We start from the raw sequence: 144,179 nt of genomic DNA, 5'->3' as shown, positions 1-144,179 counted from the left end.
CTAGTAGCACTTTACCTGGTAGAAGCAAGCAGAGAGAGAGAATGGCCAGGAGTGATAAACTGCTGTGTCAGAGTCAGTAAACCTTAGCCACAGAGTCCTTCTTCTTGTCATAAGCAAGTGATTTAAAACTTTCAGGCTTTAGCTTCTGCCAGCACATTTTTGCACAGATCGTCTTTCTTCATCCCACCTTGCAGCTGTCACCTCCAATGGAGAGCTTTGAAGTGATACAAAAATCGCCTCTACAAACAGGACTAAGAAACCACAAAGAAAACTCATTTACTCATTACTTGTGGTAATCAGAAGTTACTGATTTGTAGCTTCTCTTCATCAAGAGCTGCAAATCAGTGCTTTCCCCATGGCATCTCTTACCAAAAGCTTTCCTTTAAAGGAAATCTAAGACAGGAAAATGAGGGTAAAATGCTTGATGGTCTCTAAGGTTTTGGAGCATTCAGTTCCTTCTACAATTAATGGAATTTGGGCCTGTACATGCCTTATGTGGTTTTGAACATCATGCTTGACTAATATTGAAACTGGCAGAGCTCATTGCCAGCTCCCGGGGGTGAGCACAGGCAGGGCCTCCTGGGAGCTGAGAACTCCAGCAGCCGGCAAGAAGAGAAGGAGGATGTGCTCCTTCATGAAGATATGAAATGCTTTGCTTTCATAGCTGCAAAGCCACAGCAGTTACAGATCTTCAATGGCACCTTCAAGTCTTCAATTTCATGTCTTCATATGTTAGAGAAGTCTTCAATTAATTAATTAGGCAATTATCTTTTAATAGCTCTTTTCTGCTGCTCTGTCCCTTTGGTTGGCTGCTACGTGACTTTATCCAAGGACTAAACATTCTATTTTTTATCTTTAGCAGTGCTTGGAGACCTCCTTCAGCACAAGACCACCTCGTCTGCACTGCTGGCAGTGTCTACACAGAGCAAAAAGTGGTGTTTGTGGTAATAACTGTGATCTGCAAGGTCTGGCTCCAGCTGGGGGAAGCAGTGGGCACCACTGCCATAACAAGCAGGGGGGCCATTATTAGGGTCACATTTCATGTAAGCTGTGCAATGAGAACTCGGATTGGGGGTATTTAGGTACCAATTGGTAACTCTCTTGTAGCTTTTGTCAAATCTACTTAAATGCCCACAGTAATGGTTAATGTAAGTGCTCCAGCTTGTTCCATGTGAAGTGGGAATTTTGCGTGTTTGTTGTGACTCCTGCTTTGAAGATGTGACTGAACAGATTGTGTCTGGTCTGATTCCCACCGCTGGAGGCTGCTGCAATGAGAAATGTGATGCTCAGAGTCACTCATTGTTGCACAATGCAAACTGCAGAATAAATCCTGGGAAAACTTGGCAAAAATCATGGACTTTCATCTCGGAGCTGAAATGTGTTTGTTTTAATAGCTGTTCTGGGAGGCACACTTTGAACTCCTTCTTAAAAAAGGCTTGTTTTAAAATTGTGAAAGATTGTACTTCTGCAGATTTCATATTGATCTTCTGTCATTTGAGGATTTACAAATAGAATTGTTTCTTTTTTGCTAGTTTTAAAAAGTAAAGGTTTTCTACTTCCAGAAAATCCAGGAGCAGAAAAATTCAACAGCCCTAGGATGGATCACACCACCAATGGCAGACTCAAAATAGGACATTTAAAAAAGTGAGTTGTTTGGATGCATGAAATTTGTATGCTCATACCTGAGAGGATTCTCTTTGGTGCAGCTCTCTTTTAGGAAATCTTACAGTATTAATCCCACAGTGATAGACATGAATTTCCTCTATCCAAACACTGATGAACAATTTGAAAAAAGCAAACAGACTGTGATGAACTGTACAAAACCAACCTTGTAGGTGACAACTTTGTGTTCTGCAGAAGAATCAGACTATTAGAACTGAATATTAATGTTTTCCCTTTCATTTGTATATTTCATGTTAGGTTTGAAAAATGTTCTATGGGATTGTCATGTCGTTGCACAGTGCTGCTAAATATCTTTTTCCCATGTGATGGGAAGTAAATGTGAATGACAAATGGTACCCCTGTGAATGGTAAATGAAGTCAGTGAATTCAGAGATGTGAGAGAGGCCTGAGGATGCCTGAAGAGTCAGAGGCAAAGAATGAAATCCAGCTTCTAACCCCTGGCTCACACAGGTCTGCCAGCTCTCAGGAAATCTTTGTAATTCTTAAAGGTTTTGGCTAAAAACCCTGATGTAGGAAAGGGAAAAAGAAAATCAGCATAGTTTGGATTGACCTTTCAGTTCTGAGAGAAAACTTTAGAGGTGTCAGGGATCTAATTAACTGTATAATGGGACACAGTTACTTTGGAATATACATTTCACTCCAACTAGGAATCAGAAGTAGCCATGTAAATAGTGCAAACAGTGTAAAATAGGGTAGAATAAAGCATTTCTGTGGGTCCAATTCTCTGGTGTTTAACAATTTAAGATCAAGAATTTAATGTACCATGATTCAAACAGCTCAAAATACCCCACAAGAGATAATTAATCCAAAAGTACTTACAGGCAATAATTCAGTCAGCTGGTGAACTGAGTGCTAATGATGAGCAAAGAAGACTTCCAGCACTTGAGAACTGTTAGCTGGATCACCTCATCTGGTACTGAAGATAATTGCCTAGCAATATTTATGAAAAAACAAACTGAAAAAAGGCTTAATCCCAGCACGTGTTCACGTAGTTGAAGTGGAGCCCAGAAAGCTGCTGAGATTATAAAATTGAAGGTTATTTTTTGTTGGCTTTTATACTGGAGTTACAATTTGCAAATGTAATCTTTCACATGCAGGGTGGGTCACACTGGCAGCCCCAGAGGGCACTAATGTCCCTTTGTGTCCCTGCCCAGGTGCTCCCACCCCTGCCCATGGTCCAGGAGACCCACAGCAGGCAGCCAGGGCTGTGACTGTGACCCTGGCTCCTGGCTGGACCTGGACCTGCCCTGTAAGGAGCCTGTCTCCCAGGTTAATCTCTTGGAAATTTCTCCTAGCTTTGTCTCCACTCCAGTCTTTCTGAAACACCCCTTACTGTCTTATCCCAGATGTAGAAGTCATCCACTAAACAGTTTCTCCAGTGTTTTCTGGGATAGTTGACTGCTTCTGCCCGTTTTTCACTTTTTGGGCTAAAATGCTGTGGAGCAGATGCTCCTAAGTGCTGTGGAAGGAAAGGCAGCAGCCAACACTCAGGTCTCACTGTAGGTTTGTCATGGATCCCTTGGAATGGGAAACAGTGGCTCAGCTGAGAACCGGGATCAAGGAAAGATATTCTCAAGGTTTCCAAACTCTGGGGAGATAAATCAGTTGCTGAACAGTTCTTAGCCAAAGAAGCATCCACCTGGCCACCTCCTGCACCCCACAGCAGGGAACTACCCTGACCAAGTAATTTTTGTTCTCCTGTTCTTCCTTTGAGGTGAAAGGTGAGTGCTTTGATGAAGCCACTTCTGGATGGGATTTTACCAAATGTTTGGCAGTATTTGAATTTTCAGCTGGGCTCTGGGAAGCTGATTTGGGCCAGTGGAGCATTCTTCACTTACAGTGACTGGAAGGTCAAGCATATGCTTCTTTATTGAAGATGCCTATAGTACCTGGGAAGAATAGAAAGTTTCTAAAATATCTTAGGGAAAGAAAAACAAATAATCAAATAAGCATATTACCCATGAACCAGAAGAACAGCAAGCTAATTAAAAAGTGACAATTCCTCACACACACACACACACACACACACACAAACACACAAATGCTGGGACATAAAGAAATAGCTTTAATAAGACTAAGAGGAAGGGAAATGGTTTTGGGATTTTTGTTTGGGTTTTTGTTTTGTTTTGTTTTTCATACTAAAACTCAATTTAATTGTTAGTGGAAGATCACACATCAGAAATGCAGCTTTTTCGTCCATGGCATATTTAATGCAAAAACACACCTAACAATGCATCTCCTTGCCCAGTTGCTTCCATGAATTTCCTGGGAAGCTGGAGAGCTTCACTTTGGTCCAAACAGAGCTGATAGCATCTGTATTAGCAGAGTGGAGAAATAAAAGTTTGCTTGTTGTTTGCCTCCAGCTGTTGGATGCATCTCTGAGCTTCCTCTTATTTTCTAAGGGGAAAGCTACAGGTAAAGGAGATTCAGACTATGTAGCTTTGTCACCACCGGCTATTTATTATCATTGCAAAGCAAAGAAAGATACTGTTTACTTTTTATTTAATTGCAGTATATTCCCACATATGACTTAATACTTTATTGGGCGCTCACACTAAATCTCTGTACTAATTTTCTCTGCCTCTGGGCTCATGATCTTATGAAGATTTAGGGGATTTGTTTCGAAATCCATTCTCTTGTGGACTTCTAGGGTTTTTGTGATGTCAGTTGCTGTACAAATTCTTACCCCCCACACAATGTGCAAATTAGTTTTGAAAACAATTTCACATTTTACTGGGAAAATAAAAAGGCAATCATTTTAGTTACCATTAGAAACTAGTGTGGACAGGAATGGTGACTGAAGATTTTTCCGTCATACTTAAAGCAACACGTGGGCATTTCTCTTATCAAAACAGTGCACCATGTTTTAATTCAGCAGCAGTAATAACAAAACCAAGAAAAGCCAAATTCCTTCAGCAATGCATAGTGTGTCATGACTTTCCTTACTGATGGCACTGGTGTTGGTTTTGCTACAATGCTAACTAGTTTATATTTATTGTCAATTCTGTTTTGTGATTCTGCACATTTGCCAGATAATATCCAGAACGCAAAATGCTATTTTGTAGAAAACAGCAATAAAATTACTGTATAGCTTCCTCTGTGTGCTTTAATTAATCAAACAAAAGACTCTCTGTGGAACACAGCACAACTAATTCTGGCTAAGGGACAAAGATGAAACATTTAACTACCCCATTAGACAATCTCAATGAAAAGGCACATGAAGCTGAGTGAAAGAGATAGGGGAAACTTCTCTGTAAGCACAGGGAAAACTTAAAGTGGATATTAGATGAAAAAGAGAATTGTGTGTGTTGAGTCTAGAAGAGAAAAGACTGGTAACTACAGTTTGGGGGTAGGGGGGCGGGTTTAGGGTTCTATTGCTTTGATGAGATCTTCTGTGCTTAATGATTGGAGATCAGTCCTAACCAAAAGCAAGTTCAGTCTGATATGAAAATGCTTGAGCTATTCTTTACTGTATAAATAAACTCATAAGGAAGAAAGAAAAGATCTTGGTAGGCACTGAGAAAAAGACCCACTGCCACTATCCCAGGTGGAGAACCTGAGCCTTAATCTGAGATCCCACAGGCAGCAGATGGGCCATGAGTTCAGAGAGGTTTCAAGGTCCAGGAAAAACTGAATCACTTTCAAAGGGTTTCAAGGAGAGTTAAGGACAGCTCAGAAATCCTCCTGGTTTGTTCAGGACTAAGGCCCAGGAAAGTCTGTGAAAATGCTTGTGTTTCCTATAGTAGATTCAGAAGGACACCCAAAATATTTCTCCTTACAAAACCTGTTAATAGCACATAAAAAGAAAGCATGCAGCTAACTGTGAATAGCTAACTGTTGGAGGATAAGGATTTACAGGGGTGAATCACAGCCTACCTACTGCTTGTCTCCCGTCTTTTGTGCCTGGGCCTTAGTGTCAAAAATATCATCAGACCACCTAACCTGAGCTCTGTCATCCAGCTATTTTTATTGAGCCTGTAAACTCCATCTGATCATCCAGTTTTGTCACATTGCTCTGATTTAGCTGCTAACTTAATCAAAAGAACATCTTTCCTGCAGAGGAAAAATGTACAAAGGTTTCTTGTGCCAGTTTTTGAGTGATCAGCTGCTCTGGGAACTTCCTTTAGTACAATTCAGTTAATCCCATACCTATCAGGAAGGGCACATCTATACTTAACTCATGCATCGTGAGTGTTACAGATATTAACAATGGCTGACCCAGTCCTTTCCTCCTAAGGATGCCTGCCAATCCATTTTGTCCTTAGTTCTGTAAAAAGATTCATGTTTTACCAATGTTACATGATTTGTGTGATTTATTGCTCACATCTGCAATATGAGACGTTCTCCACTTGCTCCAGGTGAAGCTGAGATGCTGACTTAATTAGCCAGTTCACTGAAGAAGATAAAACCTGAAGAAAGAAGCTGAGTTGTGGGTTGTGGAAGAGTGGTTGTGGTTGTTTTTGTTTGTTTTTTTTTGGTTGGGTTTTTTTGGTGGTTGTTTGTTTGTTTTTGTTGTTTTTTTTTTGGGGGGGGGTCCCCTCCCTGTGGGTGTTTGTGGGAAGAAGGTGCTTGTTGGAAAAAGGTATGGTGGAAGGTAAGTCGTTTTTGGGATCCTGCTGGGGCAGGAGAAGAGAAATCCAGAAGCTGGCTGAAATGGTTATATGCCTGGTGATTAGGTATATAAATATATGGTAGTTCTGACTACTCTTAGTATCCCCTGATTTCTGGAAATGTGGAATCTGTTTGGTGTTGTTGAATGGCATACGGATAAGTACTGTGCCTTGGTTAGGTGATAGTGGTGAGCTACATCTAATTCATCATTAGTCCTGAGGAAAATTAGATACTAGATCTTGTTATGGGATCCCTTTAAAGGGCTTGTTTGGTAGCTCTTTATTCAGTGTTAAAACAGTTATTAGCAGAACTCTAGATATGGGTGTAAGCTTCCTACCCTGCTGAATACAGGAGATATAATTCACTTCTTTCTGTAAAACAGTAACTTCTGCAGAAGGTGTGGTAGCTGCTGTGGGCCCTACTAGCTTTAGATCACATGTACTGGAGGCTAATCCTCTCTCAGGAAATGTTGATGCCTGTAACAGGGCTCTAGACTAATGTGGTAGAGATTTTGAGCATTGTATTTTGTTTGTTTCTTAATGTGGAAGAGATTCTGTAACTAAAATCTATTTGTCTCCAGGTGATCTTCATAGTCTACTTAATGCAAGCATTTTCTTGTTAGATTACTGTTTGCCTCTCTTCACAGTTCCAAAATAGTGATTAAAATTTTTGGTGACTTAAGGCTTTCCTCTGGGAAAAAATCCTAATTCCAATAAGAGTGTTAATACCAAGATTCACTGAAGTAGTGCTGAGTCTTAGCAAAGTGCAGCTGTAGAGGAGATTGTGAGCTTTACCCAAAACTATGTGGGTTGTCATCCAGGATTAGATGTTTTGAATCCTCCTCTTAGGAGGGTGCATCAGTGCTCCTGAAAGGAAATATTATCCTAAATAGGTTTTGTAATAAATAAAATTGTTTATCTGCAAAGCACGTGGCAGGAATGTCATAGGAACTTCTTGCTGTCTCACATGCTTTTACTGTCTCCGCCTGGGGCTTGTGCCAGGAGCTGCAGAAGTTGCTCCATCCAGAGATGTAAGCCTTACTTTCCCTATACCTTGGTGTAACTGGTGGATTTGTACTTCAGTTTTGATTGAAACCCTTGCCTGGAAAACAAAAGGTGCTGGAAGATATAGGATGAATTCTGAGCTGCAGACTAACACAGTTCCTTGTGTGATGTGCCATCCCCCGAGCTTAGCAGGCTGAAAATTATTCTAGTTTCAGAGCAAGCGCTGTAAAACAGATTAATTTAATCTTTATAGGACGTGATGAGCCAAGAATGCATCAAACTTCTTTTCAAAAAGTGAAGGTAGAATTCATTTAATGCAGATTGCTTAATTAGCGATAGACTATCAATTTAGTGATAGACAGTTCATAGTGTAATAGAGGTACAAATTTTGAATTTTGTGCTGTTAATTGTTTTTCCTGCTTGTATGTTAAATGACACTTTACTTTCTTGTCAATGTATTTGTGAATCAATAATTCATAACCAACTAAACCCTTTGTTTTATTGGCATGCTGGTTATAGTAGTAACCAGAGGTTTTTGTTTAACTGAAATACGAGCAGCCAAGACTTATATCCAAGTTTTAGTTTAGGGAAATGTAATAGACATCTTTCATATTGGTTCAATTTGAATTTTCAGACAATTTACAGAAGAAAGGTGCTATGTTAAATTGCGGGTACAATACATGTATTTGCACTCCTCTGTAACCTTCAGAGCAGACAGTGGGGTGCTACAACACAGAGCCAAGTCCTGATGCAGGGTTCTCTGCAGGTGGTGATAAATGGAGTGTACTACTCAGTAGGGAGTGGGTCTTACTCAGAGTTGAAGGATAATGCAGTGAGAGTGGAGGGAAAGCTATTTTTTTGTGTGTATGTGGTAGGGCTCCTTTTAGCCTAGTACATATCAAGTGGCCTCAAAGAATAAATCAAAAATCTCAGCCTTATGCCCAATTTCAGGAAAATGCTGTGCTAGACTAACTAGGAAAAATGAGGTGTTGGAAGGGTGAGGTTGACTGAATGGAACAGCTATGAATAATATATTGTTTTGGTTTCTAACAAACGCTGCTGTGTGAATAATGGTCTTTCACTGGATGAAGACCTTATTCAGCAATCCCGCTTTGAAAAGTTGAGCAAACAGGTTAATGCTGAGCAATACTTATAAACGAGTGTGCTGGTGAAGAAGTGAATGTGTGTGGGTGTGGCTGTTGGACCTGCACAGGAAGCTTGGCAGATATTTACACGTGCTCAAGAGGGGGCTTGCAGAGCTGCTGGGGGATGTGTCCTCCCAGATCTCTGAAAAGGAGCACGCTGGTGCTCTCCCCCTTGTGCCATGCTGTGGGTCTGTACCTGTTCTGGTTTATACACATGCCATCTATGCAACTGCTTTCATCTGATCATCTTCATGCCCTTCCAAAAAGGGGGAGGAATATAGATTTTTGTATTTTTCAGTGGAATAGTTCATATTTTACTCTTCAAATGTAGGTATAAGTGTTCTGCAATATTTTAATGATCCTCCTTAAAGGCGTGTAATGCTTCAACTGGCACATGAAAAACTTACTGGTGGTGACCCACGAGGCCTGGCTGAACAGGGAGAAGACAGCATCTGCAAGAGTGTCTCCAAATGCAGTGTTGGCTCTTGGCTCAACAGTGAGTCTCTGTTCCAATGTGTTTAGTCAACCCAAGCCCCAACACAATGATGCCTTACTGGCAGCCACCCTGTATGGGTTTCTTCTGACTGTTAGGATCAACTCAGTGCCCCCAAAGTGTCTGTGGAATTCTGGGCACAAATTATGCTCAAGCATGTCCAAATATTCGCTGTTAATCTCTAGTGTTTCAAAACTCTCCTTAGTGCTCACCAAAAAAAAAAAAAAAAAAAATCTCCTTAGGGTGATGTGTATTCCTGCAGGTATTCAGGCCATTCCAAAGACAAGTGAAGCCTTGCAGCTCTGGCTGGGACAGTACAAACACCCACATGGTCTTCATTGCTTCAGTGTTAGGAAATGTCAGTTCCCTCTGTTCTTTGTGAATTCCAAGGTGCAACACTGCTGTATAGGATTATTTTATCTTGAACAGTCATTTTCATTGTGGGAGAGGGTCCTGCCCATACTGTAACAGTTGCTTGCAAACTGCTGGAGCCCTTTGCAGGTGAGCTATTCTGGATTTCTTTCCCCTTGTAAAAGGTGCTGTGTTAAGGATGCATCTTGTACCCTGTCATGAAGTGGCTTGTAAGAGTTCTGCTCTGACCTGCTGAGCTGATGTGAAGGCTGGAGTAAAGAAACATAAAAAGACATTGTGTTCTGTAATGTTTTTATTTTATTTTAAAATAGCCTGCCCTATTAATCTTCTTTCCCTGTTTTTTGAGTCTGCACTATTCTGTTTCTCATGGAATTACTCTTATATAACAATCAAGCCTCAGATTTATGTTTCGTATTTGTGTGTCTTTGGGACCCTTAAGCTTTCTTGCAGCTGACTGTGTTTTGAGGAGATGCAAAATCTGCTTGAATACAAGTATGCTTTAGGGGGTTTGATTAGAGCTGAGGCAGCATGTGGTGCTAGCAGTGACGTTCATGATCTGCCTGCACTGATGGGGTGTTTGATAGATAATTCTGTTGTAGGTCCTCTGCTGGGGGCTCCATATTCCCTTTCTTGTTTTCATGCCCTAAAAATGTTTTTGCCTTGACTTTGAGGGCAGCTTTTGCTTGTTCATTTTTTAGTCTCTTTCATCTGATTCACAAGTGATCTACTGTTATTGAGATACTCTGATGGCAGGGCCCTGGGACATGTGGTTTGTAATGTACAGCAAAACCTTACTGTGTGTTTAAGGGAGTTATGTACTTTAAAGAAACTAAAGAATTTCAGGCTAGTGTGGTGCCTCTGTGGGAAGGAATAAGATGAAGGGCCACTGAAGTACTTGTTGGAAGGTGATCAGGAATTCTCTTCTAATACTTGGCAGCATTGAATGCATGGAGTTTTGATGTGATGGTCAGGGATGACGTTTAAAATACTTTGACTATTCCTGACAATGCAGCTCTGTGTCTAAGGAGAGATGATCACTGGAACAGTCTGGTTGTTTCTGGGTGCAGCATGGAGTCCTGCCCAATTTGACTCAGTAGGATGTGCAGGCAGGGGGGACAGATCCCTTCCCAGGTACTTCCAACAATTTTTATGTTGGCTTTCTTCAAAGCTGGAGGGATTCAGTATGGGGGATAGTCAGGGATTGTGTGGGTGTGCTCCCCACTTTTAATTGACATTAAGACTCTTGGTCTGGGTGTTCAGTAGAAGGCTGCAATAGGAACTTCTGAGTCTGGGCTGAGGGAGTTCTGGTGGTATTTTTTCACAATGACTGCCTTGGTTTTGATGAAGTTGTTTGTTGGCTTTGATTGCAAGAGGATGAAATGACATCAGCTGTACTTTGAGCCTGGCTTTATGGGTTTGTTACAGATGTACAGTGCAGTACCAGTATCTTGCTTGCAGTCTTGCTTCTGTTTTCTAATTGGTCTCAACCATATTGCTAAATAGAGGGTGGTTTTTTTCCTTTTTCTGCCTGAAGTTACTGGAAACACCTGCTCAAGTCTACTTAACACTACAGGTAGAACTTGGAAAAAAACAAACCCACAGAAGAGAAAAGCCTTCTATTTTTTTCCAGCCTTCAGTATGAGAAATTGGCCAATGGACTATGTTCTGAAAAGCATATTTGTCTTTCCTTATTTTAACCTACCTTATGGGGAATTTAGGCACTTGTCTCTTGTGAGCAAAGCAATGTGACTCAACATTAAGCAACTTAGAAAACATAGTGTTTCAGCCTAGTCTACAGTGAGTAGACAATTGATGGGGCTTCTTAATTTTTAAGAAAGTAATTGTCATGAGAGGTAGCCCTTGCTACTTGGCAAGGGGATTGATCTTTACTTGTTTTCATCAAAACACTCAGACTTTCTGAATAATGTCCTGAAGGGAAATGGTTCTTGGCAAAAGAGTTCTTAATTACATTCTATTTCAAATTTATTTTACATTCTGATCTTTATAGCAAGCAAGTGTAATGGGTTACTTCTGAGAAACTGGCATTGTGGCCTGTCCCTTGGGGACTTCTGGGGCGGCACAGAGAATTACAGCTGCTATTAAACTTCTTGCAGTAATCACAAATTGAAAACACAAGAAGCCAGGAAAAGTGTCTTGCAATTATCTTTGAGTCACAAACTTGCAGCAATGGCTAATTCACCTCTAAATCAGAAAGGAGATGTTCTAGTGCTGAGAAATGTGCCTGCATATTTTAGTGACATGATAAATTGCTTAGATGCTTTCAATCTGGTGTCATTTAGTGTTGACTTTATCTGCATACGGTATTTTAATTAGTACTAAACAATAATTAGGTGACAATGGTGAAGTCTTTAGCAAGTATGAATCAGCATCTGTTTATACACCTTACTAGAGTCACATGGGAAATAGTGTAGGGAATATTTAATAACCTCTGAAAGAGGATAAAAAAATCCTTCTGTTTGTATACATGTACTAATAAGGCTGATGGTGATGCAAAATGTAAATGATGGATGCAGTACCTCATCTTGAACAACTTTTTTCTTGCGCTGCTGGTGGGAATAATTTTTTGCTGGCAGCTGGATAATGAGCATAACTCTTGTACCTTCCCCCTTTGACTGCTGTAGCTATGCCATGGAAAACTGTTTGTACTCCAAATGCAGCTATGGTTCTGGAAACCAGCATCATTTTCCTTGTAGAAGGTCAGCAGGGGCCAGAGTGGGAACTTGAATTTCCTGGCAGGGGTCACCTGGGCTGTTCCCAGAAAAATCTCTTTCCTTGGTAGGGGGTGTTGCATCTCAGGCTCCTCTCTGGGAAATGCATTGTGGTAACAGTGACTTTGGTGAGGGGCAGAGCTCTGACTTTTGCTTCAGCTCTTTCTGGGCACCAACTGATGCTGTGTCAGCAGCAGAGTCCTGTTTGGTGCTGGGCTCAGCTTGGTGGTGTGGCAGAGCTTGGAGTGAGCTCTGCCTGTGAGCCACACGATGGTGTTGGGTGAGAAGGACAGCCCTGCTCCTGACAAATACCCTTGAGTATAGCCTCCCTCCCAATAAGCTGGACATAACATTTAGAATAACTCCAAAATCTGAGTGCAGCAGCTCTGCTTTTGCCTAAAGTGATGTGAAGCCTCATGGGAGGTTTTCCTGCTTGTGTTTCTCCAGAAAGACCACTTCTTGCAAGCCCTGGATTGTCACCATTGAATTTCTGCCACATGTATGGTGTCAATGGAAGCTTCCCAAACAGAAAGTGGCTTCTGACATTGAAAAGCATACAACCCCCTTATTGTCACTCCATGACATGTCTGAAACTATGCTACAGATCCATGTGCTCTGTCCCTGCATGAAACAAAGTTTTTGAGTAGCCTTCCTCTGAACTTGGTCAATCCTGTAAATTGCTGGTACCAAAAGAAAATTTCTGTACTTGTAATAAGTGCAATGTTTATACTTATGTGGTGGTCAGGGACACTTTAATGAAGACTTGCCTTGGAAATCACTGCTGAATTTCAAGGCAGATTTGTGCATTTGATGACAACTGTAGTGCAGAACCATTAATGCCTTTTACTCCTCAAGGAAAAAAAATCAGGAATAATAGTCATTGCCAATTCTCTGGGCAACACCCAATTTCAAGCCTGAATTTCAATGTATAAAACAATACCTGAATATAAATAAATCTTTAGATGCGCTCTTGGAGGACTCTGCCTATTAGAGCAATTTAAAATATAAGAAATAATAATTAATGTTTTTATCCTTTTAGTAAAACTCTTCATGCCCATTAACTAATTACTCTCCTGCCTGCTGATATTAATGTCGAAACATTGTGTTTATATCCACAGCTACCTTTTTTTGTCTACAAATAATTGTAACTATACACACAGAAAGTTGTAAAGCACCTGCATTTTTTCTCACACAGTACTGAGATTTAATTATTACTTGAGTACATGTAAAGAAGGAATTTGGGGTAAATAACTCTGAAAACCTTGACTAAAGTGTATAATAGCCCTTCTACAAAACAAATATTTTCATGCCCCCAGTGTTTAAGGTCAGGCTGTGACACTTGATGCTTTTATTCACTCTTTCCAGTTTGACTACTTTCCAGGCAAAATTTTAGACTGTTTTTCTGCTAGAATTTTCCTATGGATAGAACTTAAGGTAAGCTCTGCTGATCCCAGAGCAGCCTGAGGTTCTTTTCTATGGCTCTCTGATATCTAACAAGACATGAATTTCCCTCTGGAAGCCTTTTCATAGCTCACTTGCCTGTACCATCTTTCTTCTGGATAGATTCTGGAGTCCTTCACCTGAATGCTCCATAGTAAATTTTTTACACCCCCAAAATGCACTCTTAAGCCTCCTACCCTTCTTCAGGCAATAACCCCTTGCAGCCTGCAGGACTTTCTAGGGAGAGTTTCTTTGGCTCATCCTTGTGGGTTTCAAATGAAGACACTGGGCTGCTGATTTTCCTCTGTCTTGAGAGAAACTGTGGGCTTCTTGTTGTGCTGTGCCTCTTACTGAGGATGTTACCAGGCTGTTTCTGATCCCAGTCAGTCTGTGTTCACTCTGGGCCTGTAAAACCATAGCCTGGCAGCCTTGGACCCAAATTGGGTGTTGTATGGAAGGGAGGGCAGGGCTGATGGTGTCTACATGTAAAATCCCACTCTGTGGAGATCCCTCACTTTCAGTGCTCTGAGCAGCAGGGCTGTGCAGGTGACCAGTGAAGAGGAAGGACAGTGGCTTTTTTGGCTTCACTGCTCCTTTTTTGTTTCACTTAAACCCTTCAAACATGGGGCCACTTAGTTTCTAATACAAAATGCCACGGGAAAGAAGTCTTCTTTCTGGAAGATCATCACTAGTGTCAACTGCTAAGGTGACATTTATTTTTGCCTATGACTTTTCAGGTGGACAAGCTTAAGTTAATTTCTCTGAGCTGCATTGGATCTGTCATGCCAGGCCCTGATCAAGAATGGCAGTTTTAAGCATCCCTCTAGCACTGCATCCTGACTCTAGCAAAGGTCTAAGTGAATGCTTAGGGAGGAGGAATGAATTGCCTTCTGTGTTCCCCTGTCCTGTGTTTTTCAGCCCAGAGAATTTCCTGAGCTGGGAATGATTTCTATCTATATTAATCAATAAAATTCTCTTGACATAATTTCTAGGGATGCTTGGTAATGTCAACATACTTTTCTCAAGAAGGAATACCTTGCACCCTAAACCTGAACATTCCTTAGCTTGTTAGGTCAAATTAATTTAATATTTTTATGAAATACAAGCTTTTCTTTTTTATTGTTATCCTGTCACAACAAAAACTACAGAGTTGGAAGCTACACAGAGCATCCAAGTCCTGAGACCATTATTCCTACAAAGGTAGTAGCCTGCTGCTGTGGCTATTGAGTAAAACTGTGGTAGCAGAGTATTTCTTTCCAGCATGGAACATCCTGGGAGTCTGTAGGGCAGAGGTCATAGAGGTTGAATGTCTTCCCAGGTGTTTTCCATTTTCCTGACTTAAAATTACTATTTCATTGGAGCTGTCAGGTGCAGAAAGATAAGTAAGGTTGTGGCTAGGCCTTGGGCCAGGTTTGGGAGAGCACATCCCCATTCCCCAGCCAGGAGACATGGGGACTGATACACTTTTACACAGAAAGTACAGCAAAAAAAAAAAAAAAAAGTGATACTGATAACAAAGGTGTTTTTTGATTAAGACAGGTCAGTTTTGAAGGTAAAAGAAAAGTCTGGGGAAAAATTGAGTAGGGTCTGTTGCAGCAGCATCTCTTAAAATAGTAATGAGAAGTCTATCTTGCTGTGTGAATTGACAAAAAGTTCTTGTGTCAAATCAGTGCTGTGCAGTGTTATAACACTCCTGGAGACATCTGTATCTTGCTGTCTAGGGTTTGCCTGTTCCTGTGATGACTGGCACTGCTCTCTTAGCACATTGGAGGACCTGCATTTGGCTCTGCTGCTGCAGGCATCCTTGTTCCTGTGTCCTGCAGCCCGGTGATTTATACTTCGCACATTTTGTGTGCTTTCCTGTTTCCAAGACCTCCATCTGCTCCCTTGTTTTGATCCTCTTGTTCACCCAGGCTCCTATCTGCCTCCTCCAGGAGGCTGCTGCTGGGCTCCTGCCCAAGCCCAGAAAGAGCCAGGGGACTGTCCTTTACCACTGAGCTGTCCCTCCATTCTTCTCCTCTTCTGTGAAAACAGCAGCACACTGCAGAAGTCTGCGAAGTGCTTTGATATCACCTCACAAGGTGGGCAAGCATACTTACCTCCTCCAGGAGGAATAAACAGAACCATGCTTGAGTTAGTGCTCCAGAGCTCTGTAGGTCTGTTTTGGTCTCGCTCAGCAGTGTAGCTCAATGTAGGAACAGAGAGTTCTTTCCTTGAACTACTGGCTGGATTCTGAGAAAAGCTAAAAAGTTGAAGAGATTTAAAATCATGCTTTTAATAAGTTTTTTCTGTTACTTGTTTTCCTACTTAATAGGAGAAAAATATTTCTTCTGTTCTTCATCCTTAGCAAAATTGCTGTTGGGGAAGGGGATTGTGGACAAAGTCTGAATATTTGCTTTCTTCCTGAACTAGAGCATTTTTTGAGACTTAGAGAATGTCTGGTTGTTTTGGTGCTTTGGCTTTTCTTTTGAGTGGCAGAGAAAAATTGTCATCAGAAACACTAGGTTAAGGATATGTGTCACCTGATGGAAATGATGACTAACAGGTCACTTCCAGGGGCAGCCTGATTGTCTAAGGCTTTTTAAATCAAAGTAGGGAAAATAAGTGGGGAGCTTTTTCCTTCCATCCTCTATCTTGAAAACATAAATATTCAGTTTGGGGTGGGGTTTTTTTGGTTGGTTTTTTGGTTGTTTGTTTGTTTGTTTGTTTTTTTTCCTGTGAAATACTACTTGTTTCTAGGCCCAGTACAGGGTTTGAGTTTCTAATCTGATTTACTTCTGACTATGAAGTGTGCTGATCCCAAGGAAGGCCTAGGTGATTCTTACACTTCACTTATTTTCTAGTACTGTTACAAAATGTTTTCTTCAGGGCTTTTGGACTGAGTTCCTATGGGTTTCAAATAGGAAACTTTTAGGTAAAAACAGGAGATGTGGCGGCAGGCATTATGTTTGTGACAGTGTCTTGATGTACATTTAGTGCTCTCATAATGCTAAAACAAACTGTGTTTAAGAAATTTGTATATATTTATAAATATTGGAGTCTATTGGATTTCATGTTGCTCTGGAATCATCCTTTAGTTGTAATTAAAAGTAACTTTGGGCTGCTTCTGTACCAGGGCAGTATTCCCTGCCGTGTTTCCTCCAGACTTGCCAAGATCCAAGCTAAGAAACTGTGTGTACATTTTGATGGAGCTTCCACGGTGAGGATTTGGAGAGGCCCTCATGTTAAGAAGATGCACCCAGGATTTGAACCAAGCTCTTGTGATCTCTTAGGTAATGCTCTGTCATCAGGAAAGTGCCCCATTTATTAGTGACAGAATCAGTTACATTTTTCCTATCAAACTAACTTTTTTCACTTTGCTGGCCTGCCTCTGTATTTTATGTAGCTTGGTTTAGTCAGAGATGTTTTTTCTTCTTCCACCTGGGACTGGACTAATCAGTTGTCAGCTGCTGCCATGGTTGTTTTTGCTCAACTTGAGATGAGGCAGCTGCCTCTGGAGTTGGTGGGATTTCATCTGTGTGTAAATCCGCAGCACAACATTTAAATACAGGCTGTAGGCTTTGACTGGCAAGAAATAAATTGGAAAGGGAGATTGTGGTTTCTTCTGGAGTCATGAGGATGGCCGTGGGGACTGATGAACTCTGCCACCTGATACCACAGCAGAGGCTCTGCTGCAGGTGCTGCCTTATGGCTGAGCTTGTTGGTTTTGCTCATTAGTTACAGTTTAAGTGAGACACTTGGGATAGAACACAGCGGGAATGGAGAAGAGAGGAAGCACTGCTCAAACTGATTTTAGACATGGCTTCTGTAAGCATCTCTTCTTCCTGTCTCCTTTTTTCCCCCCCATTTCTTGCTCTCTTGAAGATAGAATTGTGTGTGGGGAATTGTTTGAGTTTACAATGAGTGAAAAGGAAATGCCTCAGCAGGGAAACAAGGACAAATAAAGCGACTCAGTAAAAGTTGATGTTGAATCCATTTTAGCTAATATTATATCTGTTGCTGAAATAAAGGAAAAGACAGAAAAGTTAAGGAATTAGATAAACCAGCAGTGCATCAGTTTCTCTCTGAGCTGGGTGGAGAGTTGCCACTGTCTTGTGGGATAATGCACTGCCCTGTCCAAGACAGATTTGTGAGGCTCAGTAGTTGTCACTCTTTCCCAACAAACTGTGGGAAGGAAAGTCATATTATCTGCCACTCAAACCTTGGTCTGACTTTTAGTCACAGCCATGCTCACAGGGGGAAAACTCAGTTTTGTTTTTTTTTTCTTGTGCACCTCTCCTGAATTGCTATATCCATCATGAGTTGGGATAAGGCAGTATTATTAAAAAAAAAAAAAAAAATCTCTATTTGGCAAGATCAGACAATTAAATTACCATATTTGAAACTCTGCCATTTGTCTTTGTGGGCAAATACATCATGAAGCTTGAAAAAGCTTGAAGCATTTGAAAACAATTTTGTTAGTCAAACATTATCAAAACAAGGCATTTTAATGCTGCTTCATTTAAAGATATTATTTTCAAAGATTTCTTTCATCAAAAACCCAAAACAGTTAATGAGGAACTGTGCTCTGCCTGTATGAAGTTTGATGGGTTAGTGAAGGAGGTAGTCAGCTCCTGGGGATTTGATTCTGTATAGAAAATGGGTATCTTGTGTTCTCTGCTATTATTTATGATTTAATTAGTAGGCAGAAAAAGCTTTTTCTCCCTCCAGATCCCCTCACTCTGCCCCAGTTTTTCACTGATTATGCAAGTCAGAACCTGAGAAGTTGTCTAGGTGATATGCAGTATAATAGATTTACAAACTTATTCAGGTCCATCAATAATGACTTTTCTAAGGCCTTAGAGTTCCTTCATAATAGAGATGGAAAAAACATAATACTGTGCTTTCCCTGACTGAAGTAATAATTGTCCTGGCTGCTCTGGCTGCTAAAGTTAATTTCTTCCCTGGTGTTAGTGGCAGCAGGGAAGACAACAGGGAGAGACTGATGCCTTTACAATGTGCTTCAGGCTGGGAGTGCCAGGAGCAGTGTGGGCTCAAGGATTGGGTTTTACTGGGAAAAATGGATCAATCCTGGTGAATTTGGTGTTTACAGAATGAACAGAGAAACATGAGAGCATGCAGATGTTTGATCAGCATTGTTTGTTCCATGGATGGCTTATCTAGCCCCGATTTCACCAAAAGCAGTTCTAATGCTAAGGACTGATGCAGTCCATCTATTTCATTGTGCTTGGCCTCAAAACAGCAAGAATTGTGTACTTTGGTCCTGTGCTGAGTGAAGGCCCAGTAAGTGGGCTGACAAATAGCTGCCCCAAATCAGACTGCTGGGCACAGGCAGGGACAAACTGTGCAGTAAAACAGAGTGACTGAGGCAGCCAGAGCTGCACCACTGCTCCTCTTGCTTCACATGCACTATTGGCTTGCTGAAGGATGTAGTTCTGCCACTTAGACAGAAAACATGTATTTGCAAACTTGGCTCTGTGTGGGATGGTGTGCTCAGCTCCAGAGTGTGATTGTCCTAAATAATCTTTGTAGGGTTTTGCCATATTGCCCCGTATTTCTGGCTTCTCTAGTCATTCTAAGGCAAAAAATGGCATTGCAGACTGGCAGATGTACCAATTCTATCTGAACTTCTTGGCTTAGCTGGGACTGCATCTCCAGGCCTGCATGAGGATTCTTTTGCTGCCTGACTCTTTAAATAAAAGGGGAAGGGGGAAAATAATCAAGCAGCTTCTTGCTTGCAGGTAGCTATTTGAGAGGAGCTTGTAGCAGCTTCTAGCCTGCTATTTCTGCATGGATATATGTCAGCAAAAACTGTCAGAGAGGATAAAAATATCTGTAGTAGAAATTAGGAAAAACTGTAAGCATAATTATCATCCTTATCCTGCAAAATCTCCTGAGTTTGTGAAATGGCCACTGAGTCAGTCAGCACAGTTCACTTCTGTTGCTGTTCTAGATGTTATTGTTCTTTAAATTTCAACCAAAATGTCAGAAAATTACTTCTTCCTGTAACTTCTGGAGCTCTTGCCTCTGATCACATGAGCAGCTTGCAGTGCTGAAGGCAAGTAATTAAGCAGCACTTCTGGATGCCTAGTGAGCACCTCATGGAATATTGCAGTGATGACAGAGCCAAAGGAAAAAAAATGAAAATAATATTCTATAATAAGTGATTGATGTTCAAGACTGCACTGAAACAATATCAGGAAGAAATGATTAAGTTATGCTGGGATAACAAAACCCACAAGTAGTGGGTGGGAGAGTAAAAAAGAGGACTGGAAGGGTACAAAAAAACAGAGAAATCTTAGTAGAATACAATAAAGAAGATAATTGATGGTAAGATGCAAGGTGAAGGGGGAAAGGACAAGATGACTTGCAAATGGAACAAGAGCAACATTAAGAGTTTGCTACTGCCTGGGAAATAAACATGTCTTTTAGACATTAAGGATGCAAAAAAAGCAGAAAGAAGGAGAGTGAGAAAAGAGTGAGTTAAGTGTTATAAAATACTGCTCATAGTTTAATCCTTATTTATGCATATTCAAGGGTCCATGGGGTCATACAGAGCAGCAAGAAGTGTTTCTCTATGAAATTTAGATGTGCCTCACCTGACTCACTTGAGCAGGTCAAAAGCTATTCAGTTCTGCAGTATTAATGAGTTGAACCTGGAGTTTGCTCTTCATCAGGTTGAAACTTGTGTGCTGTAGAAGAGATGAGCTGCTGGTGCTATACAGTGTCCTGATATCCTTGGGATAAAGATATTCAGTCACATTTGACTGAAAGCTCTTGGGACCTTTTTCAAAAATGTTCTTTCTCTTAATTATTGGGATAAAAAAGGGGAGAAATCAAACACAAAACACAGGCTGCTGATATTGCAAAGGGTGAGCTGGATCTATTTAAACATCATGGAGACTTTCTGTCCTCAAGCCACAAAATATTTGAGCAAATAAATCACTCCATCTCAGCTCAACAAACTTGTGCTCATGTGACACTCGGGCTGACATAAAGGAGGGTTTTGTAAAGGCCATAAACATCAATCCATCTGTGTCAGCCTCTGTGAACTCTGTCTGTGCTGAGATTGCCTTTCCACCCCAAAGACTTGTGAAATGTTTAAAATCTATTGTAACTTGGAGTCACAACAGGAGAGTTAGGAGTAAGCAGCCCTTCCCTTTCTTGTGAAATTCTTGCAACCCATACCAGGATAATCCCATCTTTAGGGGAAGTGAGTTGCCATCCTCTTGTCTAAAGGGGGATGTCCTGTGTGAGCTTTGTTGCTTTCTGGCAATTGCCTTGAGAGTGCTGCTTTAGCTGGAGCAGTTCAGCTATATTCATACAACTCTGCTTCAAGCTTTTATCCTCTGAATGTTGCTACAAATTTTTTCACTTTCTTGGATTTAACAAATCATCTCATTTAAATTCTTCATTTAGGAGCTTTGTCATGTGGCAGTGACATACTTCTGTGGCTTTATAGAGGAGAAATGCAGTGGAGAGGAGAACCACAGTGTCAACAATGACACCAAATAAAACCAAAATCAGTATCCCGTAATTACTGCACTCCTTCATCCAAGCAATGATTGTGTTGTATTCCAGAACTTCAGGAAATGAAGCTTTCAATAATTCATTGTTTTGGGCTTCCTTTTGAGATGACAAAGCAGTTTCTAATTGCTGTGTATGTCTGTGTGATGGTTTCAGGTAGTGGGCTGCTCATCTCTAGTCAGCTGCTGTTCAGAGGGGGCATTAATGCCTGAAGGCAATAATCTGCTCTATGATCCTGTCCCAGTTTTACCTGTTCCACTTCTCATTCCATGGCCACCATCCCCAGTGGAGAGCAGGATCACCACTTCTCCCACCTTGTCTCTCAGGTGCAATCCAGCTTCCTTCCTGCAGCAGAGTGGTACTGAAAGAATTTCCAGGGACTTTCTGCAGTGCTCTTTTTGTGTTTCAAAGTGACAACCTTTCCTTCCAGTCTGATAACAAAACCTTTTTACTTTGGACCTGTGTTTCTGCTTCCCAGTGTATAATTTGATAGTTGTCCTGATTAGAAAAAGAAATGCAAACCCCACAAACAAAAGCAATGGCCAGTGTTCTCCATTTGTTGCATCTTTTGCCTGGGGTGTTTTCACTCAGATGTTATCTAAAAGGAGCTCTTCTTTTTTTACATCATCCAAGCTGATTCAATTTCTCCTTGACTAGATCAAGTCTGATTTTTCTCTGCTGCTTCTTCTACTATCACACTTTATAGTGGGAGAAAGTGCAGGGTCCACGGAGAATTTAAAAATAAAATTTGAGAAATTGCTCTGCTTATTATCTCATCCTAATCTTTTGTTCTCTGAGTAGAAAAAGCTTTTCCCTGCCTCTTATATGTGGATATAAGAGTATGGAAATAAGTGCAGGTACTTGATGTCAATTATAGTCATACTATTTAAATGCAAATTCTGTTTTTGTCAGGCTGATCCAATAAGATGAATAGAGAGCATTTATGTAAATAAGCGTATTGTAATAAGACAATGAAGTATTTGTAATTTTGGTTGTTAGCATTTTCCTTTCTCCTGGAGGATGAGTTGACTAGGTTTTTAGGAACACAGGTGAGGGATGGGAGTGGCACTTGACATTCAGTGTTTGGGATAAAATTGTATAGAGGCTGCAGACTGAAATAAACCAGGCTCATTAGAAGCCCAGCAAAAGAAATGGCTTGCAATTTCTCATTAGCAACATGCAAATAGGAAAACTGTAGGGAAGCAATCTAATGTCAACCTTCAGAGGCATGAAACAGAGACGATTTTTAGAGTATAATAACATTTTGCTTTATTTAGAGTTGGGAGGTTTTTTCCCCTCTTTGGATTTTTTTGTTAATATGAATTAAATCACTCTTATATACATTGTGTATCGTAAGCAAACTACTTTCATACTGGAAGATAAAATTAATTTTAAAATAATTGCACCACTAATGAAATATCAAGAAACTTTTAAATGTTGAGGTCTACTTTCTTTGGATGTAGTGCTCAAGCTCCCTCTCTATTCAATAGAGAACAAGTGACACCTCCAGAGAGACTTGGAATGGAACAAATTTCTCTCAAGGTGTGCTTTCTATTTCCATAGATTATGGAAAGAATTTGGATTAGTTATTTAGATTAGATACCTTTCAAATTAAAGTAGGAAGAGGAATTGAATCCTAAAGGACTCTGTAGCAGCTCTTGCTGCTGTAAAACTCAGCATGCACAGAGGTGGGTTACAAGGGCTTCCAGTGGTAGCAGTCTGGGATTCAGTTCTGTTATGGTGGAATTCTCTCTGAAATTTAGTAACTAGGGATTTGTTCAGCACAAATAAGGTAATCCTATCTTTTTATCTAAGAACAAATCAAGGCAGGAGATTAATTTGCTGTTGGAACCCTGTAAAATACTAGATTTAAACCACGCCGAAAGGAATCACTGATGTAATCTCTTACTGTTATCCCAAGGTATAACACCTAATCCACCATACATTCCTTTAAGTTTGCACTAGGCCTTTTTCAAAAATTTCTTTTTTTTTTTTTTCCTAAGCCTTTAAAAATGTATTGTAGCACACTGGGGGGGAGCTATAATGGCAATGGCTACTTGAAATCAGTAATGACTTTGCATTATATTTTTTGCAAATATTTCATGTCCTGAATGTCACCACCCTGCCTTGCTATGCTCCTGGAAAGAGGTGACTGGCCTGAATTTTTATCATAAAATGATTTCAGATATTGCAGGCTGGACATAGCCTATAAAATCTCAAAGTTATTTCAAACAGGACCAACATTAACAATGTGAGTGGTATAATTACAATATTGGTGTTGTGTCCCTACACCTGGTTTAGCAGTGTTGCTGGACAGTTTATGAAGCTGAGGGTACCACTGCACTCTGGCCATTTCCAGAACACACAATGCTGCATTTGGAACACCTGAAGCATGACTGGTAGAGATTCTGTTACTGGCAATGTGCAGTGGCTCTTAGACCACTCAAACAGCAGGGTAGGACTTGACTTTCCTATTGACCTTCTGCATGTGCTCAATATAAGAATGACCAAATATGACTAAATGAATGCCTTATATGACCAAATTCTTTTGGTCTACCTCCCTTATAGGAAGAGTTTCCTTTATATTAAGCCTATGATGCTTCAAAGGCACTGGTGCCTAGTACCACTTTGTTCTTTTTGAAGTGGGAATTTGGCTCCAGGAGTGCTGTCTGGAGGTACAAGGCACTACACTGGATTAAAAATGTCCATTCATTTTGGGAGCTGATGAATTTGATTTAACTTTCACTCGTAGATTTGGATGGATTATATGGCTGTTCCAGCATGTAAAACCTCTCTCCCATCTCATTTACTTAGAAGGTAAAGGCTAGATTTTTTTTTTCAAAAAGCTGTATATAGAATGAGAACATAATGTATCTTTCTAACCGCAAAAAAAATTCTGAGGACTGAAGAAGCCTTAAACTTCTGAAACTTTTTTCTGCTTTGTTCTGAAAAGATCTGTCTGATAGAATTTCCTAGAGAAGTAAAAAGTAAATTTTACCATAATTCAGTTATAGAAGCATGCTGATGGCTCAGTAGAGCTACAAAAGGGAAGTCATTTCTTCTAAACTACGCAGAGATTTAGAATAATTGTTACACTGTCCCATTGTGTTACATTCTATCTGAATTTTCTGTGATGGTATGCTGAATAAATAACTTGCAGAAAATAATCCATCTGGCAGTTCTGGCTCTCTACATCTCTTCCTGGAACATTCTCAGCTGTGTTGTAACTTTTTCAAACTAATTACCAGAACTGTGCCGTGAATGGTTATAGATAATTGAGAGTCTCTGTTATAGACACAGGGCTATTCTAGTTCTGTCATCTTGTTGATGTTAGAAATGTGCCTGGCAAGTCTCAGTTGTACAAAAGAGTGTGATATAAGAACATGTCAGGAAGACGGCCATGACCCCTCTCTTGGAATCAATGGATAAAGAGAACCCAAAAGTGCTTTGAGGGAAGTTTTTTTCCTGATGTTTGCCAGGTGACCTAGAAATGGAATCATCCTTCAGATCAATGACAGTATTCTCACTGAACAAAATCTCATCTGATGGTTTGAAGTTCCTGGCTTTCCAAAGGCTTGTCTTTGCCACAAATTGCTTCCTTGAAAGTGTCCTCTTGCTGTTTATGGGAAACCATGAATATAACTTATAAACTTTTAGTTTACTCTTAGGGAAAGTTCTTTGAGCCGAGGTAAGAAGTTTTGTTTCTTGTATGACTTCACTGTAAGGTAATTTCCTCTTACAGTCCACTTTTAAGATTTCAGTGCCTGTTTCATACTGTTTCATGTTGCCCCCTCTTCCAGGGGTGGGAATTGTGCCTTCAGGATTTAAAATACACAATGCTGCGAACAGCTGGGCAGAGAGGAGCTGAAGAAAAGGCAAGCCTGGCTTCAAGACTGTTTAAAGAAAGATTGTTTTGTTGAGCTTTAAGGATATGCTTTACCCCAGTGTACAGCAATAGTATTGACCAGGGGAGACAAAGTATCCTGTAAGACTTAAGGAACTGGTGGAAGGAACAAATTTGGGAACTGTGATGGAACTGCAAAGCAGGATGGTGTGCTTTAATCAGTATTACTTTCTTTCCTGTCTGTGCTGAAGAGGCTCCCATGAACTTTCACCATGTAAAAGGCAAAAGGCTTCTATGTATCAATGTATTACAGTTACCAAAAGAATACTGCCTATATTAAAGTTTCTGGTCTATTTGGAAGTCAAGGCTTAAAACAAAAGGATCTTAAAAGGTGCCCAACCTTCCCACAGGGTCTTTGAGGTGGGCATAAGTTTAAAGCTCCGTGTGAGTGGAGGAACTGCAGCGCTGTCAGCCCTCCTGAAGATCACTGTGATAAAAGGGTGGAATAATCCAGCAAGGCTATTTTCCTGCAGCTGAGACCTCTATCACATAGCTTCTATATTTACTGTTGGAATTTTGTTCTAGCACAGTTTAGTTGACTGCTCATTCATTTCCTAAGAGGTTTTTATGGGTTACAAGCTTAGTTTTGATATTTCTTTCCCTTTCTGAATCTTTTTACTACGCAGTTTTAAATCATGGGCCCCACTACTCTCTTTTTATTGACAGTAGTAAGCCTAGTAGAGAGTATTTGGGGAGGAGGAATTTTTAATATTATTTAGCCTGTAATGTACACATGAATCATTTGAGATAGCTGGAGTTTGGTGATTAAAATCACCACCCTTTGAAAAGGTTTTGTCAGAAAGGCTCATGCCTTTCTTATAAAGGTTAATTCTAATAAAGCCAGGAGATGGAATGAGGACCCTTAAGAGCATTGTGTATCAGTGGAGGCCAAATTAGTGTGAATATTAGAAGGGGGAATGTGAGATGTGATATTAAAAATAAAAGAATTGTTAGTTAACCACTCAAAATTCTGTAACTTCCTTGTTCTGCAGCATGTTAGGAATATTTTACCTTAATGATTCAAACTCAACTGCTTTAAAAAAAAAGTATCCCTACCAGTGGTCTTGGAGCAACTACCATCTCCACAGCTGGTGGGAATCTCAGTGAGGGCTGAATAGAGCAAAGACAGCTAATTTAGCTCAAACCCCTGGTAGCAGCTGTATCAGTCAGGACTAGGAAAACTTTTAGTGAGCATCAGTGTGTTGTAAATGGAAGGGAGGAATGACCTGCAGGTGGCAGATGATAACAAATGCACGGTAAGGGTAGCCTGCCAAATTGCTTCTCTGGCAATGGTGCGATGATGTCCATGTGTTGGTGACAGGCTGCAGAGGAAACATTAGCCTGCTGCTTCCCACTTTGAGTCCAGGTCAGCTGGAGTTACACTGATGCAGGGAACCCGAGGCTATCTTTTGTTTGGAATCCTCATCTCTCTTGTGGGGCTTTCACTACTCATTTTCATGATGTTCTAATAATAATAAGCTAAGAGCTATGGCACCCTTGGGGCTTTTTTCCCCTCACTTTGGCCCCACATGTACACTCTGCTCTGTTCAAAGGTTCACAACTGTAGAAGGCATAACTATGTGATGTGCCAGATATGGGTCACATGGATGTTATCTGGAACAGAGGCAGAGCAACCCTGAATTAGTCATTTCCTATCAGTTTTTGCAGGAAGACAACAGCAATGGATCTTTTCTATCAGTTTCACTCCCAAACTGGAAACAATTGTGAAATGTCTGTGCCATCAGAAGTGTTCTGGGGGAACATTCCTTTTAGGCATTGTGAGCTTGTAGTAGCAGAAAAAATTCAGTTTTATTGAACAAAACTAGCTAACTTGCAGAACACCAAAGGTCTCAAAACTGACTAGAGCAGGTGGCATCAGGATCACTGAATGCACTTTCTGTGCTGGCATTGGAGCTCTGAACTGGAATGTGCTCAGGACTGGCAAAAGCATTATGAATTTTCTTCACCCTTTCTAGATCTGAAGGTTTTGTGCCGTTGACCATGAGCTCAAGTTCTTAATTATAGCAGTAGTCCCCAGAAGGCATGTGATGTGTGGGTCTTGCAGGATATTTTTTGAAGCTGGAGACTCGACTTACAGTCCTACTGCATGTTTTTAGGGAAGCAGATGAAGTGTTTAGTGCTTCATCTTGTTACTTGAAGCTGTCAGCCATGCTGCATTTCTTGGTTGATGTGAGGTACAGTAACCACTGTACAGCAGCTTTAAGATGTTGAGCTGTTGAGACTTTATGCCCAAATGTTTGTGTCACCTCAGCTCTTTTGCTCTTCTGGGCTCTAACTTGTGTCCTAAGGTAGCTGGAAAGAACAGTTGTAGTTCTCCCTGGACTGTTAAGAGATGCTTGTTCCTGGAGCCTCTTCTCTCACATATGGCAGATTTAAAGAGAAGATGGTAGGACTGCAGTATTAGTCATGAAGAGGAAAAAAAAAAACCTCAGATGTAAAGGAAAACAGAGGTATTCTTAGAAACAAAATCTAGGGCATCTGGATTCAGTTCCTAGTTCCTGCAATTTATAATTGTGTCATCAGTTCTGTGGTTGTTTTGGCAAAATGGTATATTTTCAGTAGCTATGGTGTGCTTTGAGACTGCAGTAAAAAGACAAGGAATAAATCTGTCGGCACTGTAATAGATGCAAGAAGTGAATAACGTAAGGCCAAAACCTTTGTGCCCTTCCTCTTTGCTGCAGGGAGGAAAAGCCTGAAGTGTTAGGTCTGAAGGTTAAGACTTGACTTGCAGACACAAGGAGTTCGGTGACAAGCAACAGAATTTTGCAGAAATGAGCCTTTTACAAGTTAATCCATTTTATCAGCAGTTTGCATGCTCATAGCTTAATGCTGATTTTCTCTATATCTAGTGAAAACACCTAGGAATTACTTTAGTGCTCCTTCAGCTGAAAGCAGCAGCCACACTTGTGCTAGTCTCTATTTGAAGTGAACTCTCATGTTAAAAAGTTCCAACCTAATAATATTTCTGCTGTTTCCTCACGGAAATGGCATCATTCAGTGTGTGAAAATGAAAAGAAGGTGAAAATTAACAGCCTGTCTTTGTTTGCCAACACTGTGTTTCTAGCTTACACCTTACAGATCACTTATTTATCAGACTGAGAATAAGGTATAACTTTTTTGCAGTATGAGTCAAACAAATTTCTAGGAAGACTAAAAGATTTAAAAGGTGAGATTTTGTGACTATAGAGATGAAGAAGACAACTCTTCCTGTGAAAATCCCTATCAATACATACCTGTACCCTTAGAAACAACATGCTTTTGGAATTCAAGCTATGGTGACAAGGTCTTAGAGGAGAAGAGTCATTAATTCCAAGGTGGATTTTATTTTGCATCTAGCATATGGTCTAATCAGAAGGTGGGCTTCTAAATGCAGTAATTTTGGTGAGGTTCTTTATAAGCCAAAGTAAATGGAATTGAAAGAGCTGTCAATGTGAGTCAGAATGACAGACTACTGCAAGTGAATTTTTCTGAGCATTTGATCACATATTTCACTCGTGGTTTATGAACATGAATCTTCCTACCTGGTGCTGTTGCCTTGTGAGATGCAAAGACAGTTCAAAACTTTATACACCTGAAAGTGCTTACTTCTCTGGCATGTGTGCCACTAAAAGGATTCAAATGTCTTTGCACATCTGACTTGAAGATTGGGATGAAGACATTAATGGAGTGGTTGCTCCTGAGGCTTGTGCAGAGACTAGAGGTTTGGTCTGAGCATTGGAATGTTCCTTGTATTTTATTAAGGGACAGTTCTGACAGCAAACAGAGCTTGTAAAATTCACAGAAAAACACATTCTTGAAAATCATGGAATCACCTTTGTGAGGAACATACCAGTACAAAACCCCAAGGTGGATGTGCCTCACAAGAAGATATTTACTGAGGACTTGCTGTGCCTCTTGGGGCCCTGTTTTTCTTGTACTGACACTGTGGCCTTGCTGCTAAATAGAAACTATGACCAGCAACAAGAGGTGATGTGAAATTAATGGTAGTAACATTAGACATTACTTGCTGCTTTCATCCAAGTGTACCAAAAAATTTCTGGCAAGGGCATTTAATTTTAGTTGTACTGGACTTGAGTGGCTGTACAAAGATTACCACTTTTCTCAGAGTTCATTCAATCTTCTGGTATGTTTAAAAGTGAGTACAGAACAAACTTATTTCTAGTAAAAACATATTGTGGCTTCAGCTGGGTACAAGAAAACTGTTTCTAATGTATTAGATGGTTAATGGGCTGTGTCAGGCTTGTGGGGAGTAATGCACAGAACCAAGCTTGTATATTAGCTGAACTTGGACTCCAATAAAGATACTCTTGAGCAGATTTCTGTGGTATGATTAAAATGTTTACAAAATTCCTTATATGCTTTTTGACATGTTTCTACAGTTCAGAGATTTTACTTAACTCTATTTACCAAAGCTGGTGTTCGGCTGTGTCTCAGTGTTTTGTTGTTTCATTGATCTTGGGATTCTAGGTCTGTAGAGAAGCTACTGGAGAGTGTTCAGGCTGGTATTTTTTGAAAAAATCTCCTATGCTGCTAAAATTCCTGTCTTGTGGATCCTGGGGAAAATAAAGAAAAACCCCAATAAATTCTGAAGTTTTACTTTAATCCTGCAAATGACTGCTGGCTGAAAGCTAATGGAGGTATGGAGTACCTGCCCAGTCTGTGGCTGTGCTGACAGCTGGACCTTACTAGAAAATCACTCCTCTGGTGCCATTGGAAAAAAGGCCTTGAAGCATGAGATAGCTGGGAGCTCTGGGAGAGAATGAATTTGTTGCCAAATGCAATTCTGAGGAAAATGAAGCAGAGAAACATGTTTGGTGAACTTCCACTGGGAAAGATTCAGTCCCTCTTTGGTTTGTCTCCAAAGTGACCTCTGAGTTTTAAAAAAATTTAAATGGCATTTGAACAAAACACTTTGGTCTTATAAAACATGATGTCCTACTTAAAATTGAAGTGTTTCAAGATACTTGTAAGGGCAACTAAATGGAAGTGTAGAGCTCATGCAGACAATATTTTTAGGAAAAAAGGCTTATATTCCTATGCACTCTGTGATATAAATTAACCTTTTCTGTGTCATAACTCAGTTGCCTCTGGACTGTGTAAACTTGCTCAGGAACTGTGAAGGTTCCAGATATTTGCAGCAATGCTATTATGATAATTTTGTACATCATTATTGATTCCATTCTAAGAATGCAGGTTAGCGCCCATTCCCACCACCATAATACCAATCACTGTCAAACACAGTCTATGGGCATTAATGTAGATATGTGCTTTTCTGAGCACTTTGAGTAATCAGAGATGGAAGCTAGCATTTCACTCCTGATCTGAATGCTCACTTTCTTTAATAAACTAAATTAGTCCCATCTAATGCTGCTCTTTTCCAAACACATCTACTCAGAAGGAACTGGACAATCAAACATCCAAGTAGATGAATTACTGGTTTAAAGTTGGTTAATGTAGAGTGTCTCCTGTATTTTCTGTCTGCTTGACACAATTACAGCCTTCACTGGAGTGAAAACCAAGTGGATGGCAGGGGTGGGGAGGCAGAATAAAAAGCTCTATTTGCCCTGTTTTCTCTACCCTTACAAGAACAGGAAATGACATTGTCCTGGTTTCAGCTGGGATAGAGTTAATTTCTTCTCAGATGGATTTATCACCATTATTTATTCATTTGTAAAGCATCAGAGGTGTATAAAACATTGCTCAATAGGTGGGAAAGGGCTAAGCAAACACGTCCTCACTTCAGACCTTAAAATTTAGAAGCAAATTGTGTACTCACAGGACAGTGAACTTCATTAACTTGTCTTATTGGTCTAATAATTGCTTGTCTAGTAAATGAGCTTGCTTTGTATGTTTAAGTTCTGCTCTTTGAATACTGACCTCATTCTTTTGTCTTTGGCCTTTTGTCAAGTAAGCCCTGCACACAATATCTTTTGTGCTCAAACAACACTGAGTGACAGCTCTCCTCTTTCTGAGCATCTATCTCTATTGCCTCTGCCAGAGAAAAATGGCAAAGAAAATTACATTCTCCATCATAAAAAGGTGCATTGGCTGATTTGGAAATAATTTTGAGAAGCACCTGCCTCATATTCATGGGATTAATTAAATATTATCTTCAAGTAAGTAAATGTGCCTGACTGTTACACAAGATCCACTTGCAGATCAAGATCTGCAACCACGATTTTTTAAATCCTGCACAGTTTTACTGAAGCCTGAGAGTTGTTGACTTACATTTGGTATGTTACTATTGCTGCAGAAAAGCCTGCTATAACATCTCCATGGATGGGCAGAATTTTATGCATTATTTCTGCAGCTCTCTAAACTGCTTCCATTGATTTTAGAATTGCCAAGAAAGGAAACATTAAAGGAAACAAAGCTGCCTGACCTAGCAAACAAAGGAAAGCATCCATGACCATCTGGGTCACATTCTGTCCACATTACTGGTTTTACTGCTTGTCCAGTAAAGGTCTTACAAAGTTCTGTCATTGCTTGAAGACACAGGAAATCTGCTAAAAAGTGTGTAGCATGATGCAGGCACTGCAGCATTGATGTTCATGATCCTGTGAAGTCTGGAGACCACAAGCAATGAAGCTTTGATCTGTGACATAGAATGAAGGCGTGGACAGACGAGAGACTGCCTGGATTGGTGACTCCCATGTTTAACAGGAGCACTTGTCATGAAGAAATTTGTGTGTCTTGCTGAGAAACACCAGGAATGGGTGGCAACATCGGGCAGAATGGGGCAGGATTGTGGGAGACCCTGATGAGATGGCTTAAGTGTAAAACCTCTCTTCCAGGTTGGATTTATTTCAGGAGCTGGGAAGGGTAAATGGCACAACAGCTTTGGGCTGCTCACTGTGATTTCAAGTGGACAGCTTGTGTCACTTTCTTGCTGTGTCTTTTTGTTCAGACTATCTGTGTAATAGCAATCTGCCTGCTTGGATTCTCCTCTCATCACAAGAGAAGGACCCAAAGTCACACTGCAGGAAGAAGATGGTGCATTTTTCCTCATTACTTGTCACCTGTTGCAAGTCAATATGGTGTTAGATGCCCTCAAATTTATTGTAGGGGGCTGCTCTGAGAGGATTATCAGAAGGTGTAAAACATTGATTTGGAGCTTATGAGAAAGGTGCAGTTAGGTTTTGGTGAGCTATTTGAGGCTCTTAAGCATTTGCTGTGTAATGAAACCCAAATCTTCTGAACAGTTACTCATCTAATGTTTTAATAAGGGAAAAAAAATGCTGGGCAGTATTAAGCATTTAACGAGGGAGGAGGAGCCTCAGTAGCTAGCAGAAGCCTGGTAACTTGAGCAGAGCCCTATTTACCACAGCTGTTTGAGCTGCAGACTGATGTGAGTTTAATTAGAGCTCAAGCAGAAGATCCCTGTGCTGTGAAACAAGACTGGAGCATGTGGCTTCTTAATGAAGCTGTGGTATCCATCATGGACAAAGTGCTCAACAGACAGTAATTTGCTGGTTCAGGGACTCTGTAAACTGCTGCTCATCTACTACTTTCCTGCTGCCACAGCTAATTTTGCTCAGGTGTCTCAGGTTAATTTTGCATGTGCCTCAAGGCAGCAGCATTTCAGATACCTGTAGGAATTGATCCAAATGTGTAGGGCAGCAGGGCAGGGCTCACAGGTATGAAGGAGATCAAATGAGAGGCTTTGGATGATCAGAAATCTGTGCTTTGCAATGCCTCTGTATCATTCTGAAAGCTGGTGAATTTGACCTACTTGAACACCCTTTGGGGGAAGGCCAAAAAGGACCAGCCCATTGTCAGCACAGCTCTGCTGCACTCTGCAGCTGGAGAAGTTTCACAAGGAAGAGCCAAACCAGGAGCACAGGAGAGCAACACCCAGCTGAAGCTTTGAGCCATGTAATACTTGCTGCATACCACAACTTTACCTGCATCTGTGGAAACTGATGCAGTGAAAGCCACCTGAAATGGTGTCGGTACATGATCTTCCTGGGCTTCTCTCTCAGGTACTGCAAAAAGCTGGTGGGAGCTTCATGTCTTGGGATGGTCTAAACAGATGGTGGAGCCTCAGTGACTGCTGAAGCAACGAGCTGTTGGTTCTTGAGCTACAAATTCTTGAGATGTTATGGGGGATGTTGTACCAAATACTCGGCCATTCAGATAAAGCACTTTCTTTCAAAATTCTTGAAAAATGATAGTTTTAACTGTTATTGAATAGTCAGCATTTGTGTTTTCTGCTGCTGCCAATGGCTGGATCAGAGACACATCATTTCAGAAGCCTAGACTCACTAGGCATATAACTGTTCTAATGTCTACTTCACTTCACTTAAATTTTTCCAGTGAAGTGTGTGAATCTCCACATACCAGAAGTAATGAGAGTTTGACCTTTCCACTGCAAGTGAAGTACCTGAAATTAAGCTAAATAACGTCCTTAAAGGGCAGTAGATTGAGTAAAAATTGTCTAAGATTTTTTTGGTGTCTGCTCAACAGGTTAGGCAGCTGGGTATAGATTAAAATGGAAACTGGACATTAGAGATAATGGGATTCAAATTTTATGTCAGATGCTCCTCTTTGCTCCTCTGAAATTTGCTGACCTAAAGTCTATGGGAGTTCCTACTCCTTTAAGGGAGGTTTTCCTTGTACTGTTCCTAGCATTGCTGCTTCCTTCCTGGCTGAAGGTTTTTTAGGTGTCACTGTATATCCAGCATAAGGTGTGAAAGATGCTTTTTAAACTAAAGTGTCCTCAAACAGGGACACCTTTGAAAGAACACTGGAGAATGTGTTTCTACCTGTCTTTGGTCTTAAGTTTCTATCTTTGCAGAATTAAGGTTGGGAATTTTTTTGGGGGGGGAGAGTGACCCAAGAAGAAGATGAAAGAACATCCCCCTGCTTTAGATACAACAGATGTAATTGCATCATGCATCAGTGGGAAGTGTTTCTTTAATGAAGGTAATGAAATCCCCCCTAGAGAACAGAGTGGGCATCTGCTTGACTGGGTTGGCTCAGCTTTCTGCTTCTGAGTGGCAGAACACCTCAGCAGTTGTTCTGAAGTTATGGAAGAAATAATTTTGGGATTGAATGTCATTGATCTCCTCTCCAAAGCCAAACTGAAACCTTAATGCACCATTTCTTTGTAGATTTCATAGTAGATTGAGTCAAATATTTAGACTGGGCTGTGTCAGCAAATGCCTTCCCAGCTGGAAGTGCATAGCTGTGCCTGTCTGAGAAATTAAGTTTTCTCTGGGGATCCCACTGGCACTGCCCCTGCTGAAAGTTTTGACTCTTGAACCCTGTGGTGCCTCCCATGGGATCAGAGCTGGAAGCTGAGCTTTTCTTCACTGGACAGAGCAATTCAGTGGGTGAGCAGCACGTTGCATCTGTGAAGTGCTGGAGCATTTACCTTTTCAGATGAATTCTGATGGGAATGATGTATGAGAAAAAGAAAAGTACAGAATTGTATATGTCCAATATTCATTCATGATAAATGTGGTTTTGGTCTCTTTAGGAAAACTGGAAAACCAGTTACTTTTAAGCTTACCTGATCTCATAGAAAAGCTCAGTAGGAGCTGGAAATATGCTAATTTATAACAAGTTTCATGCTGTCATGTAAAATTTAGCATTCTGGTGCCAACACTGAAAATTTCTGGGATGTAATTATTCCCTCAATTCTACTTGGTAGTTTAAGGAAAAGTTAGAGAAAGATTATACTATCTACAAATTCAGAAGGTGGTTATAACTGTTCCTTTAGGACCTGTTGCACTTCTGTAGAGCCTATTTCTTTTACGCTTGTTGTAATTTGGAAAGATTTTCTGGGGAAAGGTGAAAATATTTGTTTTGAACCACCTCTACTTCCAGCATTTAAACTGCCTAATACTCACAGAAAAATACTTTTAAATGTCACTCAAAGCTATTACACTGTTTCTACCCATTATATCTGTGCTGGTGAAGGCCAAGGTATCAAACAGGATAAAAAGTGGAACCTGAACAGGCTCTTTTCTATTGTTCAAACTAAAAGAAAAAATAAGATACACAATGAAAAAAAAAAAAGGTGCCTGCTCTTAAATACCAAGCTTGTTCTCACAGAAGGGCTTTATTTTAAACTAGTGCTGTTTCTTTGAAGCTTTAGAAGTAATGCAAGGAGTCTGAGGCTTAGGCAAGATGAAGCCCACACAAACCTGTTCAGCTGAAGTTCACAGTGTCTGAAAGCTCTATAAGAGCCAACAATTGGAAAGCAGTTTGAATCTAATGCTTGTTAAATTGAGAGTTAACTGGCATGTTTTTAAACAGAACACAGCCTATGCCGTGTTCTCTTTAAATATGTTCACTGATGAGTAACTGAACATGTGCTTGGGTGGAAATTGAATCTGTGTAGGTATCTGACTAATTGATCTGCAGATGCTAAAAGTAGTTAAGTGTTGAGGTGCAGGCAGCAGAGAGTCTACTTCTGCAGGAGGAAATGAGGTGTTTTCAGTACTGAGAAAAGTAATGCTTTTTCCAGTACTGCTTGCAATTAACTTTAATCACACCTTTGTGTTGAGTGGTAATGAGGAACATGGTCTGAAAATCTGGTTCAAATGGGAAAGCTGCCTCTGCTCTGCACCAGTGTTACTCACTAAAACTGCAGGAATCTTTGAAGAGGCTGGATGAGGGCAGTATTTTCTTGCTGGAGAAATAGAAAAGGTGTTGGGATAAGGTGGGGTTGGATGCTTAGATGAAGCAAAGAAGAGAAAAGTCACTCCCTACAGCTAAGTTTGAAGGCAAGAGGGGGAGGCTGTGGAAAATGGCTGCAAATTGACAATAAGATCAAAACTGGCCCAGAGCTCAGGAAAGTCAATAGGAGCTTTATAGAAACTGAACAAAGTGCCATGTACCTCCATCCCTTTTTTTTTAATGGTTGTTTAAAGTGTGACAGGGACAATAGGGACATACATGGAATTAAAACTCAGACTGGTTTGGTTGAGCTATTTCTCATGTGCAGTTGTGGAAGTGAACTGTGTCTGGGTGTTCATCAGACACAGAAAGCAGCCACCAGCAGAGAAGCAGAGTTCATGCCCACGTGAGAAGAATAAAAAAGCTGCAGAGATTTTTGAGGTACTCTGACCCAGGGAGGCCACTCTTTCTGCACTTGGATTTGAAGAAATTTTCAGAGCATTGTCATGGTAATAGAAATGTAAACAGTACGGCTCTGAAAACTGTCGCATCATAAAATGCAAAGTGCACCAACAAATTGTCACCAATTTTACTTTTCATGTTGTTCTGATATGTTGAAAAGCTCTTCCCAAACACTTCTAAATGCTCATGTAAATGCTCTTCTCCCATAAAACTGACTTTTATAATCTTGTATCTCCTGATCTTAGAACTCTTAGAAATACACAGCTTTTGCAATATCAGTCCCAATAAAAGCTATCCTGACTAAAAGGAATTCTGACTAGCACAGCTGGTGACATGAGTGTTAATTAAAAAACAGCAACAAAAACTTATCTGAAAACCCTTTCCCCTGTGTCTCAATTCACTCCAAGAACTCAAGATGAACAGGATTGTACTGTCAGCTGCAGTTAACCTTTCTCATATACCAAAAAGAGTTGAAATTTTCACCAAGAAACTCATGAGAAGGAAGTTTTTAAGGAAGACTTAATTCTGCATCTGTGCAGATGTAATCCCAAAGCTCCTGCCTTGGGGTGGTGGTGCCGGTGGGTGGGTCAGAGGACTGCTGTGTTTGTGCCACTGAGCAAGATCTTTAAATAACTGTCTCCCCATAGGTTAGAGAAGGGCTTGGAACAGGGGAGGTGTTCACCCACCTGCTGGCCTTGTTCCCTGTGACAGCACCCTGAACCAGAAGCCCTGGAGTGAACCAAGGCAGAGCTGGTTTGGTCTGGGGCTAAGCACACCAGCATGCCCAAAGATGAGGCAGCAGCAACAGTGTGATGGTGCTCAACAAACCAGAGAGGTCAGGCTCTACTGGCAGCAACTGGGGTGGCACCTTTTGTCTACACCATGGTCATGCTCATCTGAGGTGTGCTGGGTGCACAGATGGAAAGGGAGGATCCCTGAACTGCTTTCCACTGACAGCAGGTTCAAGAGTCTTTCTGCAGCTGAGATTATGGGAGAATTGCTTAGTTTAGCTACCGATTTTAGTGGATTTTCCTCCTTAAGCAGATTATTCTGGCCCTTGGTGGTGTTTATTTCTCCTTCCATGCTCCTGAATTTAAGCAATGGAAATTACAAACAAAGTAATACTTTGTTACTTAACCACAGGGCATAATGTGCCTTACCATGAGATAGGAGAGCTGGTTCGCTCTCATAGGGTGAGAAGAGATGCACTTTACTCGTTAGGAATATGGCTGCTTAAATTGGTAAATGCACAGAATTTTGGGGTGCTGCCTGCACAGAACGGCCTTCTTTTCCTGTAAGTCACTCCTCTCAGTATGGCAGAGAAGGTGGTAATTTGAAAATTAATGTGCTTTTGACTAAACAAATCTACCATCCTTGCTCTTTTATGGTCAAATGCCTTTGTGTAGTAGTAGTACATTGAAAGAACATTTCTGGCAATTACAGTTACATAGAATAAATCTGCTGAGGTTAAGGTATAAGACAATAAGAAACAACAATGAGGATATGCACTGTTCCTGCTGCATGCCCACTGAATGGGAAACATTCCAATGAATATCCCTATTGATTCTTGGCTCCCAGCTTGGAGGAAAATTTTCTGAGATTGTGGTTTTGCAAAGTACCTGTTTGAAGAGATGGTTTCAAGATAAGAAAAATAAATTATTTTAATGAATATTTGAACAGGAGGTATTTATTAAAACTGCTGTAAAAAGGAAGAAAGGAAAATGCTGAACTTTCCAGGAGAGTTGTGCAAGTCTCAGTTCTTCAGTTTATGCCTTTTGGCATCCATTATTCATGGCATGTCCTACATTCACCCTTCCTGTAAACTGCATGCACTCTTTCCTCTTCCCCTATGCTGCATTCCAATTTTGGCTTTTTTTTCCTGAGGTACTGCTGTAACATATACAGAACATAAGGCTAGAAAAGCTTTAGAAATATAATTGACCTCTATGAATTATTTACAGAAAGGCCCAAAACTTACTAACTCCAAGAAAAGAGAAATGGAAAAGGATATAGGTGTGTTGCAGAGTGATGGAGGAAAACCTGATTAGTGTTTATTAATTTATTAGAATCCGCCTTCACTGATGAGACACTGTCTGGACTGCTCAGATCCGTTCCCTCCTACACGTTCTCTGAGCTTGGGGAAATCACATCACTGTCATTCAGTGAGGAGAGGTGTCCCTCAGGGGTCTGCATTGGGACTGGGACCATTAATGCCCCTGTCAATGACATGATGGGACTGAATGCACCTGCACTAAATTTGGACAAGCTCCAGCAGTGGGCTCCTGGGCACCTCATGAGGTTCAACAAGGCCAAGTGCAAGGTTGTACACCTGGGTCAGAGCCATGCCTGGTTATCAACACAGGATGAACAAATGGAGAGCAGCCCTGCCCAGAAGGGTTTGGGGGTGCTGGTGGAGGAGAGGCTGGACATGAGCTGGCAATGTGCACTCATAGCCCAGAAAGTTCACTGTGCCCTGCATCAAGACTGGAGTGGTCAGCAGGGTGAGGGAGGGGATTCTGCTGCTCTTCTCTGCTCTGGTGAGACCCACCCAGAGTGCTGCATCCAGCTCCCAGATCCTCTGCATGGGAAAGATATGGATCTGTTGGAACAGATCTGGAGGGAGGACCATGAAAATGATCAAAGGCATGGAATGGCTCTCCTATGAAGATAAGCCTTGAGGCTGTTGAGTGTGGAGAAGAGAAGACTCTGGGAAGAATCTTATTGCAGCCACTCAGTACCTAAATGGGCTTATAAGAAAGATGGGGACAGGTTTTTTAGTTGGACCTGTTGCAATAAGACAAGGGGTAATGGCTTTGAAATAAAACAGGGTAGATTCAGGCTAGATACAAGGAATAATTTTTTTACAAGCAAAGTGGTGAAACACTGGAACAGGTTGCTCAAAGAGCTGGTAGATGCCCCTGAGAACATTCAAGGTCAAGCTGGATGGGGCTTTGAGCAACCTGATCTATTCAAGATGTCCCTGCTTGCTGCAGGGGAGTTGGACTAGGTGATCTTTAAAGGTCCCTTCCAACCTAAACTATTTAATAATTTTATTTTAAGTGACCTGAAGAAGAAGCAGCCATTGAAACCATGGGTGTATGGTCTCTCTAACATAAATGCATTTACTGGCTTCCAGACAAAGGATATGCCCTATTTATTTAAGAAGTAGATTACTGTTTCTGGAAATAGCTTTTTGGACTTGATGCTAAGAGCACAAACCCTTGGTTTATACTGCTTGACTGGCCCTGCCTCATTGCCTGGAATGCACTCTCAAATAGGAGAAGGTGCTGAGCTCAGCTGCTCTCAACTCAATGCTGTCTTCAGATGGAAGCACTGATGTGTGCATGCACATGGGCTCTGACAAAGAAAGGCAGAGATCCTTGCAAATCTGGTAGATGCTCACTGTCACTAGAACTTTGGTAAATGTCACTAGAACTTCTGTTGCTGCCTCTAAGACCAGAAGTAGCTTGACATATATATTTTTTTTATTTTAGCTTTCACCTTAAATGTGTCATGGCAGCCTGTGTCTACAGCAAATGCCTCTGTGCTACAAGTCATTTTAATGTCTATCACTAATGCTTTTTGAGGTGTTTATCCTAATGCTCTGGATATTTTTTATTTTAGAGGTGCTCTCTGGAACAGTTAGCACGCTCTGATTTGATAAAATGCAATACATGCTTTCTTCTGACTGATTACTCTTGTCACTTGCTACATGTTTGCAGTTTCTTCAAAGGCACAGCTCTCTGAAATCCACCAGGCAGTGCCTAGAGCTTCTGGCTGCTGACTGCCAGCTTTCATCAGCAGTGAGTAGAGAGAAAGCTGCCCTTTCCCAAATCACTTTACTTGCACTCATGTTGCTTATATAATTTGTTTCTCTTAAGTGTTTATCTTTTTCTTGGGTGATCAGACAGCCAGAAACCTGCACTGCTCACTTCAGTTACTGTTCTGTGAACTATTGAGGGCTCCACGTCTGAACACACAACAACCACCAAAGATTTCCTTTTGCTTCCTTGCCTTTCTCTTTCATGTGGCTATGCTCGTAGGGTTAGAGAATCCCTTTAGTCTAAAGAGAAAGGGGATTTAGGTATATTCTCCCTAATCTAAATACAGTGATGTTTATGGTGTCTGCAGTTCAGTGGTCTCAACAATTCTAATCCAGATTTGTGTATGCTGGAGTTAAATAGTTATATTTTTCCCACCTAAAAACCCCATAAGCTACCCCTGCTGAACCCCCTCCTGCCACCTCCCATCCCTCCATTACTCCCAAAAAATCCCAGACACTTCTCTTTTCACCCTAGCCTTTCCCCCCATAGCTTAATAGCACTCATAATTATCATCCTGTGAGAGGAAGATTCCCTCCAAGCCCTCATGCTGTGTGTGCATTCAGGTTATCTGAGCATAACAGAACCAGTTCCTTTAAAGGAGTGGTGTGGAATACAGGCGAGAAGGCAGCAGTGACCAAGCTCAGATCACAAGGTCAGGATTTGTCCCATTCACAGCTGTCATCCAGTTAATTATAAGTGAGAAATTATTTTAATTTTACCCCCATAATTCAGATCCTACAGCTTCACCCCTGTTAATTTCAAGGATTTGTGTACTTAATTAAGAAATGTTTTCGTGTCTGGTGGGAAGCCTGTAAGAATTGTACCTAGAGACCAACTTCCTTATTTTGTGTATGGCTTTTCCTGTATGTTTTGGGAACTGTGGTGGGGTAGTTTTTGTGTTAGAGGTGTCATCTTCTCCACCTTACATATAACATCCTATTTCTCTTTGACTGGATCCCAGATCTCATCAATGGGTGAGCCTGCTTCTTATGCCAACAGCACCCTATCGACCTTTCCACTGCTTTTCAGATAATCTCACAAGTTTAGCCAAGCACTGTGGAAAAACTAAGGCATATAAAATGAGAGGAAAAAGAAACTAAATGTAATTAGTGAGAATATATTTGGATATAGATTTGTCAAAGGGATCTAAGGGTGTGGGGATAGTTCTGTGTGAAGATAGCAGTGCACAACCTTCCTGCTTCAGCCTAGCAGCTGGGGCTGAGATGGATGGTTATCCTGTTAGGGGTTAGAGGTTGATTCTGTTCAAAACTCCTTATCTTTGTTATGAGTGCTACAAGGACACAGAGATATCTTTATCTTTCTACCAAACCTTCCTGGAACGTTGCAAATGCCTGTCTCCTTGTCAAGTATCAAAGCCAGAGTTAGTCCAAGAAAACCCATCAGAAACCCAAAGCACAGTGGATTTCTATATAAAGCATGTGAAAAGTTGCCATCAAAGTGCAAGAAGGTCATTTAAACTTATATTGCTTTTCTTTTCTATGGTATGAATACTTAGCTGCTTTTAATTTACCGTGCCCTCTTTCTTATTTTTGCTGGTTTTTCACTCCCACACAGGTTTTTATAATTTGATAAAGAATAGACTGTTCTTACTGGAAGTGGAAAAAACAGTCTTCTTTTACTGGAAAAGGGAGGTAAAAGAAGGTCTACCCCTCCCTTCCCAAAAGGAAAGCAATAAAGTTCTAAAAAGGTTGAGCAGCAAGTGCCTATATTGGGGATGCTTGACCAAGATTTCAAGAAGAAAGAAAATGCAAAATTATTGAACTACTGATTGCGGTTTTAAAACCACAAACCTGTGGAAAATAGCTGCTACTTGTTATCCAAATTGTATGTCTGTTCATTTTAATGTGTCCTTTTGGGGAGAAGTTGCAACTCTTCATTTTTATACAAGCAAATATACATATTTGTGAAGGAAAATTACCTGGATACTGTGGTATAGCTAGTTTCCTAAAAACCCCTTCTGGTTCATTTTAGCCAGAGGTTTCTGTAGTAACTAAGTTGGCTCTTATCATGCAAGTAGTACATTTGGAGAGATGGTTTGAAAGAAAATCAGTTTGGGCAAGAGGCAAAACTCTATGTTCATAACAATAGGGAAAAGGGGTGAGTGGAAAGACAGAATCAAGACTTGATACAGGAGTAGGAAGCCTTCACCATCCTGAATTTCAGAACATGAAAGTGGCAAAATAATTCTTTGTTACTAAAAGCAAAGTAATGACCGTGAGGAAGAATTTTCCCCTAACTGAATGTGCACAGTGATGGGCTTGGAATGATATACTGTCATTCAGGAAAGAGATAGTGAATGATGTTTTCAGTCAGGACAAAAAATGAAGGCCAAATGAAATAATGTAGAAGGTCTGAACAGAAATAACTTTGAAGGCAGTGTCAGCAATATAATCATGTGCTATGTAGAATGTGTTTTGAAGGCCAAAAATACAGATGGCTTGAAAAGGCCATGGAAGTAACATGCACCAAGAGTTCTTAAGGAGAGGATGGCAATGCAAACTCCTTGTGCTGGTTTTGGCTGGGGCAGGGTTTCCTTCAAAGCAGCTGGTAGGGAGCTGTATTTTGGATTTGTGCTGGAAAAAACAGTGTTGATAAAAAAGATGTTTTTGTTACTGCTGAGCAGTGCTTACACAGAGTCAGGGCCTTTTCCGCTCCCCACTGCACTCCACCAGTGAGCAGTCTGGGGGTGCACAAGGAGCTGGGAGGGGACAGAGCCAGGACAGCTGACCCCAAATGACCACAGGGATATTCCAGACCATATGGCACCTTGCTCATTATGTACATCTGGGGAAAAAGGAATGGAGGGTTGTTGGGATTTGATGTTTGTCTTCCCAAGTAGTCATTGCTTGTAATGGAGCCCTGGTGTCCTGAAGATGACTGCTGATGGGAAGCAGCAAATGAATTCCTTTTTTTGCTTTGCTTATGTGCACAGCTTTTGCTTTACAGGTCAAAGTGTCTTCATCTCAACCCATGAATTTTTCTACTTTTACTCTTCTGATTCTCTCCTCATCCCATTGATGGAGGACTGAGTGAGAAGCTGTGTGTACTTGGTCGCCAGCTGGGGTTAAACCAGCTGAATTCTGCTCTCAACTTTTCCCAAACAAGGTCTGATGGGAATGTAGATTGTAGACCAGTGGGTATAAAGCTACTTCTTCAAGCATGTGCTGGAGTTTAGTACTTAACAGACACTCCAGTTTGTTACAAGTGACTGCTAAAAGGTTAAGAGCCTCTTTTGTTTGCAAAAAAGATAGCGAAACTCAACTTCTTCATGCAGGGTGTATCTGGGAAAGGTTAAATACTCTGTGTGCTTTTGCAAGTTGAAATGTAAAAGATCTTTGGGAAGATCAGCGCAACAAAGGAAGGTCAAATCCTCAACAAAACTGATTGACCTGGAGATGTGCTATGGCAACTATGTGTGCACCTTTTCTATGCCATAAAACCAAGTGAGGGAGGGGCTGTTTTCCATTTCAAATGACATAGAGTAGCAGGCTCTTACCTTATTTCTGTGCAGAGGATAATAGTGAGAATATAGAACTTTCCCTATCAGGCTAGAGCAATTTTAAATTGTTCTCATTCATCACCACTGATGATGTCAGTAGAAAGAGTGGAAATAAGCTTAGAGCCCCAGTTCTCCACCTGGGATAAGACACAATACTGGAAAAGAACGGTATTTCTGGTATATAAAGGTATTATGAGGAAAGTCTTTGAGGTTTAACCCAAAAGTGAGGGGAAACTTGGGCAAAGGTAGCCCTTACGGAGGGTAGCAAAAGAGAGGGCAATCAAAAAATGGTCAATAGTCTGTTAACAGAAGGGCCTGAGTAGATCTTTTGAAGGCATTCCCATAGTAGGAAGAAAATGGTTTTCTAGCTCAATACTCCTTTTCCTCGGACGTGAACGTTTTAACTAAAGTCACTGAGATCATGAAAGACATCCTGGGTAAAGAGGCTCACAGTTTAAAAGGTCAGAGCTGAAGAACTGAGGAAACTCATTTCAGGAGAAATTTTCCTCAGTCTCTGACATTTTGATGCAGAAAGTTAACAGATCTTTCTGGACAAGAATGAATTACATGAAAGTTGCAAGAATCCAGAGAAAAATGGAGATTAGGAGGGAACAGTTTTAGTAAGAGATAAAGTGAAACAACTGAGGGGTTATTTATGAATGATGAATATTCTTTTCAAGGAGTAAAAAAGATTCTACATTACTGTGGTAGCAATAATGGAAAATGGCTTGCTGAGTGACAGAGAGATATTATCAGCAGAAGAATAGGGAAGTGATTTACTGACTTTCTTTAGTCATAAAACTTTCTCTTTTCTTCTGTCAAATGTCAGTAGAAAATATCTTTTACAGTATGGTCAGTTAAAAAAAATATTGATCAACGTGATGATAAAATAGAAGGGTTTCTTCCCTGCAATTGGATTATTTCTCAAAGCTTTAACTTGCTTCAAATGCAGGATGATGTTTTTTTGTCATCTGTACTTCCCCCATCTCAGGCTTTGTAGCCCAGAGTTCAAGGCTGTCTGAACCTCCTGAGCAGTGTGACATAAGGGTTTTCTAAGTACAAATTCCCACTTGAATTGTAGCATCCTGTTTGATGGGCAAAATGTCCACTCTGATTCTAAATATATTCTTTGGTGTAGAAATGACCACAGATGACTAATCTTGGGTGAACAGTTGCAACGTCTTTTTTTTTTTTTTTTTTTTTTTTTTGGTGGAAATAAAAATGTACTTTTATTTTTAGTCTGAATACATTGTCCTGGCAGGGAAACAGCCTGAGAACATGGACTGGACATTAAGAATTCTTGCTCTTTCTGATCATGCAAGAAAGCTCCGCTTTAGACTAATTCCTTCAGCTCCCTATTCCTCATTCATTCCTCTAAAGTCAGGATAATAATATCAATGCCCCTCCTGACTGTTCCTTTCCAAAGCAACATGAAAAATATCACTCTGTGTAACCAGCTCGCTGCCATCACCTACTGCTGACTGAGGATGGCTGACTCTTCCTTTTTAATTGAAAACTGGGTGGTGAAACCTGTCCTTACCTTTCTGCCTGCACTGGGCCAAGCATATAACTGCAGTGGGGAGTCCAAGCACTGTCCAAATAACCAAAATACAGAAATAGAGCACTTGTAGGCTGTGTCAGCATAGAGAGAACAGTGTTCTTCATAGTCTGGTCTTGGGTCTAAGCAGGTCACTGTCAAATCTTTTGCTGCCTCGCTGCTGCAAAGCACAGAAAGGACTCCTGTTGGCTTTGTGCCTTCAGAGGCAAGAGAGTTATTTAATTAGCAAGACAGAGTGTAGAAAATGGAGTTAAGAATTTGCAGGTGCTGGGCATGTGGGAAATCAGGAATCCAATCATCTTAAGAGCTACTCAGAATTTTCAAAACAACAGAATATTGTAGAGTTTAGGTAGAATTTTTTTTCATGGAATAAAATTTCTTTGGAGATACCTGAAGATCAAAAAGTTTTAATAATACAAGATGTATCATAGTGCCACTGCATTATAAAAGATACTGTGCTTTTCAACACCACATTCATTCTGTGATGTGAGAAGAATAAATCTCTACTGGAAAAACATTATTGCACAACACTAATGAAATATTTCAAATAAATTTTGGAGGGATTTCAGAGCCTTCTCCTGTACAACGGTTTTACCTGTTTGTTCTGAGAGAGAGGAAAGGAAACCTTTGCCAAAACTAAACTTTTCTACTGGAAAGTTTATCTAACTCTTTATCTCCACATGTTTGACTAGGGTAGAAGTCATGATTCCCTGTCTGAACCATCTCCTTCTGGTGGACAAAGTTCTAAATAATATCTTGCATTTTAATGGCTATAAATTGCAGAGCTGTCAAATCTCTTCCTATCTAATCTTATCTGGAAATTTTTTAGAAGCTGTTTGACCCTGCAAACCCTTCTGTTGTCTCTTATGTTTTTCTTTACTTCAGGGAGAAAGGGTTTTGAAAATTCAATGACCCATTGTGCTAACAGGTTGCTGACTTGCATTAAAATGAGATTGAAATTTTGTCTTAACTTAAAAATCCTGAGAATCTTGCTGAGGTTTTGATTATACTGAGCAACAGCATCAACATTTGTGTAATTTGTTGAAAAGAGTAAAACCATAGAGAGAGGAGTTTGTTTTCTTAAAACAACTGTCCTGTCTTAGAAAACCACCCTGCATTCTTATACAGCCAGTAATGCTGCCAGCTAGAAACTCTAAAAGTAATTTATTCTGCTTTTCCTTGCCAAAAGAACATCCTGCAACACAGTATAAGGCTACAGCTCATCTAGCTGAACATATACCTGGAGCACTGAGAAGTTGATGATGACCAAAATTTTGTCCAGCTCATGAAATGGCTTTTCACAATTAAAATAAAGTACAATAAAAAATTTAAAACCTATTAAACAAAGCCATGAATTAAAAAAAAAACACACACAAAAACAAACAAACAAACAAACAAAAAAACAAACAAACAAACAAAAAAAAAAAAAAAACACCAAAAAAACCTGGTCAGGTCTCAGATGATACTTAAGATTATATTTTACCAGACTTAAACTGGAATGTTTAATAACTATAAACTGTAGCAGTACTTTTGCTAACAGGCAACACTCTGATTTGGGTTTTAAATATTTTTCTTGCTACTCTTTAGGCTTTTGGCTGTCATTAGAAAAGCTTAAATCTTTGTCTGTGTATTAGAGTTGATATATACTCTGCTCCATCAATAAATTCTAATACCTACATTTGAGTAGTGTAGAATTAAGTTTTCTTACTTCATATAGTTTAGGATTCTGGAGAAGCATTGGGATAAGATTTTAACAGAAAAGCCTAAACTGTGGTGACTGTGTGTCTTTTCCTAGACAGATAATATTGCATTAAACTCTCTCAAACTTGCTTCCTTTGAATTTTTCCTCTTGCTTGAACTGAACACCCAGCATCTGCTGGGATTGCAGACCCAGGCTGAAGCCTTTTAGCTGTTTGCCATATGGCTATTATCACTAGCTGTGTACAAAGAACGAGAGGGAGAGAGCTGTAGGCAAGGTCTTGGTGCAACAGCTGACATTTGTCACTAAGGGATATGTGGTTGCTTTCTAGGTGAGAACTAAATGCAAATTATTACTTTATCTTTTTTTTTCTTGCATTGAAAGTGGTGCAGGGATTATGAGAGGACCAACACATGGCTGTCAGAACTATAATCACAGAATCATTTGGGTCAGAAAGGACCTTAAAAATCCCCTAGTTCGAACGCCCCTGCCACAGGCAGGAACACCTTCCACTAGTCCAGGCTGCTGAAAGCCCTGTCCAGCCTGTACTTGAACACTTCCAGGGATGGGATATCCACAGCTTCTTTGGACAGCCTGTGGCAGGGTCTCAGCACCTCTTGTGCCAGCACATGGGACAGATGTTGGTGTGTGGGAAGGAGAATCCCATGGTGCAGCCACCCAGCTCAGCAGTTTGAGGTGCTGTTTCACAGCTGGTGTGGTGGAGTGAAGCAGGGTGGCAGTGAGGTGTGCTGGGCAGAGAGGGCTCACTGACAGCTGCAAAATCTCCTCTCCTAGCAATACTAACAGAGGTAGTGACATCTCTGCTCAGTCTCCTGATTTCTGAGCATTGCCTGTTGTCCTTCCCTAGGGCTCCACAGACATCTGGTTTCCAGCAAGCTGAAAGTTTAACTGGAAATGACTTCTTATAAGTTGGTGCCAGAAAAGTCAAGAAAACACTATCATATTTGATTTCTCTTATTTCATAAAATTAAGTTATGTTTATAGGAACAATTTTTTTTCAATTATAAAACTGAAATGTTTTGTTCTCAACAGACACAGTTGGGTAAAAGTTGGCCTGTGCTTGATGAAAGTAAAAGCTTACAAATCATTAGTAAATAGTCAGAAAAACGAAAACAACCTCTTACCAGGTTTTTTACTTTGCTGAACAATAAATAACCTCATAGTGTGAAGTATTATTTTCCCCCTTCTTTTCATTGTGCCTTTGAACTAAAGAATGGATTTGTATTACACACCCAATTACACCACTGCTGACTTACATGGCATTTTTCTGGGTAAACAAAGCTAATGAATGCATGGTATATACTTAAAAGCTATTCTCAGTAGTGGGACATTCTCTCCTCCTCCTCCACACTCCACTGCATCAATGGGCATGGTCACACTGTGGTAATTATATTTTTTCTTACATTTATTTATAAAAAAAAAGGCCAGCAGAGAGGCCCTCCTGCTCTGTTGCCTAGGTTATTCCATAGGCTAGCAAGCTGCCTGTGTGCTATCTGCAATTATGCAGTAAAGCCAAACCACAAGGTGAAGAATGCCACCACAGTCTCAGTTCCAGGAATGTCCCTAACCACACTGTGGGCTGAATTCTGCCCTCTACCAATGCCTAGTGCTGGGAGTGAAACAACTGCCACTTATTTCTGTAACTAAACAGCAAAAAAGAGAGTGGTCATTGCCAAGCCCAGGTGACGCTAAACAAATACGTGAATGCTGCCCAAGCTGACCTGGGAACACAGAAGAGCAGTGGCCTCTTGCCCTGACAGAGAAACTGTTTCACTGGTGTGTGATGAAGATGCATTTTTGTGGGTGTATGTGTTTTGAAACTGATTTATCATTTCCTTCTGTCCTTCTAGTAAATTACTCTGGCAGGCCACAGTGCCTGCCAAACTCACCAAGAGTGGGTGTGAGGGAAACTGCTGGAGGTGGATGAGGCCATGTCTATGGGGAAAGGACTATAACAAAGGAAAACCTAGTCTGTTTGGAATCCTGCTCATGGAGACATGGAAGTGCCCTACATCCCTGGATCTGCCCTCCAAGGGGACCTCAGCCACTGGGCAGGGCACTCCTGCCCTGTCCCCTGCTGTGCTGTGTGGGACTGTAGAAATGAGTATCTCTTCCCAGAGAGCAAGAGGGAGGAACTGCAGAGGGGACTTTTTGTCGAGGGGGAGGAAGCCTGGGGAGGAATATCAAGTGAACATCAGTCTGTCACCACAGGAGCAATTGCCTGCACCTTCCTAGACACTGTTTTCATTATTCTTTGAAGTCATCTGTGGTGGACATTTTACTTCTTCTCTATTGCTAATTTATTTCAACATTCACTCCTGCTTGTTATTAGTCCTTACCACCAGCACACTTTTCCACTGCCACTGGATCTGTGCTTTCTCTGCCATGCTCCTTTAGGGGTGAGACCCAGGGATGCTGCACTTTGGCCAGGGAAAGGGCTTGTGACCTCCTGGATTGTCACACTTCTTCTGGGAGGAGTTGACTGTGTTCATCCAGCTCCCTTTTGGGTTGTGCTGTGTTGCCGTGGGGAAGGGGGTGGAAATCATTAAATGTGATTAGGAATAACTTTGACTATGCTGTAGTTCTAATGTATCAAAGCCATCTTCACCACCCCAGAGGCAGATGGGAAAGGATGATCAGATGCTAACAAGCTGGTAAATCAACAAGAATAGGAGCAAATTAAGTTGTAACCATTATGCTAATATATGCTGCAATCTAAGCAGAGCTAAGAAGTTGCTATCACAGCTCAGAAAGAGCTAGAACTTTGTCCTGTTAGACTGGGTAAAAAAAGGGCTTATGTAAAAGCTTGGAGTCATGTCCTATTAGACTGGGTAATAGGGGACATGAACAAAGCTCAGACTTACCACTATTTGCCAGTTTTGGCTAAGGAACTTGCAACATGGAGATAAGATGGTAAGAAATACCAAAAGATATTCCTTTCCCTTCACAACCAGGCTTGCCATCTAATCTAATTATCCAGCTACTGATGTACTAATTTATTCACCCATGGGAACAACAGTCAGTAATATAAATCTGTTTTGTTGCTGTATTGCAGTAAATCCTGGAATTTCTTTGCAGAGATGTATATAAACTATCTCCCTTTTAATAAAACCAAAATAAAAACAAAAAATCCAAATCCAAGAATAATAACAATAACAAGCCTCCCACCAAAACAGCCCAAATACCCAGAACACCACCACAAAGCCATAAAAAAACCTCCAAAAAATGCCCAAACCTGCTAGCACTATAGCTGTGAAGGTAAACTGTCTGGGGGTAACTTAGAACTTTACCTTGCAAATACATGCAGTAAACAGATCTTTATCAATCAGAAACAATCCTTATCAAACTGACTTTCCTGAGAGCAGGTGAATTTTGGCCTTTTGCTTTTCCAGAGAAGGTGCACCCCTGAGGACATGATACCTCTTTGGGACCACAGCTGCCAGTGCTGAGCTGCTCTGCAGGGCTTGAGGAGGAGCTGGGAGGTGCAAGCAGCAATTAAACCCACAGCTCCTGGGGTGATTAGTTTCTGTTTTCCTCCCATGGATGCACAGTTCTGAAGATCTCTGACTCATGGTAATGTGAGGAGCTAAAAAACAGTCTTAGCTCCTTCAGGTCATCATCTATTTGCCTTGCACAGTAATAGCAGCCTATGATGTGTTCGGACCTAAATGCGTGAATGTGGGATGTGAGTACAGCTGGACTGAAAAAAATAATGATTGTTGGATGTTCATGTTATCTTTTTCTATCCTGGAAACCATCAGTGGGAGTCTAATGACTTGTTTAGAAGATTGCAGGAGACAATTGCTAAAGCAATCAGCAAATATGATTATAACGTCTCAGTTCAGTAGACTTTCTATCTTAAGTAGATTTAGAAGTGAAACATCTCCAAAAAGCAGCAGAAGAGGAAGAGAGCATTTTTCCTAAACCAAAAATTGTCAGTTATTTCACTGTTAGTTATTTGATGTTTCACTCAAATTGTACTTTTTAACGTTGTATTTATATTTTGTTTTGCAGCTGTAGTTAAATAGGTCTTGAATGAAAGAAAAAGGGAAATGAAATGTATGTGTCTTGCTTCAAGGGAGAATTCTTGGATGTAAATAATGAATGAGAAAGGCTTCAGTAGAAAAATGAAGGGTTTTGGAGGCTTCTGAATTGGCTCCCTTTCATATTATTAATAAAAAATGAACTATTGCAATAGCCAAAGTGCTTTGTATAGTCACAGGGTAGTTCAGTAAATGAAGTTTTACTTTAGATAAGTGTTGGGGGTTTGGGGTTTTGTTTGGGGGTGGTTTTTTTTTGGTTGGTTGGAATTTTTTTACTGGATCATACGCTAATTGTGTCCTGGGTTAATCTTTAAGGTGAGCCAGTGCTGCTGGACTGGTGCATGTGAACCATAGCTGTGTAAGAGTTGTGACTTGCGGCCAAGATGAGATGGAAGAAGAGTCTTGTTCCCCCTTCTTTCACCTCACACAGCCACTGGACATGGAAGGGCAAGAGGGAGGCATGTCTGCTGACCTCTCCCAAGTCAAGGAGAGAAGATTTAAATAGCTGCTCAGTTAAATTTGAAATGATTGCTAGACAGATGATAATTTTCCTTTGGTTAAGTGTTTTTACTTTATCTTAAAAGATCCCTAAAAGGAGCATTGCCTTTGTTGTTAGGTGGCACATTTAATTATTTTCTTGAAGCAGCAGAACTGTTGCTATCAGCTCTGCATGGCTGAAACTTGGTTAAAAAAGGTCTTTAATAGTCAAGCCTACATCAGAAAGCACAGTTTCCAGGTGATCAGGAGGTTTTTACCTGTTCTGTGCTATCAGATCAGTGCAAAACAGGTGGAGTAATTGCCCAGCAAAGCAGATCATCATGCTTATGCTCTAGAATAGTGATCCTACAACTGAGTGCAAAAACACAGATGGTAAATTAGGTCAATTAACAGGAGCTTTGTGTATCTCTTAAACAACAGACTTTAAAGGCAGTAACAAATTTCAGTAAACTCAATAATAGACAGAAATCTACTTATGAGCTTTTGAGCATGGTGCCTTTCCAGTAGAGTACTCAGCTTCTGTTAAAATGCAAATTTTGACTCATCACTTGGGAGAGTAGTGAACACCAGAGGAAATACTAGTGGCAACTAAATGTATCCAGTTCATTAAAATACATCATCTTCTAATAAAAAGTACCATTATCTCAGGAGGGTTGTATATTTGAGCTTACTTCTCTGTGAGGGAAGACTTACCAAGAGCTCCTAGTGATACAAAGGAAATTGGAGGAAGACTTGCAGATCTTATTCAAGCCTAGACCTTTTAGGACTTCTATAATTTTCATGTGCTATCTCACTCTTACTGCAGTAAGTATCCTAGGGGGTGATTTTTAGAAAGTTATTCTAACTGGCAAAATAAATGTGATTTCTTTCTTACTGTTTCTATCAAAAATGGACTTTGGAGACAGAAGCTCTTTCAATCTTAAAAAAGTCAAAGCTCTAATACTGAAAATTAGATCTGCAAAGAACAAGTTTTCCCCACAGAAAATGCTGATGTGCTTAGCAATACACATGTAGGCGTGCACACAAATATTTAGAGAAAATTGTACTTTTGATGAAAAGAGGCAAAATATATCTTTTGGATTTTAAGTTGTTTTGAAAACCTGAAAATTTTAGGGTTTCAGCTGAAAATAAACTTTTTAATAGAAGCCATGCAATTTAAGAGGGTAACTTACAAGTCAGTACCTCAAATTCTCTGCTAAGGACAGTGGAAAAATGTCAAGTGGTCATATCTGCTGTTGGTTACCATGAATGTATATTATGGGGCTTCCTCAATGGAGAGGCAAATGGTGTTTGGTTACTGCATCATGTTAGTAAAGTTTAATGAAATGCAACAGTATTACCCCCTCTATATAAATGCAAAGGGTCTTATAAATGTATTTAATCTTGAAATTACTTAATTTTCACATCTTGTGCTGGTGTCTTCATAATTCCCTTTCCAGGGACTTTAGTTCATTTTGCACTGGTCAGTCTAAAGGAAAAAAAAAAGCAAAGTCTCTTGAAATCTGTGTCTTTCTTGTGAAATTTGCCCCAAAAGCCTGACACTAAATGGTTTGAAAAGGCAGCCATGCACATCTTTCTGTGTATCAGTATATTGGCTTTTCTTTATATTGCAGCTGCTAGAGGACAAAATCAGTTTTTAGTGTTGATTTCTGAAACAACCAAAAGGCTAAAATAAAACATAAAAGAAGAGAGATTGACGTAGCAATATCCCTTGATGTGCTTGTTCCTCATCCAATCCCTGTAAGTAATTACCTGTCTGAAGTCGTACAAGCACTTCAGTTTGGGTAGAGACAGCTATTGATTTAGAAATCAAATGTGCTTGGGCTCGGTTGAAAAAAAAAAATGCCAACAACTTTTTAAATTAATTTTTTTCTCAGCCTGCTGTGGCCATGAATAAGCATCATTCATTTTATGCAATTTCCATTTGAAACATTTTTGTACTGGGAATTTGTTTACCACTTGTGGCCTGCTAGTCTGAAAATTAGTTTTCTAACCATGCCTTCTAACCAAGCATTTGAAATGCTCCATTAAATTTTATAGAGGGTTTTTTGTATCTATTGTTTATGGGAATGTTATGTCTGCCTCTATACAGGGTAATATGATGTATTTTAAAAGATGCAAAAAACTAGACTGTCATGATCTTAGAGTGTTTATTTTGATTATTTAGTTTATTTTTTAGAAGGCTGAGCTGCTGTAAAAGTCACAAAATAAGGACTTGAAGAGTTCTGGCCATGGGAAAATTGAATCAAGAAAAAAAAATATTCTTCCATCTTTTCTCTCCCATGAATTACCCTTAGAACTGATTAAGCAAAAACGAGCCAGAGAAGTTGAAAATGTTTCCTGTAGAAAACACATGTTGAGTGCAATTTTTAGATAAAAAGTCATGGGCCAAAGTAGAATGTGCCTTATAGGAGTTAGCAGGAAAGGTAAAACACTGTGAAATCAAATAAAATCTGGAAACTAACTGTTCCCATTCCAAGCTACAGATGCCATTATTGAGTCCCTAGGATTTTCTTGAGAATCTTGGAGAGATTTAATCCTCATAGAAATAGGCAGGTCACAGCCTGAGCACAAAAGGATGGTTTAAAAAAATGTCTGAACAGTTTAATGGCTCTTGTAGTTTGAAAGTAGGAAATGTGGGATATGTGGTGCTGATTTCTACTGTCAACTGTGGCTCGTTACTGCCAGGAGCCAGGTGGTAGAGCTGGTGATGCTCATTTGAACCAATCTATATGCATTAGTCACTTCCACATTGCGTTGGTGTGTTATCCACACTTTGCCTGGATTTTCCAGAAAATGCCTTTTCTTAAGCAAGCAAGCACTGATGGAAGCTCCTTGTGAGCAGCCTTTTCTCCTGGTGCTTTGCATGCTTCTGTGCAGGGGGAGTGTTACTGGAGCCTGCAAGACAAACTCCTCAGTGGCTGCACAAATGAAGGCAATTTGGGGTCTGGATAAGAGATGTGTAGGAGTGGAGATGAAGTTCTCCTGCACCTCTCTGACCTAAGCAACTGTAATGGGATTTTTTTCTTCCTTCCCCCGTTATTCGTTAAGTCTCTTCAGACCTCATGTCTTCCTCAGAAATGTGTATGAAGACTATTCTTTTCAAATATACCTCTGGAAATAAATTTTACCTCAGTGTCATGGTTTAAGCCCAGCTGGAAATTAATCAGGCAGCTGCTTGTTCAACTCCCCCAATCCACCCTTACCCCAGTGGAATGGGGAAGAGAATCAAAAGTAAAACTTGTACGTCGAGATAAGAACAGTTTAATTGGGGAAAAAAAAGTAAAATACAATAATAATGATGACAATAAAAAGGGAAAGAAAAAGCCAAAACCAAACCAAGTGGTGCACAATGAGATTGCTCACCACCTGCTGACTGATGCTAACCCCTGATTGGCACCTCCCCCCCGTTTATGCATTCTCTGGGCACGGTGTTCTGTGGTGTGAATATGTTCAGGTCCCCTGTCCCAGCTATGCTCCCTCCTATTTTTTATGTACCCCCTCTGGTTATTGGCAAAGCATGAGACACAAACACACACAAAAAAAGTCCTTGATTTAGGATAAACATGACTTAGCAAAGCCCAAAACATCAGTGTGTTATCAACACCATTCTAATTCTGTGTCCAAAACACAGCACTGCACCAGCTACTGAGAAGAAATTAACTTTATACCAGCTGAAACCAGGGCACCCATTCAGAATGGAAAATTTTTACTTCTGGAGAAGATTGAAAATCTGAATATTCTCTAGTAATTTGGGCTCATTGAAGCCTCTTCTAATATTAAGAGATTCATAAATGTATGTGAGAGAGGTTACAGTGAATTAAAAATGATTGGACTTGTAGTTTCAAGGTTCCTGATCAAGAAAAGGTCAACTATTGACATAAGCTATTAAAAGAAAAAATGAAAATGCCTAAAAAGCTTCCAGGGGAGTGGAAGTTTGAAGGGAAATCTCATGCAGGAACCAAGGTGGGTGGAGGGGGTGGCATCCCAGACATCAACATTGTGCTCAGGTGTCACGGGAGCACCTGACAGGTGCAGCTATTTAGGGCAGCACCCTTTAGGGCAGGGTGGGGAAAAGAGAGTTCTTTTGTTTCCTAAGTGCAGGATACAGGTGGATGGGAATTTGACACTGCTCAGAGGTTTGTGCTATTGCCATCTGGAAAGTGTGAATTGACCATAGCTCTGCCTCTGTGTCTCAACCACAGCACTCCCTTCAGCTTTCTGGGGTAAAATGAGACCTTTTGGGATAGTGTTTCTAGTTCTGATGTTTCCAGCAATGGTCCCATCACCCTCTGCAGTTTGGAGATTGCTTACATTGAATGTTGAATTTCTGGGTATTCATTCCTTTAGCAATTGTGACACCTGCAATCTGAAATACTGCCACAGGCACAAAAACAGCAGAAGTAAAAAACCCAACTTCTTGAGAGGCTCCCCCATCTGCTATTTTCTCCAGACTGAAATGAAAAGGTTGTGCTAGGCAGGTAAATGTCAACAAACGCTGGGTTTTTTTTTTTTAGTGAGACATCTAAATTATCTATTGCTATTATACAAAGAAAAAGTTTTCAGTGTGGGAGCATCAGGTTCATTATGTCAACCACAAAAGAGACAGGATTTATTATTTTCAATAAGCTCAAGTAAGAAGTGCAATGATCCTCAGTTTTACAAAATTTAAAGGGGGGAAAAGGTATCTGCTGCTGTATTTTTTTTTTCTGATTCCACTTCTGTATTTATTTAAATCATGCTTATTACTGCTGAGAATTGAGTTGGCTGACCACATAGTCATATTTTTATTGGTTTTGTGGCTGTTACAGAAAACCTGTGTGCTTATTGCTTGTATTCTGTATTGTACTGTAGTGTGCTGTACTTAGGAGCAGAAAATGCTATTACAGGGAATCCATTCTCAGGTCAAGCTGGTAGGTACAAGGCCATCTAGCTTGATTTGCTATTTACTTATGAGAGGATCCCAACCAATGAACAAAACTCTAAGGGTTTATGGGTGAAACCCCCAAATTCAGACCTGTGAATTGTTCAGAGATCTTACTGATCTGGCCTTTTGTGCTTCCATGAAGGTGTGTGCCACACACTGTGCTAGTTCTGCAGAGCCCCCTTTGGTACCTGCAGTCTTTTTCCTGTTGGTGGCTTAGGGATTCATGGAGAACCAAGACATGGATAGTCATATTCCTAGCTAGTCTTTCAATATCAGAAAGTCCTGGAGTACATGGTTTAGTGCAGACATTTGCACACTTAAAAAAGTGTTGATGTTGTGGGTCCTTGTACATGAAATATTAAGTGAACCTTGTAAATCAGCAAGAAGGAAAGGAATTTTATATTCTGACTTCACAGGGGGGGGGAAAAAAGTGTGAAAGTGCATCTTTTTCATCTAATTAAGGCAATGACCTTGAGTCCTGGGGCTTAACATAATTTCAAGAACCAATATGTGTTGAACATCTGACACAGTAGCTCACAGCTACTGCTGTAGCTGCTGTGTCAGAGCACAAGATCAGAAAACTGGTTACCATGATAATTCCAACTGTGAAAATTGTCCAGCATGGCTTCTTGTTCATATGAATTTTTGAATCTTGAACTTCTGCAAGGACCTGCTTTACCAGCTCCAATATTACTTTATCTTGACAAAACCAGTGTTCCCAGGACACTTTCTTTTCCTTTCTTGTTTGTTAAAGTTTTATTCAAAAGAGAAGAGGTGAGAGGGTTGCAGGAGCTAGAAATTAGTCAAAGAAATACCTAGAAAAATTATTCTCCAGGAACAGACAAAATTTCTATGCTAAGGAGTAATGTTTACAAACTGTATTCTAGTATAAGGCTGGAAGGAGTTGTGAGAAGGCAAGAACAAAGTTTTCCAACACTTCAGCTCCCAGCAGGTAAGAAAGAGTGAGCTGGCCTGGCAAGCAGCTATAGCTGCTGCATTTGCTATTTGTCAGAAATGAAACTACTTGCAAATAATGTGATTTTAAACCAAATGGCTCTGTTCTGTAGCAGCACTATGGGCTTTAATTTTTAATATTTTCCCCTGGGTTGTCTGTTATTAAAAACAACAACAACAAACAACATCTGTATATCCTTGTTCTCTTTTAAAAGACTGCTGGGATGACTTGACATCAATTTGCTGCGGTAGAAAAGTAGGAGGAGAAATGGATTACTGGTAGTAGATGACTGTCTGCCATCTGGATAGATTTTGTGGCTGATAAAATGTGTGATTTGAGCACAGATGTGTGTTTGATCCCGTTCCAGTGCAGTGGCTTTTAGAAAGAGCTGTGAAGAGACAGCCCTTGGGTCATGGGGAGTACCAACAGCTGTGGAAGGAGGAGCAGGTCCCACTGCCTCACCTTGCCAGCAGAGGCTATGCTTTGGAAAGGTCTTTGAAGTTATGAAACTATTTAGTCAGATCCCCAGATAGCTGGAATTTTTTCCTTCTCCAGAGAACAGAGTGTAAATCTCTCATCCTTTCCTTGCTCCTCACTCCTCCTAGTGCTGCCCACAGCTCAGCTCTCAGCAGGACATTGTTGTTTCCACATCTCTCCTCAGGTTCTCTCTCAATCCTTGGCATCTGAGTTCTGTCCAGTCTTTTTGGGGAAGTCTCTTGCTTTCTTGCTTCTCACTCAGCTCATTTTTCTTACCAGGTGTCTCCTTTCTTGAGGATATTGCTGTAGGCCTTGCCAGTAACAGCGGGAATACACCTAATATGATACACTGGAATATGTTAAAGTTTGATAGGCATTTTCCACTTTCTGGCAAGCTCTCTCCTTGGAGTCCAGGGCTTTCACCATGTCAAAGGCTCCTCTTGCTCCCAGTGTATAAATCCCATCCTCCTCTAAATCATAGTTATGATCCTTTTGTTTATAGAAAGTTAGCATTGTGTGACATTTTCTCTATCCTGCTGTGTCTGCCTTCAGCCAGCTTGTTCCTTCCACCTGCGTCTGACAAAGCACAGCAACAACAAAAGCATCCAGAGCCTTTTTCTCTCATTTTTGTCTCTGTAAAGATTTTCCTTTAATGTTAATGTGAAGTATCTTATTTTTCTATAGAAGGGGAAGGATTTCAGCAATCACAGGTGAGACATGGAGCTATTCAAACTGGCTTGGTCAAGAAGGGAAGGATTTGTAACACTGTCAAGAAGTGCAAACACCTTTGCAAGCCCTCAACAGCCTCTATTTCAGACCAGAAAAATTCAGGGCACAAAAATAACACACTAGAGCATGTTTGTTGACAATGCCTGCACACCAGCCTTTACTCTTCTGCACAAAGTGCATTTTGTATTCAAAATCTGGGTAGGGATATATTTTAAATCATCTATCTTAGCTCATGCACATTTTGACTCCTATGAGACTGCTTATCTGACTAGTGAGTTACTGTTGAATATTCAACACAAAGCCAGTCTAATAAGTCCCACTGCTATTGTGAAACTGACAAGGAGAACAGTGTTGTGTAAATATTCTGTTGCTGAAGAAAACATTTCTAGCAGATTGAATGTAGACAGATGATGTATTCCTTTCATGTATCAATGGAAATTTGTTTTCCTTAGTCTGAGGAGAAAGAAAAAGCAGTATTAAGGAGCTAAAAGTTAGGCCCATTTCCTGTCTAGCATAGAACATTCGTGTTAATGTATCTTTTACACTCAGCTCCTCATGGGTTTTTGTGGTCCTACATGTGTGTATGTGTGCACACACAATCCTTTAGCTTTACCTGGAGAAGCAGAAAGAGGTGTTTCTCTGCTCTGTCAGAGACAATGTTCTCTGCTCTTAATCAAGCAGGGGCTGGTTTAATCCTTCTCAGGGATGTGCAGCTTGCTTTTCTTTGGAACTTGATGTTTCTTGTTCTCCTGAAAGGATTAAGAAAAGAAAAAATATGACATTTTGAAACCATGTGCATTCAAGCTTATGAACTCTTTCAATGGATTTTTTCAGAGAAATGGTTCACCTGAACAAGAGGCAACTGGGTGTAGTTTGGCCATAGTGACTGGGTTAAGTTTCATTTCATAGCTTTCATGTTCTTTGTTTCTTGAAAACTGAGACAAAAGTCTCACGTTTTCTGATGGTTCTGTGTTTCTATTTTTCACTTACCCTGAAAGGAAGACATGACTACTTGTGAGGCATCCGTGCTTTCCATAAAACATGTTTGTTGAAGCAGAAAAGGGTTTGCTTTATGATTAACTATGTTTAGAGATTGTCTCTGCTTATTATTTTAATCAAGTCCCTGACACAGGGAACTCAACTTTTGGCTCTACACTAATGAGAGTTTCTTAAAGCTCAGTGAATAGTATAGTGAATAGGGTATCTCTCTCTAAATGTGGTATCTTAATAAAAAGGCCACAGAATCCTTGAGGAATGCTAGACACCAAGGTTCATCCAGAGATATTAGTAATTGTCAATATGAAAGCTCTGCTGTACATTAAAAGAAAATAGCATTATAGAAAACAAGCAAGGCTCAGAGAAAAATGTCATTACTGACTCCTGTCCTTTCTGTAATTTCTGAAATAACCTCTCTGTCAGGTTTTGTTTCAGCCTTCATCCAGGTTTCCTGGCTGTGATATTTATTTCTGCAGGGGTAATGCTTCATCATTTCAATTTTCCGTCAGCAGAGAGCTGTGCTCCTGGAATCTGTTTCCTGAAAGCTCTGCTTATTCAGCTTTCACAGCAGGTATGTACAATTATGAGTTCCAGGACAAGACAGATTGGTTTTCAAAAATGTGCTTTTAGGGCTTAAGCAGTGAGAAATCAGAGTTGTTTGGGTTTAGTCTGTGATTCTGCTACCTAACAGTAGGCATTGCCAGATATATTTGATTTAGCTGATTGACAGAAACCCTTCACCTTCAAGAGGCTTGAGTCATCTTCTGGATCATAGAATCACAGGACCGTCAAGGTTGGAAAAGACTTTTAAGATCGTCCTGTCCAACCGTGGATGTAGAATTCTTGTTTAGGAGTTCCTTCTGCAAAAACTTTACACTTATATTTCTTGATCTTTCTTGTGTCAGAAACAGAACTAGAAGATTTTTGAAGGAGACAAAGAAGTACTTCAAAAAAGTAGCAGGCAGTCTGTTTCTGGAAATCTGTTCTGTCCTCTTCCTGTCTTCTGTGAGAGAGATAAGGATCTCCTGTGTGTCTAGGGATAAAATGGTCAGTGGCTAACCATGTGCCAGAAGGCATGAATCTGTGTAGGGTTAAAAATTTGTGAGGTTTTTTAGTTAATCAAGGTTTTGTACTGACATTTCTCAGCTTTTGCAATCTGAGGTAATCTCAGCATTTCCTGAATATAGGAAGGACCAATAAGCAGTCCAGATCACAAAATTCCAGTGTTTCATATAATTTCCAGAGGTCTCACTGTTTAAGTTCCAGCTTAGAAGATCTGAGAAGGTCCAAATTATCTTATTGCTTGTAGTCCTGGCTCTTTCCTCATCAATTACCCATCATCCTGAGTGACTGATGTTAAGAAGTGATGTAGATGAACTCAAGATTTGAGTGCTCGTGAAGAAAAAGGTCCCTAAACCAGTCAATCATGACGTAAATATTTCCCTTGGTGTCAGAAGAAAAGGCTGAGGGGTTATTCGTGCCCTTGGCCACCACTTCTGACAAGGCTATGTGTAGAGTAGGTCATTTCAAAAGGTGTGCCTGGCAGGTTTTAGACTCTTTCTTGTTCTTATATTGTGCAAAGGAGCAATTATGTCAGGAAGAAAGTGGTGGGAGTGAAACAAAGCTGCTCTCTCCTGTCTCTGGCAGCTGCTGTGGGAATCCTACAGAAAGCCTATCCCTGTGTGTAGCAGAGCCATGCCTCTGGCTCCAGTGCAGAGGGAGGCTGATGGATTCAGTGCTCTTCTGAGAGAAGCAGAGGTTCTAATGATTGATGGCTGGCTGCCCCATGAACCACTTGTAGTGGCAACTTTTTCACTCCCACCCTGTTTTATCTCCTTTCTCTGGAAGGAAAACAATTGATGAGGGGTGTCAAGGTCCATCCAGAGCTCCTGTTTTTCCCAGTTGCATTAGAATCAGAGTGGAGGGGGCAGATGAAACAGTCAGCTGTAAAAACAGGTACAGAAATTATCTTCCTTTCAGTGAACGGGTTTGCACTTTTTAACTGTGTCTTGTTAAGTTACTCCTGTTTTGTGTTTTATTTTCAATACTTGTATGATGGTTTAATCATTAATTTTCATCCAGAATAAAGCTTGCCATGCTTGTTCTCTTGCACCACCCTCTGAGATATTTCTAAAACTATGTGTACTCCATACTCCAGGCTCAAAAAACCCCCAAAACCACAATACAAATACATAAAAGGAGAATAAGCATAAAGTGCATTTTAGCCATTTGGCATGACATTTAGACCCTAAAGCTGGTGAAGAGCAGCAGGACTTGCAACCCACACAAAAAAACACAGGAAAAATTGAGTTGTATTTGCAAAGAAATGTTATTATTTGGGTTGTTTTGATTTTTTTAATGGTATTTGTGGAAAAATGATTCAGCTTCTCACAGCCCAAAGAACAGTAACTTTGTCACAAAGGAAAAAAGGGAGAGGGGGACAGGGAAACAGCATCATAAGAACTAAACGTACTTGGGAAGCTGACTCATCTTACAAGAACTTAAGACAATATATAAACAAATGGTGATGATTCTTTAAATATCAAAACATGTCCTCTCATGTTTAAGAATTCCTTCTTTGCTAGTGCTGATACATTTTGGTTTGTGATGTTTTGAAATTGAAAGTTTGGGGATTGGTCTCAAAATTACATTTTCTTCCTCACTGCTTTGTAACTGAACCTTCTATGAACAAAAATCTGAAATGAGCAAAATGAGCTGACATAAAATATTACTTCTAACTTTTATCTATTATGAAAAAAAACAAACAAAAACAAACAAACAAAAAGCCTATTTGACTTGAACTTATATTGGTAATCAGAGGAACTGAAGCTTAGTAACATCTCTTTATTTAAACTAAAAAATATCCTCAAAGCTTGAATTCTGAGCTCTCAAATGTCAGTCAAATATTTAAACATTGGGCCATTTTTCTCTCTATTATAAACAAAATATTGGAAAAATAATAAAAAACTGGTATCATTTAGAACATCACTCTGTTTGTTTTAGGGTTGTGTTTTGTATTTTAAAGGATTGCATTGGATAACCTCAGCTAAAAATTAGCTAAAGTTCTTATTTATCTGAAATCCTAGTCCCAGTGGGTAAAGGAATTAGGATTAATGAGCACACCTCCAGATACTCTTCCTGTCAAGGTCTGCAGGCTGTATATGTATTTGACATCTGAAGGTTCACACTGGCAACTGCAAGAAAATCCCATCTTTAGATCCACTAACACCCTGAAAATCTATCTGAAGGTCTCCTGTTAGGTCATGCTGGAAAGTATAACTGCATGAGCACTTTTTTTTAAAATTTAATTTTATTTTCTGTGTCTGCTTATCTCACTGCAGGATTTTTTGCGCCTCATGACTGTACAATGTATACATTCATGAGTATTTCTCCTTCCAAAGCTCAATTTATCCAAACCATTTGACAGGACAGTCACTGGATTTGCCTTTACATTTTTCCTTTCCTATCTTATTCCAGCCTGTGTGGATAAGGTTCCTGGTTTTTTGTTTATCTGGAATGGAGTGATTTTTCTGAGGCAGATAAGGAAAGGAAGTCAGTGAAGAAATTGTTTGCAGATACACAAGACTTAAGCATTCAAAACAGGTTATCAGCCTGAGCTGTTCTCAACTATTTGGCGTCCTGCTCAAGGGCTGTAAAAGGAAGAGCTGAATCCATGCAGCCTGAACAGTTCCAAGTTCTGTTTCTCACTTTGTTTACTAAACCATGGTAAGATCTGAAGGTGCCAGCAGACAGGAGAGAGCACTTCTCATCGTGTCTATTATTTTGTGCTCTCTGCACACCTCTCCTTAATAGATCCTCAAGAGCTCTACTGCTGTAGAATGAAAATCACATCATTATATTGCTAACACCCTTCCTTTACCTGCAACGAGCTCTTGCATCATGAACCCTCGTAATTTTTGTACTTTTCCTCTAAAGACCTTCTTATTGAATGCTGTTGGTAGCGTATGGGAGGTTCTCTTTGACCCTCATGATCTAAATGTCTGTTTATTTGCATTTGCACAACTCCCACATTAGTAAGAAGATTTCTAGGTAGGATGGAATTTCAAGTGGTGATGTGGGAGTCGATGCCTTGCAAGAAGCTAACAGAGGATGACTAATTAAAAGTTAAGGAATAATGGTGCAGAGAGGCATCAAGAAACCAAGAGATTTGTTTTCTGCCTGAAATTAAATGCAGAGGAGAGAACAACTTGAAAAGATTTTCCTAAAACCCCAAAATCGTGCTATTTTGTACAGAAATGTTTTAAGACTAAAACAAATAATTTTGCATGTGGAATGAGAAGGAAGTGGGTGTTATGCCAGACTTCAGAGTCATCGAGTGTGGCTTCCCTTCATGCCCAGGAATCTAGAGAAAATGAGAGAATCTCTGAAGGAGATGCACAAAACATGGAGTTTGTTACCTACAAACTAAAAGATTTTCAATTAACCAAACAATAGTGGCTGAAACACTACAACACTCCACTAAGATCTGAGACTTTGTAGACCACACAAAGACATTTGCATCCAATGCAGGGAGGCAGATTTTGTGTGTTTGCTGATCCTGAGCTAATGGGCTGGCAGAAGGACAGGTCTATACAACAAGGATTCAGTGCCAAATGAAAACACCTATAGAGCTTCTGTATTTAAGCTGCTGAATGTGCGCCATGAAAACAGACTTCAGCCACATGGATTTCCACTAAATCTCTTTTCTTCCCTGTTGTTTCCATTGGTGAAATGTCAGCTAATAAAAGAAATCTTGTTGTTAGTTAGTAAGTGTTGTAAGAGGCTTACTCTTTCTATTTGCTTGAAGTAGTTATATCTTCTTTACTGCATAAGTCTGTTTTTATATTCCTTATAATTGATCAATCCAGAAAAAAAAACCAACAATGAAAAGCAACTATATCTGCTGAGGAGAAAAAATAATTAAAATAATTAAGATATCTTGTAAATAATTATGTCTGGAACTGCAGGCATCGCTGTAGAAAATTTCAGTAATAATCTGTAAAACTAAGTGCATTAGTGCCTTGTGTATCAAAGCATATATTAGCACTAGGGAGCAAAAGTGAAGTAAAAAATTTGCACAGCCTGAGGCAAAATCAAATTTTTGTATCTTCTGTGTGCTCTGATCTGTTAACTTTCTTAAGCACTAAATGTCTTTCTATTGATTTCACTGCACTTCATGTCAGAGCTTGAAAGTGATTTGAGGTTTTTGAAACTACCACAAGGATTTATTTGAGATGTTAAGCAACCAAATCTATTATTCAGTTTTGACAGTCTCAGTGTTTCCTCCCCCCCCCCACAAATGCCTTCCTGTCATTTCTTTCTTTTCTATTCATTAATCTTCTGTCATTTAGTGCTTAATGTGTGTGATTGAAAATACTTCCTGTTCTATATGGAGTCTCAAAGTTAAAGGCTGAATGTGTAAAAGATTGGTTTGTATTTCCCTTTTGGAACACAGCAGAGCAGTGACAAAATTCTGGGCTTGGATTTGATCAGCAAAGCAGTGTTTTTGTCCTGGAGGGCTGGTCGACACCCTATGGAGTCTGCAGATGTTTTCTGGTCTTTCATCTGGACTGCAATAATGAAAACAGAGGTGTCTTCAGTGTTATTCTTAAAAGCTGGATGCAAGTTCTGTTTTCTGACAGGGGTCTGAGCATTATAAACCTTGGTACCACTTTTCTATCTCTTGATGCTGGTGTTGAGTAAGTTCAGGCACAAGGCAAAGCAAGATTTAAGCCAAAATGAAGCTGTTTTGATGCTACTGTAAGTAGCTGTCACCTGTGGTTGAGGAAGCTTTGCTCAGCAGAAAATGGGAAAAGCTGTCCTGAAAACTTGTCTGACTTTTCCCCTCTGCTATGATTCTCTAGTCATTGCCGAAAGAGTTATTCTAATTATTTGTTTCAAAACTTAAGGTCCAGGTCTCCTCTCACTTAGAGTTCGAGTTTTGGGGGGGATGAGGCTTTTCAGGATGACAAACTGCTGATAGAGCAGTAGGTCAGGTAACAAACAGTAGGAGAAAGTGCTTGAGACGATGGGAGGTGGATTTCTTTGCACATCTCTCCTCTGTCAAAAATATGGGTGTGAACTTAGCATCCTCTAAGAGACATCACCTGAAGTCCCACATCTTGCAAAGAATAATTTGGCCTCAGGAATTCTACTTAGTACTGTAAGTTACACCCTTTTTTTTTTTTTTGGATAGAGAGTTAGATGAGAGAGCTATATGGTTGTTCTGTGTTTTTCTTTTGTGCAGTATATTTGTACATGACAGGACTGTATTTCTTTCTGGACGTATTTTTCTCCAATCTTCCTGGCCAGCCTCACTTCCTCACAAATCCACCACACATCTGTCTTGGAGGGAATACGTAGGTACCTCAGTGAAATAGGGATGTCTTTAGAGACTTGAGTTTCTTTGCCAAGCACAGGGCTTCACTCCCTCCAATTGCATTTCCTGGAACACAGTTAATTCTTTGGGACTTTCTTCAGCTGACTGTGACATTGCATAACTGGGTTTTGTTGGTTTGGGGTTTTTTTTCATACTCCTGTATTATAGGGAATGAATAAGAGTAAATAATAAATTTAGGATAGCTTTTAAAAGGCAAATTAGAAACACATGGGTGGTCAAATAAAAGTCAGTGGAGTGAAATAATGTGCTTTTATTACTATGGCTAATATTAGCATAACAGTTTTAATAACCTGAGTTCCCTCAAGGCTTATAACAAGGCTGTAACACCTGTGTGTACTCTAAGGTGGCTGCCCATCAAGGAGGACTTGAGGAAATTGCTGCTGATATGAATACTACTCTGTTTGTCAGTTTGTGTTTGGATAGATCAAACAAACCACATTCAGAAGCACGACCTCAGGTGAGGTGTGCCCATAAATAAAATTATTTCTACAGTTACTGTGGTCAGAAAAGTTCTCACCTCACTGAACTGTCTCTGCTATGTTGATCTAGGAAAAAAGTCAACAGGATTTAAGTCAGGATTCCTGTGGAGGAAATCCTTAATGATCTGTTAAAGTTTGTGTCATGGAACTTTCTGAAAAATGTAAAATTTTCCCCCTTCCCTGTGAATCGCTCGTTCTTCCTTCTAACTGGTGGTGCTGAGTGCAGGATTGCTTTGCAGTCTTCAGCACAGGATGCTGGTACTATCCTATTAAATGGATGACCTTGTGTCCTTTGCTGCTCCTCAGGTATACAACAAGTGTTTTCTAAGAGACAACCTCTGGAGTTCTTGAAATTCAGTAGTGGTATCAAATAATTAACTGAAGGTCAGAGACAGTCCCTGCTCCATCTAATTTGTAAGCAACTGTTGAGGAGAAGCTGCACGTGGTGTACATGCTAATGAAGATTTCAGTTTCAGACCATATTATAAGAGTCCTTGGGGATAATAGTGGCAGGAGTTCAGATGTTTAGGAAACTGTAAATACAGATTTCACTTCAGGAAGATCCTTCTGTCAGTGTGCTTAATGTAAAGTTTATTATCACTGAAGACATCCACTTCTGCACTCAGATAAAAGCATGTCATGTCCCATTCAGGTTAGAAACTGCAAGTTCAAACATGTGCTTTGCTGCTCTAGGGTGTGACTGTCTGCAGAAAATCATTTTACAAACAGCAAGAAAGTACATTTCATTTCAGGAGAAATGGAAAGGTCTCTCCTTAGCTGGAAATCCTGTGCTAGACCCAAAGCAAGCCATGTTTGCAATGACCAATTATGCTCAGCTTCCAAATAAAATTCCTCAAGAATACGATATAAATCAATAAATTTAGATTACAGTATTGCCAAGCTGAAGAAAACAAAAAAAGGAATTTATAATTAATATAGGAATGTTAGTCTGAGATCTCTCATAAGTTAGCATGGTTCCAAAGGTAGTTTGTTCAGATACACAGTTTTGGTTTTATCTTCTTATATATATACACATACACCCAGGTGTCTTAAAATGCCCCTTGGGAAGCCAAGTTTGTAAGCAAATATAACCAAGGACATTGTGCCCTATAATTTCAAGAAAAGTTATACTACATTACTTCCATAAGGCTCAATCTTTAGATTTATCTAGATCTATTTCTTTAGATTTTTTTAAAAATCATAAATACTTATTCATGGCATGCTAATAAAGCCTATTTGAACTGTCTGAACAGTCTGCAAGTTGTATGACAGATCACTTAATGAATTTTCTCAAGATTTTAATTAGGTAAAAAATAATTAATTGCTGAACTAGTTAATCTTAGTGTTTAGCTGAAAAGTCTCTAGCAATCCAAAACAAATTTTCCATTTGCAATATGTCATATCATATTTGACCAGCAGTTGGATTCTTTTGTCCACACACAGGAAGTCTTTGGTGAAGGAAAACAATTCAGCCTTACTTTCTCTTGTATTGGGAGTTATTGAATGCTTTTGATGTATTATTTATCTCCAAAGGAATTTTTCTGGACTCATGTATCACTATATGTCTCTATATGATGGTATCTTTCTAGGTAACCAAGTATTTCCTGCACTTTCTCTGTATCCTAATATGTATTTAACAAAACACTGATGATAGGGTATTGGACAAATAGATTTTATAGAAAATCTTTGTGATTTTCCATCCCTAATTCTCTTCATTTAAGACCACTCTGCTTCCACACAGGAACTAAATCCTGTATTTTTCTGAAAAAGGTACATAGAGATTATGAAAAAAGAGGTAGCTTTGATAGCAGGGATTTTAGTTTAACCTAATTTTGGACTGTTTATCTGTAAAACAAACACAGCAGTAGACAAAGGGTTTTTCACTGTTTATTTCAGCTTTGTGGTCCTTGCTTACCTGTGATAACCTTTCTGTTTTGCCCAGCACACAGCAACAGCAAACTGCAAAATATATCCAGCAAGGAGCATCACCTGGAGAGTTTTGTCAGGAAAGTGGCCTGTGCAGGTGCCATCCTGCTCGTGTGGGGCTGGTTTGGTCAGAGACAAAACATCAGTGAGGTTGTGTTGAGATTAGAGGACACAGCACACTGCTCTGCTGTCCCCAGATGGGGCTGCTGCTCCATGATGGCACAGTGAGGTGAGACGATGTGCAATTCCTTCATATCAGTTGCTAGTGTCCATGAAAAGTGTTTTTCATGGGATAATTGATAAGATGGGGAAAAGGAGAAAGGACAGAAGCACCATGAAACAATAGAGGGAAAGCAAGAGATGGATCAGCTTCATGTTTGACTCTTGGTGCAGTTAACGTTGGAACAGCTGAAGTTTATGGGGATTATTCCAAGTCACACATAGTGTTCTACCTACCTGCAGGAATCAATCATACTGCTATTGATGATTTAAAAAAAAAAAGGTGGAAGGTGGAAGAACATCAGTTTCTTTCCTTGTTGTCTGTTTGGCTTCTTTCCTTGCCCCAGATGACACGGGAAGATTAAGTGAGTAGAGATAAAAGTACAGGAGCTTTAGACTTGTCAAAGAAGAAACTGTGCTTTCTGACAACAAGACAGTAAAACGATATGTGCAGTTGTTAGTACTTTTCTTTTGTCAAAACTAATTTGAAGAAAAGGCACAGGTTAGTGCTAGGCCACTGTCTTTAGAAATTTGTGCACTGTGGACAGAACAAGTTGAAGAACTGAAATATTTCCCTGCCTGAGACGAAAAAGAACTCTTTGTAATTCCATCCAAGGGTGGTCCTTTAGAACAACTGAGAGACTTGCAGATAAATTAGGGCCATCCATGGAGAAAAGTAGGGCTGTGAATCACCACGCTCTCTTGAGAGCTCAATACCCAGCTGTTACAGCAAGATTGCATTTTAATGTTTGATATCCATTTCTGTAAACCTGTGTGACAGTGCAGATGAGCTTTGACTGAGAACCCTGTGTCCTGAATAAATGGGCAAAGAACTAACCTCTCCAAGTCTGAACAATTGGAGATTCAAAACTGAATTCTGCTTAACTGTGTAACCTCATATCCATCCTAGGGCATGGGGAATAGTGATAAAGGTATTTTAACTTCCCCACCTACAAGAATTTCACAAGCTTTGAGGTTTGCTCCCTAGAGTGCCAATGCTGCCACACTTTGGGAAAGTTTCTTTTGCTGATTCATTGGGGATTTTTTGTTGTTTTTTTTTTTTTTTTTTTTTCCTAGTGCCTGTACAATATAGTTGAAGGAACAGACACTTCACACTACTGGAAATGAGAGGAGTGTGAACAGATTTGTGAGTTAGAGCAGTTATCTTCCCCACTCAAGGAATTATATTTTGCCCATAAGGCTGGTGTGGTTCTGCTGTTGGCTCAATCTTGGCCAGCTGTGGTGATATCCCTTCAGCTGGCTGGCAGGTTGCTTCACCCTGACCTTATCCAGCCCAAAGGGAGGAGCTATCAGCTCTCTGATATCACCTCTAAAGCCAGTCACAGTCAAAGGATACATGGTTCTCTGTGTATATTCAGCAATATATTCACAGGATAGCTTCAATGTACCTGGGACAAAAGCATGAGGAGATACAAAGGGGACCTTTTTTTGTTAAAAGATCTGGGTCTCAAGCTGAACATCCAGAAAGGAAATGAAGGTTTTGCTTCAGCTTTCTGCAAAAATTGAGTTGGTGTAACTTGTTTGTCGTGGGGTTTTCCTTGTGTTATTGGTCAGGCTTGGATACTAAAAGCAGCACTGTATAACCCTCATCCACAGGTACAGAAAGTCTTTAAGGAACTGGATAAGAAGCTCAATTTCAGAGAACAGAAAATAAGGCTTATTAATGCTGAGCCCAGATTTTCAAGAGCTGGAGGGGATTTTACACTGAAATTCCTTTAAAATCAAGTGTAATGAGCACCTATTTCTTTAATAGCTTTTGAGAATTACCCCTTAACAATTTGTGCAGCAAGATTCTTGGAAGAAGTTAGTCAGTAAAAGACTGACCAGTCTCAGGACTCCTGTTATGCAGGGTTTATAAGTATTTCACTATGTTCACAACTTTTTTCCTAACTTTTCTTATGTAGAAGTCAAGAAGCAGGTGCATACATTTATTTTTCTCTCTCACCCCTTGCTCTGTGGTAAATGTCTTATCTGTCAACTGGATTTCTCTCTCTTTCCACCCTTATAGAAAGAACCGAGGGGTGTAAGCACATAATGGGAGAAAGAAATGGCTTTAATTCAATACATCACTTTAGTTCTCTAATATTCAATCATCTTAGTACTTTACTAGGGAGAATACCCCGTACATGAGGCCTCACAGGGTGGATGGCTACATGGAGGGGGTGCTATGACCAGCAGCACTGGGAGAGTGTTATCTTCCAGCATTTAAATGCACTTTAGAGTCATGCTTCATTATGGAATTAAAGGAGTAATGTTGTCCTGGCTCATACTGGCAAACATGAAAAGAGCAACCCCAAATCCTGTCACAATGCAGAATAATCACGATGAGTTATGTGGGCTGCTGGATACGGTACCAAGACAAGCAGGAAAGCTTCAGCATCTGGCTCTGCATTACATTTACCAAAGACCTGCCTGGGTATATCCTGCAGAACTGCCAGCTCAAACAGAGGCTTTTATGGGAGACCCACCCTTTGGAAGCCCCGTGTTGTTTTACTGCGTGCCTGCCACATTGGTGGAGGAAATAAAGCAACAGGCTGGAGGCAGAGCTGCTGGGGGAGAAACAGCAGGGAGAGGTGTGTGTCTGTGAGAGGGCCAAGGAGGTGGAAAACAGAGGATGAGGCAGTGAGCTTTGGTGCTTGTCTGTGCCCTGGGGAACAGCTGACAGATGGCAAAGAGAGTGGGAGTCAGGAGAGCCTGCTTGTAGGGTTCTGCAAGTAAGAACCGGCTTGCAAGATGCCAGTCAGGACTAATGACACGTGTCAGGCAATGCTGGGGCATTTCAGGGATCCTGCTCTGAGGGTGATGCAAAGGATTTCAGGCTGGCACTGGAGCAGAGTTTCTCCATGAATAACTCAACACCTTGTGCTGCTCCCTGGGAGCAGGATGATGCAGCGAGATGGGCATGTGCTGTACTGTGCTCTTGCCACATAGCAAGGAATTTAATAGTCCTAGGGCCAGTCAAAATAATAGCCTATCTGTTCCTAATCAGATCTAATATTTAATTTCAATTCTCTAAAACAGACATGAAAGGAATACAGAAATTGTCATTACAGTTTATACATAAAATCATACCAGCTGCCTATCTGTAGCTATGCTGGTTGTTTTCAGGTGCTGTGAGAAAGAATAAGCAGCTCTGCAGATGATGAATAGCCTAATGAAGTCAGGGAAAGCTGCATAATTAAGCAAGGCTGAGGTAAAACCACAGCTATTTTGGAGGAATTCTAACTTTAACAAGGCCAAGATTTTACCTCAGGTCTTCATGGAATAGTTTACCACCAAAGAATTTTTTTTCCTTTGCCTTGAAGGATGAAGGCTTATAGCCTTAATTTTATTTATCTCTTCTTAGGTAACCATGAATGCTCTCATTAGCCATATAAATGTCTTCAAATGCTGGTAAACTCAGGCACTCATTAGTAGCCCAAGGGCAAAATAATAAAATCTGCTGCAGGCTGCAGATTTATAAAGTTTGAGCCTTATAACATTTGTCTCTTAGGTGGGCCAGAAATACGTGTAATTCATTTCCTTACGGTTAGAAAATGATTATTAAATAGTTTTAAAAGTTTAGCTATTGTAAAACATCTGCATTGTGTTATCTGGAGTTTTTTCACATGAGAAATAGTTGCAAATACTCATTGAGATCAACTTACATGGGGGTTTCTGGCACACCTTTCAAATTTCCTGCATTTTGAAGAATATCACATACATTTCTGTGGGGCTGATTTACTTCCCTTCCACACAGATCCAATCTCCCTGACTTTGATTGCTGGAAACTATTTCCACTGTGAATTTAAAAATATGGTAGCAGGATTTTCACACTAAAAGAAATAGCTTTCTGTTTCTCCATGGCTCTTATTTTTCAGTGTTTCATTTGGAGTTTTCATTGCATGTGTTTTCTCACATTTAGCCTCTGGCAGGTTGTTGCGTGTGATTTATGATGTAGTCAACATGTTTTGACCACACTCCAGCTGATCAAGAAGAAGCTATTTTAAAGAGAAAAGATGACTGCATACAGAAAAAAAAAAATTCTCAAAAAAATTAAAATATATTTGATGCTAAGGATAATAGTTCTGTTCAAACACTGCTGTGTGAGGGCTCTTGGTAAACAGCTCTGTCATTGAATGGTTGTGTGATAACAGGCAAATGACTTCCCTACAAATATTGTTTTTCCTAAGCCCTCTCATGTCTTCCTTGTCAGCACTGATATCTTCAGAGGCAAGATGGGCTGTTTGCTCCTGTAGTGCCTGCAGTGAGGCTCGGGATGCAGACCCAGGAGGCAGCTGAGCTGGTCACAGCTCACTGAAATGAAAGTGTGAGATCCCTCTCCATCCTTCCTTGGCTCTGGCACTCATCTGTTTGCATGGGGAGCCAATTTGCCTTTCTAACCCAATTAAGGGCTTTGCTTTTTGCCAAGGTAGTTTTCTGCTCTTTTATTCAATGGGATTGATGCACCATGGGATCAGACCTGTGCCACAGCTGTCTCAAGGTAAAGCACTGGAAGTGCGTGGCATGGAAATAAGGGAAAAGCAAGAGAGGGCTGGATGATGGGTTGCTGATTTTGTCTGAAAACTGCTGTAAACTGTGTAATGATGAGAGCTTTCATTTCTCTACCCAAGTACAAACTTCCACAGTGAGCTTGGATGAGCAATGCCATGCTCTTCTGTCCAAGATCTGTGTTACTACAGCAGGGTGAGAACAGACAGGCTTCAAAATCAATGGTGTGGCTGCAAGCTGTTTCTTGAGAGTCAGAAGAATTCAGAGCACTGTTTGTTACTATATTAACATAAGCCAACATTTTCAAAAATACTTGTTTTTAAGTAGATATCCAAGTTTCCAAGCATTCAGTCATTATCTCCTCACCTCCCTATTTCTCACTAAGTTTGTTATGTTTTATCAGTGATGAATAACTCTGAATTTAAGTTGTTACCATATGTAGGTCAGATTATATAGATTTTGGAGTGTTGTATCAGGCTGGCAGGTTTGAAAAACCAGGCCACTGTTTTGACAGAAATGTCTTTTTATCTTCCTTTCTGGGCTGAAGCTCAATGCTTGTCACAGAGATGTTCCTTTAGCAGTCTCAGAAAGGAGCTGAAAGCTGTCAAATAAGAAACTACAGTGCCACGGATTTGTGCTGCTAGTTTGACTGAGGAAGGGGACAAGGCATCCTGGCAGCAAGGGATTCTGTCCCTGCTAGCATGGATGAGCTCTTGGCTGTGTACCCTCTCCTCTCTGTAGTGTACAGATGGCCAGGGGTGAGATGCTGTGTCTTGGCAGATGACAGTGACATAGAGGGGTGTACAGACATGCAGTTTGTTGCTAACCAATAGACAGACTTCCTAGTTGCTGTCATCCTTTGCAGATGTCTGCCTTCTGAATTGTCCTGTGAGCAGTATGAGATTTCCCTACTCCCAGTATGCAAAGCAGCAGCTCACCTGTGACCAAAATTTGTGTGGCACTTTAGAGCAGCCAATTGCACAGAGGCTTGCTGATTAAACACACTTTTGAAAACATGCAGCTGCTGTAAAATGTGGCTGATGCAGGTTTCAGAGACACTGCATGCTGTGGGAACACATCCCTTACTGGTTTTGGCTGAAACACCATCGCCTCTGCCTCTTGCCCATGGCTGGCCCTTGCTGGCTCCCCAGTCCCACTGTGCCGCCGGTGGAGGCAGCCGGGCAAAGAGCCCCTGTCTCACTCCAGGAGAATCATCTGCACTAGCACAAGTGGCCTTTGGGCCTTTCAGAAAAACAACTGAGTGTGTCCAAGGTGGATTCAGGGATTCTCATGCTGCCCCACTGGCTGGCACAGCTGTGGGGATGCTGCCCCAGGCAGAAAACATTCACAGACCGAGGCAAGACCTCTCCCCAAACCCAGTGCTGTGCTCATCGAGGCATGTGGCCATCATTTGCCTCAGGACTCACACTTCTGGGCAGTGTAGTCCATCCAAAACATGTTTTAAGTCCAGAACACACAGCCTGAGAGCTGGGATGTGTCTCTTTAGCCCATCCCATGGACAACCTGTCTCTTGCTTGTTAATTGAGCTGTGTCTGGTTTAGTGTTTTAAGCTTGGAGAGAAAAGGCTCATGAATTTGGACCCAAAGGTGTCAGCCCAGTGCTGACATTTCACTGCGGGTTCTCTGGCACCTATTTTTCTCTATTAAGGGTTGCTGTGCCCTAGAGACAATTTCCCTGTTACATAAGAGTGTTACTATAATTTTCTCCTGCAGTATATATTCCAGTTTACAAAGACATACCACAGATATATTGACCATTATGGTTCCTCTGAGTTCTCCTCCATTAGCCATAACAAAATTTAATTAACTATTTAGGAAGTGCAACCTCTAAACACACTTCTAGTTTCACAGTTTTTTTGTTACATCCCGTAGTGAACAAGATGAAGAGAAAGAATTCTTTAAAATAGCTTTGAGGTAACACATTACTGAAGTAATTTCAAACAATCTGAAGGAGTAATTTGGAATGACAGCTTTTATTACTTCCTCTGTTAGTAAATTAGGGGATAAAATGCAAGTGATTGAAATGAAGCAAGAAATATTTTTCCAGGTGTTTGCAGATGATATACTAAATAATTTAGTAGCTGGGAACAGCATGTCATGCAGTCATTCAGCAGAAAGAAGAAAATTGAGGGTATAAAACTCCCCCAGCTACTGTTCTGGTCTTACTGATCTTTACATCAGCGAAGAGATGGAATAACAGGGACAAATCTGGCCAGTATAGTTGCTGTTTCATTACAGTATGCATTTTCTATTTGAAAATATGTAACAGAGAGGTCCCCAGGTCTCTCTCTAATATCTTCCTGTTGCTCTAATTTTTTCTTCTTTCATAATTACAAGTTCTTCCAAATTATGAGCCACATGTGCACACTGATTTTACATCCTTCCCTTCCTAGAGACCTTGTCTTTTCCTAAGCATGGGGTATATATTTTGTACTCATTAACATCTAGTTTTGTCTTTGATCTTAGCTAATATCTCTACTAGAAATTGCTTCTTGATCCTAGACTAGGCTATATCTCTTCTAAGACATAGAACTATGAGCATGTAAGAGGGAGGTATCAGCCAGCAGAGATCTTCATTTATGTCACTTTCATCAGGAAATAACATAATAATGCCACTGCAGTTTTGGTGCAGATCCCAGTCTGGCACAGATAAAATAGCTTATGGCTGTAGAGGTTGATATTAATTCAAAACAGCTTGGTTAATGAAGCTAATAAACACCATAGTTCATTTAAAGAGGAGAGAGTGGTGATGATGATACTGACTACAAGTGGGTAAATAATTTTCATAAATTTGTGCAAATTACAAAGCCACTTGTAGCTTGAATGACTATGTAGTTCATTTAATTTGATCATCTTTCTCAAAAAAATATCTACAAATGGAATAGACCCTTGTCAAACATGAATGGTTTTGACCATTGCTGCTTTATACAGAACAGAAATAAATACTGGACTAATCTAAGTTTCTCTCTATCACTGCAAATGTTGGAAATTCATGATCCACAGCTCAATAATTCAAAAGGGAGGAGTTAAGATAATGGTTTGATTTTCCTTTTCTTTTTTGCCTGTATTAATTCTGAGTTTCTGAAGCTCATTTCCTGTTCCCTCCCGCTCCCCTCCCCTTCCCCTTTCAGCTTTTAGAAATGTTATTACACTACAAAAATTAGGTAGCTTTACCTTTTTAAAAAAATATTTTATTTAATTCTCTTCTTCCTCTGGTTTGGATCATTTGCTGTGAAGCAAATACTGTAGTCATAGTTTTGGTAGTCACTCTGTATCTTACGGATTCACTTTAGTACAGGTTTACTGATTTAGATTGAATATGGATGTGTATAGAAGTATGACTGAGTGAATGGAGAAATCACACTCCATTTGTCTGGGCTGTTCCATCCATGTTTAGTGCTTTTTATTTTTGTATTAGTCCAGTGCTTGGAATAAGCAGCAGCCCCAGTCTTCCCTCTCCCAGTACTGTAAACTGCAACAAGACTGTAAGCTGCACAAATAATTGTTTCCTGATCTCTAGAGCACTTGGCTTCTGACCTCACAATTGACAAAAATTCCTGAAGCCCTGCTGCTGCTGGGCTTCCTGGGGCTCTAAGTGCTGTCTTGGCACAGAATTTGCATTAAGTACTTTGAAGCTCTTGGAAGAAAATCTTTCATTTTAGAAAGCACCTGAAATAAGATCAACCTTGGTGTTTGTGCCTTCATAAGAAACATGTTGTTTTCCTTAAATGTAAGGAATTGGCCTGACATTTTCACAGGCACCACTGTGATTATGAGGCAGAAGTTTCCAAATATCAGACTTGAATTATATTCAGTTCCAAGCAGCTATTGCCTTCTCTCCTCTGAACTGTGTTTTGTTAAACACACATTCAGGTCTCAGAGCAGTTTGGAGAAAAACAGGTTCCTATTCTAGAAGTGGTGTTCTAAGAACAGAATTTAGATAACCTTCACCCAAAAGACCTTTCTAAACCAGCTGCATAAAGAAAATATGATAATGTGTGAAAAAGGAATGCTGAGGCTCATCTTGCTCTGGCTGCATGCAGATCAGCTTTGCAGCTGTCCTTGTATCTCCATGTGTATTTAAATTACTTGTCTCTTCTTTGACAAAATCTGGTTGTGGATCTCACTGGAAATCTGAGGTCCTGGTTTGCTTTTCTACTTTGTTGATAAGTCAGAGGCTCATAATTTTAGGCAAGGATGTTGTTCTCCCCTGTTGTAGGGAAATATATTGGACAAAAAGCACACTTCCGAGTTTATTAAGGGAGCAGGAAAGCTTCTGCTTCCTTAAAAATTACACAAGGCTCTTTGCAGACAAGCTGCACCCATGTGCCTGAGTTTGCCACTTCCATTTCCTTTCATGCCTGCTGCAAGAACTTTTAAAGTCAAGTTTTGACATATATTGGTAGCAGTGGCAAATCAAAAAGCACTTGAAACACACAAGTTTCACAGTGGTCTGAGGTCTTTGCTTTGCAGAGGAGTCAGGCTCTGAAGTAACTTCTGAGTGGTGAAAGATATCTCAGTACATGAAAACCCCGAGCTGATAAACTACCTGTGAGCTGAGGGAGTCTGCTTCTGATCTACACATCAGGTTGCCCTCTTGATCTGCCCCTGCCTCTGATTCCATCTATGTTACTTTTGATGCTTATTTTTCCTATAGATCAATAGTTTTAGAATGTGTGTGTCTGGCAGACTACTTCAAGCAGATCCTTACTACTCCTGGATAAAAAAAGAGATGACAAGCTGAAATGTGGCAGGAGATGAGGTCAGAGGTGAGAATAAGGCTGAGATAGAGTGAATGAGAAAAAGAGGGTTAACACAGACTAGATATTGCTGGTGTCTCTGTTAGATGAGATCTGATAAGGTACTGTACTGCCCTTAATAAAGTTGTAATAAATTCCTGTCTAACAATTGGTTATTTGATGCTTAATTAAAAAACTTGAAACTTGCAATTTTCTTCTTAGTTTATGCATATTATCCTCCTCCTTCTGGGAGAGAAAATTTAAATAGAAATGTTCTTAAAGTAGGTTTGAAGGGATGACAGAGGGCTTTTACAACCCTTAATCGAACAGGAACAGTTTCCTGTGGAATTTTTTTTCTCAAATAAATGGATGCTGGTTTGAAAGTCCAATTTTGAAGCAGTGAGATTCTTTAGAACTTCTCTGCTCATCAAAAAGCCGAACTAGCTTTGGTGAAAAACAGCTCTCTGTCTAGCTTCTTTCTGGGAAGAAAGGTAGTGATTGAGGAAAGAGAGGGAAAATGATAAATCCAATATTCCTTCTGTAATTCTCTCACTTATGAACTATTAGTATTTTAAATTAGAGTGATAATTGCTGTGCCTGTATTCTCCATGGATAAAGCACAGGATAGACCTTTTCACCATCACAGAAGTATAACCACCTCTGAGGTGGGAGACTCGATCCCAGACAATGGATGAGAAAACCTGTTCCCATCCCAGGGAATGCTGGCATATCATCTTTGTAATTTCAAACACCTCTTCTAGTCTTCATCCCATCTCATCTTGTGCTTCCCCACAACACAGGCAAAGGAAAATAGCTTTTCCTTTATGCCCTGGATAAGGGCTAATGTGTTTATTCTGTTATCAAAGGTCATGCACACAGTAATCTCTTCTCTCTCCTTGGCCTCTTGCAATGGACAGACTCAATATTTCTCTGCATAAAAAAGGCACAGCAAACATGATATTTTACATCAAAGGCACCATTGCCTGGTCCTGCATCAGAAATAACATGGTATTGTAGGAGCTTAGGTCCTTATTGATTAAAGCTCTTTCAGGACTGCAAGCAAACACTTGAAGAACATTTGTTACTTTCTATGGAACTGAAAAATGTTCCCATAAATATTTGTCCTTGATGGTTAGAAAGAAAATCTATATTGCCACAGGTCATATTATTCTGGGATGTATTTGCTTAGTGTTTCTAAAAGTAAAGTGTGACAAACACAGATGCTCTTGTACCCATACAAGCTGACTTTGAATTGGACTTTTTCCAAAGGTCAAAACCTCATTGCTGACCTAAACTTGCTAACAGCTGCAGGGGTAACAGCAATTATTACTTACCTCGTGCAAGCACATGTGGTATTGACCCAAAATTTGCATGTTTGGAGATCTGTTAAAAGCTTAAAAAAAGCTATTGTAATTGCTAAGAAGAAACATACTAAAATGGGAATGCTAACAAAACCTGCAAGCTACTGCAGAATAATCTAGGATATAGTACAATTATATTAGTATAAAATATAATCAAAAGAATTAATTATACCTAAAGAATGGAAACATGAAGTGAATGAACATGATTTAATCTTTTCTATTTGAAATATTTTCAGTTCCTAGGAGCGAGAGGGCTGGAAATGTTGGTTACCCTAAAATCTACATTTTTTCAATATTGCTTTCTCACAACTTTTCACACACTTTCAATATTATTATGTCCCAATATTTCACAGGTGAGAAATTGTTATCTACCATGATAAATGCTGCCTTTTGAATGTCAACTCTTATATTCCTAAACTGTTACCACAAGTAACACTCAGTGCTTGTGTGAACCACTAGTGATTTTCCCAGTAGTGAGCAGTGTATTACACTGGCACTTCAAAAACTGAAGATAATGTTCCCAATTCTGGCACTGAAGTATAAGACCTTATCATTTCCTTTCCCCTGTGCCCTCTATCTGTTTAGATTTGTGAGGTTTTATACCTCAAGGATTATGGCTTATTTCATACTTTAAAACACCTATGCAATGGGCCTTGATTTCCTCCAATTACTTCAGAGGATCTCACAGTTGAAATGCATGATAATGACTATAAAAACAAGAAATGTGACACTCAACAATATCCATTTTAATGCCTTGAGAAGAACATTTTTTTTTCTGGCTTTGCTGTCTGTGGCACAGCTTCACTCTTTCATTCCTGTTGTTTTGAAAGGAATATCAAAGTTGCACCTGAAATGTAAAAACAGGAGGTAAAAAAGGGTGTAAGAGAGGTGACAGAAAGGGCAAATTCATTAATGCTTTAGAAAGTACATCTGACTATCTAGGTGTCTGCATGATAAGTTTATGCCTTGTGATTTTCGTACCAATCTTTTCCTTCTCTTCAATTTACAAACTTTGATGTGCTGCTTTAGAAGGAAAAATGTGCAAATGATTTCATTATGGGATTTTTAATTTCCCTGGCAGCTGTGGTCCAGTCATACTGAGAGATTCAGATGAATTGCTGCCTCTTCCCTGCACAGGATCTCTTTGAGGTTATAGCTGTAGGAATATACCTTGCACAGTAGTTGTAGCCAAAGCATTTTCCTCCTTTTCCTGCTTGTTGATGAATCCTCAGCCTCATCCAGATTATTTTTTTCCCAGACAATTTTTGGACAGATTGGTTTCCTAATCTGGTTCCTATATCTCCAGACTGAGGGGTGACCAGGGTGACAAGGGGCAATACTGCCAATGCCTTTGACCAGCAAGCCTTGCTGCCAGTGGCAATCTGACAGAAAGGTCACAGGACTGCACCTCTTTCCTTCCTGCCTCATCACAAACTCTGTATGTTTTCCTTCTTCTGTATGCAGTGCAACACTGATCTGCCACATTACTGCAACTCTTACAATCATTCTTGTCATAATCAGACATACTATAAAATCATTAGATTAATTACAGTAACCTTGCAGTAATAAGACTTGCTGTGCAATTACCACTGGAATTACATAAAACAGTTGTGTGCCAGGTTTGCCTTCTGCTTCTTGTAGAAACACTGAGTGCACTTAGGCACCCTCCCCTGCCAGAGCTGGTCGTCCTCGTACAAGACCAGCAATGCAGACAGATGGAGATGGCAAATTCTATCCAGGACTCAGTTCTTTTACATTTAAACTGCTAGTATCATATTGTTACTTGTTAAAATCTTTATTTCTTGTATTTGAACTGAGGCTTGTTGAAAGACTTCTGCAAAATAGCTTGAAACTGGCCTGCCTCCTGCCTTAGCTATTCTTGTGACAAGAACATTTCCTGAAATTTTTTGCGTGATCCTCTTTAAAATGCAACATTATTCATAATCTTTGGTCCTAAACTTGAACAGTGGTACAGGTGAATGAACCATTTCTACAATGAGTAATCCAGAAACATGGGATGATAAAGAATTCCCTAGTTTGCAAGCTGACTGTGCAATAGATTTATCCTTCTTAGAGTCACAGAGTGTTTGCATGGCTGTGAATTACTGTTGGGAGTCAACACTGCAGTTATGCAGCTGTGCTGAGTGGTAGGGAAAGTAAGGGGTAAGGGGTTTTTTTAAAGATACTATGAAACTGGAGAACAACTATTGCAAAGACATTTTGTGGAAGAATTCAGTCACAAAGTAAGGAGCTTTCTGTAATAGTTGCACGGTTCATATGGAGGAAAGATTGTCGAAATTTTGAAAATGTATGATTTGCAGCTTGTATTTTGTTAGTTAACATTGCAACACTGTGTTGGATGGATGAGATCCTGAACTAATAGCTCTTTTTCACCTCTCTTTTGCAGTGTAATTTGTATTTAGCTCTTACTCAAGATATTAGTCTCCTGTACTCGTTTGGTATTATTAAGAAATTATTATTCTAAGCACAGAACTAACTTTTGCTGGCAGAAAGAGCATCTTCAAGGGTTGCTATAGCAAATAAACTGTTGAAATCCCCTTGGTAGCAGTGAGATGGAGCCCTGTTAACATGCACAGAGTATCCTCCTCAGTTCAGAAAATGATACATTATTTTTCTTGATTCTATTAATGCCCAGATTACTTATTTCACCTTTGTGACCTTTTTCCCTGATAAATTGCATTATGTGTGAATCCATTGGGAAAGTAGACAGCAGCATTTCAGGCAGGTAACATTGTATAGGTTCATAAGAAACAAGAGAAGCTCATCTGTGTAGCTGTGTCCATCACAGATTCTTCTTTCCATTTCCTGAAGTGGATGGCAATACCTCACTTTTTACTGTTCTGCATCTCTGACAGTGTTGGTTATCTGGAACTTTGGGGAAATTGTGGCCTGTGCCAGCTTAGACCCAGCACTGAGCTAGGTTTTGTCCAGTCTTTATGTATCCACATCTATCATTCTGTGGAGGCTAAAGTGTTTCTCTACTTTTCCAGTGCTGTCTCCTAGCAAAAAATTCCTGAAGTAGCAACAGCAAGCCAGAGCTGATGCAGCTGTGTTTGCAAGTAAGGGATGAGCCGGTGTTCCAGCAAGGCAAGTGCATTTCCTTGTCTCTGTGTTGTATGAAGAAGTGTTGTAGGGTCTGTATTGGGATTTTTGACTTGTAAATGAGCGCATTCTGGACCTCACTGAACTGGCAAGGCCCTAAATAATTAAAAGAAAAGAAATGAAAGTGCTCTCTGCCAAACAGTTGCAAAATAGGGACTTGACTGTACTACTGGAGATATGGAAATGAGTCCTTCATTCTAAAAACAAAAATAAAAAAGGGACTGTGCTTGCACAAAAATTTAACAGAACAATTTTTAGAGATTAAAAGCCAATGAGTGAAAAAAGTCTTATCAAAAATAAGTCAACTTTTTTCTCTGATAAAGTTTAGGTAGCTGAATTTTCTTAGGTCTACCTTTCTGTAATTCAGTAAAGTGTGTGAGACAGTGACACAAGGTTACTAAAACTGGAAAAGAGAGAAATTCATCATGGCTGCAAGAGAAATAACAATGGGTTCATCTGGAAAGGAAACTGCTGGACTGAAGGGTGATTACCATTGAATTCCTCAAGCACAGGTCTTGTTTGATTAATTAGTAAACTTTTCACAAAGTATAGAAGCACTTGGAATAAATTTATCTCACAAAACTGAAGAAGCTGTCAACACACAGATTGAAATACCCCACCAGAACAACTGGATGACAGCAATAATAAAAATCAGATGAAATTTAATGGAGCAAAGCACAGGGACAAGCACAGAGGGACTTATAAGCAGAACTTCTGCTACTGGATTAGGTGGCTCCAAGTGGAGATGACAGCTGGAGAGAAAATCTTGGTGCTTTCCTTGAGCACCATTTGATTGGGAGTCACCAATGTGTCTGAACAGATGCAAAGAGGACTGAGAGGATGAATAAGGCAAAGGGAGATTGTATTATGCTCTGACAAAATGAAGTCTGAGAAGGGATATGAGTATTCTCTGCTGGGGATAAACCCAAGGAAGTAATTTCTGCTGCCTTCTTTCTACAAGGTGCCAAAACATGGAACTGAGTTGTTCATTTTCTCTCTGTATGCTTGTCCATGGAAGAAAGGAGTTTATTACATCCAAGCTGATTCAGCACAGCTACAGCAGACTAAAGGTTATAGGGAATAACCTGTATTCTCCTCTTGATGACTGTTGAGCAAGAACCAGACAGGATATTTGCCTAAAGGGATTCCCTGGTTATTTATTAACAAAATTACCTTGTCTTTTGAATTGCCTGCTCTACCTTGGTTTTAAAGCACCACAATCAGGACAAAAAGGCTCTAAGTACTGGCTTGTAAGGATCTCAAGTGAGGGACACCTGGACAAAGAATAGGGTCTCAGTGGTGATCAAAATGAAAAGACTTCAGGAACCAGTTATGTTGCCAAAGGGTGATTCAGAGCTTTGCTGTCCTCAAATGCCTGGTAATGCTATTTCTTCATAAAATCCTTTCAAATATTTCACTTTAGATTATGTTTAAGGCACGCTTCAGTATTCCTTTCTACAGTAAGCACTAGATCTTTAGAAGTTTAGTGAATGTTTCACAGTTAATATGTTTTCTTGAGGGAGTCTTTAATCTTCACCTGTCAAGTTTTTATGCTCTCTCCAAATGTGCCCAAGTACATAAATCCTACAAAAAGTCCACTGATAAATGGCTGTTATGTGTCTTCATCTTCTCCTGTATTCCTTTCCAGTAAGTGCTCTACATCTGATCATTAGACCTATTTACTCTTCTTGGGTTCAGGTATTTCTTGTATTTTATCCCTGTGCTCCTTTATATTTCTCTAGCTGCCAGAAGAACAATTCTTTGGAAGTGCAATCTTTTCCCTATCAGCTCTTAGTTAGGGATTGGTCCATTTTTCTTTAAGGAAACAACTTTATAGGCTCAGCTTCTTTCACTTCTGCTTTTTAATTATGGGGTCTTAGATACCTGGACATAACTTTCCACCAAGGCTACGACTATTTTCTGCCCTCATACCAACATCTTCAGTTTCCTTTTCCTCATCTAAGCACTCTTTGCTGAGAGAACAACTAGTATGGGACTGCTCCACTGCTGAGCTGTCCTCTGTGCTCCTACCATGGGAACTACTTCCCACTGCCAAATTTATAAATATACTAGCTTGCAGATGTTTTCTGACCTTCACAACAGCTTCTCTTCCATGGATAATAATCATAAATATAAAAAAATAGTGAAACATAATTTGTGATTTTTTCTGCCATTTCTCCTTTTATTCCCAGCCATCTTAGTAATCTTCTGGAACTCATCAGAGCATCACTGAAGGTTATTTAAGAAAAGATATTTTAATTTGGGGTAAATTGATGCTCTTTTATCTGCATACAGTGCAATAGATGCTCTTTTTCCTGTATATGGCATTTATGAGGAGTGGCATTGTGGAGGAAAGTTCTTTAAAAAGTTCAGTGAGTTTGGACAGCTTCAGCAATAGCAGTGATTTTAGATATGGAAAAGGCACCTTATAAATGAGATACTAAAAAGCTCAATATCTTTGGGTTATTTGGAAGGAAAATAAGACATGAGTTTAACAATCTCTAAAACAACCTATATGGAGAGGAGACGTATGATAGAAAGGGGCAAAGGGGTAATAATTTAGTGGCTGGAATTTGAAGACACACTTCATCTAGAAATAAAGTGCAAATGGTTGCTGAGACAACTTATAAGTTGGTAAGGTTTTCATCACATTAGGGCCTTAAAGAAGGACAAGAGGTCCTTTTGAAAAGTCAGATCAGTCAGAAATAATGGGCTTCCCTTGAAAACATGTTTAAGTCAATTTATGGTGGTAATCCTTTCTATTACTGTTCTTCCTGCTCTGTTCTCTATGCCCTTTTTCTCTGCTCTTTTTTCTTTCTTGAAAATAGGAATATTTGGCCAAGGCTTTGTACATTAGACTTAATACTGGAAAGGGAATTTTGAACTGCTGTACTCGTCTCCACGTGTAGTAAGGCAAAACCATGAAATGGCTTTGTGATGTGTCCTCATTTTTGTGCTGCCTCATAAGGAACAACTTCCCCTCATGGTACAATATACAGCAATGACAGCACTATATTGTATCCTAACTACCCACTGGAGTTGTTGAACATGCTTAAGTAAGCAATTATGATCCTTAAAGCACCTATAAGAATTAGAATTTTTTTTCTATGAACTGATGAGTCTGAATTTACTGTAATAATAAATTCTTTAATTCAGGAAATATTGTTTTCCTATTTTTCTAGAAACAATAAGCACCTCCCAATTGTCCTTCAGTTCCAATCCAACAAAATCCATGTAAGTGTTTCCATAATAAGTTTTCAAAGGCACCAGAATTCTCCCAGGACTAAAAGTCTTACATTGAAATGTATTGCATATTCAAAATACCGATAATGAACAATATTTTTTTTTTAAATCTCTCCAAGAAACTCTGCAAGTAAGTAAGCATTAATGCCTTCCTCAAGGAGAATAAAATCTGTCACAATTTTTCCTACTTTAGGTGAGAGTGGGTCTTCTCAGTAATGATGAACTACATTGTGTATCACATAATAATGAGTATTAGCTGAGTGCAGCCATGTCAGAAATAGAGCCATGTCACTGAGGCAAGCCAGGAATTATAGCAAACTTTAAGGGAAGCAAGTCCAGAGAATTAGGAACATAGAGGACCTGAAACCATTCTCAAGCTACTTGCCATTTATAATACAGAACATTTAGCACACAGAAATGTAAAGATTGTCATAATATTGTATTACAAACCTAAATAAAAAATGTTTCAGAGTAGATTTTTAAATTACTTACTAGGGTCTTCATCAGTGCACCTGCAAAGATTTTTGCTTATGACTGCACTGGAAGTGATAACAATTGAAAGAACACTTAAATGATCTAGTTAACTGCCTCTTGGTTAGGTACTAGTCTTTAAAGAATAACTTTTAAAAATAGCACAAATAAATAAATAGTTTTTGTGGTGCTTGGTGCCTAACCAGTGTCAAACTGCGACAGCTAGTAATCTTAAACATGTCCTGAGGTAGACTGAAATTAGTGCTGCTGTTGTCTTCAATTTCTTTTTGCTAGAAAGAGAAGAAGTCGCTGTATTTTGGAAAAGTAGCCATCCCTTTATTTATAAGCAGTGGACAACAGGCAGCTGGTAACTGTTAAAACTTCTGCAGCAGCTGAACAGAGGGTTTATACATCTTTAGTATGCATTGTTTGACATCAGGTAATAGAAACTGTAACAAGTGAAAATTCATATTAATAAATCTCAATTGAGAATTATGATTCATGACACCCTTTGACTTTCGCTCTGGCAGCTGGAGAGCGTAACATCTTCAGCTCTAAGGCTGAAGGCAGCCAGTATGGTTCCGCAGAGCTGTGCCATTTAAATCACTATATCCATCTGTGGCTTCACTTCAGAACAGCTCGTGAGTCACAGTCACAAGACTTGTAAGTTCATTAAGTTTGCATGGCTGTGGTAATTGCTGTCCTGTAACGCTGTTTCAAGTTTTATCTATAACATGGAAATCATAATGATTTGATCCTCTTTTTCCTTATTTTTTTTTAAAGCTTTTCCTGAGTCAAGATCTTACATTGAATTATTACAGCTGTTAATACAAAGATCTTTCCTCCTCAGCTGGGGCTAAAGCTATGCAAATTATATTATAATTGATAACCATCTTTGTTACGTTTTATCGTAGCTTTTTAATTATAGTCAAAAGGGAACTGATTTTGGTGAAGAAGGCAAAAAATCAATAGTTTAAGAGGAAAAGTCTTCACTGAGGTAAATATAGTCATTGGCTGTAGTGGATTTTGACTTTGCACATTTCATTTTTTCCACATTTTTTCTTAATCCAAATTAGCCTTCAGCACTTGAATCTCAATCATCAAATACCTCTGATTTGATTCAAATAGACTCAGATGTTCAGAGTATTTGAACAACATTGCTTTTACTTTTTTGTACTGAACAGCCAGTGGCTTGGAAGGCATTTCTTACCTTACTGTATAAATTGCTCCAGGGAAAGGCAAACACACGTTGGGTAGTGCTGTTTTACTGTACATGACACAGCAATATCCTACAGAAGCAGTGTCTGGGCTTTTCCACTGCTACATGGAAGATGTGGAAGAGCTTCAAGACACATCAGTTGTGTCAGGCATCAGCTTAAAAGGTTTTGTTCCAGTGGAATTGAGTAACTGATATTAGGAAAGGTGAAGTTGTGACATAATTTCTGTGCTCTCCTTTTCCTTCCCTCTTTAAGCAAAAAAAAAGATTCTGTACTGACTCTGCAAGCTTCTTACTGTGCATTTCTCATTCCATCTGCTCTGGTGCAAGACTCCTGTAAGTAAAGAATAAGCAAACCACAAGCACTACTTGTACTCTGTACTCAACTGCAAGGGTTCCTTGTTTTTCTACAAGATCTGATGATGGCTTTATTACTTCAACAAAAAAGACTGGGACCCAGGACCCCCCCACTCAGAAAGACTTGGAATGAGGACAGATCTGAAAACCCTGAATATTTACCTGAATTTTTGCCAAATGCTGTAGTTTGGGGATCTTCAGTGAAACCAAAAAAAGCTCAATGATGCTTCTAGCAACCTGTTGGTTTCTTCCCAATCCTCTGCAGGTGAAAAGAAGGTTTTCTTATTGGGTTCCCTCCCCATTTGCTATTTCAGTAATTATGCCACTCCCTAGACTAGGCCACAACTTTAAGGACTTAAGAATTTCGCTAACACCTCTCAGCAATGGACCTCACCAGAAAACTCTGCTGTAACTGAAAAATCCAATTGTGTGAAGGGTTATGAGTGTTGTTTTTCTCCTCAGAATTAATCCTGAATTCAGCTGGATATACATAAAGTTTTGAAAGATAAATATTTCATTTTAGATGCCTTAGAACTGGATAATATGTTTTATGCTTCTTAATATATTTTTTATAAGCACAGAGAAAAGGAGAAAAAAAGAGCGACAAAGCTGTGATTAATTTGAGGCTGTTTAGATTCATTCTCTTTTCTCTCCATCTAAACAAACATTTTGGTTAAATCAGTTCTTTCACCCAAAGTGTTGCTTTTAATTTTTGATTGAGCTGTGCTTCCCTCCAGAAAATAGTTAAAATGTTCCAAGTCAGTTCTTTGTTATTATGCTGTGGACTTTGACTTCAAATACGTAGTCTAGATCCTCACTTCTCATAACCTCAAACCTAAATCATGTCCCTGAGACTGTTAAATGCAGCCTTTTACCTGATATAAACTCTCAAGTGATGAGATCATATTTTCTTGATATATTTGCTGTTCAGAGTAATACAGAGAACACGAACGTGATGTACCTTGAATTACTACCTGCGTTATAACGTGGCCATTACTGTCATCCAGGTCCTATTTCTGTATTAAGTGGCTTCTGTTCTCAAATTCTTCATTCATCCCTGTTAGAAAAAAGTCTGTGGGCAGGAAATTTAACACAATCATTTACAACAAAATGTATATTAATAGTCAGGTGTACTAGGTCAGGTTGTTAACAGTCAAATTAGGATATATCACAAATAAACATAAGAGGTGATTTCATCTTGTGGCTGATTAATCCCTTTTCATCAATTTAAAAAAACTGAAGTTTTAGAAGTTTTGCAAAACCTTTCCTTAACCCATCTTTCCTTCTCTTCTTTTTATTATGCAAACTAATTTGTTTTGGAAGATATTTTTTTCTTAGTACCCTTTTTTTTTCTATATCTGAGTAAGATTACTCACTAAAACTTCAGCCTCTTGCTTTCTCCCCCATCCTCACAATACCGAGAAAATGGTATCACACAATGAGTTTCTAAAGAGAACATATTCATGACACAAGCTGTTAGGATGATTTCACAGGAATGAATAAGGGGAATAGATTTAAATGTAACTTTGTCCGATAGTTTGGGAAGACAAAAATGCAGATATGCCTGTGTCTTGGTGCAGGACTATCATCCTGAAGCATTCAGCTGAATGCTAAGTGGCAAAGGAGAATTATTTTTAATGTCTGTCTGAGGCATTTGGGTTGTAATTATCTACCTGTATGGTTTTCCAGGGAGGAACAGGTCACTGCTAGCTATAGTGGGAAATATACATATATATTTGCTTTTTGAGATGGTATCCGCTTACATTAAATTCTTTTCTTTTACTGCTGCACGCAGCAATGAATGGGAGTGAATATTGCTGACTGATTACAAGTCTAGTGATGCACTGTCCTCCTTAACCAGCAATTATTGTATTAAAATATACATCAGAAAAATTCCTTTCATACTCTAATCTTTGCCCTCTTTAAGCTCAGCTGTCAATAACAGACTGCATTCTGAATTACCAAACCTGAGAATGAAGTGCTTTGTCCTTTGGAGCAGAATGTACTGTGTCTGTGACATTTGCTTCCACAGAGCTTTAGATTGTCAGGAGTGGAAAGTTAAATGTGTGGGTCTGGAACTGCTGTTCATTCCCATCTCTTTGGTGCAATATAGACAGACACAGGAGAAGCAGTTTTTCTAAATCTAATGATTTCTTCTTTCATTCACCTGAAAAATAAAGCACAAACCAATAGAAAAAGATCCTGTCTAATTCCAAACCTATCCGAATCTGGGTTTTAGGGTTTTTTTGGTGAATTTGTTTTTGATAAGAAGCTAATTAATTCTTTTCCTGATCCCTGAACTTGTTGTAGGCATTGACTTGGAAGCTTGCTGGAGCCCTGGGTTCTGAGAATTTCAGCCTTTCAGTGCTGACAAGCAGTGATCCTCAGAAGCACACTATATTCAACCCGAAACCTTGGGAAAAGCTTCCTAAATTGTGTGATAACACTGAGGTTGTTTCTGTGTGAAGCTGATTTTAAGTAATGAAGAGTTAAATGCCAGCTAACCCTAGCTGTTGATGCCAGAAGCCACCCATGCCCTCCAGTTCATTAGGGGCTTTAGTTACTCATTTGATCTGGTGGCATGGGGTGACTGAAAAACCACAGGTCTGCTAATCTATGGAGCAATCACTGGACTATTCCTCCTGAGAGTTTAGGGGTGATGGGGGAAGAGTGAGCACAGTCCATGCCTTAGGCTGGCTAGGGTATTTTAATTCTGAGTAATGTTAATCACTGCATAAATTATGAAATAAATAATCATGGAAGCAATGCGTAAGAATATGAAGATTAGGACAGACTTAGAAGACACTGTGGAGATGAATAACAGTTACCAGGATTCGTGAAAAACAAGGCATGTCAGGCCAGTCTTACTGGGGTTCTAGGCTATGTGTTTTAACAGGAAAAAGCCAGCATCCCAAAAGGGATCCAATACACTGGGCACCAGCTCTGTTGTGAGAGGGAGTAAAATGGGGGTGAGACTTGCTGAGTGCAGACAAGTCTGAGACATGGAAGGGTGGAAGGCTGATATGTGGGGATAGAAAAAAAAAGGAGAAATACTATGGGGAGACCTGCAACAGGAGTGGGGAAGCTAGGAAATGGGAAGCCTGGAGCTTTACCTTGTAATGGACATCTTCTGTGGCTGTAGAAGGAGGCTCAGAAGTGTGAGGTTCCAAAAGACTGTGCTCTCCAGTCCTGTAGCAGGACTCTGGTAGGGGACTGCTACTTCCTTTGCTATACTTTCTTTCTGCTTTGCTGAGCCTTAGCGGGGTGACAGAGCTGTAGCCTTGGAAGAGAGTCTCAAGCACTCTTATTGTATAAGCTTTCTAGGGTAGCCAAGGGAGACAGTGCCCTTTTTTAACTTTTCATGATATAGCTCTTACCCATTTTAAAGATAATGAAAAATCCTTGAATTATGTTTCCCCTGGAATATGTTTTCCTCAAACAGAAGCAAATAACCATTTGTTTTTGAAATAACTTCCTACCTCATGTAATACTGGTTTTTTAATGCTAGCAGTTACAGAAAACATTAAGAAAAAATCATATAGTCTCTTGGTTAGAAATTACCATTTCACAATCAGTCCCTCAGAGCTGCTATTGAAGAGATGAACCCAAAGTTGATGTCTACACAGAAACCAGCATGAAAGCACAGGACTTCACAAGGGGCTGCCCATTGCAAGAGACAAGTCACTGGAAGTGGTCACAAATGCTACAGCAACCAGGAGGAAGAAATTCGTGTTTGATCTTTCCCTTAACAGTCTTCTAAGCCCTTTGGGAGTATTTGTCACAGCAAAGCTAAGGTCAGAGTGTTCAAAACTGAGCTGAGAGAATTACATTGGACAGGCTCTGTCTGCAGTGTCTGACACAGTTTCAAGTGCTGCAGACTTTCTGAAGAACCTTAGACAGTCAGTCCTTATTAACTGCTCCCAGCCTGGCTTTTTCTAAACATTGCATCTGAAATACTCCCCATAAGAATATAATCTTATTTTTAATGATTTCCATGATCAGCCATTCCAAGAAGATGGGCTTTACATAAATTTCTAGTTTCCTTCTACTCCATACCTCCACTTTCACTTGTTCTGTTCCTTTTTATCTATTAGGGAACAGCTAGAATGTAATACTGCTCCATTTCCAAAAAAAGTTGGGGTTTTTTTGTTTATAACAGAAAAGCAAACCAATAAATTCCTGCAAGAAAATTATTTCCCAAAGAATGCACAGCTAAAGCCATAAAACATAATTATGCTGAAAAAAATCTGTAGTGAATTGGAGTTCTGTTAGGTTCTCAGTTTGTCTGCATGTGTTTTATTATTATGTTAGATGATATTCCATGAGACATAAAATAAATGTCATATTTCTTAAAGGTTTATGAGATGTGGCAGGAATTTCTGAAACTACAGACACATTTTGGAGAAATATTCACTTTTTATCATGTTTGTGATTTTTCCTATATTCCTATGATGGACATACAAGTCCTCTGCATTCTTGGAGGAATGCTGTCACATGCAGATGCTTTAGACAGTAGCTGAAAGTCTCCTTTCTGAGGACCCTCTTACAAGCCTTGAGGCAGTGAATCTGATGGGCATAATGCAAATAGTCATCCATCTGTTGTCATATATTGAGTAGTTTGCTATCCCAACAAATTGTTTTAATCTAAATAGTCCAGTTAGCCCATCTAGATTAGAACTGCAATCCCTGTAATGCACAATGATTCCTAATGATATTGTTTAAGATCTATGTTGGAAACCCCACAAAAAGCCATAAATATGAAACAGAAACTTAGTGATGAAGAAGAATCCAATGAGGTAGAAAAATCTGTCCTAACTTCCATATTGGGTGCTAGTGCTTCTTTGCAACTGGCCAGTATGTTCCATGTGTGAGTGCAAATTTTGTAAGCTAAATACCCTCAGGACAAGAATCCACCTTCCTTTCCCCCTATCTGTATCTTGCTCTTTTTGAATGTTTTTTTAGTAAGTGCTTTCATTTCAGATACTGAGACAATGTCATAGCATTTGTTTCTCCTGGAATTCTTTCTTTACTTTGTCACTTTTCTGTATCAGTACAGCCTGTCCTTTAGTCATAAGGACAAAGTTCAGAATGTAAGGCATCAGGATTTAGGGTTTAGTCTTTAATAAAAGTTAAACAGCCTTTCATTCTACTGTAAGGTACTTACTGACACAAGGAACACAGTTTCTTTGCTACAGGAACTGAGAAAATTCTATTGAGTCAGAAAAAGGGATTCTGAGCTTTTACCTTTGTTGTCTAAAATCTGGTTTCCTCTGAATTCCCCTCTTATAAAAGATTGTGGAGAAGCAGGTTACTCTGTTGATACTAAAGGGGAAGGAAGTTAAATAAAGCTCCCAAGTATTACTGTGCTCAAGTGCCCTGTCAATGCACACAAACTGTTACAGTTTCTCTATGGCAATTTACTTAATCTTGGCATGGAAATGTTGTTGTCATAAAAGACCTTTCAGTCAAGACCAAGAGGGAAAGGAATCTACTCTCTCTGGAGACGGAACTGGAGGTTTATGTGTGTTGTTTTTGAAAACAGATTTGTACACAGACTATGGCATTTTTCCTCTGCCTCATCTCCAACATAATTCACCTTGTCAAAGGAGTCAAGAGACTTGACTGTTCTAAAAAATATCAAGGGTTAGGACATCAGGTAAATAATGAATAACAGAGAAATCTGCTTGGTTTGCTTCCACTTCTCTTTAAGATGCAATGGATCAGAAGATGAGTACCCTGTGTAATACTCAGGAATTCTCTGAGGTAGTTGTTAAATCTTAAGCTACTTATCAGACATCTTGTGTTGCTGCTGGAGAGCCTTGCTGGCCATGACTAATTTGTCCTAAGTTCCATTGAAATGTCTTGGGCTCCTTGAAAGGGCTCTGCCTAATAATGTATTACAAACACAATCCCATCTGTTTAAGCTCAGTGTATCTTTGGCCTTGTTATAGCTGTGAAATAATATGTTATTGGAGTGATACTGCACAAGCAGTTTATTTGAAGATTATGTGGGTTTGACACAGCAAATCATTACATCTTTATAATTCTAGTTATATCCTTGATGAACTGAGGAAAGTCTTAAAAAATATTATTTTGAACACTAACAAATAAGAATTTTAATATTCCTATTTTAACTTTTTTTTTTATTGCTGGCCTTTTACCAACAGTTTGAATTAATAAAAAAAAATATAATTGACAGATTAAAACACAGCTCTATATATTCATGGATAGAGAGACATCATAACTACTAGATTTTAATAACTTCAGCACCTTTTAATTGTCAACAGCTACCTGGAAATATCTTAATATATTGCAACTCCAAGTTGTTATTGTCTTGGCACAATCTTATCACAATTTTAGAAACAAAAAAAAACCCAAACAAACAAATGAATAAGAAACCCCAAACTGCAAACTCTCCACACCAATGAGCTCAGCAGAAAAAAGGACACAAGAATATCCTCTTCTCCCAACCTCTTTTCCTTGTGGCACCTCACAGATGAAGCTCAGCTGGGTCATTATGATTTTTGTACAGCATCATCAGAAATTCAAATACACACGAACCATTCTCAGCATACTGCAGACCTACAATAGTCATACCAGAGACTGGCTGAGCATATGGCTGTAAACCTCACTTTCCTACCAGCAGGATGTCCCATATGTTCATCAAAATCTTGCAAACCAGATGGGGAGGATTTCTTATCTTGTTTTCTTCAAACATTTCAGTAATGTCAGTAAGCTAAAAGTGTTCTGTACTCCCCAGGCCCTGGTACGAAGCTGCCCTTGGCTGGCCATCACCAGCCTCACCCATTTTTTTCTGTCTTCTTGGTATGTCTAATGCCTAACACAAAGAAATGCTATGATTTTGGTGCCAATTTACCTTAAGCAAGCTTGGTCTAGGCTTTGTCATTATGCCCCTTGCCTTAATGTGGAAAGAGCTTTCATGTGACTGCATATGTGCATATTCAGACCCAAATTCACATAATTATTTATTACAAGGATTTCTAGGCCTTAAGAAGATGCAATAAAATATGTCACTGTATTTTTTTTTCTTCCTTTAGTATTCAATCACTGTAAACAAAAGCCAGGGTAGGGGAGAGGAGAACATACCTCCTCTAACTGGTATCTATTGATGCCTGAGAGGCAAGGCTGTGACACTCACCTTTGAGTTACCTCTGTTGTAGATGTTGTGGCAAATCTTTCAGAGATAAATTCTTTTGTGCAGATCCTGAGTAAACATTTTTACCTTTGGCCTTGTGAATTTGAAGCAAGATGAAACTAGGAAGTCCTTCAGAATGCTGTGGTATTGATAGTGTATGTTTTAAGAAGTACCTACAAAAAGGTGAAGGTTTTTAACAACTTCCTTAGTGTGGTTGTACTGAATGCTAAAACAGAAAAGAAACAGTTGAGCACAATTCACTGAAACAGAGACTCCACTTTTCCTTACTCTTTGCCTTCCACCTCAGCAGAACACTGCTGCTTACTCGGTCTGGTAACAGTCCAATAATCCCAAAGGAAGCTGCTTTTATAAGATTTTAGCTATCCAATGTGCAGTTACATCTGTACACAGTTTGCAGTGTAGTCAATTCTCACACATTAGTACATATCCAGGGACAGTAGCTGGCTTCACACTTTAAATAGAATTAGTATAATTTATTGATATTTCTGGACTAGTCCTTTAGCAAAATAAACTTTCCGGAGCTGCACTGCTGGCATGGTTTGACCATGCTGTAATGAGAAGATGTTGATGGGAGGTTCATTTAAAAACAGCCTAAGGCAGGCTTAATTAATGTAGACTGTGACAAAGTGGAGTTCAACAAGTGAGGCCAGATTTTCACCAACCCCTAAATGGCAACTTAATAATTGAACGCATAATCTGCTTCAAAAGTGTTTCTGGTGATAAAAGGTGACAAGTGTGATCTTTCAATCCAAATGGGCTTGGTGAGGTCTATGCCCACTTGATCCAGGAGGGGGTTGGAGGTAGCTGGACCCTCAACACACATGGATTGCTGCTATTTAATATCTACTTCTGGAGTTTAGAGGCCCATCAACCTGAATCCTTCTCTCTGAGAGTGCATGGGGAGCATGAGAGAACCACAGCTGTGCTCCCCAACTCCACACCATCATCCCTGTGTTAGGAGGCTGAGGAGGATCAGGCTGGGTGGATCTTTGCCTGAGGGAAGTGTCTGACTACTCAACCAAACTGACATTGCAGCCATGTGTGCAGCTGAGTTTTTGGTCTTTGGCTGTGTGTAACTTTATTTGCACTTCCACAAAAATGGAATTGCTTATAGATTAACATATATTGAAATTATTTTGACTTCAGTTTGATATATGAAAGTGTTCTGTATGTGCAATTTTAGTACTCAGAGTCTACTGTAACGTTGATTAAAATTCTGTGAGCTTTTTTTGAAAAAAAAACTCTTAGTAATAAATAATTAATTGAAATAATAAATAAGTAATTGTAGGAATTATACATATGTGCTTCCCTTGGGTCTCTGCAGCGATATTTTAATTAAGGCTAAGGTCTCTATTTGAATAAATGAATGACAATAGGGATATTTTTAAAAAAGTCATATTGATTTCTTCAATATCAATGTTTCACAGAGAAAGTTTATTAAAAAGAATGAAGTGATTCAAATAGATTTTTGGTTCTTGGCAAATGCAATCTGTGTTCTTTCAGAAATCTAATTTTCCAGATTAGTGACTCGCAACTGATATTATAAATAAGCAAGTGCTTATTGCTTCTATAGCATAGCATGGAAAGCTATGTAAACAACATGGATATTTTTGGGGGGGTCAGTATTTCAGCAGTATTAATGCATAACATGCTGCAACTATATAATGCTTCTGAGTATTGTTTATTTCTTTAGTCACAGATCTGATTTTTTAGCAGCATAAAAGCTGCCAAGATATAGCAACATAAGCAGATAATCCTTCCAGCATTTCCACTTGTTTCCTTACAAAGTTGGTTACAAGAAGTAGTAGATTGATTCATAAAAGAGGTAATTAAATTGGAGAATTAAAACTGGAAGGAGATCTCAATTCTTCTAGACAGCACTGGAATATTTTGCTTTAATAAATGTATCTAGCCTCCATTTTATAGTACAAGCTGTGACTTTTCTACTTTTCTGCAAGTAGGCTCCTTGACAAAAATTCAAATATTCTGGACTGCAGCACAACTATTGACTAAGAAAACTGCATTATAAATGCTGCATCTTTATAATTGACCAAAAATTATATAATTTTAAAATTTGACATCTATCAAGGTGTCACATAACACAGTAATGATAAAATGTATTCATCAAATAATCTACACAGACAGTGGAAAGGGATTCAAATGAAATAATGTTTAGAAATGAGCAAAGAATTTAGCCCTTTTGACTCTCACAGAGTGCATGCTGACCAAATCTCATTGACTCAGTAGGAAAGAGATCAGATGAAGGAAAATAGGACTGGACAGTATTTTAAGTGATCGGTTTCTCCATTCCTTTGCCCTAGATCCAGATCAGCTTTAATCAATCCTGACAAATGTCTGCCAAACCTGCTCTTAAAAACCTTCACTGCTTCACTGTTTTATATCAGATTTTCCTATTGTTTCACCTCAGTCTTTCTGGCTGCACCAAGACCCATTGCATCTTGTGAAGAGAATAGTCCTCCTCTTTATAAGTGCCTTTTATGTACCTCAGGATTTGCCATGTCCTTATTCATGCTCAGCATTGGGGGGGTATTAATCTTTTCTTCAGAGGTTGTGCTTTCTAGACCTGAAGTAATTCTGTAGTTTTCCTGGCATCTTTCTAGTCCATCTGTGTCTTTAAACTGAACATCCTTCTTGGGCTGCAGCTCTTTAGTAGTAGAGTAGAATAATTATTTCACACATCCTATTTAAATGTCCTGGAATAAACTTAGAAAAACATACTTTGCCTAAAATATCCTTTGGCTCATAGTACTAAAGCCAGTAAAGAGCATAGAGAAAAATGTCTGTGTGAATTGTGGGAGTGTTTGTGGCCCAAAATTGTTGAAATGTATTTTTCATGCAGATGCAAGAAGAATTTTTTCTGTGATTGATAGCTCAAACTACATGCCTAGCTTGAGATGACATTTGAATTTCATGGCTGGTGATGGTTTTGTGTTTTTTTCCGAACAGGAAAAGGGCTTATTTTTCTGTTACTGCCAGGTTCTTAAGTTAAATTTCCTCTTTTGTTGGCTGTGTTTCATAGTGAAAGAAAACATAGGAGAAAGTTTCTGTCTATTATGAGATAATCTGTAACATCTAGCTGCTTAAGAAGAAAATATGAAGCCAGGACTATGAATTGCTCAGTAAAAAGGGTTTTTTCTGTTTCCTGAAGGATAAAATTTATTTGCCTCCTGAGTTTCTGATGCTCTGAGTGCACAGGGCTTCTGGGGCCAGCAAGTGTCCCACTCAGTGGCCCTGTCCTTCTGGTGTGCTTTGTAGGGTCCAGTCCTGTGTCTCACAATGGGTCAATATCAGCAGTAATTTAAAGCTTTTCATATTCATGAGGCTCCTTAACCTTTTTGCCCTGCACTATCCTACCTGCCTGCTCTGACAGCTGTTGCTGACAATGGACTAAAGTCTAATATCAGCTTTAATATCCTCTTTTTTTTTTTTTTTTTTTTTAATGTACTAGCTTAAACACATTTTGTCCTTTATTTTCTATATTTATGTGGGGTCACTTCTGGTCACTTAGAAATACTGACTTACTAATTGGTATTTGAATGTAATATGTGGAGATCTGTATTAATATTTAGCCCCTAAATGGAATCTGTGGTTTAAAATGCTGAATGCATTACAGAGACATGTAGTTTTAACCAACTTCTGTTCTTACCATCACATTAGCTTTACTGAACATGATGAAACTTTGCTTTAATCATGGACTGCATCCCAGTTTTGTAGTTTCCAGAAAATCAACATCTCTTCATTCAGTTTGAACTTTTATTATGAATAAGAAATCTTCAAGCATTGAATACCACTTATTCATAGCAAGAAAGCCCCTTTTCCTCCAGCTGTAGGTTAGATTCTGCTCTTTGCTCTTCATTTTCTTGATTGCAACATACTTAGCCTTCAGCCAAAATACTTTGTAAACACATGTCAGTCATCTAGGATTCAAACCAGTTAATCTTCTTTACTGCTGCTCTCCACTCTGTCCAATTCATCTGCCCAGTTCCTGTAAAAGACCAGGATCCAGTCTAGGAACTGAAGCTGTGTTGATTTAATAACAGCCAAAGACAGCTGACCACCTGAGGCTCAGCCCATTTCTGAACTTTATTCTTGCTATTCTGATGCCAGGACAGACTAGTATAGTATCTGAGAAGGGTTGTGCTGAGCAGCACCAGTGGTCTATGTCACACCCAGGCTCTGAGAGGGGAGGCAGGTGGGTACCTAGGCTGGGGGAAATAGAAGACCAGCACATATAATACTTCCTCTTAACAATCTCTCCTCAGCAATTTTCACATCAGGGACTTTGGGATGATTTCTGGGAATGTAATAATCCTCAATGCATTGCTTTTGCATTAGTTAATAAAATATCTCCTTCAGCTCAGTTGAAATTTGAATGCCTACAGAATCCTTTAGTAGGGATGGCCACACAGCTGCTACCCCAAAGTAGGTGCAGGGGTTGAGAAAGTGTAGAGAATATCATGGTGGCTTTCCTAATTTATGGTGTGGATTATGTCATGTTCTGTTGTGTAAACATACCATCCAAAAAACACTAAAAGGAGATTAGAAAATACGAGTGAAAAGGATGCAGATCACAAACAAAGCCTTTAATTCATAAATATGTGCATATAGAGAGTGTACAAGGTTGTAAATGATTTTTCTATTTTTTCTTGTAATTCCCGAATAAGACATTTAATAAAATTACTGTGCTACTAGACAGTGGAATTTGATGGCATTTACAATGAGGATTACATATCTGGAGTTACTAAGAGATAACAACTTTGGTAGAGAATATTAAACCTTTTGATTTCAGGACATGAACTGATCTCTTGCCCACTCTGACTCGTTCCTTCCTCTGGTGTGATGGAGATGCCGTGCCACACAGGCAGCTTCTCACAGCTCCTTCAGAAGCACCAGTTGCTCTGGTGACCACTATGAGCCAATAAGAAATTCTCTGTTCATTCTGCTACTCTTTATTTGGGCTCTATTTTCCTTAAATGTAGACTCTCTCAATAATATTGCCTTTTAAAGATAATGCCAAAAGAGTTTTCAGATACGTGCATTGAAAAATTTAGCAAGTAATCCAGTGAAGTTAAAATGCCAAAACTTTCCCATCTATTTTGTATTTTTTAGTATTTGAACAGAGGACACTTCTCCATTAATTCTACAGTGAGAAACAGGTTTGCTGGCTATGTAAAACCAGTGTAAAGAATCCCTTATTTCCAGGTCATGATACCATGTACTGCTGTGTAGCAATTTGAAAAACCTATTTAAAGAGTATGGGCTTACTATTGCTATTATTACCTTCCTGCAGTTTTCAAAATTTAATTTGTGGCTCTATTATCAAAAATATTTTCCAAACAACAGTAGAGGAAAATCCTCTTAAACACTGGATCTCAGATTTACTAATTTCATTATCGCACGACATGTTAAATGCAGAGGACAAAACATGTGGTGCCTCTCTGATGGTAACAAGTAGCATTATATGAGTTTTGTTTTATTTTAATCATAGTTGTTTGTGTGGTTTCCAGCTGAGAGGGAGAAAATACCTTCTGGATGGCAACCTGAACACATTCCTGGTACAGAAGAGTCTGTTTCCTTAAGATAAGATAAAGGAGAGCTAGGAATAGACAAAGAGGTGTTGGGATTTTTGAGAGAGAAACCAACATTTCCACTCAGAGAACCACTTTAGACAAATGTTTAAGATCCAAATGCATAAAACTCCTAGGCAGAATTAAGGAATGTGTCAAAGTGACTGAAAAAGTCCAGATGAGCAGTAGTCCTCTTGTAGCCACTACAAGGACACACGTCAAATGTGGGGGTGATGCCTTCACACTCATGCTGTCCTTCACACCTCACTGTCAGCACGTCCTGGGCGTAAAAGTTGTAATGCCAGCATAGTCCTTCTGGTTCCTGTTAAAAGACAGAAATCCCATTTGTTCCTCCTTCCCAGTCCAGGTGCATTCTCTGCCATCTCATAGTAGGTGCCTTCCTCTGAAACACTATTTTTGAGCTATTTTTTGAGCTTCCTAAAGTGTAGTTACCCTTCATAATGTCCATAAAAACCAGAGTGATTTTAGTGTAAAAGCTTCTTTCAAGCCTTCCCAGCTAGACCAGCCTAAGGCATACAGCAGACCGAGGTCTGAAGAGGAGAGCCTGGTTTTCCAAAAAGGAGTTGTAAATGAAATTTCACTCCACTGAGCTGTTTTTAGTCCTGGTCAGAGACATACAACAGGTGCAATGCTTGAGACCAAGGCTTTTATCATTCTATAACTTGAACCTGTTTTCAAGCAACTACGCACCTACATAGTGATGGTAAAAAGCCAGAATACAAATGAATCTCACAATCTCCTCCTCCAAATAATAACTTTGTTGTGTCAGTGGCCAGAATAGCAACATTGCTAAGTCCATTTGTCAAGGTATTCCCTTTGTACATACAAAACTTCCCCTGCTTAATTAGCCAATGCTACATAAACCCACTGATAACCTTATACTGCTACATGAAGTGGACAGAGGAAAATGACAGGCAAAATCTTTTTAGCAGAAAATTAGTGTTCAGCTTCACTATGGAAATAGAGGCTTGTACTGTGAAGCACAAAAGTGTTAATCTTTTTGCATTGGTGGAGCTGCATCTATTTTACATAGTTCTAAATGAACAGAGGGGTAGTGCTGGCTTCTATTGCAAGAAAAATAAAGCCATATTCTGATATGATGTAAATCAGCCTAAATATGAAGTTAGGGAAATATGCATCATCTAAAAAACAGATCTGAAGATTTTTTTTTTTATACAGTGCAAGTAAATACTTAGGCTAAAACTTGAAGACTGAAAAGGTGCATTCATCTTAGTTCTGAACTTTATCTTGTAGCTTATTCCTTTTAATCATGTTTCAGAAAGACATATGAAGTTTAACCATACCATTAATGCTAATTGGGTGTGCAATGTGTTAGTACATTAGTTAGCATTATTGCTTTGTCTCCACTGGCAATTAATGCAAGTAATTTTGACATCTGAAAGTTACTGTAATTTGAGCAATTAAAACCTTACTGCCAGTGCAATCCTGTGTTAAGTAAAGTGAAATATCATTACAAGCCTAATTTTATGCAATTTTTTCATATTTAAGAGAATGTCTTATAATTTTCACAGGAAAGGCATTTAATGAATCCTTTACAGATACCCCAGGCAACAGATCCCACAAAACTCCTCATAACGTCAAAGCTATCATTAGACAAAAATGTCTGCATGCACAGAGCATCTGCTCTACTGACAGAAATCTGCTCATTGTCTCTCCATTTCAGAACAAGCAGAAGGGAGAATGAGATTTCCTGAATCACTGATTCAATTAAAATCTTCAGGAGCCTTAAAAGGTGCTTTCTCCCTTCCCTGGTTCTAGCTTTTATTTCCTTTGACAGAGTGCAGGAGAGAGTTTATACCTCAACAAAACAAACAGCCTTCAATTTCAGGGGCCAGGAAACTGCCAGGTAGATCCTCAGCATTCTGTTGGTTCCATATTGCATTCTTTAGACACACGAACTTTGGCAGTAAACACAAATCTGTGCAAGTGGATTAGAAGGATGATTTCTTAGTGATGCATTTAAATTGTCAAGATAGAAGAGGAGTGCTTTTAGCTCACCTAGAAAATGGATTGGAGCTACTGACAAGGATTAGGCTAGACTTCACTATAAATTCAGCCCTCCAGCTCCTAGGGTGTTCAAAATTATCTAGTTGCAGATTAACATTGAGATAATCTGAAAAGCAAAGCAGGAAAGCATTTTAGAGAGTGTATTTAAAAGCATGTTTAGCATTTGAAAGCATATTTAGAGAGTAAAGCTAAACTTTGCAAACAAAATAAACAAACTGAAAATTTATGACCAGTGCTTGCTTGTCTAGTGAGAAATTTCTCTGTCATTCTGTAACATTAATCCCAGAACATGAGGGTCTAGCCATTAGCCATTCATAGATTAGCAGCTGAAGAGAACTCTTGGAGTTTTCAATGTGAGCTAGCAAAGTAGAAATAATAAAAAATCAAAGTGTATTGCCGCTGCCAAAATGAATCCATTATCTTGTCATGTTTACCCTTTTGGTGGGGTGCACTGAGCAGGTCACACTGTGAGAGTAAGAAACTACATGTCGAAGGCACCAATTTATAGTCCAGTGGTTTTCATCGAACGCCTCAATTTCTAAAGTGTGATAACCAGAGAACATAAGGAGAGCCATACATGAGGCAATTTTCTGTGATGTTGTGTGCTTTGAGACTACTCTGCTGCACCTCCATTATGAACAGGGTCACTGAGCCCATTAGTCTCTGGATTTCCATAGGATAGTTGTCACATTCCAGTTGTCTAAATCAGCTATTAAGCATGTTTGACTGACTGTCAGTAGCAATGGATAACATACCTTTCCTGGTGCATGGATTTGTGCTTTCCAGTAGCCAAACCCCCAGTCTAGGGGGAAAAGCAGACATATGGCTAAGTGCTTTGTTGGATGGGGGCCAAGAGAAAACAAAAATATGGTATTCTGTTTCTCCCCTTAGTGAGAATCCTACCTAGCACAGGTGATGTTTTTCAACAATGCATCTCATAGTGGATGAGAAAGTGTTATCCATTTGCAAAAAATATATAGATGTTTAGACCTTTGCAAGAACAGAAGTGGAGAAAGTAATACACAGTGCTAAAAAAAGAAAGCTAACAAGTCAACGAGGTGTAAAGTTGTAACTGTTTAGAAAATCAACAATTTAAACTTCACAAATTTCAAAATCACAAACACATTGTGTTTGTGTTCCATGTTACACAAAAAATTTGCTAAACGGCTTAAGTATTTGATTAGTGGGTGTGGAAAAATGTTGTGGTCTGAAGTTACTAATGTAGTAGCCTCACTTCTGATTGCACTGAAAATAGATTTGACAGTGAGGGCTGTGGAAACAAAGGGATTAATTTATATCTGGTTTCACACCCATGCAGATTAGCTGGCTCTGTTGATGTAACTTGCTTATGCTGCCATTCAGGCTCTGAGGCTTGAAAATAAAATGAATTCATATTTCAGTAGGTAGATCCAGATGTATTTTTCAAAGACCCAAAACTGGGAGCTATTTTTCTTGGAACAGAGATGTGTTTATGCTGCAGAATGCCAGACAGCACACAGCAGTGGTTTTCAACCTGTGGGCAAAGGAATCCACACAACACAGCTGACAAAAGCCTACTGTCAGTAACGTAAATTTGCTCTCAGGGGGCTGGGAGTGCATCTCTGTTGGAAAATTTTAGGACTTTACAAGTCAGGAAAGACTGAAAACTGCTTGTTAGGAGTCAGCTTAGAAACCAGAGGCAATCTACCTCTGCGTGACTACATAGAGCTTTGTTTTGTCCCATGTCTTTCAAGAAGATAAAGAATATCTCCAGGAGCTAGATTATTTGAAAATAGCCCAAAAGGAGAGACAATTCCATGTAAGATACTTTAAAAAAACTGATGCAGAACTAAAGGGGAATCTGTGCTTCTTAGTGTTAGAGAAATCACATCTCCAATGTGTAAAAATTGTCATGGTTTCTCTGAGTTTTTAACGAAGCAATGATAATTACCATGTGTGGAGAATTTTCCTTCTTTTATTTTTCGGAACAATGCTCAGATTTCCCAGGGCTCTGAAATGTCACTCTTTTCCCTCCCTAAATAATTCTGTAAAATTCTTTTGTTTGAACTGAGGATAAGTTATTTTTTATTCAATCCTTTCAGGAGCCAAGGCTGGCAGATCAAGTGCACAGCACATTTGAAAACAAGGCAGGAAAAGGAGGTTATAGAGGAATGCAGGAACTTTCCCTCAGCACCTCAAAAAAAGTTTATGTTAGAGGTGGGTTTAGCAGCAAATCCTTGTGCTCCAGGTGAGTCAGAACCTAAGAAGACATGCAAGGAACCAGGAAAGGCTGGCTTTCCTCAGACCACAAGAGTTATGCAGTACCAGATACCTGCTCTACTTCACAGGACAATGGAAATTTCATCCTAAGATGAACCCCCTGAGCTGTGGCCATATGAATACCTTGGAGATATGACAGCTACCTTCTTTGTTTGGGACCTTACCTGCCTTTATCCTGGTGTTTCAGGAAAACAAGCTTTACTGTGAAGGCCAGCAAACATCCCAAACTAATTCCCTCCAAAAAGCCTGCACTTCACGGAAAAAAAAAAAAAACTGCTTGGTCTGTAGACTTTAGCAAATCTCCTGATCTTAACTACTGAAAAGCAACTCACTGATCTTTTTTCTCATATCTAACCTTCTGTTTGGTCCTCCCATACCTTCTTTTTCTGTACTTCCCCTCTGCACCTGCTACCCCACCCATACTTTGCCCCAGAAACATCTCAGAATGTGTTTGCAGTGGTCCCAACAAGCAGGTACCTGCATGGATTGTCATGGATTGCAGCGATGTATTCAGATCTCTGGCCACTTGATGGAGCTGCTATGAAGAATGTGAAAGAGCAAAACTGCAGCCAAACCAGAAGTCTGAACAAAATGCTGGGCTGAGACCACATTACACACTACTCACAAGAATTCACGCCAAGCTTTCAGGTGGTCAGGGAGTTAGGTGTGAAATAAGTGGGAGAGGAAGAAGATCTCGCTATTTTAGACAACTTGTGTTTGGGAATGTAAATGGAAAAATGTTGTTTTCATTTTGTTCAGTTTCAATAGTAGGTGATTGAAGGTAGAAGTACATAAGCTTGGGGCACTTAAACACTGAAATGCTTGCAGAAGTGTGGTGAAACTGAATTTAGCTGTCCATACCAGCAGCAATCCCCAAAACTTCCTCAGTCTTGCCTGATTAAATTGAAATTTTAGACTGTGAGGAAGAGTAAGGAAATTTTTATAATTTAGTGTCAAAAATTTATGGAAATAGAAAAGGCCTAAATTGAAATTTTTATAAAGAATCAGAAATATTTGTTTTCCTAACTCTAAAAGAAAGGAAGATTACATACACATAAATTCTGTTATATGTTCTTTCTGGGATTCTCTTTTAAAACTGCCAACATTATATTGCTTCTAAAAGGAATTACATTTCTTAGCAAATAAAATATAGAAAAGCTGAGTCTTTTTGAACACACACTTTCTAGATCTGTCTATTTACTGTGGTACTCTGATTTTTAGAATGATCAGCTTATGGGAAACTGTCACTGGGAAACATGGTAGGAAGTGGGGGTTTTTGCTGTTTTTTGCGATTGGAGAGGGTTTATTTTTCTTCAGACAGTTTGCCTGGATGGGTTGAATCCTCTGGCACACTCTATATCCCCCCTCCAGGAGGGCACAAGGATCCGAGAGACCATGAGCATGGACTGAAGTCATGCAGCAGCTGGGGTAGCTGAATTGGATTAAGATTTGTGGGGTGCTGGGTTTGTTTTTTCTGGGGCCAGCTGTGCAAAAAAGAAATAAAAATATTTCATGCGGTTAGAAAATATGGTAAAATAACAGCCACAATTCAAAAAATATGCACCAGTAATTCTTTATTTCTGTAAATATTTCCATTGGCATATTTACCAATGTCCTCACTTACATTTAAATTCATATGAAAATTAATAGAAAATAATGCTGTGATTGGACATAATTAGGTCATCTCCTGGTCATCTTCCTGGGGAAGAGGCCTGTGCTGACTTACCATCAGGACTGAGCCCACTGAGGACACAGTTGCCATGGGGAAACACGTTTCTTATTGGTGTTGTCCGCATTCTGTGGATTAATGAGAGCTTTCATGCTCAGGAGTTGTCAAGACATGTTTTATAGGTATGAAAGTCACTGTCTAAAACTTCTTATAGTTTTGCACTGCTTCACTGCAGGACATGCTTAATTAATACACCAGAGAATGGTTTATTCTTTGCCAAATATGAGCCCGTCAGTGTCACTGAAAGCTCTGACATTGTGGAGATGTGAGTCACATCAGTGAAAGCTGCCTAAGGCTGCATTTAACCTTGTGCACTGAAGCTGAAAAGTAATTAATAAATACTCTCAAGTGTTATGTTTTTTCCCTCCCACCAACTCAACATCTTAATTACAAGGGAATAGGTACAGAGAAAGCTGCTCTGTTTGTAGTTGTTCTGCCCTTCTTTGCAACCTTTCTTACCAAAAAATGCTTGTAGTTTCAGACTAAAATACCTTTAGTGATATCACAAAAGCAATCTCAGATTTTATTTACACAGGAATGCTATTCTTCTTAAAATGCAAAGCTTTGGATGGACTATTTCTAGTTCTTTTTCCAATGCCAAGAATACTGGTGCCAGGTGGAACCTTAGACACTGTGGTAAGAAAGACAAAAATGGTAATAATAAAAGTAAACTTACTATCTTCACATGATCTCTATTCAGACATCCTAAACTCTACATGTGTTTCTACGCCTATTCAATGGAGACAGCCCCAAGTGCTTTCAGGGATCCAAGTGACATTGATAACTGGGAAGCACTAGACATTAGACAGGCATAGAATTGCAATTTCAGTAAGTCATTCCTATTGCAAGACAAATAAAAAATATTCAAAGCTTAAATTAAATTAAATTATAATCATGGGGCAAAAAGTAGATTTTCATGTGTCATGTACTCCCCTAACTTTAGAGAAATGTTGATACCTGTAGAAATGTGGAAATTTGTGAGTAATCAAAAATTCAAGAGCAATGTTTTTTCTACTTGAAAATCACATTTCTGTGCTGTCTCAAGAATAAAAGTGAAAGAGGAAAGAAAGGAGTATAACCTGCATATAATAGCTCTAATTTTAGCACAGCTAATTGCAAACTTTCAATCATAAAGCACTGTTTTTTCATTAGGTAAAATGCTTCAAAAAAGCCTCTGCTTTTCATACTGATTGGTAGAAGGGTTCATCAAAAAGTACAGTGTCATGAATGTTTTAATTTGGAAAAATCTCTTCTGGAATTTATATAAAAAAGAGGTTATGGAAAGGCTGTATTCTACTACTAAAAGGTTGTGGGCTAGAAAGTAACTGAAATATTATTTTCTATTTCAAATTAACAATTACAGTTTCTGGTGACCGAAATCTACCATCTGCATCAAGCATTTTCCATTTCATAATGCTGGAGTTGGACACTTGCTACACTCATTTTTTCTTTCTAGGTCCTCTATATTGTATCTCCAAATATGAAATCTCACCTTTTGTTTAAAAGAGTTGAGACAGGTTGTCCAATGTTGTGGTGCATGTGGCTGTGGCCACATTCAGAGCACACACATGTGGTAGAACATTTGGAAGACTGGTGGACAGCCCTCCACAACACCAAGGTCTCATCCTCACCCCGTGGTTACGGTGAGTTCCCATGTTCCTAGTGGGTCCTAGTTTACATGTTTTAAATTTATTGGTTTAGGAGTTCTCCACCCAGTTTTATGTATAAGCTTATGTTTATGCATTTCCCTTAATTGCTTATGTATTTGTTCTGGAAAGTTCTCCCTTCTTTGATGCTCCATTGGTCTATTCAGGTAATTCCCTCCCTTAAGGCCTTAAGTTATCCCTATTGGTTATTCCCCTGTTATCGCCTCCTCCTCAGTCAATCCCCATTGGTTGTTTCCCTTTGTTCCACCCCTGTATAAAAGTGCGCTCTCCTTTTTTTGCAGGTGTTTGTCGCTGGACCCTCCACCAGCAATAAACCAGCTGGAATCTGCACAGAGACCCCTCTCTCATCCTTTGCCTCTGCCCATGCTTCTGCACCACCTTTGTTTGGGGCTCGCTCCTTGCAAATGAGCCAGCTCTCCGTGCAAGCTGCAGCTGACCCCAAGGACGTCTGCAGCTGGATGCTGTGCTGCTTTGGGCAGCCCCAGCAGTGTCTGTTCAGACCTTTGAGTGTGGTGCTTGTAACCCTTCACAAATTGTCTGGTGTCTTCACCCTAATTCTTTACTTAGATTGCTGAGGTGAGATGCTGTGAGTACTCCCCAGTGCTGAAATATGAAGGAGATGTTTTGACAAGCAATTTCATCACAGCAAGGAGAGACTGTTGGAAGATGTTGATATTAAATAGCAGCTCTCATTAATGGCCATAAAAATAAGGCAGACTTTCTCAATATGTATGTGCTGTGTAATATTGGCAAGAGTGTTTGTACTGACACGGTTATTAATGTAAAAATAGGAGCAAAATAGGAATGAGAAGGCTTCACAGCAAACCAGAGGTTGGAATGGAAGCCTGAAATTCAGAGGTGGGTGAGAACTTAGGAGAACCACAGCTGGTTTCTGAAGATTTGTGTTTTCCCACATCCTGGAATTCTCTTTCTGGAGAAATCCTACTGTAGAATTTCATTCTTATTGGGGATAGTGGAATGGATCAAAGGGTTGAAATTTTCCAGGAAAATAAAAGGAAAAATTAATCTAGGTATTAGATGTTACATGGCATAAATTCTGGGAAATTCCTCTGGAGGAGGAAGGCCTGGACTCAAAATTCTGGGAGTTCAGTGTGTTCAATGGAAGAAGAGTCTCATGCTTGTCCCATTTGTGTATTCTTCTACAGGCATTTGAGCCTGTTGAGCTTTTGATGGGATACCCTTCCTTCTCAGATGAGGGTGAGAGAGCAGAGGAGGCTGCTCTTCTGCTGAGTTCTTTATTTCATAGTCTCATAGTTTTCTGAAGGCAGAGTTCAAAGGGATTACATGATAAGGCCAAGCAGCAGCAGCAGCAGCAGGAGGTAAACAGCAAGTAGCAAACAGCTTCTTCTTCTAATTAATTTTTTTCTTACAGAAGTGTGGATTATATTTGTTAATTGACCAATAAAATTAACACATGATTCTAGTTTTTGTTTTCTTAACCTATCCTGGTCTAATTCTAACAGTCGTAAGTCTTACACAAGTGTTACATAGGTACTACACAAATTTCCATATATAGTTTCTATCAGCTCTTACTGTTTATGTGAACACTCTATCTAAAAAATGTGAACAGTATAGTTCTATCTATATTTTGTCTAAAGCAAAGAAATTTTGTGAAAAGGTAACACTCCTGCTGTAAAAACTATGTTTAAGGTCTCTGCTGCAGCTTTTCACTGTTTAAGGCACTTAGTATATATTTCTACTAAAAGTTAAAAATCTCTATTTCACTTTGGTGTGACTTCATGTATCTCAGCTTATCCAAAGGTTTTAATTCAACCCCTGTCCTTTGGCTTTCCTCTGGGCCTGAGTCCAGAGGAGCTTTCACTCCAACAGTTGCCCAGTTTTGCAGCTGAGACCATGGGGTGTTGATCTGGTTCTGTAGGGCTCTTCCTACTCTCTTAATGAGGAGAGAATTTAGCCCAATAGCTCAAGGGTTGTTATTCAATCCAGTTCATTTAGTGCTCCTCTGTTTGCACATCATGACATATTTTAGAGAGCTTTAGACAGCAGAGAAGGTCTGAGAGTGTTGCAGCTGGACAAAGATACTGCCCTGTTTGGAGAGGTCAGAGCCTGTGGTTGTAGATAAGCTCTAGGTTTGCTATCAGAATGAGGAACGGAATAGGAGGACAAGTCAATGAGAACACAAGTAGTGAAGGGAAAGTAAGAGAAGGGGACAGTGTACTCCTGCTAGGATTGGCTTCATGAGTCATCTATAGGTTTGATTCCATTATTAGGTCACAACCATTGAAAATACCTAATTGTGAAACAGAGCCTGTTGGAAAGGGAGGACACCTGAAACTGAGAAAGCCTGATGCAGAACTAAAACTTAACTTGCAGATACATAGTCTTCAGTCTATACCATTGAACTGACAATGATTTTTGCAAATTATTCCAGATAAATGTGGTGGAAAACATTTGTACTGCCAGTGTGAGGGGCAGGATTCTCTTGACCAAAGAAGGAGTGGAGAGAATGGGTTGCAGCATAGGAACTTACATATTGGTGTGTAAATTTGGTCAAATAAATCCTGACCTTGATGTTTTGAAATAGCAAAGATGATGTGTGAGGTCTCCAGGTTCCTAAACTTGGACTTTTTATATGCTTGTTGTGTTTTTCATGCACTTAGGGCTGACTTTGCTAAATTTTTGTCTGACCCAGGTTAAGCTAGTGATCTCATGCAAAATAAATTCAGAGTTCTTTTTGTAATCACCTGAGGGCAAGAGCTGGATAAAGTAAAAAAACCACTTCACTCAGCCAAATATTGATAGGTTTTGCACTACAGCCACAGGATCTGACAGTACTGATATGTTGGCTTCACTTCAGTTCTCCTTTGCTATATCTTCATCACTTGCTTTTCTCACAAGCTTAATTCAGATGTGATCTTGGAAACAGCCACATTTTACCCTAGTGAATAAAGATGACATGCTGCTTTGTTTTTCCTCTTCCCAATTCCACCTTCCATTGATTTATTAAACCCTTGAGTTTTGATGACAAAGTATGTTTCATCATTCTTCTCTGAAGGGGCCTTTATCATAAGTAGATCATTGTTGATGTTGATTCATGCCTTCTGTGGAGAGCAGCAATTGGGGATTGTCTTATATTTATATTTCCTCTCAGGCTATTCTGAAACAGTACTAATGCCTAATTTTATTGACATGCTTTTCATGTGGTTTTGGCTTCTTGTTGTTACCCCCCTTCCTTGCTGAATTGCTTTGTAATTTTCTGGATGGGTGTTTGTTGAGGTATGAGTCACAGAAATGGAGCAGTATTAAGGTATTCTTTAGTGCTTTCAAACAGATCACACTTAACAGAACAATAATGTGTTATGTTGAGTATTGTTCTATAGGCTAATTACCTAATCAGATAGTGCTGGGGAAGCAAACTTGTAGCAGACATTAATTACTGATGCATGGACTGGTACCAGATGGCAGTATTTGCAGTGGAATATAAGTTGATGGTTCAGTGGATTAATTAAAGCTTACAAAACTTCATGCCCTCCACTCAAAACACGGTGTAATAACAACTGTATGCTTTTTACATAAAAGGAAAGCAATACTTTGATGTGGTTCTTTAACTGAATAGATTTTCCTGCAAACACAAAGAGAGAGTGAAAGGAATAGTGGATTTCCCAAAAATTACTTTAGTGGCTTCTATTTGCCTTAGGAGTGTTCAGAATGGATTTAAAATAATGAGTAATTATTGTAGAGTATATTAACAATTGTGGAAACGGACTAGGTAATGTGCTTTTCTTCACAACTGTTTGTAGAATCCTATTCCATTTTTCTTTTCTGTTGGTTAAATTAATCTGCATCCCTTCTCCTTTGTGTCTTCTACCTGAACTATATGAGAACACTGGTGCATCTCCTCTGCAGATTGGACATGGTTTGAATAATCTCAGCACAAAAAAAAACAAAACATGAACACGACTTTTGTCTGGCCAAAGGCCAAGATTATTCCAGCTCAGATGTGAGGGAGGAATACATGGCCAACTTCCGCCAGGAGAGCATTCTCTGCTGGGGAGACACTGACCCATTATCCTGAATAATCTTCAGTGTTTAAAGTGAAAATACTGCTCAGCAGTGCTTTGCCTGCTCTGAAAACCATTGCTCTCCCCAGGGGTGAGCTGCAGTGCTTGGGAACTTTGGGAGCCTTCTAGGGAGGCCAGCTAGAGCCCTCCCCTGCCATGCTGGCAAGGGAGCACATGCACCAGTGCTGCATGGACAACTCCTAAACAAACATCTCTGCATCAGTGAGGAGGTCCAAGGGCTGTGAAGCACATCTAGACTTGTTTGGGTAGCATGGTTCATCAGAAGCAAGCACTGAAGTGAAAAGGACTCTGACAAGAAATCCCTGATTTCTGTTTGCTGTGACAAATTGGTGAGGAGTGTGAGAGAGAGGCATGGCATCACATGATCTATTCATAAAGGAAGAAAAAGCAATAACAGTTTCGACACTAATGAGCTATAAAATATCTCACCTGACAGCCACCAACACAAACAGGCCTGGCTGGTTTTTTCTCTTGGTAATATGAGCTCAGCCTAGATTTCATTATCTCCTGCTGGCTGTAAACTTTATGGAAGAGACAAAACCAAGACACTATACTCCCTCTGCAAGTTACAAATAAGTTTAAAGATGCAACAGTTAAGTTTATTGTCAGTTTTTGAACTTTTGACAGGGAATATCTGATTTGGAAAGCAATAAACTCACAGTACCTGGCACTTTAATGCACACATCTCAACTTTTGTAACTGTTTTTTTTTGCATAGATCACATCTGGAGTCTCATACTTTGGCTTTCTGCAAGCCTCAATCCTCCTCCCACAGATACCAGGGTAAAATAACAATAACTTTAGTGAGGGTTACAATACACTGCTATAACTTGCTTGAAAGGACTGGATAAATGAAAAAAAAAAAAAAAAATTATTTATATAATCTAAGTCAATTAAAACTGGCATCTGGTCAGTAAGAAAGAAATTATTCCCCCCAGAGTCCAGAAGAATCCCTCACAGGGGTAATTCCCTTCTTATTTAACAAACAAATTTCCTTTTAATTCCTTTTTCATTTTATTTTTTTATTTGCTGTGAAATCCCTCTAGAAGTGAAGGCTGGATCTTCCTGAGTAACAGAGGGTATTTGGATTTCCTATCTGTCTTGCCACCTCAAATGATTTCAATGTATTTGGTTTTTTTAACTAAGTAGTGGGATTTCCATTTCCAAACCACCTTCAATATAAAAAAGAAAAAGCCATCCTTTAGAGGAGGTAGTAACCAGATTTCTTCCTTTCAGTTCAGCCAGGAAGGTTGGAAGCTGTTGTGTGACAAAGCACATGTTTTTTAACTTAGTTTAGGTATGTGAAGAGACTCCATCCTGCATCTGTAGATCTGTTTGTTTCTAACAAACATTTGAGAAGTTCAATAGTTTTTCATGACTAAGGGCCAATGGAAAGCTTAGACCTTGAAAAGGGTACTTAGAGGACTGAAGTCTTGACAGTTTCATGTCATTGGGTTGGAAAATATTCACAGTCCAAGAGAACAGGAGCAATTATCATTGTGTTCTGACTCATTGTTGCGCCCATTTGTGGGCAAAGCTCTCCAGCTGTGAGAGCACCAGCTTGAGTAGTTGACTCTACTTTTATTTTTCCATTCTATGACACAGAGCTAGTCCAACCAAATCAATCCCATCAAGACTTAGTGGTACTTTCCTGCTGACTCCCTGGCGTTTCATGACTTCCTTGAGGTGAAGGCTTCCTGGTGTTGCTCAGTTTTAATTTTAAAGTACTGTTTTCAAGAACTTCATTCAATATATTTCTCATAGATTTCACCAATCATAAAACGTGTTTCCACAGTAACAAATAGAGCAATGTAATTGCCTGTGCACCCTGCCATAAGTCCTTCAGGCGGTGATTTTTAAAATGTTGATAATATAGGGACTTGGACAACTTTGCTCTTTCAAAGCAAACTTGCAGATTTCAGAGTGTCAGCCAAGAGATTTCCCACTGAGTTCCACTCAGCTGGAGATGTGAATGTCTCTGAGATAACTCTGAGATAACTCACACGCCAATTTTTTTGCTGCCGTTTTGTTTATGTGTCTATCGTTCCTCTTCACTATGGTTGTACCAGTGGGACAAGTACAATCAGACACTGGGCAGGACTTGCCAAATTGCTGGCTGTTTGCTGCCATCAGCCTCAGTAAGGGCACAGCACAGGAGAGGAGCAGCTCTTTGCCAGCTGGGAAGCCAAAGTGGTGGTTATAGCTCAGGGAGGGGAGCTGCTGTAGCCTCCCTGAACCCCTCCAGGTGTAATCCCCTCCAGTGGTGTATGTTCCTATTAAAGAGCTGTGTGATGGAGCTATGTTTATTTGTAACAAGCAACCAGCAAAACGTTTATGAGTTTCCAACCAGATTTCATTAAATATTGGAAAAGAAGGCTGGACAGAGCCCTGAGAACTCCTCTGGCTTTGAGTTCGTGCTGCTCAGCAGAGCTTTCTTGTGAACTCCCCTTGCCATCACTCCTGTTTCAGACAGCTCTTTCTCTGTCCTGCTGCAATGGAGCTTTAACTGTGGGGAGTCCTCAGCCTGTCCAGGTGATTTATTACAGACCTTACCCATAAGTAAAAGCAAGTTAGGGTTGTTTTTTTTTCCCTGCCAACATCTAACATAAATCTTCTCTCTGCAACTGAATTAAAAACATTGGACTGACAGATTGTTGTGTGGATTTGTGCCAAGGACAGTGTGTGATGCTTCCAGCAGGCTGGACAAAAATTGAGCTGTTCTGCATTGGCTTCCACAAGGCCCATCTCAACCTTTGCTGCTGAGCTCCTGTAAAAGCCCAGTTAAAACACATAGTGTTGGACAGGGAATCCATCTCTGCAGTTGTATGTTCTGGCAGCACAGAGGCACCAGGCAGTGATTTGCTCAGGTTCAAAGGCAGGAGCACTACTGGAGTGGAGTTAAGTGCAGGGGAGCACAATATCCCAATATCCCAGTCTCTGTTATTTTTGGTGCCTATCTGTTACACCAAGCTGCTACTTCAGTCTGTCCCTCAAGCCTCCTGTCTGTGTGAATGGAGTTCAGTGTGCTGGGAAATGATGCTCCATATAAGGATTTGATATTAGTGTGATAGCATATATTGGAATAGCATTATATCTAATTTTAAGTATATTAACCTGTCTCCTGCCCTGATTACTAAATTCCTGTCTGCATCAGTAGAAGTCTTTGTATCAAACAGCAGCATGAAAAGCACAGAGAGTAACAAGAACAAGAAATATGTGCTGATAATCCATTTAAATGCAAATACCTGGTTATTTGACCTGGGATGCAAATGTTGAAATATATTCAGTATTAAAGTGATAGATCACACTATCAACAGCAGTAGTTTAAAAATTTGCACATATACCTCTGTGAGCAAATTATTTCAAAGTTAAATTCAATAAATTTCAGCTTCTCCAAAGAGAAAAAGGACAGTTTCTTATTAAACTACAGCACAACTCTCAAAGCCATGCAAGTGTCTTCTCTGTTTGGAAGCCTCAACTTTATTTTGCTTTCCAAAAATCTCAGAACAGGGCTGATTGGTTCATTTAATTGATTAGTGAGGTTTTTTAAGCAGTGTACTAAACATTACAAAGTCATAATGAGCTGAACTTGAAAATTGCAAGGTTATTTGGTTTTGTTGTTCTATAAAATACATAGATATTTGGTTTCATTTGTCTTTTGGGTTATGTTCTACATATATTTCATTAAAAAAAAAATTACCCTTCAAAACCCTGGAAAGTGGAATATATTTTTCACTTGAGGGTGAAATAACTTCATGGTCAGCTGGTTGCAAACACTCCAACTTTCAGGAAAAATAAAAGTTAAAAAAAATTAAATGTTCTGACTGATCTAAAATACAAATTCCATAAAGATATTTTCACTGGGATTTTCAGACAGTCTCCGAATCTGTATGTTCAAGATCTCATTTCAGAGGTATTTACAACTAGTTTGTCCAATTTCGTATAACAACAATATATTTCTTCTTACTATTTTTTTTAAACTTGGCTCATAGTCTGCATCCTGGCATAATGAACAACTCTGAAATTTGAGTTAATTTCTGTTTAGGGTCCCTCAGCTCTAAGGAAAAAAATCTAACTTAACCTGGACACTTTGTAAATTGCTTCTAAATTTGGTATTTTTGCTCTTTTGAATTCTTGCAATGAGTTTTTGATCATTCTTCACCTCCCTTGGCTCAATGAAGCTGGGCTTGGGAAAGGTATTGGCTACAAAACAGTTCAGCAGCAATCTCGGATGCCTCTCTGACAGAAATGTTTCTAAACTCCCTCAGATGCTCAGTCTGTGCCTGTGCTGCCTGCCCCCTGGAAATGATCCTCAGGCTCTGCCTCTGGTGCCCTTTTTCACTGGAATTTGGAGTCATCCTTCACCTTGGGGTGAGAGATTGCCACATTTATGTTGTCTGTATGCTCTATTTGAGTGCAGTCTCGATGGGGTTTTTATTGCGTAGCCAAGATTAGGGGCATCCATTCTCCACCCCAGGCCCAGTTACACCCTCTCACCATCATTTTAAAGCCTGTTACTTTTGCTGCTCTCCCACAAGATGAGGTTGCTGCTGAGGAGAGGAAATAATGAGCCTTACTCTGGTGCTGTCCAAAATCCATTTTAATGAGTCTTCCTTTGCCATAAAGAATAAATTCGAACAAGAATTACACTTGAGTATGTGAACACACCTAGCCAAGGTAATTAGAATATAATTCTTTTTGTCTTAGCTCTGTTTGTGTGTTAGAAAGTGGGTAGTTGGATGCCAGGGAAAAGGATTCAATGTGAGTAGTTTCTATTATTGCAGATGTGACTTGTTAGCAAGAAGTGTTCCTGAGGCTCTGCTGGCTGTTTATGTACTTGTCTTTGCTTACAGTGTAGATATGCAGACACCTTCCAGTTTATAAAAAAAAATACAATAGATCATTTTTCTCACTAATACAACTTTTGTACTCCTGGGGATAACACGAATATCAATTTTTGGTTTTGTTGGCTTTTTATTTAAGGATCATCTGAAGTCTTCATGTCAGATTGTGAAATGTTTTTCCTTAAAACAGGTCTTTTTCAGAATATTTTTTATACTCACCTCTTTGCATCAGCTGAGCATCCAGGCCACAGTGATGTCTGGGGTAAAACTGGCTCTGTAAAGGTGACAGTTGTTAAATTAAACAGCAGGAAGGACACACTGCCAAACTGGAAAACTGGACACATTTGTGGCTCAGGGAAGTCCCCTGAGAAAAATTCTATCTTTATGTCTAAATTTGCACTAAGGTAGGCTGGCACTTAAGCATTGTCTTTCCTTGTAGTGAAAGTGCTCTTGCAAAAGGAGAAATTGAGAAATTTGTATGGCAGAAAGTTTTGCTTCTGTCTAAAACTTTTCATATGATCAGCTGTCGAGCAGCAGATCACCATTCCCATCTTCTTGCCCAAACTCAGGAAAGAATCTTCTCTCCCTCTCTCCTCTAGAGAAAACATCTGATACAGCTTTCCTACCAGCTTCCTACCAAAATAACTCTGGAGTCAATTAACATCTGGGGTTTGAATGGGTACACAGGATGTTTCAGCAGCGAGTTTTTTAAGGTGAAAGAGCAGAACTGCTGTGTTGTATCTTTAGGGAACGTGCTGCTAGCTCAGTCAGTGCCAATGCCACGTTAAAATGTAACTGGATTTCCGAAAAGATTTCCTTACATCATCGTGATTCAGATTAGCACATTGCTCTCCAAGCACACAGAAGTCGACAGGACATGAAGAGCTTTCATAACTAATGACTTAATCATTGGGTTTTGACTAGCTTTTTTCTTAATGCAGACATTATGACTCTGAGCAGATTGGTAGGTGGGCCTTTGATTTGCAAGGGTAACCCCTGTTAGCACTGACACCTTTTGAACTTTCGATTCAAATGTTAATTTTGGCAAGGAGGGAGTTGTAAGCGAGTGGGAAGAGGGAAAAAGGAAGAGAACAGCGTTTCTGCAGGCACACAGCATTGCAGCAGGGCTCTCCCAGCCCCTCAGGCTGCCACAGAAATGCACCAGCCCCACACTTAACTATGCCACATACAGGAAAAACACTTGAACCGCTCAGTATACCTATTGCTTGTGGCTTGCTTCATCCTTCTCTCCTTCCACTTTTCCTGTTCTCATAGGTAAAATTGCCTAGAGAGGTAATGACCACAGACATAAAAAATGCCACTAATTTGGGACAACCAGACTGAGAAATTTACAGTGTGATTGGTCAGAGCAGCTCAGCATTACAGGACCTGTTCCTCACGCAGTGATGTCTGTCTGCCTCTTTCTGGGCTGTGCTGGTACACGTTTCAGTACTGGAGCAGGCTTTGCCAAGGCAAGGACAGGGAACACTTTAGCCTTGTCTGTGTCATCCGTGCTGTCTCCCCATTCAGCAGCAGACCCAACTTTTCCCAGAAGTTCTCTTGAAACCATCGTACCTGTTGAGTCCCTTCTTATTGCTCTGGACATCCTTTGCTAGTTTTTCCTCCACGTGGGATTTACTCTTGCCAAAGCAGTGCTTTAGTATTCATGTTGCTTATCTCTTTTTTTTCCCCCGCTAGTTGAGTATTCTCTCTTTGCATTTCATTTCAATTCTTAAGGATCCCCTTATTGGACAACTGGCCTTCTGAGGAAATTCCCAGTCTTTCCCTGGAATTAAAAGGATTCTTCTTAAGCTCCTAGTAAGTTTTCTGTAGATGTCAGCCAGCAAACCTTTCACTCCCATGGCTGTTTCACAGCTGATTTCTTTCAGAAAATGAACAAAGATGTGGAAATCTTGAACACCTTTTAGGGGCTTGGGGAGATATCTTCTCCATTGTATGCATGCACTTCATTTTGTTCCCTTGAAATTGGTCCCTGATCTCTTTTCTTCTCACCATGTCTTTGCTGTTTTCCTAAAATAATGTGTGATCACATCTGGTGAGCACGCATAGCTGTTGAAGAAATTCAATTCAATTTGATCAGAGTGATTTGTTTAAGATCTGTTTCCAAAGCAAAAGATACCACACAGCTATTATACCTACAAGTCTCATAGCCTGGTCTGAACACACTGATCAGATAAGCCAAGTGAACAGATGTATGCAGAAACTGCAATAATGGAATTTTGCCAGTCTCAAAGGAGAGGACAGATGAAGTTGGAATCTTTAATGTATTAGAACAAGTCTGTTAATGCTGCTGGTTCCCCTGTTTTTTGTGTTCATCTTGACATTCCCTAATAAAGGACCTTAATTTTGCTTCACAGAGGTACCAGTCCCATGACCATGGGTCACAGAACCTCTTACCATTCCTCGTGGGCTTTTCCTGCAGTGCATGTTCTTTCATTTGCTCTTGCAGTGGATTGCTTCATACTACTCTTACCCATTATTTGTCTTCACATTTTTTTTCTAATTTCCAAATCTGCAAAATACACAGAATCATCAGGACCTGCATTTTACAAACAACTTCCCTTACTAAATTAATTCCTGCTGATTTTTAGTTCATACAAAACCTGTGGTAGTAAAATAAATGTGCACTGTCTTTCATAACTTTTTTATAGCAAACTACACAGAATTGTGAGTATGTTAGATTTCAGCATGCTCATATGTGGGGAGCAGAGCTCTGAGACTGGACCAGAGCATTATTCTCTAGATGAAACCTTTGAAGGTTAGAATAACAAAATATGAAGTTCCTAGAGGACACATGATGTGTAAATTGCATTTTTCTCATAGCTTGATCAAATTTGGACAGTTTTTTCAGATGGCAAAACACAGTGACAAGAGTTTGTTCTGTTTCCAAATGTAAAAGACCTCTACAGAGACTGAGGAGAAATCAGTGTTCAAAAAAATGAAGAGCAGAACTCTTTGCAATCAAACCACTGTAATGTTTGTAATCCCTTCACCAGGACTTCAAAAGAATCATTTTGGTTGAAATTACCCAGTCTGTCAGTTGTGGGTGGGCAGGCAAAAAGATGTAATGTATAAACTTTGTGTCCAAATGGTAGCCAAAATTCTGAATAATTGATCATGGAGAATGGGTTACACAGCAAATTCAGTCTCAGTGCTGTCAGCTGTGCTTGTAGTAGGTGTCACTGTGTACCAAGCCATTAGAGGACGACTCCCATGTCCTCAGTCAAGATATTAATCAGGTCAGGGTAGTACACCAGTGCTAAGAGTGCCAACCTGACTAAAAGGTTAAATTATAGGCTGGATGCTGGAACAGAAAAACAGAGTTAAATTTTCATGGTAACATCTGCTGTAGTCATTTGTATTTCACTGCTGAAGGGACTGCAATAAAATTTTTTTGCCTTCCCATCAGTTGATGTTTGAATTAATAAGGTACTGTCCTCATTTAGATCCCTTTCTTGTTCTTCAGGCTCACATTCTCGTGTAATAAGAAAGATGAATCAACTGAGACTGAGTTGATGAAGACATGCAACAATGCCTAGCTAAAGCAAATGAATATAGCTTCAAAGGACAGTAGTACTGACAGGTTTAAATGGGTTGAGCAGGTATTTGAGGATATTTGTCTATTGAAAAACACTGATTATATTGAAATTTAATCTACACCAGTAAAGAGCTGAGGTCAACACATGTTCCATTTAAAATTAATTTGATAAATTTTGCTATGTAACTCTGGAATTGGATCTACTAATGGATGTCATTGAGTCTTTTTCCAGCCCAGGCAAACAGTGAGTAGATGTGTGGTTAGAGATCAGAGAGCATCTCTGCACATCATTGTACTCGGGGTACTGGAGAACAGTCTGGTAGGTTTGCATCAGCTTTTCTAGCAGTGGGATCCCATCAGCACTCAAAGTCATTCTCTGGCTGACCTGTCAAGATATATTCACTTCACTGCAGCTTTCAGGTGAAAAGTCCCATTTTGTGACAAAATTACAGCCATTCTTGAGGCACCTGGCCTTCAATTTCACTTACCAGCTCTTTCAGTAAGCTGATGTGGAAATAATCTAAAGCTTGATTTTAACACAATAAACAACCAAAGATTTTCTTATACTCTGAAGTGCTTTTTGTTTTGCTTTGCTTTATTGTTTTAAAATTTCATGTGCAGGAGTAGCTTCATCTCTGGTGAAAAGGAAAATGAAGTATAAAAATAGGCAAAATTTGATCTAGTTTTAGGGAAGTTTTCATTTTGTGAAAATTTTCATGTCTTTTCTTTTGTGTCCTTTTATGGGAGGTAAAAATGGTTCAAAATCTGGTAACTTTTCTTTGGGTAAAGAAATGCTTTCTCACTAAGGTTTTGCTCTGGTCAAATATTGCGAAGCAACCAAAGCAAACAGAACAAAATAATAAGGAAAAATGACAGTTTCCAGACTTTTCTGACATGTAATATGAAAACTACATCCCTTTTCTTTTAGTTTCAGTGGGACTTGATGACTGCATTGCAATTGTTAAATGCACTGTAGAAATGTCAGCTTTGTCATGGATTCTAAATGTTCAGGGGCAGTACAGACTGCTGGCAATTTGCTGTGAAAACAATTGTTTCTTTTCTGTCTTGCTTTGCTTTCATGTGTATGGCAAGACTGTTCTTGGTCTTGATAAGAACCATTCTCTTTTCCAGTGGTGTGAGTCACTTGGACTTTACAAGGTCAGTGTGATCTCCCAAATTTCTTCAGTTCCATTGCAGCAATCTTGCCTGGTCAGAACACGATGCCTCCATCAGTCCAGTTTGTTGTCCTCCTCAAGGGCTGACCCTGACCCTGAGAAAAATAAAAAGAAAGGACTAAGTCCCAACTTCCCTACTGAACGAAGTAAATCTGGTTTGAAGTTTCTGATTCAGTCTTTTCAGCAGAATCTGTCATTGTTTTGAATTCTATCCAGTCTTCCAGCAATTTCAAAAAGCGTCACATACATGCAGTGCAAAGCTACTCCTATGGAACTCAGTGTACAATATAACATGTCTGAGAGGAATATGGATTTTTCACAGAACACAAAAACCAGAAAAATGGAAAAACATTTTAGCATGACCTTGGCCTTTTGCACAAATAGCCTAATGTTCATATCTCGTCTTACTTTCCTCATGCTTGTCTGGAGGCCTTTGTGGAGCTTTTCTAAAGACCATAATATCATCTGCAAGATGGAAGTGATTTAGCAGTTCTCTGTAGATTTAGATTACTATTTCATTTTTATGTAAGTTTTTTTTCCCTGTGTGAATTGAGACCCATTCTGGGGCATTGTGGGATAGTTTAGCCATCTGAAACTAACTTTAACATCACAAAATCAAATGTTTATCTCTCACTTGAGTATTATTTGTTTTGACATCCTACTTAAGGGCTTCTGTGCAAAGGGCAGGAAGAGAGAAAAGACTAAAGAAAACAAGTCTAATGAGACTGAATGCATAGTAAAGTGCTTGAGCCATCACTAGATTCCTCAGGCTGCAGGTCTGTGGTGGATTTAAGATAATCTAAGTGGGCAGCTGTAGTCCCATCCTGTTCACAGTTTTAAACCTCCTGGAAGTTGTGACAGCAAACTCTGGGTTTGGATTGCAGGGAAGCCTTCCATACTACTTCATAAAGCTGACGTGAGAAATAGAAAGTCTTTGGTCGTTTCAGAGATCTGAAACATGATTGTAGAGAACTGGCTCCTTAATTCTAATTGAATATATATATGTTTTTCTTGGTTAGTATGTGGAATAAGTCCATGTCACGTTCTTTATATCTAGTGTAACATCAACACTAGTAAAAAAACTTCAGTTGGATTATTTCCAAACAAGGTTTTCATAAATTAGCCTTCTAAACTCATAATTGGAAATGTACTCAAGAGACTGTTGTGCTTTTTGATACAGCAAGGCAGTCATTGATGCCGTGAGAGCTCATGATGCTCATGAGTCCTGAGGACCATTCCAGCATTAACGAAGGTCATTTGTGTTTATGTCCCCACTGATACATCCAGTTGTTGTTATGACAGCTGAAATGTGCATTTCTGAACTTTGTGCTGCTGTGCTCCCAGTGCATGGGATGAGATACTCCAGCACCCCACATACATCCCCTAATAAGTCAGAAAGGGTGGTAGAGAATCCTGAGAACAGAACTGCTGTGGGTGCTGAGACTGTTTAATCTCTGCCTGATTAAGGTACCATTCAACATCTGTTCTCCTCATGCCACTGAAGACTGCAACAAAAAATACTATTGTGGCATGTAAAGGAATTAAACCTTTTGCAAAATTGAGTAAAAAGAACTTTAGCACAAAGTTCTGGGACACTTCATTGATCTTTCAACATGGAATTAAAAGGGAGTATATTTCTTCAAGTAGGCTTGTCTCTAGAGACTATGGTTGTGGAAGACTAGTTAAATTAATGCAGGACAGGATATAAATACAGTGATTAATTCTTTTTGGATGCTAAATGAATAACTATGGTTGTGCAGCTTAAATTCTTTGCATCACTTAAGGCTTTATTTTACAGCATAAAGAGAATGTAAATAAAGAAATGAAAATTAAAAAGTGAAGCTTCTTGTAAAAGTTTCAAAAGGAAATGTGTGTCTTTTCAAAGTTGTATGTGAAGTACCGACAATTTATATTGGCCAAGATAAAAAAAGAAAAACTGCAAATTATTCATAAATTTAGCTTAAAATTAAAGATGGAAAGATGGATATAATGAAGTTTTAAATCTGTTGATACCATTTTATCACCTGGCATAGGTTCTTGTATTAAACCAGTGTCAGCTCCTGAACTAGAAGAAACATCAAAAAGAAATGTGAGTAGAGTAGAGTAGAGGATGCAGAAAACACCCTTCTGAGATTTTTCAATTTAATGCTGAAGCCAGCATTACAAATGGGTGGAAATAAACAGCCTTCTCTGCCCTTTCTGCCTTTCTTGCAAGCCTTTGAGACCACAGACTCCACCAAAGTTATCAGTCAGCCTTTATTTCTCCAACCTTCAGTGAAACCTTGACCAAAGAGTGCCATAAAAAAGATTAATGTTCTCCACCTGGAGGGTTGCTTATCTTCCCACTGCTTCCCACCTCTGAGCATGTGCTCTTTCTATTCTTGACTTTGTTTCCTTTCTTCCTTCTTTACTTTTTACTAAAGAAAAGAATCTACTTTGAGGAAGAGTGTCTTTGGCTGAGCTGCTCTCAGCCTGTGACCAGGAAGGCAGCTCTGTCTGAAATAACCTGTTAGTGATGTATGTTTACCCAGCTCTAGGCAGCTGATAGGGATGTTTACCGACCCTTGTTTCTCTTACAGAGACACTTCATGCCATGGTCTGCAGAATCAGAAATAGCACATTTGTCTTTGTTCTTTCTTCCTGACTCTGAGTATTTGTCATGTTTTGTCTCCAAGCAAACATGTTCATTCTCATAAGAGAAATCAACAGAAGCAGCTTCAGTAGCTCATTTTAGGTAACAATGACTTGCAAGAGGGCAATTAATGCCACCTCCATTACCAACACAAAGACATTCAAAGAGGCAGCATCACAAAAAATTTCTCTGTACCCAAAGAGAAAGGAAAATAGAGCTGGTGTTAAAGTTAAAACTTCCCTAATTCTTTTAAATTTTAAATGTTTTGTTTTTTAAATGTCTGGGGTTTTGTTAGTTTGCCAGGGATGCTTTTCCTGTTGCTTTAAAAAGAAGGCTATTAAAAGAAGCATCTGCCACAGACCTAAGCTGACCAAGGTTTAATCTCAGTGTTCAACCTTGCTTAAAGGAAGAAATATTTTATTCACTCTTGATCCTCTGCATATTTTTGTTCTATTAAAAGTAGTGCATTAATTGACTCCACTGGATTACAGTAGGAATTTAGGGGTTTAACCTTGATTAAGCTGGTTTTGTAGTTTCAGCCAGATGCCTTTGGTTTGGAACATTCCCTAACTGTAAAGCAGAATGTTATCTTCAGAAGAGTAAATCTGCTCTTGTAACTACTGGCACTATGTTAAAGTAGTACCAACATGGCACTTCAAACAGATCTAAGAAGGAAACTGGATGTCCTCAGCAGCCTGAAGGTTGTGGTTTAACCCAGCTGATAACTAAGCACCACACAACTCTTCACTCACTTCACCTACTCCGGCCTCCGTGGGATGGGGAGGGAATCAGAAAGGTAAAAGTAAGAAAGTTCCTGGGTTGAGATAAGAACTGTTTAATAACTGAATAACAATAATAATAACAATAATTGTAATTAAGAAGAAAATAACAGGAAGAGGGTGAAATAAAACTCAAGAAAAATAAGTGATGCAAATGCAAAACAATTGCTCGTTACCAACCAGCTGATGCCCCCATCAGTTCCTGATCATCGGCCCCAGCCAGCTTTCCTCCTGGTTTACATTCTGAGCATGGTGCCCTGTGGTCTGGAATATCCCTTAGGCCAGTGGGGGTCAGCTGTCCTGTGTGTCTCCTCCCAGCTCCTTGTGCCCCCCAGCCTCCTCGCTGGCAGGGCACGAGAAGCTGACAAGTCCTGTAAGCGCTGCTCAGCAACAACTAAAACATCCCTGTCTTATCAGCGTCATTCTCAAAGCCAATCCAAAACACAGCACTGGACCAGCTACCACGAAGGAAATTAACTCTCCATCACAGCTGAAACCAGGACACTGGGTAATTGCTTTTTGCCTAAAATTATCCTCAAGTCAAGAAAATTTCGAGAGCGAAGCAGTCATAGTGCAGAGCTATATGGTACTATTAGCCAAAAGCCCTCTTTATCACCGGTCTGATAAAACACCAGCAGAGTCTAAAAGTTGTTTTGTACCAGGACATCATCTGGTCCCTGAATTTTGAATAAAGCATTAACAGGCCCAGAATTTTTAAATCTTCCCAATAATTCCCGTGACTAAAAAATCTTTTCCAGACATTGTTGCCATCCATTGGAAGTTGTCAATGAGCTTTGCCTTGAGGTTCTATAAATAAAGATCATTAACCTTTAGCTAACATACAAATCACACATTTAAAATTATTATAGCTGCTGAGACTTGAAGATGAAAGACATGAAATTAAAAAACTTTGTGCTGATTTTTTACCATTAACACTGCAGCTTTGATGTGCTCTTGACATTCCCTAAATGCTTTCCTTTCCTGTCTCCTTCCTTTGTATTTTGACTTGTTCTCTCATTAAAAATAACCACCCTGTAATGATTTCAACTCTACTTCTTCTTTCATTGAACATGTCAGGTTGTGACAGATGTGTGTGTTTCTAACCTGAGCCTTGAGGATGTGGAAATTTCATGCAAATGCCGTTAATTACATGCAGCCATTTGCATAGCAAATTCCTTGGCAAAGCAGCTCTGTCCCAGCTCATTTTTACCACAGAGGCATTCAGACCAGGAGAAATCAAACCCTTATCTGTCCCCAGCAGTGCTGCAGACACTAAATGACCACTGAATTCAGAGGTAGCTCTCTCTGTTCTGAAGAGAGTATACTATAATTCTATTCTGGCTGCATGTGGGCCCTGATTTCTGCTGTAGGAAATGCACAGGTTTTACATATGTGTCAGCTTCACAGTAGTTCTGATGGTAATGGTGTCACTCCTTCATGTCAGCAGGCAAAAATTGCTTTTTGGTCAAGCTGTTGTTGTGTGTGGAAAGGCCATCCAGCATACAGGGAGTTAGAGGTTTCCTGGCTACTGAATTCTCATGCCTGACTGTATTTTTCTTCCAGTAAGATCAACTTTAGTGTTACCTCTCAAGTGATAACTTCTTCCTTAAAAACAGAACCCTTTTTACTTATTGTGACTTTTGTTCTGGGTCCTTCCCAAGATTAGGAATGAAAATGAGAAAAATATCATACGAGCTAATCCTTTTTATGGTGGTGTTGTCTGCATCTACCAGATGGATCTTGTTTTTCCAAAGCACAGAGCTAGAATCTGGGAATCTGATTGAGTGAATCAGACAGGCATGATGCAAAGAGCCGAGAAATGTAGAATCAAAATATGTTTGGTTTTTTTTGGTATGTTTTGCTTGAAAAAAAAAAAGTGTTTAAATTTTCACCAATATTTTTTCATTGAAAGCTCAGAAGAATATTTTGGAATTTGGGAGATTCTAGATTTTTTTTTTTTTTTCTGGTAAAGTACCATTTTCTAATTGTCTATGATGAATATCTATAAAGCATGTTCATATTTTAATTATTCAGATATGATATGTCATTGCCAAATACCTTGAGACACATGTACAATATCACATCTTCTTGGGTCAGAAGTGTGCTTTTGAAGCAAATTCCACTTATTGTACTTTGGTTCATATGGCAGAGGAATTTCAGAAGATGCAAATGGTTTGGGAGCCTGTCTGACATAAATCTGACATTAAAAAATTATATAAATGACATAAAAAACAAAATAAGCTCAGTGATATTTGGTCCTCAGTACCAGTCATTTTGCTTTACAGATCCATTCCCAGTGGAGTGAATATAGACACAGACATTTTTCAGACCAATTAGATTTTATAATTTATATCCAAATTGCGCAAATAATCACCAGTGTGAAGTTTTGTGCAGGCTACCCTCATCTTTCAAGTTCACCAAACCTGTCCAGCAGTTTCACAGCATGTTTTTCTCATGAGATTTCCCATGTCTGGATTCCCAGACAGAAATTCCTTCAGAGTTGCAGTGCCTCATTTTTGGTTCTGATTCTGGCTGGAGCCCAGAAATACATAAGGAATAAAAAATGGGGAGGAAAGCTCCATCAGGATGAAACCATTAATGGAGGCTAAAGCCATTCATACATGGGATAGAACTGTATCTTTGCAGATTCCTTTACAGAAGGGCAGTTACTTGAAGGAGAAATAGGTATAGATTTGTGATGTGCATCTCTGGTACATTCTCTGTTATTTAGAACACCATGCTGCAGGTTGCACAGGCTCTTGCTGTTAACAGGCACTACCCATCTCATCTTTAACTCTGCATCTCTGCAGTGTGCTCTATCCCCCAGCTTAGAATAAGAATGTTTCTGCTGGATTTGTTTAAGCTCTTTGTAAACGCTGTGTGGTTGTAATGAACAGAACAACGCAGCAGAACCAGCGCAGGATACACACATGAAGAATATCACAAAAGGACTGAGAAGTGTTTACATTTGTAGCATCTTGTTTTCTCTTGCCTTACTGTTTCTGTTTCTCCTTTCATTTGCTTGTCTTATGTTCTCATTTTGTTCAGTCCCAGAGGTAACTGCTTGCATGCCTTCATATGTTTGTTGTCTCACAGCACAGACACATGCTTCAATCCCTGATTGCACCAAGCAGATCAAGAGGTTTTACACTCAGGTCTGACATATTGAAATGCTACGGTGCAATTCCTCCGTAATGTGATGAGAAATACTCACTGCCATCTCTGCAGCACCTGCTCTGACCTGCTGCCTGGAGCAGCTCATCCTGCTATATCAACTAAATTGGGTATCATGGGACACAAGCCACCCAGGCCCAATGCCTAATATGTGGCTGAGTGTATGCCTCTTACATATCTTGTTAGTGATTCTGGGCACAGAGGAAGCATTTTCTGAAGATGTATCATTAGTTCATTGCCCATTAATGGCCTGCCTTATGTATAAATGTCTCTGGACAGTCCCATGTGTTTAATCTGCTCCCTTTATCATTCAAAGATATTATATCTGGCCCAGGGTTTGCTTTGCTGTGGTTACACTCAAGCATAAGAGTTTTTCCCATGACCCTTGTTTTGGAATTAAGGCATTGGAAAGACCTCAGCATTTCTAAAATATTGTTACCAAATCAAGTCAGAAAAGCAACCAGAACTACAGATGGGAGGTTGCAGGATGTTAGCCAAGCAAACAGGAAACCCTGAAATACGCACAGTATTATCAAAATCAGATTAGGTGTGATGACTTTTCATGTAGGGGACTCACGTTCTCTTTAGTTTAAGTAGATTTGCATAGGTGTCAAAAAAAAAAAAAATTGAACTAAAATGTTAGTGTGCTGACAAGTGTATTTAGTTTCTCAAAACAAGAAATTCCTTGTAAAGTCATCTCTGCCTATAGAGGGCTTTAGATCTCTGCTGTAGGGAGATGCACGGAAGATATTTTGTCATAGCTATAACTCTGAGAACAAATGGTCCCTGGAACAAAATTATGGATATCACCCGTAATTTGATGATTATGGCTTCAACATGGATCATGGATCATCAAGGAAGCCACTGGTCTTGTTTGGCCTAAGCTACTTTCATGCTAAAAGTATTTATGCTACTTTTATGGTGATTTTATTCAAGTCCATTGATCTGTCAGTGCTGCCACAGGTCTGACTTCTTTTATGCTGCAAATACCTTAGCAAGTTTTTACATTATATTTTAAAAGTCAGAGTCTTTTAAAACAGAGGGAAGATCAAGAAGATCACATAAATTCTGTAGTGATAAATTGGATGCTCTCACATTCTAAAGGAAAAAACAAAAATACAAGATTTCTCTTACTGACACCATCAGCTTTTTAAGGCTGATTCTTTCCAAATAAAGGACTTCAGCAGCGGGCCAGCTATCAGTGCAAATAAATCAGGACAACCTCTCTGTTGCCAAAAAATGTAGGTGGTTAATATGCTTCAAAAATCTCGATAAGCAAACAAGTCATATAGAAAAAAAAAAGAAAAGGTCACGGTCAACCAGGCATGACAAGATTAATTCCCCTTTTTATTCTGTATTAGCAGGACAGTGGAAAGAATACAGCCAGCTCTTGCCTTTCAATAATGTGTTTATAATTTCCAGATATCAGGTGCTAATTCCCTAAAACATGTCAACTTCATCACTTGAAGCTCGCTGGAATTTGCTGATCATCTTCCTCTGCAGTTCAGTACCTGGAGAATTTAGTGTCTTCTCTTTGCTTGTCTGACTCTCAACTGTTGCACCAAATAAATTATGGTATTTCATGGCAATTAGGTCTCTCTCTCACAAAACTTCCCGTTGAGCTGCAGGAAGAGCTTGCTTACATGGTTAGTTTGGTATTTCTTCCTTTATGACAGCATTTGGCAGGCTGTCCAAACTGGAATTTGTCCCTGGACACTAAGAATGCCCCCTGGATGTTTGTGGAAATTTTGAAAGTGTTGTGCCTTCTTTCATGTCTCCATCTCATGATGCCTCTCTCCTGCCAGCTGGTGCCCAGGGAGTTCCACAGAGGAGCCATTCCCCTGGCGCCGTGCATCTCCAATGTTCCTTCTGGTTTTGTTTGCAAAATTTTCCAGTTTTTGCCTGTTCAAATATCAATTCAAATGTTTGTTTGCACAGATACACTGCTTACCTCATCGTTCTAAGACTCATTCTGTCCCCTCAGGGCTGACAGTGAAGCAGCAGTGCCTGACTGTGTCAGGCCATGATAGACGTTTGCACAAGGACAGGAGCACAGCTCGATGGAGTCTTGGTGCCTTTCCATTTCCCAAGGCAAGATCTAAGGCTTCTCCCAGAGCAGGGTCACATTTGTCTTCAAGGCTACTCTAATGCAAACAGGAATCTTTTGAGGAGAGAGGAAGCTGTATCCCAGAAGAGCAAAAAAACCACTTCAAAATGAAGACAAGCAACAGTCTTCCTGCAAGAACTTTTGAAAAAAATAAACACTTCTTCCTACCTGAACTCCTGATCTCAACAGACAGCAATGCTTGAAGCATCTTTTCGTCACTGTTTAAAGGAAATAATTCAGCAGGAAAATTTTGGCAAAGTGAGACACTGTCTGAAACAGAACATTTTCAGTAGATTAGATTAATGGAAGAAATCAGAACTCCAAGATTTTCCAGAGTAAAGTTGCATTATGTTTCAGGAAAGCTACAGTAGTCTCTTTTTCTGTCTCACTACATTTTTTGAAGGCAGATGAAAATGTCTTTCTAGATCAGATTATTTTCACTCTTTTTGTTTCTTTTCAGACAAAAAATGTTCTCTCTGATGTTTTCATGTTTCTTCAGAGAACAACACTAATTGGCTTCCATCGCAAGAAAATAACTCTTTAGAAGAAAAAAATAGTGTCTGTTGTTCCTTTACATCAGTTTTATGTTTCTTAGTTGCATCAGCACAGAGAATGACTGATTCTGTTTTTTGAGAAAGGGTATGGTTCCTGCCTAATTTTTATTTATTCATTATTACTGAAGGTAGATAAGAAATAAATAGAGGTAGTTGAAAAGACTTTAGTTGTGGACTGTATTACATTTTATTTCCTTTGCTCTGAAATAAATTGGTTTTATAATTTTTTTGTCTCCTCCAGGCTTAGTTCACTTCACTAGTCACAAGAAAAGGTTTGTGACACAAAAGGTGAACAGGAAGGAGACTGAAAGGCTCCCACATGTAGACAACAGGAACATGGAAGTTCATGTGTGTACCAAGATTTTTTAATTTTTTTTTTCAAACATTTGCTTTGAACACTTTGGTGCTGCTTTGCAGAGCAAATGCCACCTAAAAACAGTAGTTGAGAAGGATGATAACCTACCATTTTGGCCTGTGAAACCTCAAATAATTACTCTTAGAGGAGTTTGTCTTCCCATTTGTGACAGAGGTTTCATCTACCCTACAAAGTGCTGTGCTGAAATGTTAATACAGACCTAGAGAGCTCCTGAGCTGTGTCAGCTGAGCCCAGACTGCCTAGACTGAGGAGCTTTGAATAGATACCAGAGGATACAATCTTGGCATTCCCAAGGACTAGAACCTTTCTAAAACCAGGTTACTATCTGGATAATAAGATAGTCATAATTTTTCTACATACCTCTTGGTATGTATTTTATATTTAAACCCCAGGTGGCTAAACAATGGTTTGTGGGCTGGATCCCCTAGGTCATTAGGATTATAGCACCCAAAAGGCAGAGGTTCCTTCAGCTACAGGCAATGCTGCCACGGTGGTGTGGAGAGAACAAGTATCACTGAGTTATCACTCAGTAACACAGTCTGAACCTTCACACTTGCATTACTTAGGACACACTAAAGTTAATGTATTAAAAGTAAAGGTATTTCTTACCTTTTGTGGTTCCCTCTAATAATTCTCACAGCTGCTTGTTTTAGAGCCAGTTCCTATTCTCAGATTTTTGATACCACTCTCCAAGAACTTTTGGAGAATATCTCTAAACCCAGGCACTCAAATAGCACTACTCATTCAGGAAAATGGTGAAACTACTGGACCTTGGATGCTTTTCCAGATGCTATGGATGGGTTTTGTCCCTCTTGATGCATTCTGCATTAGTTAGCAGACAAATGGGACTCAACATGCAAGCAAGTAAAGGAAACTCTTTATCCATCCATTCTGTTTAGGATCGAAACTTCAGGTGTCATAAACTGGAGTGGCTCTGACAAAGACACCCTGTTTTGTCACATTAATCTTAGTGAATGTCTTTTGGTTTGCATTTAGCAAATATTTTGACCTACTTTTGTAGAACTGCCAGCTCCAGAGAAACTCAAAGATTCCTCAATTTTTTTGCATTTCCAAGAGCACACATGAAAGGAGGTGAAAAAAGAGATCAAACTACTTCTAAAATGCCCACATATATAAATCCCACACAAAGTGATCACTTATTTGGCTATGTACTGATCAGTTATGAAATTTGAGTCCTGTTCTATTTAGCAAACTGATACAGAAGTGTCCTTGCAGCTGAGAATTGTCTTTTCTCCAGTCAGGACCAACTTGAAATCAGCACACAGGAAGGACAAGGCTATTAAAAAAAGGGAATTTCTGAACCACAAGATACCACTGGTTCATTTAATGTCTGAGAATGGTGAAGGCATTTTCAGCAAAGGAAGATGAAAAATTGCAGCCATGTCATCAACTATTCCAGTCAGTCACCATTTGTGCTCTAGGGTATATGATGTTCAGAGGAAAGACTTATTCCTGAACTAAGTGGGTGTTCACTTCATACCCTAAAGCACAAAATTAGGTAACACTTTTAATTTTATCCTAGATATTATAACTGCACCTCTCCAATCCTTTTATCTCTGCTGTGACATTTTCATATCCCATTTTTCTACCAGTAGCTTCAGAATAACGCAGATGATTTTCATCTTCCAGGTGTATGACCATACAGAAGCCTTGTGACCAGCTGAGTTATCGGATAGCACACCAGAAAAAGCTTGTTCATCATCTCTCTAGAGGAACAAATTTGCTTTATGACAAAGGTTATTATTAGATTTTATCCTCAGTTCAGTAGAGTATCAGAAATACTCTGATGCATGAGAAGTGCATTTGTGCTTCTGCTATTCTTAACATTTTATATAGGGGGAACAAAAGGACAAAACTCCTAGCAAACCAGAATTTTGTAATTACAATACATAAAAATTACCAACATCCTTGAGCATCAGAAGCATTAATGCAGTGAGAAGTTCTCAGCATAATTTCCTTTAAAAAAAGATCCTGAAACAACAAAACCTGTATTGAACCTTTGTAATTTTGGGGACAATAGTGAAAATGAAGAGAGATGGAAATCAAATAAGGATCATATGGAACATCCTTGGGAAATCATCTTAATCACTTGGAATAAATCCTCAGGCACACACTGTGTGCTGGGTGATTAAGATAGGCAGGAACAATTACCATTGAAGAAGTGGATCAGAAAATTGTTGTTTTGCAGGTCAATCTGAAAAGACTAAAAAAATAGCTGAAAACAACCCATTACAGAACAGAAAAATAGATTCCCTTGTTTTAGTACAAAGTTTTGGCAAATTCAGTTCTGGTCAAATAAGCAACGTACTACATGACAGGGAGTTAAATTCGAGGGAGTTAAAACAAAACCAAATAAACAAACAAACAAAAACCCAAATAAAACACACAAGCCAAAAATCCAAGGCCAACTCTGTAAATGTTCCTGACAGTACAGCATTTAACATCAAAGTATCTTCCTCAGGCGACTGAGAATAGCAGCATCAGCTGGATATTTTATAATGAGCCTAGAAAAAAAGAATAATTAATAGATACTAAAAGGCTAAATGACCTGCATAACTACAAGCAAAATAACATTTTGATATTCTTTTTTCTCATCTGATGTGACAACTTTTTTGGGGGAAAAAGATTGGTCCTGTTTTGGAAAAAAAGATATTTTTTCTCCTGGTTTGTAGAAAGGTTTTGAACAGAGTTTTAATGTCCTTCAAAGCCCCATCAAGGCAGTGGAATATCTGGGAGGAAAGTCCATGTGATCTCCCTTGTGGTGTCCCTCATCCATCTTCCCGTGTGCTTTTGTTTCTTTGGAGCTCTGCCAAAGTACACAAATTGGGTTCTTCTCAGTGTAAAGCACTGAGAGTTCCTTGGATAATTCCTCTCTGTACACATAAGGAAGGTCTAATGATTCAGGAGGCTGAGTCTCACCAGACTCCTGAAGTCCTTTGACACCTTTGCAGTATGCTCCGTTTTCTGCATGTTCAGCTCCTGCCTAGAAGACTTGATTGCTAGTCAAACTTGCAAAGCCTAATTTCTACTTGGTCATTACTCTTTGACAGAATAGGCTGCCTTTGTGCACAGGTGTTGTCAATGAGTGGCTGAAGGGCACTTGGGCTGCCTAAACTTCCCTGAGGAATCTTGTATTGCTGAGCAGACATCATATGATATGGAATATCCCTTTGGTCAGTTTGGATCAGCTGTCCTGCCTATGTCCCCTGCCATGCCCACCCCATCCTACTGGTGATGGGGGGAACCCTGGAGAGACAGTGCTGATGCTGAGCCAACACTGCTCAGCGGTAGCTAAAACACTGGCATGTTATCAACACCTTTCCATCTACTGATACAAAAGCACAGCACCATGAAGGCTGCCTTGGGAAAATCAGCTCGTTCCAGTCAGACCCAATACCCCTGTCAATGGGGAGCTGACAGCAAACAGACAAATTAGAAGCATGGAAAAAAACTGAGTGCAGAATTGGGCCAGGATGCCAAGGAAGAAAACTGTGTTAGAAGCACTATTTGGTAGAGAGAGACTCTGCAGGAGTAAATGAGAATAAGGGATGGTATTATCAGTGATTAACAGTAACTTGATATATGGCATGGAACAAACTTAGTCAGAATATTCATTTTTTGAGACCATTTACATGACATTTCTACAGCCATACCTAAGCTGTTGAAAGCAGTAGAAATACGTGTTCTGTCTCACAGTGCTGCATGAGCTGGATCTATTGAGTGAACATTGCTGTATTTTTTAACCTTTCTGCTTCCTTCTTTACTGTTCCCTCTGTTGGCATAATTTTTTTTTTCTGTATTGCAGGGACAGCAGGGTTGTCAACTGAGGTCACTACCCTAATATACAATGTGCTGCACAGAAGAGGAACATTGCTAGAAATGCTAGCTACACAAAAGTGAACAAAAGACAAAAAGCTTGGCCCTGCTCACAGCCTGGCAAGGTGAGCACCAAAATCAAGTTCAACAAAACTCACTTACTTTTACAAAGAAACTTGGCTTAATCAAAAGTCAGCCTCTGAGATTCCAGAGGATCTAACACCCTGAGTATGCCCATGTCAGCAGGCTGTGGCTACAGCCACACAAGCTGCATGCACAAGGTTGGGATAGGGAGTATTTTAGATTCTTCATGGTCAGTGTGGCTTTCTGTCATTTGTAATGCACACTGCTAATGTAGATTTTCACTTTGTGTATGAGTCAAGTGTTCATCCATTTTGCTATTTCACCAGGCTTCCTTAGGAGGAGGACACATTATCCTTGGAGCAAGAGAAAACATATACTGAAGTGAAAGCATGTCGAAGAAACCTGTGGGTGAAGAGGGAGTGAAAAGAGGAAAGAGATAAATTGAGCTGGACAGCAGCTGGCCTTTGGGAAGGCAGAAAGTACATAATCTCCAGTATTTTTTTCATTTTCAATGCTGAATATTCTGTTGCATTAATCAGTGGCCACTTGGGCAGCAGCAGCAGCAGCAAAAAAAAAAAAAAAAAATAAAAGGAATAAAAAACAATGTCCAGACCAGCGCTGTGAGCAATTAATCCATCTTTGAACCATAGTAATGAATTAATCTGCCACAAAAAAAAGTGAAATAATAGAAATATTTTCCCTCCTCTCTTTACCCCAGAAGGGTTCTAATGTGAGTTCTCATTAGCATTCACTTCTGTCAAATAGAAGGGTTATGCAGCTTTACTGGAAAACGTTTAAATACGAAAAATATTTGCATTGCTGTCTTAAATTAGTGATTCTTTTTGCAGTCATCTAACCCATTTGTATGTAATGCACAGAGGTAGTTTGAAATTGAGGCTATAACAAACTGAGAAGTTCCCAAGTGCTAGGCCAACACAGCTCTGACATGCTCTGTCCCCATGCCTTTGGATCACGCTCATTTCTCACTCAAGGAATTAGACATGGACATATGTTAATTAATATCTCTCCTCCCCATTCAAATCCTGGTATGGCAGAGGCAATAAGGAGAAAAGAGGAAGGCTGCACACAGGGCAGTGTGTTTGATCATTAGCATCTGCAGATGTAGCCATATATTCCTGACTGCTGAAAAATGCAGCCTCACATAGCTTTGGGGTATTTTCTTCCCCAGAGGTAATCTTGATACTTGGCTAACTTCCTAAAGGAAATGTCCTGGTTTTCCAGCACAATGTTGAACTGAATGTGGAGGTGATTGCATGATATTCTACAGACTGCATTGAGAGGAGGTCAAACAAAATCAGAAATGGCCCTCTGTCCTTAAAAAACATTCTTCTCTCCCTCAGCAGTTTAATCTGTGTCTCTTGGATGTCAAGTAGTGGTTTCATTTTTATCATTTACAATGTGGTAGCACTCTAAGTTTGTAGTGGACTCAGTTTTAAACAGTAAGGTAGACAGCAAGGTCTCTGCTGCAGTGCTCTTCTATTCTACAACATCAGTTAGAGGGACAAGAGAAAGGAACATCTGTATGACAGAGAACAACAGGCAAAGGGAGAAAAGTAGGAGGAAAGTAATCAGATTGAGTCAAAAAGACTAAAGGGAGCCTTCAGGAAGGGGTTAAAATGATAGAGCTTTCCGGTGGTAGTTGACAAGAAGTGTAAGATCAATCATCCGCTCATAGTCTGAGTCAACTTAATGAGACTGGAGTGGAGGACTTCTGGAACATCAGTCTTGACTGATTTTTCTGAAGGAAATTCAGATGCTCTCTCTGGTGGAGGAGTGTGACAGCCATGAACCTGCTACTGTAGTTTATGACACTTGCAAAGGTATCATTATTGTGGAATACCAACACACAATACAGGCAAAAGTCTCTGCCAAGTGTTTTTTCCATCCTTTGTGGTGCTTGAAGTGCCAAATTATGTTCCAGCAGGTTTGCTTCAGTGTGTCTCACTCCTTTCCTTAGGAAGGACACCGTGTTGTGCACTCCAGGCACAGGGAAACTGATCAAAAAGGAAATCAGATTTTATCACCAGAGATCAGCTGTAGCTCAGGCTGAGTGTGCTATTTTAAGTGGTTTGAGATTTATGGTGGCCAACAGTGCAATCAGCTGTTCCTTGCTATTTCAGATGACTGCTACCAGTTTTATTGTTCCCAGGCAGGTAAGCAAAGTGCTGTGAAAAATACCAGCATTTCAAACCTGGACTGCTCAGATAATGCACATTACTGCCTTAGAGTCCTCTTATTGTCTATCTTTGCAAACAGCCAGCAACAGCTCTTGGTAAATAATATCATCTTGGTGAGTGTGAGAGCTGAGGGACCCCAGGGGTGCAGAAGAAGGTTCGATACCCAGCTCCATCATGGGCTCCTCCTGGCTTTGCTTTCTGCTCCAGTTCTTTCTTGGTGAAAGTAGGATAAAAATTACTTCATTCCTTAACAAGTGAAATGTGTGCTGACTACAGCTGAAAATGACACCACTAAGGACATGCAGTGGCACTACTTCATCTACATTTCTGTTATGTTCAGTTTTAGGTTTCATCTCCTGCTGCAGAGTTTTTGTGGCAGACAGCATATGGTGCTGTAGTACCTCAGAACCCACCTGCTGTACTAGCTGCCTGGCACAACCACTGCTGCTACTCCTGTCAGACATAGTATTTTTGCCCTTTATTGTTGGATTGTTTTAAAAAATCTGACAGGCTGTCACCCAACGGCTGGTCTTTTCACAGGTGCCAGAAAATTAATCTCCAAAAGGAGACTTGCTTCCATCAAGGATTTTGTAACAAACAACTGTTTAAAGCAACAAGATCTGAAAGGGGAGAGGCTTCAGCAGCAGGGTGAGTGTGGCCATGTACAAGGGTTCCGTGCAACCTCTGCTCCTCAGCCACCTCTGCTTTCCATCACTTCACGCGTCAGTGGTGACCAATGCAAACCAAACTCATTAATCCTGCTGCTAGAAAACTAAAATCCCTGTGTTGAAATTGCATATTTACTCACATCTCAACTCGAAGTAATCACAGTGCACAACAGAACTACTGTTGATTACTTTCTCTGATCACATCTTTAATTAGTGTTACGCAAATTTAGTGAGTAATGTTGAGACTCCAGGACAAGGAAGCAGCAAACAGAATGAAGCACAGGGCCAGTCTCCAAGGAGCTTTAGCTCCGTGCAGAAACTCACTGACCAAGTGCAAGTCAGCCACGCTGAAGACATGTTTAAATATAATGTGGATACTTATTTACCTTATTTACCGAGCCCCCAAGAAGTTAATTCCATGTTATACCCTGCTCTGATCCCTGATGAGTGAGAAATCCTAGCTAGTGTTATTTCAAACTCTGATAAATATTTATCTGTCAGAAAACAAAAATTAGAGACTTGGACCTTAATCTTCTAACTCGTAAATGACTAATGAATTTGAGTGTCCGCAATTTCAAGTCTCTCAGAAGATGTGATTAACAGAAAGTCCTGAGGATCTCTCTGCTGAAAAACCCAGCCTTTCCTGTAAAAGTGGAAAGTTTCTACCTTTTAACTTTCAGGTCATTTTCTTTTCATGTTTACAATAGGTTTCCGGGCAGAGGCGCTTTTCCGTTCCCTCAGCCTGTCCTGTGAATAAGGTGACCAGTCAGAGGAAGACAGTAACTCCTCCTCCTCTTTCACATGAGGGCCACCTTTAATTTTACATCCATATGGGGATATGTGAATGCCTGTGCTTTGGACCAATTTTATCACTGTCACAGGTGTCATCATCACCTACAGCAACGACTGCTTCCCTCAGCAGTGTGATGACAAAGTGTCTCCATGATTTCCTTAGAGAGTGAAGTTTGGATTTTGAAAAGCAAAATCAATTTATGATTTCATGCGTACTCCCAGATTATGAGAGCATTGTTATGAGATCACCCATAAAGGTTAGGAAACAGATCATTAGAGTAATTCACTCGATATGGTTATGCCAAAGTTAATTCACTTTTCAGCCATGTAATAAGATCCCACAGGGTCATTACTTCTTTGCTACATCATCAAAAATAATGAGATTCATTTTTCTCTGTTTATGTGGAAATAGACACTGCCTCTTATCATCCCCAGCTGACTGAAATCAAAAACTGCAGCAGTTCCTTTCTTGAAGTTTTCCAAGGTGAAAAACCATTATTTAAAACATAAGATTTAATGCATTGGTACCAGAGACTTGGATTGTCTCTCCCTGGTAGTTGAACCTTTTATCACCAGCAGGGTGCATAGAAAGATGAACAGCTGTGAAAATAAGATTTTTGTATGTTATTTCTGAAAAGAAAAAAAAGAGGTATTTGTCAGGTTCATTAGTAAGAGAAAAATAGGACACAAAAAATGTGATAAGAAAAAAACTGCCATCATGTGTAGTGTAAAATAGTTTTGCTTATGTACTTGACAAGCACTGTCTTAAAGCATGAAGCAAGGCACAGAGAGTGTAAGTTGCTTGAAGGGTCCATCAGTTTAGGAAGGGCATGTGCTGAGCTCTTTGTAATGATGCCTGTGCAGGTAAATATTCCTTTACCCAGGGCAATGCTCACTATTTCAGCAGCCATCATATCACATAAAGGTGGGTTTTTAACTTATTAGATCCTTTCCAGTAGTATGCACTGTTCATCTCTTTGAAGATGCCTGAATTACATTAGACCAGCAACAGACCTACAACCTGATGATTTTTTTTGCCAGTATTCATCAGCTGATTCATTGGAAATGGAGGAACCAAAAAACACTGACATTTTCAGTTAAGTAGAATGTCTGTTAGAATTCTTTTTCTTTTGTTACAGCATCTGTTTTTATACAATTTCACACTGTGCAGGACTGTGTTCAGGAGCCTACAATTCATCCCAAAAGTATAGAGTCTAACACCAATGTTTACACCCCAAGCACTGTCAGGACAAAGAGAGTTGATAATAGTGTAGAAAACACAGAAAACCTTTCAGCCTACATAATCAGACATGAATGGGACAAGGGATAAAGACAACTGGAAATACACAGAAAATATGTTTTGTTCAGCAAGGTCATAGCAAGTATGGGGAAAAAGTCTTGATTTCCTGTTTTTTATTTATCCTAAGTGTTGTAAGGCCTAAATATGGGGGTGCTGCTGACAGAAGGGTGTCTATTGAAGGAGAATATTACTTATAGCAATAGAGGAAATCAGAATTTCCTGAACAAAAAAGGTGGTTTCACAGCAAAGCAACTTGGGGGCCTCCTTATTTCTGTGGAGGGTACACTTTGTGAGGACTCCACACAGACCTCATTGCCTCTCTGCCCATGCAGGAAACCCAGTTCTTGGTCTGGACAGGTGCTATGGGTCTTGCACCTACCAACCCAGGTAATGTAGTGCTAGCAGATACTCAGGAGGCTGTTAATAATGTGTCCTGCTGGCTTTTCATGGTGCTGTTGTAGGACCCGTGGGGGGACCGAAAGTGCACAGCTCCTGAGATACTTCTCTGAAAGAGTAATGGATTTATGGAGCCTCCTTCTTATCCTTCAGTTCTGAAGAGCAGGTGGTAAAAGTTGACTCACTCTGATAGTGATCTAGGAAAAGCAGCTGACAGCCAGGCCCCTTGGGAAGAACCCATCATATTTCCAAGCACTGCTTATCTCTGTGCAGTGAAGCCAGCACTTCCCGTGCTAACAATATGTCTAATTTGAGCACCCAAGACTCCTGTGCTAGCAGCAAGAAAACCTTATGCAAATTCCACTCTTGTAGGCATCTTTGTGAAAGAGTCACTATGCAGGAGATTGCAAGTCAAGAAATCTGAATTTGAATGGCAAGTGTCTCCCCTTTGGTAAATTTGCAAAGTCACACTAAAATTTAGTAAGGCTGCATCAGTTTGTGCTGATTAAGGAGCTGATTGCTTTAGCTGACTTATTATACTTCCTAAGTAAGGCAATAGCTGAACATGAAAATCACTCCTTGTATGTCAGCTTAATTAGTAGTGACTAATTTAATGAATGCAGTGTAATTAATGTTTATTATGTCATGCCAATATCTTATTTCAACGAGCCAGATAGATTTTTCTTTCTCCTGTAACTGTAGCAGCCTGATTGCATTTGACCAATGTAATAGAAGGTACAGCTGCAGACTATAGGGTTGGACTATATACTAAAGGTATATAACTTTCAGGCCTTCACTGGGAGTCTGAATTGCCTATTTACAAATACTCAATGCATCAGGCATGGACAATCTTAACCCTAAACTAGGTTTGATTCTATTCTAATTGAAACTAGAATAAAGAAGGAGCACTTCTTTTCAAGACAAAGAAATTTCATTGACACAGAAATAGTAAAACAAGAAAGAATCAGGTCTTGCTCTCTCCCAGTATTCTATCTCAGTTCAATAGATTAAAAAGCATTTCTGGCAGGACTGAAACATGAAATTAAAATAAGGTGTGCAACTCCTTATTTTCAGATGCAAAGACAAATAAATTTGGGCATCTCATACAAATCATAAACCACCTCCAAGGTCCAGAAGATTTCACAATGAAGAAATTGAATGAATTTGAATAATGAATAATGTGCCTTAGCAGAGCACAGTATAAAATGAAGATGTATCAAGGTTATAAATAATAAAGTCAACACAAGTTATATCTTTTGAACTAAGATGAAAAAGGAAATATTTAAACATGCATACAAATATAAATAATACAGAAAAGAAGGTACCTCAAGTTGTGTGTGGTATGACAGCTCAGATTCAGATAGCCCAAATGACACTTTAATTGTATTAATTTTAAACAATATGAAGATGTCTCCCAGTATTTCAGGACAGCTGAACTTTGATAGCTTCCTTGTGGGCATTTCCATCTCTAATACTCATATTAGATATGCTCAATTTAGTCTCTCTTAATATATTAGAAAGAATGTATCCTTAGTATGCATAAGAATTTTCAATTTTTTTATGGCAAATAATAATAATTTCCAATTTCATAGTTTTCCCTGTAGACTAAAACAAAGACCTCAAATCTTGAGAGCTTTATCAGGGTTTTCAGTATTGCTCCCTTATAATTTTCTCAGAGTAGAATCAGAACCAGAATGGCCTCCAGAAAACACTGCCAACAGCTGCAATTCAATCACAAGCATAACCTGTGTTAAACCTATTTACACTTAGTTGGCAACACTAGCAAAATAGGCAGCTCTCTACAGTGCACAAAACAAAGCTGCTCCAAATCTGAGGATAAAATTTGGTGGTAAGGAAGCTTCTTATCTCTGCATGAACATGACATCCATTAAATTGACTTATCAATCTATTTTCCTCTGGAGATAACAGCAGAAGGTATACAAACTACAGCAGAATCAGGTCTGGCCTTTTGAGTGTGTAGGTTCTTGCTATTACAAATTATGCTGGCATGCTGGGGAAAGGACTGTGGATAGGGCATCATTCCACCGTGTGAGTCAAACCTGTTAAAAGGTGTTATGAACAAAACAGGAATCCACTAAAACATGTACAGTCTTGTTTTAGATAGAGCCATAACTGTGTTGCTTGAGCTTTGATAGTCAGCTTATTTTATATCTTTATTTCTCACCTAAAAGCACATACTTAATGCTACAGCTATAGTTCACTGTGTGGCAGGGATCCCATCAGAATCAAAATCTCAGTGCCAGTCACCTGCTTCATTTATTTCTTGCTGAGAACCTAATGAGAAAACAGCCAGAGCTACCCTGAGAGGCTGAGAGAAGAAATATCACTTTTCCAGAGGTACCAAGAAATTCAAACTGTTCTGAACATGAGAGACAGAAAGAGCAGCTGAAATATCAAGAAATGTCATTGTGAAAGAAATAATCATCTCATTCTCAGTGTGATGGGCTTACATTGTACATGTCAGAGCCAGAGGAAGAAAAAAAAGGGAATTGGGCAAAAACTTACCCAAAGCCTGGGGAGTTAAAGTTTGTCTAATGGCTTCAACAGAAATTCCATTGCATCAGTTTTATTCACACCTTCCCTTGTGAGCAAAGTTCTCTCAGAATGCCCAAATAAAGCACACCCCCAAGGTTTTTTACTAACTCCTAAATGTGCAGCAGAATTGGTATTCCAGAGATTAAAAGTGCTATGGATGATCATTTTGGGAAGAATATGTGGTATAGAACATCATGTTTATGTAGGAAGATGGACATTAAGATAATGGCAAGCTTTGGGTGAAGCAAGAGAGTGAGGCAGCAGTTCTCATGGCTCAGTGGATGCCTATTCCCTTTTTTTGGTTATTTCTTTGGTCTGCAAAGTCAGTAGAAACCATTGTGGGAAGAGCTGGTTGCAAAAGCATTTTATAATCATGAAATTAATTAATAATGAAAACAATCTGATAATGTTTACTTTATCTAAAGATTTTGTAGAGTAATTGAACTTTGGTAAAAACTTTAACCACTGTTGATTAGAACTCAGCTTCTTTTGGTGAAGCACAAAATACGACAAGATAAAAAAAGGCCTATATTCTTGTGGTAAAGCCTTTTTCCTACTGTTGCAGAAAACTGGAGATAAATTGCTGTGTGTTTGTGACTAATTATTTTTGGTACTTCAGACACTCCAGGATTTCTGAGGGGGTTTTATTCTGAAAAAGCAATGCCACATGCCTTCTGCAAATACATCAATAGGAGCCAACAGTTCTCCATATATGCCAAAAAGTTGGGTCATAGCAGAACTCTCTGAATATTTCCATCATTAAAAAAAATGCTTTCTGATCCCAGTTTGGGGAAGTGTGGAAAAAAAAATAAAATTAGGATATTCTGTACTTTTGACCCTGTTAAAAGTACTGAGATATCTCATCACTGAGTTGGGAGTATTCCAAATTATATTTGTTTGTTCCTTCCAACTGAAATCTATTCTATTCCTACTGGTAGAGGTGAGTATTGCTTTAACCTGGGAGGCACTCAGACACTGGAGAGGCTGATGGCAGCATGAGATGCCAAGACACCAATTCAGCAGAACTGATTTCAGAGATTCAGGAAGAAAGGATTTCCCATTTCCTATCAGTGCCATTTTCCCCATGTCATCAGTACTAACCCTGAGCTTGGTCAAAGGCCATCGTGTTGAATGATGTGAAAACTCAAAGTAAGACTTTCAGTCCTGCAGAAGAGCATTAGCAGTAGGAGCTGTCTGACAAGACAGCATGTTGAAGTTCAGTGATGACATTATTATTTTTAATGAGCAAATAGCACCGCAAATATACAAAGTAATTTGACTGTATT

The 144,179-nt window shown here is 39.5% G+C and overlaps 2 long non-coding RNA genes across 2 annotated transcripts; both read left to right on the top strand.

The window, feature by feature from the left end:
- The first annotated feature begins 32,304 nt into the window (after positions 1 to 32,304).
- On the top strand, positions 32,305 to 105,571 carry LOC138112630 (uncharacterized). The gene is made up of 3 exons (XR_011151797.1): positions 32,305 to 32,911; positions 81,932 to 82,028; positions 104,226 to 105,571. It is a non-coding gene; the product is annotated as an uncharacterized lncRNA (long non-coding RNA).
- On the top strand, positions 59,749 to 64,081 carry LOC138112631 (uncharacterized). Its single transcript, XR_011151798.1, has 3 exons — positions 59,749 to 59,835; positions 61,113 to 61,220; positions 62,742 to 64,081. It is a non-coding gene; the product is annotated as an uncharacterized lncRNA (long non-coding RNA).
- Positions 105,572 to 144,179: the final 38,608 nt, after the last annotated feature.

This window comes from Aphelocoma coerulescens, chromosome 6, assembly GCF_041296385.1.
Source record: "Aphelocoma coerulescens isolate FSJ_1873_10779 chromosome 6, UR_Acoe_1.0, whole genome shotgun sequence".
Taxonomy (NCBI): domain Eukaryota; kingdom Metazoa; phylum Chordata; class Aves; order Passeriformes; family Corvidae; genus Aphelocoma; species Aphelocoma coerulescens.
Note: the sequence above shows the minus strand (reverse complement) of the source record. Positions and strands in the feature narration are given on the sequence as shown.